The following is a 144,179-nucleotide window of genomic DNA, read 5'->3' on the forward strand; positions in this document are numbered from 1 at the left end:
GTACACTGCAGGGACCACTGTAGAATGATCACACGTGTGTTCATACGCGTCAAATGGTTAACCTTCTCTGGCTTGGCCTTTCGTGTCATGTCTTCCAGGGCAGACACCCGAGCAGAAAACTACAGAATAAACCGCTGGTAGTAACTGGCCAGCCTCATGAAGGCTCTCACCTTGAGTCTTGGTGGTTGGATAAGTTGTGGATTGTCTCAACATTCTTCTCCTGTGGTTTGAGTCCTCGACCAATGGTGTATCCAAAATATTGCACCTCACTCTGTGAAATGTAGCACTTCTTTGGGTTGCCGGTCAGGCCTGCCTGTCTGTCAGAGAGAACTCAAGACACAGCCTAACTTCTCCAAGTAATCTTCCAAGGTCTCCAAACAGATCGAAGTCCCGATGTGGCCGTAGGACAATGTCCATCAGCGGATGGAAGTTGACCGGGGCCACGTGAAAGCCCTAAGGGGCCCATCAGTTTTGGAGAAGGCAGTTTGGTAAGGTCTAGTGTGGTGATATAGTAAGCTCATCCAGGCCACTCTATGAGCTCATCAGACATGGCATGGGATAGGAGTCGAACTCTGACACCTCATTTAGTCATCGGTAGTCATTGCAGAAGCGCAGTGTACCATCTGGCTTTGATACCAGGATGATGGGGTTGGCCCATGGATATTTTGATTCCTATATGGCATCCAACTCCCACATCCTTTTGACCTCAGCACGGATGGCTTTGTGATGAGCTTCAGGGACCCTGTACGGCTTCACGTGTACAGTCTTCCCAGGTGGAGTACGCCTATCATGCTCTACCACATCTGTCCTCTAGGGAAAGAGGAAAATACACCCGTGTACTGATCAACAAAGTGTCACCGCTTATTGGGGAGTAAAGTCTTGCGCCATGTTTACGATATCTAAGGGTATTTCCTGGGAAGCTCTGTGGGGTCAAAGGACACAGTAACATCATCCTCCTCCCACTTCTTCAAAAGGTTGATGTGATACACTTTCTCCTGTTTACGGCAATCTGGTTGGTTTTACTAGTATATTGCTGGTCCATAACTTCGTAGGGACCCTGCCACCGGGTGAGGAACTTGCTTTCTGTGGTGGGGAGAAGGATGATCACACAGTCACCAGGATTGAACTCATGTGCTTCTGCAGGGCAGCTGTAAGTCCTTTCTTCTTTGTGACTCTTGCTCATGCTAGTGCACAAATGGGCATCACCCAGGTGATCCTGGTCTACATCCCAACCACATGTTCTACCAGGGTACAATGGGCAGACGCTGGGTCTTCCCAGGCTTCCATAGCAACATTGAGGAGTACTCTTGGGCGGTGAGCGTAGAAGAGCTTGAATGGGGGAAATGTACCAACTCCTAAGCTATGGCCTTGGTGGTAATGATTCGCAGGGGAATCATCTCAGGTTACCTGGTGGCATAGTCTACCACCATCAGGATATCTCAGTATCTTCACACAGAATTTGGGAGGGGTCCAACAAATGGGGTCTCATTGAATGAGAGGAGCTTGGGTACACCCTACTGGTGCAGTCCACTGACAGGTGGGACACCTCTGACAGTAGTGTGTGACAGCCGTGTAGATTCCGGGACAGTAAAACCTCTGTACAATTTGTTGCCTTGTCTTTTCCTTGCCCAGATGAGCACCCAAGACATGACAGTGGGCCAGCTGGAGAAGAACTGCAACATACACTTTGAGCACTAGGCTGTTGGGTTGTGCCTGGTGTCCCTATGGATGCAGGTGAGGGGTATGGTGTTGTGGTTTCGAAGAGACCATACAGGAATCTATTCTGTCCGTATTCGAATCATGGCACTACCAGAGTCCAGAGTAGATTATGGGAGCCCACCTGCACTGGATACTTCACTGGATACTTCACCTCACTTCCGTCATCGCTCAGGTCTGACAGGTGGCAATGAAGGGTTGACCAACCACCCCTGGGTCTGTAGGCATTGGCTCATCTGTTAATCGACACTTGTGAGTAGGGTGTCCCTTGGCCCCACATTTTCCGCACCAAAATACATTATGTCATTCCTCTCTGGCTTGGAAATACGCGGCTGTTTTGGAAGGCTCATATTTTCTTGAGGAAAAGGCTTGTTTCTTCAGAAGTGGAGGTCGTTCCTGTTTGTTTGACTTAAGTGCATCTTTTGTGGCCTACAACTTTTCCACCAGCTGAATTATGTCCTGGTGAGTCTGAGGGAATTGTTGGGTGGCTGCTTTGTGCAGATTGTAGGAAAGGGGTCTCATGAACCAGTCCAGGACAACTTTGTCAATCACCTCATCCACAGAGTTGACTTGTGGCTTCAGCCAATTTCTCCCAAGCCACCTTAGGTGGTATGATTGCACCGAGGGTGCCTGGCCAGCTTACTATTTCCAGGTACTGAACCATTGTGCGCTGGCAAAGGGGTTGAGTCCTGATCTGCTTAGGATCCCCTCCTTCAAAACGGTCATAGTTATTGGTCTCTACTGTCTCCAGATCCTGATAGGCTTGTTACTCTTCTCCTGTGAGATAGGGGCTAGAAGAGCTGACCATGTCATCCGGTCCCATAATCCTCTCTCTGCCACTCTCTCAAATGGCGAGAGATAGGCCTCTGGGTCATCATCATCAGCCATTTTAGTGAGGATCTCTCTGGCCTTAATTGCGGGTGAGGGAAGAGGGACCAGGGACAAGTTTAATAAAACACCTTAAGTACATTTTCTCCTTATCATCTTCCAAGTAAGTACGTTGCCTTAACTTTAAGTCCGTTGTACTGACTTAAGTGCTTAATGCAGTGTGGATATCGATGTAAACAGAATTTGTGGAGGTGAATGTTGCTTTCCTCTGCCTTGGTTACAAAAGGAAAACATCAACCTGCTGGCTAGGTGCATAGCTAGCAAGCTACTTAGCTAAACAATGGAAGGTGCACAAGCCATGGCTACAAAGCTAGCTACCTACTCTGTAAGTTATCTTGACATGCTAGAAAGTAAGAAACTAATAGAAACAAGTTGAGAAAAAGGCAACTAAAAGAAATGTGTTTAATTATCTTTGAAAACAATTTGTTTCTCCTGTCTTAAATGTAGAAGTTTTCTTTTGCACCATACTGGATGTATTTCTGTATTTTAAACGTTTTATATTGAAAACAAATGTTGTCTCTATACTCCAAAAGGATTTGGATTTGAAATCAAACATATTTTCATCCATTCAGCACTTTTTGTACATAACACCCCCCCCCCCCATTTTAGGGGAACAAAAGTACTGGGACAAATTCACTTATATGTGTATTAAAGTTGTCAAATGTATACTGTAGTATTTTGTCCCGTATTCTTAGCATGCAATGACTACATCAATCTTGTGACTCTACACACTTGTTGAGTGTTTGTTTTACTTGTGTTTCAGATTATTTTGTGCCCAAGAGAAATGAATGGTAAATAATGTATTGTGTCATTTTGGAGTCACTTTTATTGTAAATAAGAATAGAATAATGAATAAGAATAGAATAGAATAATGAATCATGAATAATGATGAGTGAGAAAGTTACAGATGCACAAATATCGTACCCTCAAGAGATGGTTATCATTATAATAACAGGGGCGCTTAGCATTTGTTGGGCTGGTATGATATGTATACCAGTGTAACTTTCTCACCTCCTTCCACCATGGTGTTGGAGGTCTGCTGGCTGACAACATGAAGGATTATGAGTTGTCCCAGCCTCTCCCAAGTTTCCTCCTCTAGGGTTAGACATGGTTTCACCATTGCACAAAAAGAAAGAGGGACAAAAAGTTCTTGTTTACTCAATTGCCCAGCATTAACAGCCCCCATTAAATGTTGAGAAGAGTGGCGTGTGGCACTATACACAAGCGACAATGAGTAAACACACAAGAAAAGAGTTCCAGTTCCAGATGCTTTAACTTGAGCTTTTACTCTTACAGCTTTCAATTGCTAAGCTCTTCAGTGTCTCTGGAGACTTAGTCCACAAAGCAAGAGTGTGGTTAAAGATGGCAGCCATCTGTAGTCTCTTGCATCGGTGGCGGCATAGCTTCACTGGTAACTCTCCTTTTGAGGAGTCTATAGAAGGAGAGACAGTGTAAGTGTAAAGGCGCCCGCATACTAGTAGGTTCAGTTTGCTCCTAGCAGAATTCGGCTAGGCGAAGCAAACACCTGTTCCTCGCATACTCCTTTAAAACACCTTATAATTTTTGAAGTGAAAAAAAGCAACATTACTGTTTGTCCCTCTTGAGACGCCATAGCAACAACATGTAGCCAGTTTACACTTCCTCCAAATAGCAAATGAATCAAAGACAAATCAAGAAGAGCTCCTCGTTTACGCAGAGGAGGTTTGGTACAGTATTTCTGAGGTTAAAAAATGTGCATTAAAACTTAGCCATCTCTTGTTGAATGACAAACACTTAATTAATGAATACCATCCATATAGTAGTTCTCCATCCTACTGGGAGTAGTTTTGTTGTCCGGAAGAAACCCTGCCGAACACAAAAAATGTCACAACATTTCGTCATAATATACACAAACTGTTTCAACTGGGAAGCATGCAACAGGCTTTAGCGCCCACACCAGTAGAAATCCACTTTTTCGAGCTGAAAGATGATGGCCAGAGCTTACCCGTGATCATTGCACAACAAATTTTAGTCAATAAGCAATTATTTTTGCCAAAGTATGATACATTTGTGTATCAAGTGAGAAACCCAAACTGCCCACTTCATGCAAATCCATGTGAATGCAGTCTTTTCCTGACATACAATTTATTTTCAGCCTACGTTTCGTTTCAGGGCTGGGTTTTAAATTAATGTTACCATCCAACAGCATGGAATAGTTTATCAATCAAAAACAGCTGCAAAGTTCTTCCTCTTCGCAATTGAGATAAGAAAAACAGCCTGAGCCACGGAGCAAATTAAAATAGAGGGTTCAAACTTGTGTTTTTGCACCTCCACTTTTTACCAGAAAAATGTCATAATCCATTGAATAATTTGTACATTTTCACTTATTGTTTTAGCTGGTAAAAATAATAAAAATATACACTTTATTAATATATAATTGAGTGATATGATAGTATTTTGCAAACCTGCTTCCCCCGTCACCCCCAGATGAATGGTTTTGACCACTAAAGTTTTGCTTCACTACATGCTCCAATACTTTGATAGTTGTAACGTTAGCTAGATTTTGCGGCATGCTCTATCATGAGCAAAGTCATTGTAGCCTATCATTTCACTTCCCCTGTGAGAACCATGAGCAAGGTTTTACTGGCTTTACTGATCTGCAGCCGAATCCTGCCAGCAGTCTACATACCAAAGGTTGCACCGTGTCCATTACAATGTAGAAAATGTATATCAGTTATCTTTCAAGCTATCTTACCCGAGCTTCGTCTTATTCTTTCAAACTGTTTTTCTATGGCTGATTTGCAACTGCAATTTATGGAAGGTGCCCAAAACAATTGGCAATAACAATAGATGGCAAAGTCAAAGATAGGCCAGTGACTTCCATCTGAGGCAAAGTTTACCCTAAATCAATGCTTATGACAAATCCAGTTCCAAAACCGGCCAATCTTTTTAATACGGTGTAGTAAAGAAAAAAGAAGAAAAGAGCTACATCAGATAACATTAGATTACAAGCTAGCTAGCTTAGCTACACTGACAGCTGACAGTGCCCTATTTGTTGATGTTTATCAACTCCAAGTGGAAATTGCCACACCTAATTCATGAGTATGTATACGTAGCCTTTGTCATTCTTCTGAGGTGAAACCTAAACATGCATTTCCTCCCTAGGATGGGGAATTTCATCAAAACAGTGGCAGCAATTTCCTCTGAGAGGCCCTTCAAGTGGGAGAGTAGGCATGCTGTGGCTGTCTTCCTAACTGCTCCAATTGAGTGAGATCCAGCTTGCACTCTTGTGCCAGTCAGTTGATTAGGGAATGCCTTGCAGGTGTGCTGATTAGTAATCCTGTGTTGGGTGAGCAGAGCTGTGGTGCTGTCTTCGGGTTGGCCTGGTGCTGAAGGGAGTGCAGCTTTCCACAGTGCTAAACTGAATGCTGCAGTGCTGAAGTGAGCGCATCTGTCTCCTGTGCTGGGGTTGGTGGCTTTGTCTATGGTGCTGGGTATATCTCTTGGCCCATACTGTTCTATATACTGTTCTATATTGTTCTATATGTTTACTAATGATCGACCGCTAGCATTAAACAAACGCCTGTGTGTCTATGTACGTTGATGATTCAACATTATACACGTCAGCAACCACAGCTAGCGAAATCCCTGCAACCCTCAACAAAGAGTTGCAGTCAGTTTTGGAATAGGTAGCTAGTAATAAACTAGTCCTGAACATATCTAAAACTAAAAGTATTGTATTTGGTACAAATCATTCCCTAAGTTCTAGACCTCAGCTGAATTTGGTAATGAATGACGCGGCTGTTGAGCAAGTTGAGGAGACTATAAACCTCTTGGTGTCACCTTGGACTGTAAACTGTCATGGTCAGGGCATACTGATTTAATTGTTGTAAAGATGGGGAGAGGTCTGCCTGTGATAGATGCACAGACAGACCAAACACAGTTGACCAAACATGTGCTGCATGCACAGGTTTTATCTTTACTATTGTCCGGTGATATGGTCAAGTGCTGCAAAGAAGGACCTAGAAAAGCTGCAGCTGGCCCAGAACAGAGCAGCACATATTGCCCTTCATTATACACAGGAGGCTAGTGCCAACAGTATGCATGTCAGTCTCTCTTGGCTCAGTTCTTGTTTTTGTGGGAAATATTAATGTGTTGAAAATTCTAAATTGTCTGTATAATCAACTTACATATAGCTCTAACATACTTACCCTACTAGACATGCCACCGGGAGTTTCTTCACAGTCCCCAGGTCCAGAACAAATTCAAGAAAATGTACAGTATTATATATATTCATTGCATGGAATTCCCTTCAATCTCATATAGCGCAAGTGAACAGCAAAAACGAACACATTTGTTGTGGTCCTTCTGTAGCTCAGTTGGTAGAGCATGGCGCTTGTAACGCCAGGGTAGTGGGTTCGATCCCCGGGACCACCCATACGTAGAATGTATGCACACATGACTGTAAGTCGCTTTGGATAAAAGCGTCTGCTAAATGGCATATATATATATATATGTTGTGTGTATGTACTGACATGTACACTATATATACAAAAGTATGTGGACACCCCTTCAAATTAGTGGATTCGGCTATTTCCGACACACCCATTGCTGGCAGGTCTATAAAATCGAGCACACAGCCATACAATTACCATAGACAAACATTGACAGTAGAATGGCCTTGCTGAAGATCTCAGTGACTTTCAACGTGGCACCGTCATAGGATGCCACCTTTCCAACAACTCAGTTTGCCCCGGTCAACTTTCCCCCGGTCAACTGTGAGTGCTGTTATTTTGAAGTGAAAAATGTTGAGGAGCAACAACGGACCAGCTGCAAAGTGGTAGGCCACACAAGCTCTCAGAATGGAACCGCCGAGTGCTGAAGTGCGTGGTGTATAAAATCGTCTGTCCTGGGTTGCAACACTCACTACAGAGTTCCAAACTGCCTCTGGAAGCAACGTCAGTGCAAAAACTGTTCATCGGGAGCTTCATGAAATGGGTTTCCATGGCCGAGCAGCTGCACACAAGCCCAAGATCACCATGCACAATGCCAAGCGTCAGCTTGAATCGTTTAAAGTTTGCCGACATTGGACTCTGGAACAGTGGAAATGCGTTCTCTGGAGTGATGAATCACGCTTCACCTTCTGACAGTCCGACGGACAGATCTGGGTTTGGCAGATGCCAGGAGAATGCAACCTGCCCGAATGCATAGTGCCCACTGTAAAGTTTGGTGGAGGAGGAATAATGGTCTGTGGCTGTCTTTCATGGTTCGTGCTAGGCCCCTTAGTTCCAATGAAGGTAAATCTTAACGCTACAGCATACAATGGCATTCTAGATGATTATGTGCTTCCAACTTTGTGACAATGACAATGCCCCCGTGAACAAAGCAAGGTCCATACAGAAATGTTTTGTCGAGATTGGTGTGGAAGAACTTGAATGGCCTGCACAGAGCCCTGACCTCAACCCCATCAAACACCTTTGGGATGATTTGGAATGCCGACTGCGAGCCAGGCCTAATCGCCCAAAATCAGTGCCCGACCTGTGGCTGAATAGAAGCAAGTCCACGCAGCAATGTTACAACTTTTATTGGAAAGCCTTCCTAGAATAGCAGCCAATAGCAGACCAACGCCATATTAATGCCTATGATTTTGGAATGAGATGTTTGATGAGCATGACCTTTGGTCATGTAGTGTATGTGTAACTGATGGATGCACACACACACATACACACACACACATGCACTCTACACACACCCACACATTATTATTGTTTATTTTGTGTGTGTGTTTGTGTCTTTAGTTTTTTATATATATAAGTATGTAATGTCTTTGCTAATGTAATACATGTATGTAAATTGTAAAGTATTTTTGTCTGTAATGTATTGTTCGTTATGAGTCGGACCCCAGGAAGAAAAGCTTGTGGCCCTGTCCATGGTGCTGAAGGGTCCTTCAGCCACACATTTGCCCATGCTACTCACGGTCTCAAGGTTTTCCTGTTATGCCATTCATACAAATGTATGACAGTTTGCATGTACATCTTCAAAGCTGTTGAGCAAACAAGGAAAATATAATAATGACTGGTAAAATGTGGATCAACAAACATAGATGACAGCCACCAATGTTGAGATGGTAAGACACGGTCACCGGTTCTGTTCACTGACAACACTTCTTACCTTGTTTGTTTGTGCTAGGTGTGTGGGGGTTGTCAAGTAAGCATGCATTATGCACTCTTCCCTCAGATAACTGACATCACTTTATTTTTGCATCATTTATGTAGTGTCAGAGTTAGGATGGAACAGAACAGTCCAATGTCCAAACATGAGAAAACCTGGTGCAACTTTTGGCATCCTGCCTTCTGTCAGGTTATCTCTCCATTCAATCCGCATCGTGGAAGTTCAGCTTTACAGCGTGATTGAAATTTAAAGGCAATGTTCCCGCTTTAGTGGAGACTGCATTCACGGTAAACTCTCCATATGTTGGCTCAATCTGAAATTACCTTTGAAATTTCTATCGCGGAATCTGTAATGCTTCAGCTTTACAGATTGACTAGAGCCTTAATACGTTTAAACTTTGCCTGTGTACCTCAGTTTTTGTGTCAGTTTAACAGATTGTATAGAGCCCAAATACGTTTAAACTTTGCCTGTGTACCTCAGCTCGTGTCAGTTTAACAGATTGACTAGAGCTCTAATACGTTTAAACTTTGCCTGTGCACCTCAGCTCGTGTCACCTCTTGTATTGCCTGTAGGCTTTCGAAATGAGGTTCTTGAACATATTGTACCCTTCTCACTCTGTCACTTGCAAAACACGTGGAATACATATGTATTGGAAATGTCCAGAGTGACATGCCTTTTCTGCAAATGCGCTGAAATGCCAACCAGAGATTTCTAACCCTATGATCGTGGTAAATCCTGTGCATTGAATTGTCTTACAATGTAAGTAACTAGCTAAATCAACACATGTTGTATCACTGGTAATGGAGAATCATAACAATGTTCAGCAAATATGTACGTGTTATGATTAACAACTGCAGAAAACCTCCCAGAAAAATTTGATCAATTATTCAAATAATACCTGGGGCAATTCTAAATAAATGTTAACCATGAGGGTAAGCGTTTCCATTACCATTGTTCATTTCAAGTAACACTTTCAGAAATAGGACAGGGGGCTGTTTAATAATGGAGGCTTTCCAAATAAGTTAATGCATGATCTGCACTAAGAGGGGGAGCTTGGATGACAAACTGCATAAAGCAGACCATAGTTACATTCTGGCAGATAACTCCTCCCAATACACAAAATCCATTCTACTGTGCATACTTGACTGTCTGCTATACGTTTACATTACAAACCACACACCAGCAATCCCGAACCCAATAAGCATTCAAATTAAAAGGCTATACAAAACAATATGCATACCTGATAAATGGAAATCGTCCAACCTTTATCAAAAGTGAATTCCTCAGACTTTATTGTGAATGATACTGTTGGGAGATTAGACAAATCTAATGAAAGCTGGTCTTTACATGTGACTTGAATGAAGCTGGTACTGTACAGTTACCTCCAAGGGAGACAGGTTGACTTGGCCTAGTGGGAACAGATTAATCTCCTACTTAGATTCCCGTCACGACTTCCGCCGAAGTCGGTCCCTCTCCTTGTTCGGGCGGCGTTCGGCGGTCGACGTCACCGGCCTTCTAGCCATCGCCGATCCACTTTTCATTTTCCATTTGTTTTGTCTTTGTCTTACACACATGGTTTCAATCCCCCAATTACTTGTTCATTATTTAACCCTCTGTTCCCCCATGTTTGTTTGTGAGTGATTGCTTTTATGTAAACGGTCTGTTTATTGTGGGCTCACTTATTTTGTATTGTATTTGGCTATTTTGAGTAAAATACGTTTATTTACTCATATCTGCTGTCCTGCGCCTGACTCCTCTACACCAGCTACACACAGACTACATTACATTTCCTCTCTTACACAGGACTAATTCAGCTCCTACTTAGGGTTTATTGTTCATGCAAAATTGCCGTACCTCCCAGAATATGAAGATTATGTAGACAATTCTCCAGAGATGTCTTTTCTTTTCATTGCATGCAAGAGAAAAATAGAGAGGAAATTGCAAGGCTTTTGATAGTAATCACAACGCAAATGTATACATTATAGATTGGTGAAAAATACATGAATAAATGTATCACTTAGGTTACAGTCAGAGGTGTATAGTCAAACAACATATAAAAATAACGTTTTATCTTTCATAAAAAATAGATGATTCAAGGAACAGCGTGAAGTAGGTCTCTCATTAGCGACATTCCCCCATGGCACAAATGGATCATAAACTCATTGAAATAAGGCTGTCGGAATAGTGAATCAGTTTTAGGTCATGCATATGAACAACAAAAGGAGAGCCGCACACTCTAGGAGCTCAGATGCAATAATTACGTAATTCATATTACACATCTGATCAAAGATTAACAACCTTGTACAACTCACCCAACTGTGGCCTTCCATGTCATTGCAATGACGTCGGAGTGAGTGTCTTGCAGCGAGCAAGATGTCTTTCTTTAAAAATCAACAAACATTGATAATTGTTACCCTCAATACTCTCATGAAAAACATTACCGTCTAATTAGGCTGAGAATCTTTTACTTTGCTGACAAATGAGAGTGGAGACCAAACCCTCATAGGAGAATAGGAGCTATTGACGGATGGGCACTAAGCCTAATTAAGAAAAGAAAGAAGTACTGCATCGTATGTGATATCTAGTGAGTGTATAATTGGTGAAAAGTTATTTTGATAACTTAAGTGGTTTATATTCCAGTTGCAGAGTTTTAACACCCCAGGCTTCCTCAAACCCTTACATTGACCAATCACTAGCATGTCTAAAGCTAACATTACCCCATCCCCTTACATGAAGCAGTTATCAGATGCATCGGGCCAGGCATTTAGATCACCTACTGTACCATGAGTTTTAGATTTTTCAGAGCATAATAATTGCCCCCGAAGGCATGCATCACTGAACAAAGCAACGTGAGGGACCACTGTTGCCACTTTCAGGGCAAACTTACATGATTGTGTACAAAGGAAAACAGAACATGAACAGGGAGAGAGTAGCGAGTCTATCAGTATGGCAACTGAAATCAACAGACAGTAAATACAGTGAACTGAAATATTTCCATTTTTAAAGCGCAACTGAAGCTCAGCTTATCGGATAGAAAATGGCCTATGTGGCATCGATATTAGTCAGAAAAATATATTGACTACAAAGTGTAAAGGATAATATTGTTCATAAAGTTAGTCTCATCCAAAACAGTTTTGTAAGTGAGTTCTTCATGACTTACTTGAGGGTTGGGTTTTGATTTCAACAATGCTCACTTGCCCTTAAAGGCACGGCATACTGGATTCGGTTTTCTCCCAGCACAATTAAGCTCGGCTAAGCGAACATCTGTGCCTCGCATACTCCTTTAAAAGACCTTCGCTTGAAAAAACGAGAAAAAAAGCAACAAAATGACCGTTGAGATGCCGTAGCAACAACGTAGCCAAACAACCTCAAAATAGTCATAATTAATAAATCAAGAAATCTGTTATTCATTTTGACTTTTTTGCAAGAGGTCTTAGACGTGCAATTTTACATCGAACGAAAATGTTTGGTGCAGTATTTCTCAGGTGAATTTTTTTGCATGAAAACTAGTCATCTCTCATTGAATGACAACAAACACATCATTGAAGAATCCCATCCATAGTTCCCACTCCTACTAGGAGTAGTACTGTTGACCAATCATCGACGAAGGGGCGTAGACTTCGGCTACCGAACTTCGAGTTGCCTTAAGAAAAAAAAAATGTGCTCAAACAGACTAAAAAAAACCTGCCACACACCAAAACGAACAAAAATGTCACAAAATGTTGGCATAATATATGTGCGAACTGTTTTGACTGGGAAGCATGCGACAGGCTAAGCACGATACACAGCTGAAATGATTGCACTCTCTCCATTCCTTCCTCAGAACACACAGACAGTGAGACAGACCTGCCCATCAGGATATTGGATCTGACTTTGTTTACATAAAACGATAAAACGCAAAAAAAAATACATAACAAATATTGCAATAAACATCTTAGCTAGACATAAAATTGTACGACTAAACCCTTGGCAAAACACGTCAAAATTCATTACAGATTTCTTGAGTTATATTAGATTTATGCTGACTATTTTGAGGAAGTAATACTGTCTTTGTTCTATGGTGTCTCATTGGGGACAAAAATCAGTAACAGCCACATCGAACCACATCCCCAAGAATGAAATCCCTTTTTTTCTTAATGAGCAACAGAGAAACACATGCAGAATCAATGTGTTCAGTCACTCTTTAAAAGAGGTTTGTTTATGTGGCCTCCAAGAATCTAATTCACAATACATACTGACTACACCTCTGACAAACATAATTAATGATTGCTGGCTAAAGGTTAATATCCACTCAGCAGAAAATGAATCAACAGTGTATTAATGAGCCCATTACCAATGATGGATCAAGAAATTAGTCTCCTTTAGGACGAGGAGCATATTGGATGCAGAGAGATATTGATTGGAAAAATAATGCTTTTTATATAGACAACACTTTGTCCTGCTGGCATCAGAAGGGTGATCCCAGACAATACAGGCCTTCATGCACTATAAATGGTGTTGTAATTGATACTCGGAGACGAGGATGAAAAACAAGCTCACCCCTTCCCCTCCTCTACAACAACAGTTTACCTATCTAGACCCCCCACACACACACACACACACACACACACACAATCCTACAGTGATAGATGGATCATACATGTTAAATGGCTCTCGACAAGATGAGTTTAGGTCATGTAAATGATATGCTGGATCCTGTCGAGATGCTTTCTATTGTACTTTACAGGAATTGTTTGTTTCCATTTGAGATTACATTTCGCTTTTAGCCAGTCAGAGTAAGGTTGGACTGCAACGTAGCTAACAACTATGATTCTTTCCAGACATGGTAAACTACTGTACTGTGTTAAAAAGGACCCCTCTCCTAACATATTTGATGACAAATTCATATTTTTAAAAGGCCCAATCTTGAATAACAAAGCAAAATGATGTAACAATTTCACTAGAGAGAGAAGAGAGAGTGTAAGGGCTAGATTCAATCAGGAGTGTGGGAGATGCGCGCTATAGCACAATTTAAATTTAAAGGCACTGTTCCCACGTTGCCAGAGGGTGTTTCTCAATATGCATACTACCGCGCTCCACACTCTCATGCTCCGAGTGCATGCTCTGGCGACATTCTCTTGAATACGTTCTTGTGAGGACGAGAGTGTGGAGAACGCATAAAACATTACATTTGAGAAGCACTCATACTCCCCCTACTGTATTACCTCAGGCTACAACTCCCCATTCACTGAACCTTCTTCCAGCCAGGACAATGGATAACAGTAGACTAAACAACATATACACAAAGCAACCGTTTTACTTCATAACTGTCAGTTAGCTATATGTGAATCGTAATAATGTAGCTAACCAGATAGTTTAAAAGGCTAAATGACCTAAAACTAATATTATGCAAGATAGATGCACATTCTTTGTGGGTAGCTAGCTAACAATTCTTCATGGCTCGCTATTGTAACAGTAGTAGCTAGCCAATTAGCCCTATTGACTTATTATGGGCTTGCGATCTACGGTACGAAGGCAGGTAAACATGCAAAACTGAACACAGCATGTATTCATTAACGTATCAAGATAAAATATTGTAGTCAGGCAACATATGAGATGTGAACGGGCAACATTTCAAAGTCAGAGTGTATTTTCTCTCTTCAACTCAAATAATGGCCGCCATTGATTTCAATAACATTTTGGTCATTTTTTTACGTGGTTTGCGGCATATGTCTTTGCATACTTTCTGTTAAAGCTTGCATCGATGCATGATTCAAAATATATACAAACAGAGTACGTCTTCGGAAAAACTGCATACAGAACATTGTCAGAAATGACCTTTACATTTCAATTTCACTATAACTCGGATCTTCCACTCTCCGGATTGTATCTACGTGCTTCTACAACTGCATTGCTTGCTGTTTGGGGTTTTAGGCTGGGTTTCTGTACAGCACTTTGAGATATCAGCTGATGTAAGAAGGGCTATATAAATACATTTGATTTGATTTGATATCCAGCCCTTAGTTTATTGTTTTTCCAAGGGTAGATTTGCATCATTGTTGTTTACGTTCATGCCTTAATGTTATTCTTCGTCATTCTGCGAGCTAGGCTATATGTATAAAAAGCTTTTTTCATTGGACAGTAGGCTACTGTGAAGTACTGCGGATGCCACTTGCGAGGAAATTATACATGGTCTCTTATCTCCTTACAGGTATTGAGTGACAGACATTCTTTTTCATTTGTACATTCGGGAGAGCATGATGACAGCGTAACAATAGTGGTTGTGATGAGTGGGGGAGGCTCCTCCCATTGTCTAAGCAGAGCTCCTCTATCTCCTCACACCACCGCCGTGCCGAGCCAAAAACACCCCACGACCCCCATAGGGAGAAACATGTGGAGGACAGCTTTGCATGCCTTTCATACAATGGAACTCTCGCAAGGCGTCTCAAAGCACTGCACTACTCCACCGACTGTGGACTGACCTTTGGTGCACAAAGAGAAGATACTTACATGCTTTGTTAACATTTGTATCTGTTTTCATGACACTTTAGGTATCTTTGTCCTTCCATGTGGCATCTCTGAACAATGTTTGAGGGGAATTTTGAGGCACACAAATGTTGGATCGATTTTTGATCACCCTGTTGCATGATAACTTCCTTGAAAATCAGGACATTTAAAACTTCCCTACAAAAAATGTCACTGTTGCGGCAGGATTGTTATCCTTCTGTAGAAACTGGCTCAAATTAGGATCCTACATCTGTATGTACTTCTACATATACCAAAGTTGTTGTTGCCACTTTGTCAAATCCAGTGTTTCCATCTTTTTATTAGATTTGGTTTTACTGAGAAACCAAGTAAGTGTTTCCTAAAAGTATGATTGATATTATGTTTTTTCTCTCAACCCTCTTGTTTAATCTCTTAGTTGTGCAGTCCTAGTTTCTCAAGCACACTGACTCAGCAGAATTTTTAAAAACCTTAATAGCATGGACCCTAATTAAAAGGAAAGAACTTCTGCAAGCAATATCTGAAGGTTTGCTACATATTTAGAATGGAAAATGTTTAAATTAGTTGCCAGAAAAAAAAACTGTTTTTGTGTGCAAATATAGTGATTCGCTAGCTAGAATATTTTGTTTGTGTTTATTTGGCAAATGGAAAGTATTGTTTTTGCAAGAAATCCCATTTCTCCACCTCTAAGCATATGCATTCAATGCAGTTTCTTCATCGGAGTAAAACAAACACACTATTAAAACAGGCAGCAGAATCCCATTCAAATTTGATGATTTGATGCGACCTACCATTTTCCCCAAAGTAGTCAAACTATAAACAATCTTATTTATGACCCCGCATCTCTGTTCTAAACTGAACAAAGAGAGTAGTGCTAGACAGAGAGAATCATGTGAGGAATGAGAGAGTGTGCTCCGGGGACGGAGAGAGAGACAGAGGTTCAGAGGAAGACACCAGGGGATATCGGCACAGGGAAGCCTCAGTGGAAGGTGTGACTGGGAAACTGCTGCTCTGAGGTAAGTGTTCATGCTCAGTGCTCGAACGGGTAGTAGAGTTCTTACCTTGATTGAATCAATTGCTCTGTGTAACGAGCTGCTGCACCCAGCCTCCCCTGGGTGACAGAGGGGCCGGCAGAGAGTGAACCAATCCAGCCTGTCATGGCCGACCAGGAAACAGGGAAGATGAACAGTGTAATGCATCATAGCTGTGGGCGACCATGGATGTGTTGAAGACTGTATTTATTGACTCATTGACTGTATTGATTGTCTCAATTGATGAAAAGTCCAGAGACAGTAGTAAGACAGCAGACAGAAGCACAGCAAGCTATGCAAAAAGGATGACGGTTCTTATTTCCTGGAGTGAAACATAAAGTAACATTTATAGAAAAGCAGAAAAGGACTGTAAAACTCTTGTTATTATAATCCGTGCCATGTATACAAACCTGGATGAAGATGAGCACAAGTGGGTTGCAATGCGATGATGTACATAATGTTTCCTCAACAAGTAAACATATTCCAGTCAGACACATGATAATGTCAAAACAATATGGGAGATTTACTGGGTAAACCTGTGCATAATAACATTTTGTCTGAAGCAAATCCTCAATTTGACATTGACAATGATGTTCCAGGCTTACTTAATTAACCCATTTGTCTCTTTAATGACAGAAGACTGCGTGGCACCAGATGTTTGTTAACTCCCTTCTGTTGGGTCCTCCTCTGTTGTTCTTCACCTCATCGACTTAACAATAACAGGAGAACCCCATTGGCTCGCAAATCTCACTGCATATTTTGTTTTCGTAGTAGTTCTGTCACATTTATCATATAATAGCTCTATATAAAATAGTTTTTAGAATAGTTTTCCTCCATTTATAATATACTTTGTGCACACCTCAAAATACTGTTACTTCAGATTAGTGGGCATAGGATACTTTGCATGGGTGTGACATTTACAGTAAACCCCTTGATGTGTGTGAGAAATACATTCTAGTTGATACACCATATGCCAATTCCAGCCTCACAAAGGATGATATACAAAAACAATTTGAAATATATGTACTGTACATTTGTTTAAAACATGTTACCTACGAGCGCAGGTCAACAACAATATTGACTCTGACGAAATGAAAGCTCTGCTTTGGTAAACTTAGATTGACAAAGAAGGGATTGTCTCCGTTTATAATACATACACGGACAACCTCAACTACGACATGAGGGTCACGTCAAGGGATAATTGTACTGTAAGATTCATTAAAAAAAAAAAAAAAATATCTCTCTACAGAGTGTTGAAATAAATCATCCAGAATACTTCATGGCCTCAGTCATCTGAGTAGTATGACTGTTTTGTACTGTACGCTGGTGTGTGTGGGCGAAAGGGCAACCAACTGCATGAAAAGTAAAAGGAGAAGAAGCAGGCGGAATACACCCTTAGGGTTCAGGAGGTAAGGACACTTAACTTATCGCATGCATCGTCACATTCGACATGATTCATGTATCAGCTCTATGTTTTTAAAACAAAAGGAATCAAATCAGCTCCTCTTCACAAATATAAATATCATTTTATGTATAGTATGTACAATAATGTTTTGCCACCATAAACTCTTTTCCCCTATGGATACAGACACCTTCTCGAAGACAGCCATGATTGATTGACGTACTCAAGCCCTCTCTCAGAGGATGAAGCGGTAGGGACAGACAGTGGATGTGTTATTGAGAAAGGCTGGTGGTGTAGCTGTGGCTGTGACGTGGGGCAACAGTCTGTTAGTTCTGAGAGCCCCGAGAGTCACTGCCCTCCTCCAGCTCCCACTCAAAGTTCTGGCCAGTCATTTGGTAGAACATCATGTTAAAGGGTTTGAAGAACTTGTGCAGTCGGCGGATAACGTCCGGGTCAATTTTAGGGTGAGTTCTCCCCTTAGATTTGCCGAGACATCTCGGGGTGCTGCTGTCCTCTGGCTTCTTGAGACAAGGAAATCCCTTCGTTTTGTTGAAGTAAAAGTGTTTATCCGTGACGATCCGCTTGAGCCCAAGAAAGTCCTGTACCTTGCCCATCTCGCCAGCGGGATCAACAATAAGCCTCTCTCCACTGACAAAGTGCATCTGGGCGAGAGGGAAGTACTGCATCCACGTCTCCAAGTGGAGCGCGTAGATCCCAATACGTAGAGCACTCCATGACGCATCTATTAGGCCCAGCGTCCGGTTCTTAAAGGCCAAAACCTCAAAGGTTGGGATCTCAGGTTTCTTGGACAGAGTCTGTGTGTAGTCTGAAATAGCCCTGGTGACAGGGTTGCGAACCACAATGATTAACTTGATGTCCCTGGCCATTGTGTGGATGCGTTTGGGGGCGTGGCTAGTCACAAAGTAGCTGGGTGTCTTCTCCATGGTGATTTGTCCCTCCAGCGTCGAAGGCATCAGGTCTCTGTGAACACAAAGCAGCAGTTACCTCAGCTCTGTTTATACTGAACTCTCTGCACCTACTGCAACACAAATGAGGTACTCAAGGAAAGGGTAAAAGAACATTAGGTATTTCTGGAGAAATAAATGATTTGAAATTACAAGTGAAAATAACTGTTATTATCACTGGATATTATGTAGCGAGGAGAAACATACAGTTTATTTCATCCGTGGAGTAATATGGGCAAGATAAAAGAAACGGAAGATGTAACGGCAAGTGAGCAAGTATGCTCATTGCCTAATTGGCTCCATCTGTGTTACTCCAGGAGCTGTGTTGGAACTTTAATAATGTGTTCACTGCATATCATTAATACTGCTGGTGCCTGGGGTATTGTTTTGTCATACATTTATTCTGTGTGCTCCACACTGTGTGCCTGCCTTGAGTTCCATTCCTGAGAATTCACTCCCACTTCTGCGTTGTGTGCAACACACTCATTCCTTTTCTTTCTTAAGGTTAGAGGCTGTTCATTGAAGGGAATAGTGATTAATTGTACGATTCCTTGTGATCATTTGTAGTAGACCAGAAATGCCCCTGCCTTGAGAGATTTATCTCAGGGATAACAGGAAACCATTTGCCAGTGCCGCAAATATTATGTTCAACTTTGTCTCTGGGACTAAGTTGGGGGATAAATCAATGTGGAAGCAAATGTAATTCATACATACGAAAGAGAGATTAGTTCCTACAGTTTCTCTGTTTTCCTCTATGGATAATGAAGCATTATGTGTACCTCAAGCAAATCGATATTAAATGCTTACATTGTTTTTCATTGCAATCCATGTTCTATTTGTTTAGACATGATTACAGTCTAAATTGGCCACATTAAAAGCTGTGAATGTTATAGCCTTTATGTACTTACACCGAATAGAAACATGAAATACAATACAAATGTATGAACACTGTAATAAATGCTACTGCTTTGATCATGTTTTACAATCTCCTTGCTGTATAAAAGTCATTCTATATTTAGTCATGCTATATTTTCTTTGAATATTTGTGAAATCCACATCTCGTAACTATTCCATTCCTTCAAAACAAATGATTCCGCTTTCACAGACACAGAGAGTACAATGTTTTCTCAATTTAGATTGTCATCAGCATAGACTTAAAGATGGTACAATGTAGCCACATCAATCGCTTGCATCCTGGACACATTCTATAGGGACTGTTCTCTTTGCAAAGAATCCAATTTACTGGGAGAAACAAATCAAGTGTTATGTACATACATATTGACCCCAGGCAAGTCAGTTAAGAACTCTTATTTTCACCAACATAAACACACACATGGACACTGGCCCTCAAGACACAAGACAAGTGGCCTGGTGATGTCATTTCTGTAACAATATTGCACTCCTGATGAGTAATTTCCCCCTGGATTCTGTTTGGCTCAAGATACTATAGAGGCTGTGGCTATTTCTTAGGCTGTAATTGGATTTAAAACATACCTACAGATTGCATAGTGACTGGAAGGAGTATTAGTTTTCATTACATTCCATCAATGTTCCACACTTCCTCAGTGGGGTAATGAATGGCTAAAGATTTTTTTCTCCCTTCAAGGTCTTCAGCTGATGGCTATTTAAAGTCAAGTCTAAAGCATGTTAGATGGTAGCGAGGGTGTGCCATCACTGTGTATGAGAACTAAAGCACAGAGAGAGGAAACTCAATAAAACACACCACAATGAATCGCCTTGAAACAACTTATGTACTGCACATCCTATATAGAACCATAAGCACAACATAGCATGTCTCAACAGTAATGTGCCATGCCTCTTTGACACAAACATCCCATTGACAGGACAGATAAATGATTCTCAAGGTGACCTCTTCTATATACATCAGCCACATCATGAGCTATTGTCCTCATCAGGCTTCATAAAAAAAATATAGAGGTTGAACAAGCGCGCGATACCTTCATCTTTGATAGAGGTCAAACTCATTTTGATTGAGAAGGAATCCGTCATGGATCGTGTACATCGAAAATGTCAGTGGAACAGGGAGGCGGAACAGAAATCACAATGCTGATAAACAAGCTAATTTTCCTGCATGCGCCAGGCAGATTGCTCCTCTGGCCTTGCACTCTGGCGAAACTGAAGTAAACAACAGCAAAGAGTTAACTCTCATATCTCTACCCATCAGCTGTTGAGCTCAACGTGGGTCATTCAGGTGGGTGAGTAAATAAAACGCAGAACGCTAAAGAGGCCCGGCGAACCATCTGCTGTTTACTCAGTCAGACCACATAGCACATCTCTTAACATTTACCTCTTGTACCATAACAGCAGACCCTCGAATGTATACACTAAGGGCTGGATTCAATCCCTATCGCTGTCGTTCAGCGATAAGCTCGCTTGAAATGTAAATGTAACATCTGATTGAGTCAACATATGCAGCGTTTACCGTTTAATGCAGTCTCCGCTCCATGACAATAGGGCTACAACGCGGAACTTCAGCAATACGGATTGAATCCAGTCCTATCTAACATAAGTGTAAGGGCTTCCCGTTTCCTGGAAGACAAGTGAGTCACTCACGTCCTGCTCCTCAAGCATATGGGGATGCAGTGGTTGTATGACAGAGTACATGGTGGTCGTGCTTGTACCAACTTAAGAGACAGGAGAAAAAAAACTGTGTGACTACTACTATTTTATGACAACAAAGTTGCAGTTCTCAACATGAGAGGGTAGAAAAGGTCATTTCGATAAGTACTTTGAAAAGCATGCTGTTCTGAAGTAGTACAATGTAAACAGGAAAAAGTGATCTTTAAAATGCATTTTCATTTGCTGCTTTGAAGCTAAAAGCAATCGCAATTCCTTCTCTTCATGATTTCTAATATACAGAGGGAAAAAAGAGGAGGATGACAGCACTGATCATTTCTGCCAGGTGTTTCAAACTCATGCAAATGGAATGTCCTTTGAATCCTCCAACCAATGGATAGCTACAGATGTTGGTTCCAGACTCAGACAAAACACCTATTATAATATAGTTGCTTCGCCAGATTGGGTGCCACTATCTGTGCACTGTGAACTGGGTATAGGTTCACCCCACCGACCATCACAGCTTTGAACCATTTCACATAGAGACAAAAATGAATGCTGAATTCACACGTCTGGAGTGGTTACAAAAGATTCAGGAAATGCAGATTTTCTTTCAACACGCAGACTACCAACAGTGCCATTTCATGACCATCTCTTAAACGCCTACTGAGGAAGTCTTCTGCTACACTCACTATGAGTGGGCTCTGGAACATGCCCATGCATTTCCCTCAGCGAATATGTTTCATTATGCCCTGTCAGAACCATTAAAGAAGAAAATGTTGAGGCATGACGAGTTGGGGATAATATTCATTTGCATCCCAGACACTAATAAGGCCAAGCTGTTTCTTGGAGCATAGAAAACATTGCTGCTGAGAGGCTTGGTCATTTCTAATAAAACACTGGCACAGTAATAAAAGCTGCTCCAATCTCTCATTTGGCTTCATCGTAGGCACTGGTACTGAATCGAACTCACAAAGCCATGTCATGTCAATGGCATTTGTACAATCCTTGAGCAGTCCACACACAGTGGGTCCTATCCAGCAAGAAAACAACATTTTTTTTTTTTTGTCATGAGGAATACTGCAAATGGACTTATTCTGTCTTTGTTGGTGGATGAAGGCATTATTTTGAGAAGAAAAGCGGGTTATGTTGCAAAACACTTGTAGCAGCTGTGTGCCGACACACTTCCATCTCCCAGCTTTGCCATGTTACTTGGTATGTGTAATGAGCACAACATTGGTGTACAATTTGCTAGTGCGAAAAGAGGGAGAGGTGAGTTGAATTAAAACATGACACAGCCTCCCCGCTGTAAATAAGCCCATTATACTGCAGATGAACTGTGCGCTTCAATGGAACAGTTAGGGAGAGAACTGACAGCTGGTCCTGATCAAAACCTTTTTCCCGCTCTCTTCTTGAGATCCCCTGAAGACCATTCCACTTCCAACAGTGGGGGAGCCAGGCACTTTCTCTACCCACAACAGCAGACTGGCGCGCTGAGATCTGAAGCAATGTTCACATTCTCTTTGGACATAGAACATCATGAAATAAAACAAAGGCAAGGGGGAAAAAAACTTTATGGACCCTTGGAATATCATAATAAACTGCATGATTAGGTCATTATTATTATACATTGGCCAGTAAATTAGCCTATTTTTCACATTAAAGCCAGAGGAGAGGAATAGGAGCAATCGCATTTCAAGGATTCTGAAGATATTATCGGCAGCTTTCAAGTTCATTTTCTGTGTCACTCTTTTAAGTTCAGTGGCTTAGATCAGAACCGAAACTGTACTCTGCAGATCCATCCCTAAGAGAAAAATATTTTCAAACATTAATGTTTTTATCAGCACTCAAATACACAGGTCTACAATACTAGGAACATGCCCCTCATTTGAATATATATGCTGTTACTTCTAAATGTTCCTCGCTTGTGTTTGTTTATGTGCATTTGGATGAACTGATGAGAGTGCTTCAGGCTACACACATACAATTTGCTCACAATAGCCCTCTATATTATACGATTGGTGTTGCAATTACAACAACAGGCAGATGTGATGGCCTGTAATTCTGCTTCTGAGCACCACAGTGAATAGACAAGTACAAATTATCAGTCACCCTCATTGTCTCTCAATGTAATTTATTTACCTTACCCAAACACAGTCAAGAATATAGTGGAATAAAATAAAAGCCCAGACAGTAATTGCTGGTCACACCTGAGTATACCAGAAGCAAAGAGTAAAATGTGTATTCAGGGCATTTTTGCAGATCTGGTTCAGTTATGCAGAACCAATTAACAATATGATAGATTGAACTTGATAGATTTCCTATCCTGCATTGGAATAACAGCTAGGAACACTCATCTGGCCACTTAGGAGATTCGGCTGCAGCTGATCATGGATGTAAGAAACTCCACACATCTCTCTCATACTAAGGCCTTTGCATGAGTGATGAGTGAAGGACATCTATTAGTGCGTGGATAAGCATGTGGGCGTAAAATATAGAAAACCACTTCACATCAGAGAAAGCCCCATATGGCTCACACCACCGTCCGAACAAAGTGACATAAAACCACCCATGGATAACGTTCAATGTGGTTTACCCATATTGTAAGACATTGTCATCAACCCAGAGTGCTGTTAGACAGTATAGTGCATACTGTCATTGTACTATACAGTACATATTTTACTACAGGAAGTTTTAAGTTCAATTCTTGATCCAGGAATCATGGAATCCAAAAAGCAAAAGAAACTAAAATATATTTTGACTTAATAACTCAAATGGCTTTAGATTCTGAATTTGACATTTTAGTAATTTTACAGTTTGTGCATTAATCTTAAAATACTGTAGCCAGGTGGGACTAGGGCTGTAGCGGTCATGAAATTGTGTCAGCCGGGTGATCGTCAAGGTAATAACTGCCAGTCTCACGGTAATTAACTGTAATTAACATAAACACATTTAGCATCTCCTGGCTTCCACGCATAGCCTACACGACACTGATGCAGACCTCTGGAACATCTACATTTTAACAAGTCTAATAAATCCATGTAATATAGCCTACACCATCACAGTACATCCATTATTTATTTTAGACAGGTCTAAAGAATCATGACATGAAGAAAATGTAGTATATTTCAGAAGAACAGAATAGCATACTCTGAGCTGTCCTTATGTTAGGCCCTGATCTGGCTGTGCCATATGGCTGTGGGCTACACTAGTTCATTTAGCAGACAAGATTTGCTTAGAATTCCATGGCATTATTTTCTGTTATTTTATAGTATGACGAATACAATTGAACATAGCTGAATAAAATAGAAAGGACATTTTCTCCAAACGATTTGAGGGAGTGCGCACATGTGGCTATTCTGTGTTGAGCAGTTAACAAAGAAACAGGTATTCCTATATGCTTAATTTAGAGATATTTAGTTGTGATACAAATGTTGGGCTATATGTTTTGTTTTTTAATACATTCTAAGGCTGCATGATGCGACTCTAATGATGATTTTTTTTTAAAGTTGCATGAAAGGCATGAGCTCCGATTTGTTTTTTTTTTAACAGGCTGTACACACTTCATCAGTCACTTGTTCACTTGATGCCTCAAATTCCCCGGCTGAATCCCCTTTGTGTGGCCATACTCCCCCTATAATCCATGCCTTATGTGGCCAGTGGCCGTTGTGCCCTTGGGCTGAATATAATCATTAAAATTCCCTTCTCCCCGCTGTGTTCTGAACCACCTCTCACTCACATGGCACTCAGTCACGTGATCAGGTCTTTCTCACAGGCTACAAGTGAAGACAGACACATTCGGGGACGCAACTGCGCGCATCCTTAGCTAATTCCGACACATATTGAAAGAACGTTCACATTTACTTTTCGTCAGCCAACAAGATAAGTATGCCTAACGAGCAGCAAAAGCACTAGCCTGTATCAATCTACTATCCCCCTTAGCTCAAAAGTTGACCTATTCTATTCTGTGAAATAAATATTCCAAACATAGTCCGGAACAGTTGTGAGATGCGATAGATCCCAAATTAATACAACCACTAGCATCAAAAAAACCTGTTTTAAGCAATGAACCTGATGCAACAGATGAGAACGTTTAGCTTAAAATGTTGATAAACTATTAGGCTATTGCGCACATGGTAGTAGGCTATAAGCGCAAATGTTCCATTAGCAGGAAGTCACGATTCTTAAAAGTGACCACAAATGCGATTATTCATGTTATGCTTTTATTATAAATGTGCATTTTTATGGTGAAAATTATCTTCCCCAAATTTGAAACTCACGCGCTGCATATGTATGCCAGATAGGCTCTACACCCGCTGTAAAGCGGATAAACGTGTTTCCTTTTAAGATGTTATTTGGCCAATTTAGTTGTGATACAAACATTATCAAAACATATAGGCCTATGGGATAGGCTACATGAGGTGTGCGACTATGATTTGAAAAAGTTGCCAAAAAAATAATGCGTTGTTTGCCTTTAGCTGGGCATCATTCACAAGTGGCAATACATCATTTACAAGTGATAGGCTAATATTGTCACCCATCACACTATTCTTGATTTAATCTTGTCTTTACATATACTAAATAATATGTGTGAGAAATTTGTTTTGATTTAGAATGGACCATTATCATGCAGCTTTCTCGAAACAGGGATAGTGGGGAAAAAAATACATCTATGCACTTAAATAGCGAATGAGGATTATTTTCCCTTGGTTAATTTTCATGCCAGCCAGGTAGGTTATACTCCTGTTTTAAAGAGAAGCGATGTGCTTAATATTAGGACGGTTGAGAAATAAATATAGTAGGCAACATGAGCTCTTGTGCTCTCATGAAGTGTTTGATTCAATTTTCAACCACATTTGCATTGATCTCAGAGTGATTACAGGGACAATAGAGTGAGGAGTACCAGGCAGTTAGCACGTTTGGTAGGCTACTAATAACCATCAGCAGCACTAGAGCTTGGAGAAGCCTAATTACCGTGACTAAATGGTCACATGGAATTTGACTGCCATCATGACTCGTGACCGCCGGTGTGGCGGTACTGAGGTCACCGTAACAGCCCGAGGTGGGACAACCACATCTCAGTTATAGTAAATATTTTTTCATCAATAAAGTATCCATCAGCAAAGTCAGTGCCAGTAGGAAAAAGTAAAGTGTGAGTATTAGCTCCCGAAAAGCAAAGACTGAATGTCTTTTAGATTGTAGAATATAAGAATATTTTATTTATAGATTTTTATTTAACTAGGCAAGTCAGTTAAGAACAAATTCTTATTTACAATGATGCCTACCCCGGCCAAACCCTAACCCGGGTGACACTGAGCCAATTGTGCACTGCTCTGTGGGACTCCCAATTACAGCTGGTTGTGATACAGTCTAGAATTGAACCAGGGTCTGTAGTGGTGCCTCTAGCACTTAAATGCAATGCCTTAAACCACTGCGCCACTCGGGAGCCCCTAATAGCTTGTGCAATTCTCTCAGGATGGTTGAGATGCCAAACCCACGATATCCCCCACTACTCCATGGAAACCGCTATTGGTTTGAGTCAGCAATCCTCGCCAGAACTATAATTGTCCACAGCACTGCTTTGTCCAAACTAGAATTTGGAGTTGGCCAAGATTCAACTCACGTTCTGTGACTGTCAATTTGTTGGTGTAATATGACTGATGTGATATATCCTCTCGCCCCCAAACTTAATATTAAACACTTGTTTACTGTTCATAGTGTATGGATTTAATACAAATAATGCTGATGATATCCATGACAGCATCTGCTCCAAGTTGCAGATAATTCTATAGTTATACGTTTTGGAATTGCCTTAATCATCGGCCTTAATCATCGGCCTTAATCATCGGCCTCCAATATACTGTACTGTTTTTCTTCCTTCCTTTTGTATTGTGTTGTAGTGGGTGTTGATGAGTGCTTACAATATAGAGGTTGCATTGCTTTGAATAAACCCACCAATGAATCTCCATTAAATGTATTTCTGACATGTCAATTGTTCCCCCAGTCTTCAAATGAGCTCGTGATTCAATGTACTTTCTTCATCTGTGAGAAAAGAACTGGCCTGCAGGAACCCTCAGACATGTACTGTGTTGCTGAGGCATTATTTTGACGTTGAAGTTGTGAAATCAGGACACGTCAAGTTAGAGAAGCTACTGTAGATTCCTTTCATTCGTGATCAATTGAATTGGGTGTCAGAATTTTACCACATTTTTGTCAGTTTAACCTGGTTTACCCCTAATCTGACTCAAATTGAACAATCACACTCCAATCATGATATTGAACGTCCAGTTTGCCTCTGGTCTCTTTCTGTTGTCGGTTTATTAATTACCCCCAGGAGGTTTGTAGACACAAAAAGATCACGTAGAGTAAATACCTGTGCAAAGAATGTGGAGATAATTCACTCACCTATCAATCTGCTCCATTAAACCAGCATGATCAGTTCAATAGAGCTCAGAATGACACTTGAAATACTGAATTCAAATCAAATTAGCATTATGAATAGGGTTTAAGTCATAGCTGTCTCTTTACTCTATTACAGCATGTCATAAAAAAAATTGAAATCCCTGAGTTTTGTATACATCATTCTAAGTGTGGTAGGCCTTCAAAATCTTGAGCTCTTTTCTGCAACTATTTATAAAGTTACTCAGCAAAGGGCTGCCAGAAAGCCTTTAAACATGCAGTAGTAGGTGGTCACTTAGAATGAAAGCTATTTGCGGCAATCTGAAGATGTCAGATGTGTGTCCACATTCATTAAGGAATCTGAATAATATTTCAAAATCCTATGCCACTCACAGAAACTCTTCACATGCAGGAGGCGCTTCAAAAATATATGTTTGACTAAATTAAATAAATGAATGGAAGGTATTTGTTTCTTAAGCAGTCCTGAGAGGAAGAGGGGTTAACCTTGGTCAGAAGATAATGAGTTTTTATAATGCACTTCTGTTGCAGGTGTCAAAACATGTCAGCACTGTTCAGTAGCTAAATCGCAATGTCTGCGCTTGACCTGCCCACCTATTTCAGTAGATTCTTCCTACATTATTTGTATTAAGAAAGTTACTTAGACATCTGTATGCACGGCTTAGTTTCCCTGTCACAAAAAAAGAGCACACCAGGTCTGGGTTTAAGGGGAAAAGCAACATGATTACATCCTGGTGTTTATTCCTGGAACATCTGGCTACAAGAAAATAGGCTGCTAAGAACGTTATAATCATGTACAGAAGGCCTAAGCCGCTCCATTAAGGACTAAGCTGACCTATCAGTGGAACCTTTGCTAATCCAAATTGTGCTCTAGCTGGCACAGATTGCTCAATTCAACCAGTGAGCTGAAAATACTCTGAAATGGTGGATCAGGTTCGTGAACGACTATAGCCATTTATGCAAATAGTTATCCTTTCGATTATCTCTGTACACAAAGGGCAGTCTTTTTTCTTTTGATATACAAATGTTCATTTGATGATATACGTATGTAGTCATTTTCAGAATTATTGGCACCTTTTAAAGATGAGCAAAAAGACTGCAATAAATAATACAAATACTGAGCTATGTTGTATGCTAAACAAATTGAAAATCATTTTATACTAATACTAATTATACTAATTAGAAGCAATATTTTTTTCTATATAAATGATTGCCACCCCTGTTTTCAATACCTCACCTTGCGAGGATAACGGCACTGAACCTTTTCCTAAAATGTTTTATGACGCCTCCCGGGTGGCGCAGTGGTTAAGGACGCTGTACTGCAGTGCCAGCTGTGCCACCAGAGACTCTGGGTTTGCGCCCAGGCTCTGTCATAACCGGCTGTGACAGGGAGGTCCGTGGGGCAATGCACAATTGGCCTAGCGTCGTCTGGGTTAGGGAGGGCTTGGCCGGTAGGGATATCCTTGTCTCATTGCGCACCAGCGACTCCTGTGGTGGGCTGGGTGCAGTGCACGCTAACCAAGGTTGCCAGGTGCACAGTGTTTCCTCCGACACATTGGTGTGGCTGGCTTCCAGGTTGGATGCGTGCTGTGTTCATTAAGAAGCAGTGTGGCTTGGTTGGGGTGTGTATCGGAGGAAGCATGACTTTCAACCTTTGTCACTCCCGGGCCTGTACGGGAGTTGTAGCGATGAGACAAGATAGTAGCCACTAACAATTGGATACCATGAAATTGGGGAGAAAGAGGGGGTAAAAAAATTAAATAAAAAATGTTTTATGAGATTGAAGAACGCATTGCACATCACCTGATATACTTCGTATGTGCTTATGGACTGCTCTCTTCAATTCAAACAACATGTTTTCAAATCGGTTTCAAGTCCGGAGACTGAGATGGCCATTGCAAAATAGGCTTGAACGGTAATACTGAACCATATACCGGGGTACTTGGAAAAAGCCACGGGATGTTTTTTCAATACCGTCACTGGCGTCAAAAGTATTTGACATTTGAATATTTGTAGCTCCTTTTTGAAGTTAACACCTGCAGTCAACTTGTGCAATACATTACGAGATAAAAACAGATTGCCTTCTTCATTTTACATTATGAAGCTTTAGGTGAATTATCTGTACAGCTGCCATTTTTCCCCCTGTGCTTTCCTCCTCCTCTGTTCTTCCCCCGTCTGCTCCGTGTACACACAAGGCTCTTCCTTCAGAAACAGCATGTTTTGTTCATTTGCACAATTTCTCTCGTACACCTTCGCTTGTAAATGTCGACACTCATAGAAAGTGGCATCCGGTAGCGCCTAGCTATGCTTGTATAACCTTATGAACTGGATTCACCTGTCTTTGCAATTAGTTTATGTTCGCTTTCGCACGTTAGCATTTAGCTAACAGCGTCTATGTGACTTCGCTATTACTTGTGCTGATTTGGTTAGCATTGTGGTTAATAGTAGACCCTCAATGGGCTTTTATGTGTGTTTTCTTTGCGCCACCTTGTGTGGTGTCCAGCGGTAATACTGTAAATTCCGGGATGGCAGAAGAGCGGTGTGATGTTATGAAAATCTGAATACTGGCCAAGCCTATTGCAAAATGTTGATTTTGTGGTCAATTAACCATTTCTTAGTGGATTTTGATGTGTCAACCAAGTGTCAACCTCCTGGTAGAGGCAACCAGATTTTTGGCTAAAATGTTCTTGTACTGGATAAAGTTAATGAAGCCGGTGATCTTAAACAAGGGCCCTTCAGGACCAGTGGAAGCAAAATAGCCCCACAACATCAAAGATACACCACCTTATTTTACAGTAAGTATGGGGGTTCCATTCTGCTTAAGCATCCTTATTTTGATGCCAAACCCAACACTGGTGTGCGTGGCCAAAGAGCTCTATTTTCATGTCATCTGAACATAACACCGGTTCCAATCCAAGTACCAATGGCATTTAGCAAACTCCAGGCGTTTACATTTGTTGGATGACATGAAAGCTCTGAGGCCACGCACATCAGTGGTGGGGATTGGCGTCGAAATAAGGATGCAATGCTCTATTATAAACTGCGTTCAAATGTTTTCAATACAGTGGCAGCCGCATTCATATAGACAATATTGCCATAGTCAATAATGGGAATGAATGTCGACTGAATGATTAGTTTTCAGCTATTTCACGAAAGAAGAGTTCTATAGGAATTCCTATATTTTAATTCTTAATTTCTTAACTAAGTCATCAACCTGCTTTATTGAAAGATAGTGTCATGTCTACTCCCGCTCCCCCTCTTTGGCACTCATTGTCGCTAGTTTACTAATTACTACCCGCACCTGCGCCCCATGAGACTCACCTGGACTCCATCGCTTCTGTGATTACCTCCCCTATATCTGTCACACCCCGTGGTTCTTTCCCCAGGCAGTATTAGTTATGTTTCTCATGTCCAGACACTACTCTTGTTTTGCGCCATGGTTTTTGTATAATTAAATTCACCCCCTGTACTTGCTTCCTGACTCCCAGCGCCTGCATTACAGATAGCTTTTCTTGAATCCAGATTCCCAGGTATTTACAGTATATGCGGGGACACAATCAATCAGGGCACCATACAAAGTGATTTGGAAAAGAAGTATCAACTATTGAAATGAAAACAAAGATTCACTTAGAAGTTAACAAAACTTACACCGAGCCAGCTCGAGGCTGAGATAAGGGCAGTCAGTCGATTGGCTGACCAGGGTAAATTAAACCAAATAAAAAGCCTGCCGATATCAAATGTTGATTACAAGCATCACTTATCAAGTTTTTCTCAGTAATGATGCCCAAGTCTGACACAACTTGCTTAGGCAGGGAAAGAGAGCAATGTCCATGCTTCAGTGCATTAACTGTTTTCCAAAATGTTGACGGATCACCAGGAGAGTCTGAGAACTTAGAAAGTAGCCTGATTTAGCTTTCTTGATTGAGGAAGTGCATCTATTTCTCAATTGCCCATAAATCGGCCAATCAGCTACAGATTTCTCATCATAACAAGATCTGAAAGTTCTATAGAGAAACAAGGAGACAAAAACAGTGAGAAAAAAGTATTACTTGTGAAACAAAATGTGTGTTTCTGAACTGTATTAGTATAAAATAATAGAATTTAAAACATGTTTTTTTTTTACATACAATACAGTATTTGTATTATTTATTTTATACAGTCTTTATTGCTCATCTTTATCAAGGGTGTCAATAATATGGGATCTGACTGTATCTATGAAATTTAGCATGCTATCATTTGGACATTTCATAGTTCTTCCACAGCTGTGGTATAGTTACATCACACACGGATGTATTGAGCAACAGACCTTTTCACAGGCACGAAAGTAGAGTAGGTGAAGGACAGGAAATGCATGCTTATATAAGAACGACAGTTAGTGCAGGGATTGTTTTCCCCGGTAATGTCTGACAAAATGCTTTGAAATGGGTTTAAAATCATTCAATATGTATGGGCAGATGTGTTGTTGTACTGAGTTCTGGCCTGTCTTCAGGGAATAGTCTTATTACCATTACTCTATGTGGGTTGGTTTATGCAAGCCTGGCTCTTTATGGATGGGTTGATGCCGTGTTCAGTTTGAGTACATTTGAGTGAACATGCCACTGGCTACTTGAATTTCCTGTTGATATAATATAATTAATTGCAATCTGATCTCACAAAAACACCAGAGAACAACTTAATCTCAAAAGATTGCTTCTAAAGGAATCCCCATAGTGTGCCCTATTTCTGATCCAGAATCCCTAAGGTAGGGGCCCTTGTTCAACAACATAAGGGCAAGAGGGTTAACAACACTGTCAAAATAAACAACTCAAGATAAAAAAAAATGCTATGGCCAGACCACTCGATTTAATGTCGCTCTCTGCGCTGGACAGGGTTCACGTAACACAAAGAGTATTTTTTTCATTCTAGGTTATATTTTCATGTACAGTGCCTAGTGAAGGTCTTCACATTTTGACATAATGTTATGGGTATGCTTGTCACTGGCAGAGACTGGGGAGTTTATCAGGATCAAAATAAATATGAAAGGAGCAAAGCCTTGGTAAAAAGTGAGAGTAAAATCCGCACCAGTCTTTGGAAAACATTACCCTGGGATAGTGTTTTATTTTTCAGCGGGACAACTACACACATTTGAATGCCAAAGACACCAGAATAGCTTTCCAAGAGGTGTTGAGTGTTCCTGAGTTGTCTTGTCTCAGTCCTGACTTAAATTTTCTTGAAAATCAGAGAGGATATTGCGTGCTAAATTCAACTGATTAGATCTGATTTAGAAAGGCACACACCTGTCTATATAAGGTCCCACAGTTGACAGTGCATGTCAAAGCAAAAACCAAGCCATGAGTTCGAAGGAATTGTCCATAGAGCTCTGAGACAGGATTGTGTCGAGGCACAGATCTGGGGAAGGGTACCAAAAAATGTCTGCAGCATTGAAGGTCCCCAAGAACACAGTGACCTCCATCATTCTTAAATGGAAGAAGTTTGGAACCACCAAGACCCTTCCTAGAGCTGGCCGCCTGGCCAAACTGAGCAATCGAGGAGAAGGGCCTTAGTCTGCGCGGTTACCAAGAACCCAATGGTTACTCTGACAGACATCCAGAGTTCCTACGTGGAGATGGGAGAACCTTCCAGATGGACAACCATCTCTGCAGCACTCCACCAATTAGACATTTATGGTACAGTGGCCAAGCGGTAGCAACTCCTCAGTAAAATACACATGACAGCCCGCTTGGAGTTTGCTAAAAGGCACCTAAAGGACTCTCAGACCATGAGAAACAATATTCTCTGGTCTGATGAAACCAAGAATGATCTCTTTGGCCTAAATAGCCAAGCGTCACGTCTGGAGGAAACCTGCCACAATCCCTTTAGTAAAGAATGGTAGTGGCAGCATCATGTTGTAGAGATGTTTTTCAGCGGCAGGGACTGGGATACTAGTCAGGATCGAGTGAACGATGAACAGAGCAAAGTACAGCAAGATCCTTGATGGAAACCTGCTCCAGAGCGCTCAGGAACTCAGACTGGGATGAAGGTTCACCTTCCAACAGAACAACGACCCTAAGCACACAGCCAAGACAACGTAGGAGTGGCTTTGGGACAAGTCTATGAATGTCCTTGAGTGGCCCAGCCAGAGCACGGACTTGAACCCGATCAAACATCTCTGGAGAGACCTGAAATAGCTGTGCAGCCCCATCCAACCCGACAGAGCTTGAGAGGATATGCCGAGAAGAATGGGAGAAACTCCCCAAATACAGGTGTGCTAAGCTTGCAGCGTCATACCCAAGAAGACTCAAGGCTGTAATTGCTGCCATGGCTTCAACAAAGTAGTGAGTAAACGGTCTGTTTTCAGTTTTTATTTATTTATACATTTGCAGAAATTTCTAAAAACCTTTTCATTATGGGGTATTGTGTGTAGATTGATGAGGGGGAAGAAATTATATAATCCATTCTAGAATAAGGCTGTAACGTAACAAAATGTGGAAAAAGTCAAGGGGTCTGAATACTTTCCCAATGCACTGTATTATTAGGCGTGAAGACATACACAATCAAGACATCATAATTTAAATACATAATCATCATTTATACTTTGAAAATGTGGAGTAGGTTTTGTAGCTCTATATTACAAACCTCAATGTGATCCTTTTTTGGATTTCATGTTAAGGCAGTAAAATGTGACGAATCTACAAGGGGTGTGTAGACTTTCACGAGGCACTGTATATTCTATGATTCTCAGGATCAAAGCCTAGCACCTGCAGTCCAATTGAACTGTGCCCAAGTACCCCACTTGCAACCATGTTACAAAGCGAATCTTAGACAATATTCCACATTGGTAGAGCACTCAGTACAGATTGATTGTTGAAGTTTAGCATTATGTCTCCTCAACAGTATGCTGAGCCAACTCAATATAAAGTCCTTCTTTATCTTTGGGAAAAGGGACAGGGAACACGTCAGTTGTGAAATGGCCATCCCAAGTCATTGAGCAGACTCACTGGCTTGCAATGCTAAAGATGGGGGCGATAGGTTTGTTATCCTGGAATAGATCTCAGTGCATCCCTCTGAGGCCAGCTTTGACCCAATGAGCAGCACTTCCAATAAACCACTGTACACATCCTTAATCTCCTCAGCAGAGGTAGTCTGACACTGTGAGTGAATCTGCCATAAACACACATTGCAAATGCAGGATAGTGTTTTACAGATATACAGATTAACTCGTGTAATCCTCGCTGCCAAAGGGGGAGCTTAAAACGTAACGTATCAAACGTTTATGGACAAAATAAAACCCAAATATTAAACTCTTTTTTTTCTCTTGTTGCTCTAATCTGAAATGTTTTTCTCTTCTGGGAGTATCTGCAAGATCACTGACAAATCTTCTCCCTCTCAAGAGAACTGAGAATCTCCCTTTGCTGAACAAGAAGGTTAAAAATGAATAGTTGAAGAACTTTACAGACATTACCAACAGTGTCCATGGTGACAAATTACTGTGATCTCGGGGTTATAACAGCGCTAAGTATAAGCAGTGTTTCTCTGACCACAGCTGAAATAAACTATTTAACAGTACTATTCACCAAGGTTATGGAGAAAAATGAGTGCTAGGGTATATCTTTTCAAGAATGTCAGTGGGATGGCTCACACTGCCGAGGTTAAACTGACTTATTCACCATCATCAACAGCAGTTTTACAGTCTGAGATACCGGACTATTATTCTAAAGGCCTTTTGATGGATTTAAGTTGTGCCTTTTTGACCAAATATTGGCGTTTCAAGCAAGTGAAGTGAGTGAAGATAACCCAGCCAAGAGGATTTTGCAGGATGAAAGAGTGTTCCAGTATCAGTGAGCATTTCCTAATTGGAAATAAGATACATCTCCAGACACTGATGGAGGATCCTGTCCTTCGATCTCCAGCTGCACAGCCAACCTTGAATTTTTTTTTTCATTTAGTAGGCAGGGCGATATAAAACATTTTACTGCTAAACAACAGCTTACATCACCTCAAAAATGTAAACAAAATACATTTGACTGGGTTGAGCACTGCAGTGAAACAGAAACTTCAGGTGGCCTTATGTACTTACGCATCTTTGCAGAAATACACATAAATACAAAAATACAAATGCCCAATACTAAATGTGAACTGTTATGATTGCATGACTTTGTGGGCGGTGACGGTCCTGATCAGTTAAAGCAGGGGCATATCTCCGGCTCTGTGCCTGTGTGATGGAGTGATTGACCTGGGACGGTATGCAGCACAGTCAGAGCCTTTGAAGCTTGCCACAAAGAAGGCTTGCTCCACTTCAGAAATGGCAAGGATGTGGACTAAAAGGTGTCTGGCCGATGAATAACCTCTTGGAGAGTTTACTCTCCCCACTTTTATCCATATACTGCTTCAGTTAGACTATATTTTCTACAGTAGCTCAGGAGAATAAAAAAATAAAAATACTTTGAAGAGAAGTGAAATGGTACAATTTACAATTTTCCATGACAGTTAGCTCCTTGAAAGGCTGGATTCATCTAGGGATGGTATAATAGAGAGGCACCCGTTTTTTCTACAAACGAGTATGAATGTGGTGTTTTGTTTATTTTCCTCAGCTAGCTACAGTACATTACACAATTTCTATTTTATTGGCCTATATTCCGCTTCTGCAGATTTGATTTTTTTTTACCTTATAAACTGTTCGAGTAAATGTGTTTCACCCGATTTTACGATGCAACTGAATGTCTGTACTTATCATCTGTAGAGTATCAGTCCATGTCTTCTCCTGATATATTTGGAACAAGATAACAGTTTAGCAACCAAACCCTGCAAATATTTGAGAAAATAAGACATCCTTTTGAATGAATGAAGACATATTAGGAGGGGAAAGTCATCTTACTCGTGTGGTAATGAAATGGTGGCCTTTGGCATCATTTCCACTGAGGCTGATTTCCCTTCCTATAATACATGCAGATATATTCCATGTAATAGTACAGCCTCCCTCTTATGCACCATTGTAGTTCCATCAGCCTCATTTTAACACTCGACCCTCAAACAACTCCCTCATGACCCACTTTAGTTTTCCTCAACTGCTGTGAGAGTCTCTTCTGTTTAAGGACGATCCACTGCCTGTCAATTAACCCGAGTGTCAGAATCACTGGATATAATAACAGATCTCATATCTGACCAAAGATTGTTTAATGTGATCAAACATTACAGAGAATTTCACAACTTTACAAGTTTTTAAAAAACCTATCCAGGAATTGTGGACTTTTTTTCTTGTTCATTACATTGTCTACTTGTGGTACTGAATATGTATAATCACATAATACCGCCTTGGCAGGAATCATTCTGCTGATCAGATAAACCCCTTCCAAAGCACTTCTGAATCATGGGGAGCAAGGAAGGTTCACTAGCAGCTTTATACCTTACACTTGATACCTGAGAACTTCCTATAACCTCAGTCACCCCAGTGCCAGAGACGGTCCCTGGGCCTCATTAAGTTGAGCGAGACAGGGTACAAAAGGATAAAACATCCCAGTAAAGCCCTGGAAAGCTCATGGGGACTGCTACCCGTGCTCCAGCTTGGTTACCGGAGAGCACTTAAGTGGAGGGTACTCCACTCATCAGCAACATGTTCCCCCACCCTATTGTTATAATAAGCCCCTGTTTCTGAGACCACAGCACATTGTCAAGACCCGTCATGCCGCGGAACTGTAGGTTGTAACAATAGATTTGCATTCCATGAAAGTTCAATGACAGTTCATCACCATACACCTCTGACCGTGGAAGGGCTGTATCCGAACACAATAATGATATCAGGCCTATTCCTCTGCAACCAAAGTATGTATCTATGTATCTATGTATCTATGTATCTATGTATCTATCTATCTATCTATCTATCTATCTATCTATCTATCTATCTATCTATCTATCTATCTATCTATCTATCTATCTATCAATCACATTTATTTCATAAAGCCCTTTTTTACATCAGCAGCTGTCAGAAAGTGCTTATACGGAGCGGTACAGGGGTTTAAAGGGTAAATTGATCAAAATAATTTGCCATGAACTGAACTGTATATTTGAATTACAGCCGGCTGGCTGTTCCTTGCTGCCTGGTTCTTGAACAACATTCAATTAAGTACTGTGATCTGATGATTTGACACAGCAAACTGCATTGCGGCTTTCTGGCGTCTCCCCTACTGCGAGGAATCCGAAACAGATGTTATTTCAAAGAGAAGACTCTTTATAATGAGGGAGGAAGGAGGGAGTGGAGTCAACCTATATTGAGGATACATGTTTTTTTTATTTTCACCTTTCTGAGAACTTGCAGACTTTAGTTCAGAATACATTTGGATTCTGGTCTAGATTGTCAGCATGACTGGGTATACATTTGTCTGGTTCCTTTTAAATCTATAAGACACATGGATAGACCTACTCTACCTGAAACAGAGCTACTAATCCCGAAACTCCCCATGGAAATGGCTTCAATGTCTATGTGGCTGAAAATGAAACACTCACTACAACAACGCCCCATGTCTTCATCAACACTGCAATAAGTGGTCCATCTGTATACGTCATTAACTGCTAGGCTTTTTACTGATTTATCATCTAGTAGAAACGATCATCTAAAAGCAACAGCCATCAGCGGTAAGATGACCGACCCTTGAACTCCTACTGAAGGCTGCATCTGACACAGGTGGTGTGTTGGATGCATTCCTGCTAGGAGAGGAATGAATAGTTGCTTTGAATAATTTGGTTAGGGCCATCGATCCATAATGCCTCACAGAAGCAACTGAAAATGTGGACCAACATGAAAGTTAAAGGACATCTGCATAGCACACAACTTTGTATATTGATTGAGTAGACTGCTTTTGTTTGCTAGCAAAGAGTGGTGTGCAGCTAACAGCAAATAAGTGCACACACAAACACAAGTGAATTATTTAACCCCACAGTTAGCTAAGATGGCTCGCTAGCTAGCTACGGTTGTGTACAGTTTGTTTCACAACCATTTAGCAATTGTGACACACCTGCATGCATATTCACTTTCCATGTAATCAAAGTGAAAGTGTGTACATTTATCTTCAACATTGGCTTAATTAATTCTGTCCTGACTCATCTTGCATTGAAAACAGATCTCAAGCATTCACATCTACTGATGAATAACATTGGAGTTATTATTGTTTTTAATAGACCGTTTTTATATTTGAGCACAGCAGTTAAAAGCTTGTCGAAGGAATTTTCCAGGCAATTAAGTCCCTGCTTGCTTATTTCACATGATCACATCTCAAATGAGCAGATTCAAAACTACAGGCAGAAATATCATGTGCTGTATACGAGTGGTAGTTGTTTGCACCGTTCAAGATGGAATCAACATACACAGAGCACTATACGCTTGAATAATGTGTATATTGACTATCCAAGACTATGGTGAACAATTCAGTTCAGAGGGTAGGGGCATGACACGTCCATACAAGGTTTGTGAGTAAATGTCTTTGCTGTCCACCAAACGAGCAGAAGGGTATTATGATGAGGTCCAAGCTCCTGATGGACTCATTATAAATGGTTTCTACATTAATTATTGCCTCACACAGGCAGTGAGCTATTACGAGCTTATTTTATCCCTTTAACTGTTCATTATTTCCTTGAGCAAAGGACGCCGGCATCTCACAGTCCTCCCAAGTGTCCTGCCTCCTCGCATGTCCACAGCATGGTTAGGGTTGATATTAGTATCATGCAGCTTGGAATTCTTTCACACCATCATACCCAATGACCATGTGGAACGGAGTTAAGAACGTACCGTAAGCTCACTCCACGGATAGCTTGAAATGTCACCGAAGGAGCTATCGAATGAGATATTTGATATAATTCGATAGCTCAAAAAGTTGGTACGTTGTCAAGGAGGGCAGTCACGTGTGTCTGCGAGCACAGCAACACTGGTTTGAGTGCAGTATTGGGACAGGAACAGTGGAGGAAGCTAAACTGTTATCAGCACACTGACGTCAGTTGCACACTCAGCAATACATTACTTTCCATGGAAGGATTATCTCTCAGTGCATCAGTGCTGCAATCTACACCAATGTAGTGTCTGAATCTGTGGTTGTATTGAGGAGGAGTTCGGATTCACAGCAATGTTTATTCAGGTGTCTTATTCAGAACTGGCTCTCGCCTTTTGGGTGCCCTAACGGAGATTTGGTTGGTCCCCCCTGTAATTCTACACATTCTACACAGGCATCAAAAATTCATTATTAGAATTTTATAAAAAATGTAAAAATGATTTATGCCATGCTAATGATATGAGTGAGAATGACTGACCAAATTATTTATTTTTTAATTGCTGATGCACAACCAAATATCGAACTTGCACCTTGGTCCCCCCTGTAATTCGATTATTCTCTCTCAACATTAGGTTTTTGGCTTATGCCTGGAGCCGGCCCTGGTCTTATATTAGTACGTTTGTACCAGAGGAGGTCTAGTGAGAGGAGCTATATCAGGACAGGCTCATTGTAATGGCTGGAAAGGTATTAATGGTACGTTATCAAACACATCAAACATATGGAAACCATGTTTGACTCGGTTCTATTTATTCCATTCCAGCCATTACAATGAGCCTGTCCTCCTATAGCGCCTCCCACTAGCCTTGTCTTTGACCATTACAACAAGAATACTGCAATGCGGGTTCGATGGCCTTAAAGACATTACTAGAGCAGCATGGTACAAGCTCAATGGGAGGTCTGAATCTGCCTTTCATTATTGATGTGACAACAGCCCCAGTTGGACAGTGCTGAAATCACGTTGCCCCAATGTGTAGCTGATGACAGTCACACACAGTCAGACCTCACACACTCACTAGTGATGCTGTTTTCACACACACAGTGGTGTAATGTACTTAAGTTAAAAATACTTTAAAGTACTACTTAAGTAGTTTCTGTGAATATCACGGCCCCGTTGCATAAAACACTTTAAGGTGAATTCCCCCCTTAAATGAAGAGAAATGTTAAGGGTGTCCATGAGGTCCTTTAATTGCTTCGTTCAGTATTGATATCAATGTAAAAAGCATCTGTGGAGGTGAATGTTGCTTTCATCTGATGTGGTTACAAAAGTAAAACCTCAACTGGATAGTTATTTAGATAAACATTGGAAAGTGCACTACCCCTGGCTACAAAGATAGCTGGCTTGTTAGCTATACTGTAGCTACTCTGTAAGCTAGCTTGACGTACTAGAAAGTGATATAAATAAGTTGGTTTAAAAAAAAAAGTAGCATGAAACATGGTTTACTATCTTCTGAAGCAATTTGGTTGTCCTGTCTTGATTGTAGACGTTATATTTTTTCCAATCTCTTTGAGGAGACGTTTAGTCAGTGAATCAGTCCATCTCCATGGTAGCCAGATACTCTTTCTGCCATACATGCCTTCAAACTACCGTAAAACCCCTTAAGTATGCCCTTACCTAAGGAAATATTTGAGGGGCTCTATGCAACGCCCTTAAACAATTCCCTTAGGTAAGGGAACATTATTTATTAAGGGAAACCCTTAAGGGAAACACTTTAGATGTTTTATGCAACCGGGCACTGTACTTTACTTTACTATTTATATTTTTGACAACTTTTACTTTTACTCCACTACATTCCTAAAGAAAATGTTGTACTTTTTACTCCATACATTTTCTCTGACAACCAAAAGTACTCCTTATTGTGAATGCCTAGCAGGACAAGAAAACGGTCCAATTCACGGACTTATCAAGTAAACATCCCTGGTCATCCCTACTGGTCATCCCTACTCATCCCTACTGGTCATCCATGGTCATCCCTACAGCATGCACACATACAAGCTGTTGTCGCCCCATCCTACCACAGAGTGTAATTATTCATGCTGCTTAAGTGCTCTGAACCAGACATTGGAATCATTTGTTAGGTGGAACTTGCTTCAGAGAGAAAGTCAGTGACTTGGGTATTTAGTTTCTCCTTATAGATGAGATCCAAAAAGAGAGAAACTGATTGAAAGAAACCATTTTGGGACACCTTCTCTTTTCTTCAAGCACCTGTTTAGCCTAAACATTCCATTTACCAGTCAGTCCAGACTCAAGAGCAGAACTGACTAAAATATCCTGTACAGATGTTGGATCTTCATTCTATCACCCTGTTGCAGAAGAATTTTCCTGCAATGCAGGACATTTTAAACTTGTAGTGTATTTTACATTGCCGTGGGAAACAGGGGTGCTGAGGGTGATGCAGCACCCCCTGAAAAATCTGAACAATACAACAATATGTTACAAAAAATTACATATATAATATATATATATATATCACAAAAGTATTGCCCTGGGCCTTTACTAGTATTAGTGGACCGATATAGCCACCTGTAGCGCGGACAAACCTATTTTTGCAGCCCCCCCACCCCCAAATGTATCTACCCCTACAAAAATATCAATTAATTATAATCCACATAATCATTCACATTTCCTGTTGCTACAGGATTATCTTCCCGCTGTAGCAAACTGGCTCAAATTAAGATCTGTAGCCTACATAGAACTGATTTTGTACTCATTCTAAATCACAAAACACATGTTCTGATAAAAAAAATATATAGAATAAAAAGGGGAAAAAAACAGCCCCACTTTCAATTTCCCCAACATTTTATCACTTAAATAATATTCTCATTCAACAGCTTCACTCACGGTGACATTTCTGATCTGACAGCTTGCATGCATATTGCATAAACTAGCCATGGGCAGTTTGCTCATCATTGACCAAACCTCCCCATCTCACCCTCCCTCTCCTCCCTCCTCCCTCCTCCCTGTCTTCCCACTCCCATATGAGATAACACAGCACAGGGCCCTTTGGGTTCCTGATCCTGACAATGAAAGCTGAGTCTCAGAAACCCCCAGCTCCTGTCTGCCTGCCTGGCTGTCACTGGCCCTGACGATGACAGAGAGGCATAAGGCTGCAGGCAGCTCACACATTTCCCCTGCACTGATTCTGCTGCCTCAGACTGTGACAGTCCATCTCATGTCGGATGAGCTATGTTGGAAGGCCCTGGGAGCAACTCCTGGCTGTCTAAAAAAGAGGTATGGGAAGTTTCTGAATACCTGTCAAGCTATGCCAAGCTGTGTGTTTTACACTCTAGCAATTTTAACGACACTAGACTTAACTAGCTGTATGTAAAGCAGGGATCATCAACTAGATTCAGCAACGGGCCGATTTTTTATTGCATTGCCTTTAAATCCTCAGTTTTCACCTATAAAAGCCATTAAATCTCTGTATGTCACGTTCTGACCTTTATTTTCCTTTGTTTTGTCTTTATTTAGTATGGTCAGGGAGTGAGTTGGGGTGTGCAGTCTAGGTTCTGTGTTTCTATGTTTAGGTTTCTGTTTCGGCCTAGTATGGTTCTCAATCAGAGGCAGGTGTCGTTAGTTGTCTCTGATTGAGAATCATACTTAGGTAGCCTGGGTTTCACTGTTGGTTTGTGGGTGTTTGTTTCCGTATCTGTCACCACACGGGAGTGTTTCGGTTTGGTTTTCGGTCATGTTCACATTTATTGTTTTGTAGTGCTTAGTGTTCAGTTTATGTTTTATAATAAACGATATGGACACTTACCACGCTGCGTTTTGGTCCGATCCCTGCTACACCTCCTCTTCAGGCGAAGAGGAGGAAATCTGCCATTACAGAAACACCCACCAACAGAGGACCAAGCGGCGTGGTAACGGGCAGCAGAAGCATTGGCAGCGATGTCAGGATTTCTGGACATGGGAGCGTGATCTGGACTGTGTCACTACTTGGGACGAGATAGACAGGTGGGTGGTCGACCCAGGGAGAGTGCTGGAGCCCGCCTGGGATTCTCTGGAGCAGTGTGAGGAGGGATCCTGGCGAATGGAGGCAGCAAGGTGGCGCGGTAGGAAGCCCGAGAGGCAGCCCCAAAAAATTATTGGGGGAACACAGGGAGTGTGGCGAAGCCAGGTAGGAGACCTGCGCCAACTTCCTGTGCTTACCGGAGCGCGAGAGAGACCGGGCAGGCACTGTTATGCTGTGGAGCGCACAGTGTCCCTGGTGCGGGTGCATAGCTCGGTGTGGCTGGTATCGGCCGGGCAAGAGTGGGCATTGAGCCAGGTGCCATGAGGCTGGCTCTACGCATCTGGTCTCCAGTGCGTCTCCTTGGGCCGACGTACATGGCACCAGCCTTACGCATGGTGTCCCCGGTTCGTCTGTCACGTTCTTACCCTACTGTCACGTTCTTACCTTTTATTTTCCTTTGTTTTGTCTTTATTTAGTATGGTCAGGGTGTGAGTTGGGGTGGGAAGTCTAAGTTTTGTGTTTCTATATTTAGGTTTCTGTTTCGTCCTAGTATGGTTCTCAATCAGAGGCAGGTGTTAGTTGTCTCTGATTGAGAATCATATTTAGGTAGCCTGGGTTTCACTGTTGGTTTGTTTCCGTGTCTGTGTCACCACACGGGACTGGTTTGGTTTTCGTTCATGTTCACATTTATTGTTTTGTTCTTAGTGTTCAGTTTGTTTTATAATAAATGATATGGACACTTACTACGCTGCGTTTTGGTCCAATCCCTGCTACACCTCTTCAGACGAATAGGAGGAAATCTGCCGTTACACTGTAACTGATTTAAAGTCATAAATGGCATCATGTTGAAATCCCTGAGCTGTTTCCTTCCCCTCCGGCAACTGAGTTAGGAAGGACGCCTCTATATTTGTTGTGACTGCATGTACTATTAAAGCCTAAATAAGTTAGTTAAAATATTTTGCTTAACAAGTCACATAAGTTGCATGGGCTCTGTGTGCAATAATAGTGTTTAACATCATTTTTGAATGACTACCTCATCTCTGTACCCCACACATACAATTATATGTAAGGTCAAATTCAACCGCAAAGATCAGGGAGGTTTTCCAATGGCTAGCACCTATTGGTAGATCTTTTATTTATTTTTTTAAAGCAGACATTGAATATCCATTTGGGCTTGGTGAAGTTATTAATTACACTTTGGATGGAGTATTAATACATGCAGTCACAACAAAGAGAGGCGTCCTTCCTAACTCAGTTGCCGGAGAGGAAGGAAACAGCTAGTCAATACTAGTTGAGTGTATGTAAACTTCTGACCCACTGGGAATGTAATGAAAGAAATAAAAGCTGAAATAAGTTTCTCTACTATTAAAGCTAATTTTGCTATGTTCATGAAGAAAGGATGAGAAAAGGTGCAGATCTTCCCACAAACGATACTTTGGTGCAGCACATTAAAATTGAATACAAAAGTTATTTGTATAGTCCTTTTCACAACGACTGTCACAGTGTTTTACAACAACCTGGTCTAGACGAACAAAGAGCACGCAGCAAAGGTTGGAGTGCATATGACCATCTAGGCCAGACAAATTGTCAATTTAGACGAGAGTACATGTAAAGTATGTGACCATTAATTAACCAGTTGTTCATTTACGCAATATTCACGCCATCGATGACCATATTAGATCAGAGTGTACAAGACACTTTAGCCAGAGAGCTGTCCACATAGGCCGACAAACATCTCATATCCTAAATAGGCCTCAATCCGGTCAATCCACTTCATCCCTATTTGGGACAATAGTCCATAATGAGTCTATATCTGGGCATTCCGAGAATGTGGCCAAAACATCAGAGTCATGCTGTGACATTTTGGCAACTGGTCTTGTATAGCTTACTGTAGTGCATTTTATTCGTCCAGAAGACGCAGCAGATTCTCGAGACAACCACTGCTAAAAGACTCCACCCTTCTCATGTTCTTGACAACACGGCAACACTCCAAACCATACAAAATAACAGATTTGACAGAGCTGTTCTATTTTAGATGGATATTTGTTTTGAGGCTGTTCTGCTGAGAAATTCAAATGGGACGAGTTTGGCAAATGCACAATGAGAGATTGTTGTCTAGAGATCTTCCAGCTGGGAGAACACTCAATACCACTGGGTTTATAAGATTGGTTTTGGTCATGATCGAGTCAATGTTAATAAGAAAGAGGATAGGAGAGATGAGTGACCCCGGGCCTGTCTTACTCCAGACTGTACAGGGAATCACTTAGAGGGTACTGCCAAAGAGAATATACATAAAGAGGTCCAGAAACTGCTTCTCTAATAGAAATCCTTCATCACGCTTGTGGGCAATGTCATCGTGACGTTGGCTAACTAAGCTCATGCACAGAAACACAGAATCAGGTCAGTGTCCCGCCAGTCTACGCATGTGCAGGCCATCAAATCAAAGGCACTCCTTTGAAAAAAAGCTGTTTTTGACCCAAATTCAAACGTGTCAGTTTGTCACTTTTATGAGGTTGTAGTAATTGCATGTAAAGATATTTGAGACATTGGCTTGAATCTAGGTTGTGCCTTCAGAGAAAAGTAACTAGTAAGGAAGACATTTTCACTTCTACCATAGACTCCCCAAACCCGTCTGGTCTGTTGAGTCTGCTCCTTGATACGTTCCCAGTAGTATTGGCCACTTGTAACTCTGGGTTTGAAGCCTCTGTGGTATAACCCTTGAGCTTCACTTTCAAGCATTATGTTAAAAAAAAAATCTAATACAACTTTCTAATCAACAACAGAAATAATATTATATTTGGTAGGTTGTCAGAAACGACCATTTCATTGGATTTCTTGCCATATAATAATCAGAACTGTTTGTGGTGTTGTACATGGTACCATTTTAATCTCTTACCATCAAAACATGGGGGTAGACATCATATTTTTGTTGTCATGTTTAGTTCAGCAGATATGATGGAAAATACATTGTCCGGTTATGGCGTGTGCGTAAAAGGACAATTGTGAAGTGCTCAAAAATGGAAATGTTCTCTTCAGAAATATTACTTGAGGAGTGGTGGGCCGCACTTGGGACCGACAAGCACTTGAGGTACATATGTGCCCATAAACTCACCAAATACCTGGGTCCAGACCATTTCTAAAACCTCCCTTGTGTTCCATGAATTTACACAGTGTCACACAGTATCCACATTCACAACCAGGGACAAGACGACAGCAGTAGACAACTGTACGGCTCTGTGTGCCACATAAATAATATTCAATAGGGCACGCTGTCAGAAACAACGATTTTATTGAATTTCATCCCATGGCTTAACTTGGCAGGCCACCATTATATAATCATCTAACCTGTTTGTGATGTTGCACATTTCACTGTTGTAATCATTGACCATCAAAACAGAGGTGTAAACATCAGCTTTTCTGTGTTATCATGGTTGGTTCTACAGATATGGCGAAAAATACATTGTACGTTTATGGCTGATTAACAAAATGTCCGCCACGGCTGTCTGGAGTCTTTTTTTATGTTGTGCATGGCATCATTGTAATCCTTGACCATTGAAACACATAGACAAATCAAATCAAATTTGATTTGTCACATACACATGGTTAGCAGATGTTAGTGCGAGTGTAGCTAAATGCTTGTGCTTCTAGTTCCGACCATGCAGTAATATCTAACAAGTAATCTAACCTAACAATTGCACAACAACTACCTCATACACACAAGTGTAAAGGAATGAATAAGAATATGTACATAAAAATATATGAATGAGCGATGGCCGAACGGCATGGGCAAGATGCAGTAGATGGTATAGAGTATAGTATATACATATGAGATGAGTAATGTAGGGTATGTAAACATTTTATAAAGTGGCATTGTTTAAAGTAGCTAGTGATTCATTTATTACATACATTTTTCATTATTAAAGTACCTAGAGATGAGTCAGTATGTTGGCAGCAGCCACTCAATGTTAGTGATGGCTGTTTAGCAGTCTATTGGCCTTGAGATAGAAGTTGTTTTTCAGTCTCTCGGTCCCTGCTTTGATGCACCTGTACTGACCTCGCCTTCTGGATGATAGTGGGGTGAACAGGCAGTGGCTCGGGTGGTTGTTGTCCTTGATGATCTTTATGGCCTTCCTGTGACATCGGGTGGTGTAGGTGTCCTGGAGGGCAGGTAGTTTGCCCCGGTGATGCGTTGTGCAAACCTCACTACCCTCTGGAGAGGCAGTGATACAGCCCGACAGGATGCTCTCAATTGTGCATCAGTAAAAGTTTGTGAGTGCTTTTGGTGACAAGCCAAATTTCTTCAGCCTCCTGAGGTTGAAGAGGCGCTGCTACGCCTTCTTCACCACACTGTCTGTGTGGGTGGACCATTTCAGTTTATCCGTGAAGTGTACGCCGAGGAACTTAATACCTTCCACCTTCTCCACTGCTGTCCCCGTCAGGAAGTCCAGGACCCAGTTGCACAGGGTGGGGTCGAGACCCAGGGTCTCGACGGAGTAGTCTTTTGTAGTCCGTGACTGACTGTAGACCCTGCCACATACCTCTCGTGTCTGAGCCATTGAATTACGACTCTACTTTGTCTCTATACTGACGCTTAACTTGTTTGATTGCCTTGCGGAGGGAATAAACACTGTTTGTATTTGGTCATGTTTCCGGTCACCTTGCCCTGACTAAAAGTAGTGGTTCGCGCTTTTAGTTTTGCGCGAATGCTGCCATCAATCCACAGTTTCTGGTTGGGGAATGTTTAATAGACGCTGTGGGTACAACATCACCGATGCACTTGCTAATAAACTCGCTCACCGAATCAGCGTATTCATCAATGTTATTGTCCGACTCTATGCAGAACATATCCCAGTCCACGTGATCGAAGCAATCTTGAAGCGTGGAATCTGATTGGTCGGACCAGCGTTGAACAGACCTGAGCACAGACGCTTCTTGTTTTAGTTTCTGTTTATAGGCTGGGAGCAACAAAATGGAATCGTGGTTAGATTTTCCAAAAGGAGGGCGGGGGAGGACTTTATATGTGTTGCGGAAGTTAGAATAACGATGATCCAGGGTTTTGCATGCCGGGTCGCACATTCAATATGCTGATAGAATTTAGGGAGCCTTGTTTTCAGATTAGCCTTGTTAAAATCCCCAACTACAATCAATGCAGCCTCAGGATATGTGATTTCCAGTTTACATAGAGTCAAATGACGTTCTTTCAAGGTCATCAATGTGTCTGATTGGGGCAGGATATACACGACTGTGATTATGATTGAAGAGAATTCTCTTGGTAGATGTTTGCGGTCGGCATTTGATTGTAAGGAATTATAGGTCAGGTGAACAAAAGGACTTGAGTTCCTGTATGTTGTTATGATCACACCATGTCTCGTTATTCATAAGAGATGTTTGTTTCTATCGGCGTGATGCGTGAAGAAGCCAGGTGACGTAGCCCGAGTGAGCCATGTTTCCGTGAAACAAAGAACGTTACAATCTCTGATGTCTCTCTAGAATGCTACCCTTGCTCGGATTTCGTCTACCTTGTTGTCAAGAGACTGGACATTGGCGAATAGTATGCTCGGGATCGGTGCGCGATGTGCCCGTCTACGGACCCTGACAAGAAGACCGCTCCGTCTGCCCCTTCTGCGGCGCCATTGTTTTGGGTTGCCGGCTGGGATCCGATCCATTGTCCTGGGTGGTGGACCAAACAGAGGATCCGCTTCGGGAAAGTCGTATTCCTGGTCGTAAAGTTGGTGAGTTGATGTTGCTCTTATATCCAATAGTTCCTCCCGACTGTATGTAATAAAACCTAATATTTCCTGGGCTAATAATGTAAGAAATAACACATAAAAAAACAAAATACGGCATAGTTTCCTAGGATTGCGAAGCGAGGCGGCCACCTCTGTTGGCGCCGGAAGTAACACCTCTAGACATCACATTTTCAGGGTTATTATGTTTGGTTCAGTAGCTACGGTATAACACAAAATACATAATTTGGTTATGGTGGAATGGAAAATGGCCACCTGGAGGCATTTTTGAGATGGCTCCATATGTGAAAATATTCAGGGCCCCAAACTTTACAAGTTTCATGCTTTTATGAAAAAGTTCAATTTGGCACATATCGCCTGGACTATTTGGACTACTGTTCACCCACGACTGCATGGCCCGGCACGACTCCAACACCATCATCAGAGACCTGGCCGGGTAGTGCCAGAATAACAACCTATCCCTCAACGTAACCAAGACTAAGGAGATGGTTGTGGACTACAGGAAAAGGAGGGCCGAGCATGCCCCAATTCTCATCGATGGGGCTGTAGTGGAGCAGATTGAGAGTTCCTTGGTGTCCACATCAACAACAAACTAAAATGGTCCAAACACACCAAGACAGTTGTGAAGAGGGCACGACAAAACCTATTCCCCCTCAGGAAACTAAAAAGATTTGGCATGGGTCCTCAGATCCTCAAAAGGTTCTATAGCTGCAACATTGAGAGCATTCTGACTGGTTGCATCACTTCCTGGTACGGCAATTTCTCGGCCTCTGACTGCAAGGCACTACAGAGGGTAATGTGTACGGCCCAGTATATCACTGGGGCTAAGCTGCCTGCCATCCAGGACCTCTACACCAGGCAGTGTCAGAGGAAGGCTCTAAAAATTGTCAAAGACCCCAGCCACCCCAGTCATGGACTGTTCTCTCTACTATCGCACGGCAAGCGGTACCAGAGTGCCAAGTCTAGGACAAAAGGCTTTGATTTGATCATTCTACTCTCAATACCATGTTATCTTTGCCTACTGTCTGTTGCAAATTATTGTACAACCATTTCTAAAGCTTGCACAAAGAAGACTACTGCCAGGGGAAAAAAAGCTATTACCCACATACTGTAGGCAGAAGTGTTTTGATGGGTGTCTTGGTGAACTTGTGAACAAAAATTGTGAATAAAATGGTAGTCAAAAGCAGTTAAATGTCATCTGAAAAATGGCATAGATCAGGGCACTAAAACTTTCTTGCGCCCAATTAAAGATAAATATGCCATGGATTGATATGAGAGCCATCCGGTTCAGGGCACTTCCATTTTACAGCAATTAGTTTGCAGAAGACTGGGAGCTTCTCCGACTGCTGAGCAGTTCAGCTTCATGTGAAGAGTTCCACAGACCTGTAACATGAAATCAGTTAGTTGGAATCAATGTCCATGACCTTTGCTACCTCCAATATTGCTGGGTTGTTCTGACAGAGTCCTTAATATAATTGTAGTGAGCACATGTCATGGGTAGGGGTTGAACCAATGTGCCAATCTGCCAGTCACGATCCCCCTTGCTCATTGCTGCCCTTCATGCCCTACAACACATGCCCTTTATAAACTGGCAAAATAAAGAAATGCCACAGATGACCTTTCTGAGGCCTTGTCATGGACATCTAAATTGACCTGCAGACACTGTTATTCCTCTCACCTCTTTTCTCCTGCACACAAAACAATTCCTTTCTGATGAGTTCCTTTCATATGCCACATTGCTTAGGCACAGACAAGCAGGCTGGTGGGGTGGGAGGGGGGGAAGGGGGCAGGAATTGCTCACATGAAAAGAATCACACAGATTGCCCCATGAAAAATGCACTTGATGTTGGATGAACTGACGCCAGAACTACCCTGGCTCAGGGTGGATGGCACTCTGGAGAAAAAGGAGAGACAGAAACAAACAATATCATTAAAAATGCATGATTGTCTTTTCTTCTAACATACAGTATTTGACCAAGTAAATGGTTCCTTTACATGGTAATCCAGAGAGACATGGAGACAGGGCTATTAAAGAGAAACAATGCACAGAGAAGGAATATACACAAGCCCTGGGAGAGTTGCGACTGAAGGAGAGCTACAAATGCATTTTAAGCCTTTACTACAACACAGGCGTACTTTTACAGTGTATCAGAAAGTAAAAAAAAAAAAATGGAAACGGTTGATGAAAACATGAAATGAGAAGACATTTTAGTCAGTGGGCTTCATTTCGTCTGGGGAAATGTAATGTCAAAAGAATTCACCTGGAATATTAGCCATACAGTTTTATCAAGTCTACATTTCTGAGAACTAATCTGAGATTCTGTGCACAAACCACAGGCACAAAACTGGGCCTCGCACAGCTCACATTCAAAGTCACTTCTATAAGCCAGGTCATTTGAAATGCTACATCATTGAGGTCAGAATTCAAAGCAGTCAACTCTTGAATGGTTAATCAATTACAGTTGCTTTGCAATTTAATCCTCTCTACATAATGCCGTAGCTAACTGTCATGGCCTTCCTCCTCACTGGCACAAGAGTTGCTGAGCACTAGGCACATCCTTTAATGTCAGTGGGCAGCACAGGTTTTTGCTTGAAGAGGTTTGTTTATTTATTGCCACTTTATAGCCAACAATATCTCATATCCATTAATGCTAGATTTGTCAGCCATTATGAATCATAATTGTCATCATCATCATCATCACCTTCATCATTATTAATGATAGTATATAGAACTAAACCTCACTATCATCCCATAGGAGTTAGTAGCTACCATCCAGTAGTAGCTACTTCGGCCGTCTTCTGTGTTCTCCAGTATGATGTATAATAATGAGACATGCTTGTTGTATTTTCCCATCAACTGCAGTTAAAAATATTCTTCCTCTTCATGTCATCTTTAACAAGCTTGACAGAAAACAACCTTGTCTCAATTAGTTTTGTCTCCTTATTTCTTGATCAACATTTTTGCAGTTGCACGCTATATATGGCTTTTTTTTATATAACGTGTTTCCCAGACAAAATCAAGCCTGCTGTCGTTCATCTCCGGAGGAGACATAACCCTTGTGCAATCCTGCTTCCAGACACTGTCTGAAGTGTACAGAGCTCCACAGAGCTGTGGGACTTATTTACTTCTCTCCTCCATCATCTACATGTCAAAACCACTTTTCAACTCTTATCACTTCATCTGGGGGAAGAGAAATGAAATGGCGCTTCATTGTGACAGCAGTGGCGAGCATGATAAAAGGCTGAGGAGCACACTGACATTTCCCTTGACAAGTGTGGCCTTGGAGTCAGCTAATGTTTAAAAACAGAACAATATACAGTATACTCGTTTTGTTTCCCCCGTATTTAAAGCCTCATCTCTAATGGGAGACACAGAGATATTGTGGGGGGACATGTTTACGGCAGACTTTCATCTGCTCAGAGTGGTTACCATGGTAACGATAAGGAGAGGCTCACGTCACACACAAGAAAATTGACCAGGATATTGGAAGAACTTAATAAAGTGGACTCAAAAGTAATCACCAAACCACGGGGAAAGCAAATGTGAAATGTGAGGAATCAATTAAATACGAAATGGTAGGACAATGACCACGCAATAATCGTAGTTTTGAATGTGTTTTTCTGAATACTGTTGAAGTCGGGTGGTGTGTGGGTGAATTAGATTCAATAGAAGTATCAAATCTGTATTGAAAAGGGAAGCATAGGCCAGGTGTGCAAACATGCTGTCAGTATGTACATACTGTACCATGTATGAACTGTAGAATGTACATACTGTACCATGTATGAACTGTAGAATGTACATACTGTACCATGTATGAACTGTAGAATGTACATACTGTACCATGTATGAACTGTAGAATGTACATACTGTACCATGTATGAACTGTAGAATGTACATACTGTACCATGTAGGAACTGTAGCATGTACATACTGTACCATGTATGAACTGTAGAATGTATGAACTGTAGAAGGTTTCTAACTATTGTAATCTGTAGAAAATGAAATGTATTGGAAAAAGGTGGGCGACTACAATGTCATCCTATGAATATTACCAACTAACAGACATATCTGCAATGACGCATAGTCCTGAACATTCTAAATGGAGGGATCTGAGAGCTGTGCAAATTATATACCATTTCTGGCATTGCACCAACGCTACTCAAGCTCATAATAATTAGAATAACATTTTTTTTTAGCAGTGTTTGAAGTACAGTATTTCAATCAATTTCACTAACATATAATCAGACTGTACTGGTCACATCTTGAGCTTTTATCAACAGGTCACATGGACTGGCTCTTAAAGGGCTGAATAGGAAGCATTGTTTCTGGATGACGTAAAATTATTTTAGTTTCAGTTTGAAGCAACGTGGCTTACAATGACCATAGACGGGTTTGTGGGTTATGTAAGTGTGCTTTCTTTGCCACCAACCCTATTGATTACAGATAGAGTACTAGAATGAACAGGTTATTTCTAAAATTTGAATAGAATGCCTTAGGAAAAGACACTGTATCGGATTACCACTAAGTGCCTCTCTTACCTTCCTTTTTTTTCTCCCCAATTTCGTGGTATCCAATTGTTAGTAGCTACTATCTTGTCTCATCGCTACAACTCCCGCTCAGGAGAGACTAAGGTTGAAAGTCATGCGTCCTCCGATACACAACCCAACCAAGCCACACTGCTTCTTAACACAGTGCACATCCAACCCGGAAGCCAGCCACACCAATGTGTCAGAGGAAACACCGTGCACCTAGCAACCTTGGTTAGCGTGCACTGCACCCGGCCTGCCACAGGAGTCACTAGTGCGCGATGAGACAAGGATATCCCTACCGGCTAAACCCTTCCTAACCCGGACGACGCTAGGCCAATTGTGCGTCGCGGCCGGTTATGACAGAGCCTGGGCGCGAACCCAGAGTCTCTGGTGGCACAGCTGGCGCTGCAGTACAGCACCCTTAACCACTGCGCCACCCGGGAGGCTCCTCACCTTACTTTTGATTGAATACCCAATGTCCTACTATGAATTTTAATCAGGTTTAATGTGAAAATGTTTATTTGCTAATTGTGACAGTCTCACAAATAGAGCATCTGGCTGTTTATGCTTAAAGCAGAACAACAAATGTAAATTAGATTACTTATCTCTCCTGCCTCATTTGGATGATAGTGTGCTGACTTAATCTGGACCCCACAAACCAAATGACTAATGTGTCAAAAGGAAAAACGCTTAGAGGAATGGAAAAAGCTCTTTCAGGCATGAGTTCTGCTGTTTCCACGCATGGCTGATATGAGGATGAGAATGCCGACCCCCAGGCCCCCCCAGCAGGCAAAGCACTGAGTGAGTGAGTTCCCGTTGGTCACAATGAGTCGTCAGTAGGGGAGTCGAGTGTCTATGCGAGGCTTTGTAAATAAATAAAAACAAGTCAGCATCTAATTAAGCTCAGTATAGCAGGGGTTTGTTCGGCTCAACTTGTACAGCTGACGCTAATTAAAAGTTAGCTCGCTGAACACATCAGATCCCTTTTAATTCATGCACTCGAGTTATTTAAATAAAACTGTCTCCACAGCAGACATGTCATATGCTTTGAGTTACCGAGGACCACAACTCAAAATGAAGAGACTCTTAACTCTCAAGAAGATTTAAACTGGTCAAAACAAGTGATTCATATCTCCTGGAATACAGTAGCTATTCTTCAGCATGCATTCTGAGTATGTACAAAGAAAACTGTTTCAGCCGTAAATAAAAAAAATCATATACAGTCTGATTTGATTTGAAACATTCCAAGTGTATTTGTCATGTGCGCCGAATACAAAAGGTGTAGACCTTACAGTGAAATGCTTACTTACAACCCATAACCACCAGTGCAATTTTAAGTATAAAAATAGGTATTAGGTGAACAATAGATAAGAAATAAAAACAACAGTAAAAAGACAGTTAAGCATAAACAGTAGCAAGACTATATACAGTAGCGAAGATATAACAGTTCATGGCTATAACAGTAGCAAGGTTATATACAGTAGCGAAGATATAACAGTAGCGAGGCTATAATCGTAGAAAGGCTATAACAGTGACGAGACTATATACAGTAGCGAGGATAAATACAGGCACCAGTTAGTCGGGCCAATTGAGGTAGTATGTACATGTAGGTATGGTTAACGTGACTATGCATATTTGATAAACAGAGAGTAGCAGCAGCGTAAAAGAGGGCCTGGGGGGAGGGGTACATAATGCGAATAGTCGGAGTAGCCATTTGATTACCTGTTCAGGAGTCTTATGGCTTGGGGGTAAAAGCTGTTGAGAAGCCTTTTTGTCCTAGACTTGGCACTCTGGTACCGCTTGCCATGCGGCAGTAGAGAGAACAATCTATGACTGGGGTGGCTGGGGTCTTTGATCATTTTTAGGGCCTTCCTCTGACACCGCCTGGTGTAGAGGTCCTGGATGGCAGGCAGCTTAGCCCCAGTGATGTACTGGGCTGTACGCATTACCCTCTGTAGTGCCTTGCGGTCGGAGGCCGAGTTGCCATACCAGGCAGTGATGCAACCAGTCAGGATGCTCTCGATGGTGCAGCTGTAGAACCTTTTGAGGATCTGAGGACCCAAGCCAAATCTTTTTGGTTTCCTGAGGGGGAATAGGCTTTGTCGAGGATCAGCATGCCGGATGTGTTGCGACCAACCCTCACCACCTGGGGGCGGCCCGTCAGGAAGTCCAGGATCCAGTTGCAGTGGGAGGTGTTTAGTCCCAGGATCCTTAGCTTAGTGATAAGCTTTGAGGGTACTGTCATGACGCTGGCCAGGGGATAGGTTTATGACAGTCATAAATACCTCTCCCCCCTTTTTTCCTCTATCTACCCTACAGATGTGACTATTGAAAATCCCTTGGTTAACATAGAGATTCAGGGAACATCAGAAGGTGGCGGGAAATGAACCGTATTTTGGTAATCCGACCAGTTGAACATATGCGTTGGTACTTAATGAATATGATGTCAGTTCGGTTGTCATCTGAGACATTCTCATCAATGACAGGATGACATAAACGGTATAGTGGAAAGTCTACAAATTATAGTTATCAGATTCACATGGAATTGTTGTGCAATTTAAATGTTTGAATATTAATATATTTGTGAGGGGATGAAATGTGATTTTAGCTTCTAAAATTTAATATAAACTATGAAATATGCCCTCCTCTACCTTCATATATAAAGCCTTGACGACAATATAACCATCTGTTCCGAGGACGTGAGGACGACGGTCCATACGTTAAAAAGGACTAACATGTGCAACTACAGAACTAAGCCAACCTCAGCGTGAGCTTTGGTTGTGAATGGTATGAACTTTGAACTCTTATTCACTAAAGAAGTGAGACATCCTAGCCGTTGAGTTAGCAACAGCAGCTATAAACGTGGGCAAGGAAAGGACAGACAGAGTATCCCATCTTCCACACAACGACAACACTACAACGTCTCCCGTTCACCACCAGATACACTCTTCAAAGGACTAAGTTCCATCTACCACCAACCTATTGAAGCACAGCTCAGAGTAAATATTTATTGCATTTTCCTTTTCCAAATGGGAGGTAATTTAGAATGCATAGGATATTGTATTTACGATAGCACAGCTTCTCCCTTTATTCCTCAGTCTTCCCACTCTTTCACTCAAACCCAACCCACTTTCTTTGTGTAACCAGTTGTCATAGCTGTTCCGTCCGCTAGGGACGTTTTCCTTTATGACATAATTTGTAATCAAGGTATGATTCATTCTGTGTATATGTCATTCTGTGTGACTAGTTAAGTATTTAGTAAATAAATGATTCAACCCAATTTTGTATTGCTGATTCAACTCGTTAGCCTGGGTTCGTGAAGAATTTACATCTTTCAGATGAGACTGAAATAAGGTGATGATTAATATTGAATACTATTGATGTAAAATATTACCCGGTCTTTAAGAGTTTATACGGAAGATAACAGCTCTATAAATATTATTTTGTGGTGCCCTGACTTTCTAGTTAATTACATTTACATCATTAGCTCAATCAGGTCATTTTAATTACAGAGAAACTATTATATAGAATAGCATGTCATATCACTTAATCCGGCATAGCCAAAGACATGACAGTACTAGTTAAAGAAAGTCCACCTGTGTGCAATCTAAGTGTCACATGATCTGTCATATGATCTCAGTATATATACACCTGTTCTGAAAGGCCCCAGACTATGCAACACCACTAAGCAAGGGGCACCACCATGAAGACCAAGGAGCTCTCCAAACTGCTCAAGGACAAAGTTGTGGAGAAGTACAGATCAGGGTTGGGTTAGGTTATAAAATATCAGAAACTTTGAACATCCCATGAAGCACAACTAAATCAATTGTAAAAAGAAATGGAAAGAATATGACACCACAACAAACCTGCCAAGAGGGGGCCGCCCACCAAAACTCATGGACCAGGCAAGGAGGGTATTAATCAGAGAGGCAACAAAGAGACCAACGATAACCCTGAAGGAGCTGCAAAGCTCCACAGCAGAGATTGGAGTATCTGTCCATAGGCCCAGTTTAAGCCATACACTCCACAGAGCTGGGCTTTACGGAAGAGTGGCTAGAAAAAAATAAGCAAACATGTTTTGTGTCGCCAAAAGGCATGTGGAAAACTCCCCAAAAATATGAAAGAAGGTACTCTGGTCAGATGAGACAAAAAAAATGTCTGGCGCAAACCCAACATCTCTCATCACTCCGAGAACACCGTACCCACAGTGAAGCATGGTGGTGGCAGCATCATGCTGTCGGGTGTTTTTCGTCAGCAGGGACTGGGAAACTGGTCAGAATTGAAGGAATGACGGATGGCGCTAAATACAGGGTAATTCTTGAGGGAAACCTGTTTCAGTCTTCCAGAGATTTAAGACTGGGGCGGAGATTCACTTTCCAGCAGGACAATGGCCCTAAGCATACTGCTAAAGCAACACTCGAGTGGTTTAAGGGGAAACATTTAAATATCTTGGAATGGCCTAGTCAAAGCCCAAACTTCATTCCAATTGAGAATCTGTGGTATGACTTAAAGATTGCTGAACACCAGCGGAACCCATCCAACTTGAAGGAGCTGGAGCAGTTTTGATGGGAGGATGGGCAAAAATCCCAGTGGCTAGCTTATAGAGACATACCCCAAAGTATTGACATTGGGGGGGTGAAAAGTTATGCACGTTCAAGTTTTCAAGTTTTTTGTCTAATTTCTTGTTTGTTTCACAATAAAAATATTCTGCATCTTCAAAGTGGTAGGCATGTTATGTAAATCAAATGATACATACCCCCCCAAAATCCATTTTAATTCCAGGTTGTAAGGCAACAAAATAGGAAAAATGCCAAGAGGGGTGAAAACCTTTGCAAGCCACTGTACGTACAGTCACTGTGGGGACGACATCCTCGATGCACTTATTGATAAAGCCAGCGACTGATGTGTACTCCTCAATGCCATCAGAAGAATCCCACAACGTGTTCCAGTCTGTGCTAGCAAAACAGTCCTGTAGTCTAGCATCTGCTTCATCTGACCACTTTGTTTTATAGACCGAGTCACTGGTGCTTCCTGCTTTAATTTTTGCTTGTAAGCAGGAATCAGGAGGATAGAGTTTTGGGTCAGATTTACCCAAATGGAGGGCGAGGGAGAGCTTGTATGCGTCTCTGTGTGTGGAGTACAGGTGATCTATATATTTTTTCCCTCTGGTTGCACATTTAACATGGTAAGAGAAATGAGGTAAAACTGATTTAAGTTTCCCTGCATTAAAGTCCCCGGCCACTAGGAGCGTCGTGTCTGGGTGAGTGGTTTCCTGTTTGCTTATTTCCTTATACAGCTGACTGAGTGCGGTCTTAGTGCCAGCATCTGTTTGTGGTGGTAAATAAACAGCCACGAAAAGTATAGATGCTAATAATAAGATACTCTACTCCAGGCGAGCAAAATCTAGAGACTTCCTTAGATTTCGTGCACCAGCTGTTGTTTACAAATATGCACAGACCGCCCAACCCTCGTCTTACCAGTGTGCTGTTCTATCTAGCTGGTGCAGCGTATATCCCACTAGCTGAATATCCAGTTTCTGATGTCCGGTTGGTAGGATATTTGTGATAGTACCTTGTCTAATTTATTGTCCAATGATTGTCAGTTGGCAAGTAATACTGACGGTAACGGCAGCTTTCCCACTCGCCGTCTGCAGACCCTTACGAGGCACAACGCTGTGTGTCGTCTGTCCCTGCATCTCTTTCTCTTGCCAATGACGAAGATGTTGGCTTTGTCGGGTGTTCGAAGTACATCCTGTCTAATCCAAGGTGAGTGATCACTGTCCTGATATCCAGAAGCTCTTTTTTTTGCCGTAAGATACAAAATAAGTTACAAATAACGTGAGAAAAAAACCACATAATAGCACAATTGGTTAGGCGCCCGTAAAACTGCTGCCATTTCTTCCGGCACCAATGGGGATTAGATTAGTATTCATCAATTTCACCTCCAGTAGTTAATGATTTTACTGTACAGCCAATAGAATATAAAGGATTGCATGTGGTACATCTTATCAGATTCTATGTCAAGGACTAGGCAGGGCATAGAGCAAGATTTGTTATAGCTCATATTTTCTCCTAAATCCAACTGAAATGGCTGGAATCCTTTTCCACTTGCCTGTTTGGGAGGTTTAAAGCAACGAACACATGTCATTCAGCTGGCATTCATCTGACGAGTTACCCTCATACAGTACACATCATAAGTATACATAATAAACTAGTCATTCACTATTAAACTGATTAGGGCAGTAGGCCCAACACAGCATTAGTCATGTAAACACCTTGCTCTGCTTAGCTTAACAGCATACGGTCATCATCGAAACACAGATTAAAACGCCTAGTTTTCTGAGCAATCTTTCATATTATTAGTACATGTATAACAGTTCAGAGTTCCAGCAGTGTGTTTGTCCTGCGCATGTGCCACCAGCAACCTCCCTCTTATGTCAAGTGAGTTTGGAAAAACTGAAAGTATTCATCTTAGAAATAGTTTTCACATACAAACGTTATATGGCCAAACTAGGCTTCCCAAAAATAACATAGTCGCTGTGGAAGAATGTTTATTTCGATTGTTTTTCTGCCTTTCTCAAAGTCCATTAGGGAAGCCTGATTTCAGATGTGCCCATGTCAACAGGATTATTAGGAAAATTGTCCTTCTTGCAAAGCATGTAAACGTTTAAATCAAACTATAACATGTATCTGACTATTCACAATAATCGTGTTATTGTGTGCATGTAACCATACTCACTGACTGTCTAAGATATGAGTACTGATGTTCATACTAAACTCAGCAAAAAAAGAAACGTCCTCTCACTGTCAACTGCGTCTATGTTCAGCAAACTTAACATGTGTAAATATTTGTATGAATATAACAAGATTCAACAACTGAGACATAAACTGAACAAGTTCCACAGACGTGTGACCAACAGAAATGAAATAATGTGTCCCTGAACAACGGGGGGAACAAAATCAAAAGTAACAGTCAGTATCTGGTGTGGCCACCAGCTGCATTAAGTACTGCAGTGCATCTCCTCCTCATGGACTGCACCAGATTTGCCAGTTCTTGCTGTGAGATATTACCCCACTCTTCCACCAAGGCACCTGCAAGTTCCCAGATATTTCTGGGGGGAATGACCATAGCCCAAACTCTCCGATCCAACAGGTCCCAGACGTGCTCAATGGGATTGGGATCCGGGATTTCTGAATCGAGCAGTATGGCTGGTGGCATTGTCATGCTGGAAGGTCATATCAGGATGAGCCTGCAGGAAGGGTACCACATGAAGGAGGAGGATGTCCTCCCTGTAACGCACAGCATTAAGATTGCCTGCAATGACAAGCTCAGTCCGATGATGCTGTGACACACCACCCCAGACCATGACGGACCCTCAACCTCCAAATTGATCCTGCTCCAGAGTACAGGCCTCGATGTAACGCTCATTCCTTCGACGATAAACGTGAATCCGACCATCACCCCTTGTAAAGCAAAACCGCGACTCGTCAGTGAAGAGCACTCTTTTCCAGTCCTGTTTGGTCCAGCGACGGTGGGGTTGTGACCATAGGCGACGTTGTTGCCGGTGATGTCTGGTGAGGACCTGCCTTATACAACAGGCCTACAAGCCCTCAGTCCAGCCTCTCTCAGCCTATTGTGGACAGTCTGAGCACCGATGGAAGGATTGTGCATTCCTGGTGTAATGTACCGATCCTGTGCAGGTGTTGTCTGCCACTGCGAGGACGATCAGCTGTCTGTCCCGTCTCCATGTAGAGCTGTCTTAGGCATCTCACAGTACGGATATTGCAATTTATTGCCCTGGCCACATCTGCAGTCCTCATGTCTCCTTGCAGCATGCCTAAGGCACATTCACGAAGATGAGCAGGGACGCTAGGCATCTTTCTTTTTGTGTTCTTCAGAGTCAGTAAAAAGGCCTCTTTAGTGTCCTAAGTTTTCATAACTGTGACCTTAATTGCCTTTCGTCTGTAAGCTGTTGGTGTCTTAACGACCGTTCCACAGGTGCATGTTCATTAATTGTTTATGTTTCATTGAACAAGCATGGGAAACAGTGTTTAAACCCTTTACAATGGAGATCTGTGAAGTTATTTGGATTTTTACAAATTATCTTTGAAAGACAGGGTCCTGAAAAAGGGGCATTTCCTTTTTTGCTGAGTTCATATATGTGTGTATATAGTGTATGTGAAGCATCTCAGTATGTGTATATATTTATATGTTTTGTGTATGTACAGGATATGCCATTTTTATATTCAATGTGATTTTCATGTGGCCATTATTTTATTTTACCCTTAAAGTCACTGTAGGTTCTGCCATTAAGCGGGGTGTAAAGACGAAAGGATGAAGACAAAAACATTTACATGGCACTAACAATTAGAATAGGACGTTTCTCAGTCATTGCCAGATTGTCAGCTTGGGAAATTGTTTTATCTCAAGACATGTCGTCAAGAAGTCCCAGGTAAGACAGACATCCCTTTTTAGTGCATTATCAAAGCAGTTTGGCGGTGATATACCGTCATGGACATTGACGAGTTTCCAATTCAACTCCCTAGGAAAGAACATTTCCCTAGATAAAGTGAAATAAAAAGTTAAAACCACCCACTGACTAGGAGGCAGTAAGCATCAATCATTACAGCTGCAACATCTGGAAATGGCTGCGCACAACAGCTCTATATTAATCCTCCAAAATCCACCCATTTCAGGGAATTTAGGACAATAATCACCAAGCACGACCACTTTCATCCACTATTTGTCTGTATATTTCTGCTTTTACAAAGCATTATGGTCCAACAGTGCTCTTAGCATCTACAGTAAATCCCAGTTCCATAGATCAATGCAGACCAGCAGGTGATGTGTGGCTAAATCTGTACTCGTTGACATTGTGCAACTGCATCAGTTAATTCACTAGAGACCTCTCTCTATACAGGCGTAATATTTTGTCTAAACATTAGTGTAGAGGCTAGCTCCACAGAGAGGCTAGCTCCACAGAGAGGCTAGCTCCACAGAGAGGCTAGCTCCACAGAGGGGCTAGCTCCACAGAGAGGCTAGCTCCACAGAGGGGCTAGCTCCACAGAGAGGCTAGCTCCACAGAGGGGCTAGCTCCAAAGAGAGGCTAGCTCCACAGAGAGGCTAGTTCTACAGCGAGGCTAGCTCTCTACAGCGAGCAGTCATGATTTGATTTTGACCATAAAAACAGACAATAATTATTATTAAAAAGGGTGACAGCAAAAGCATACACTTAACTAATTGAGCGTGATGAGTATCCTCAAACCAAATGAGCTATGACTAAACGTCTCCTTGGAAATAGAAAGCTCCATTTACTAGGGCAAGCAAAGAGAGGCATGACATTGCACACCACAGCCGACAATATACAGGGACATGCTGCTCCGTGTCAGTTCCATAAACACAGCAATCAGTGCAAAACTGGGTGCTAGGGAAAAAAATCTATGATGCTTAAACATGTGGTGCTAAAATAGTCATTCTAAATTAGGTGCGAGTTGAGTATGCCCATCCTCTTCATCACTATGGATGCAGTGCCTGGTGTTCAACTTCAAACAGCTAGAGCCACAACCAATCACAAGGAAGATCCAGTAATGAAAACACATGTGTCGCTAATTTAGCGCCTGCTGTCAAACATCTGAGATGTGTCTTCGGGTACGAAAAATGAGACTGAATTGTTCTACATATTTTGAATGCTGCACAATGCTGTATTTGTTCTAACGATGTATTTGTTCTATAAATTTCACTCCTTGGCGACAATGAAAGGCTCTAAAAATAGACACAGCGATCAAAGGCACATCTGGGACTGGCAACCAGGAAAGAGAACTCTATCATCAGTCAGAAAAAGAGGGTCTGTACAAGTCCTTTCGGAGTGCAAAGGAGAGAAGCATAGCTGTTCCTCACATCTCCTCAGAGAGGCAGGTGTTCCGCATCACCTGAGGTCACCAACACTCTCCCTACATGGGCCTCCATGTTCTCTGCAGGTATTATCAATGTTTAAAAGCTGAACAAGAGGGGGAGTGAAAAAGCAAGGTGTACATACAAAGCTAGAAGAAGAAAAAGAGAAGAACGCAAGAAGGTAATGTAGTGGGAGAGAGAGAGGAAGAGGGAAAAATTAAGCACTCGAAAAGGAAGAGATGAGGGTGGTCAAATTATTTAAATTAATTTTTCCCACCCATCTTATTCCAGAAATATAAAGTAGGTCATACATTTTAAACATTTTGCGTTGTATAAATCTAGCAAATCAGTAGGCAACTTCCTCTCTCTCCAGTTAAAAGCTCAAACATGACGTAAGTATGAAAAATTGATGGCTAAAAGAACAAGCATTCCCAGAATGCTTTGCCCTTAGTGCCCCGAACAAAAAGCACCATACAAAGTGTCTCTTCATAGCCTGGACATTGCGCTAAAACTGACAAGCAGCACTGCGAATAACTAACTGCCTTGCAGTGTACAACTGCTGTAATTAAATACTCGGTCATTAAATATGCTCCCCAAAGCTGTGGATGAAGAATGTATTGCTAGCGTTTTAGCGAGTTAGAATTAGCAACATTTTGGAGACTACCCTACTATTTGATGTGCAGTCAGACACAGTGTATGACAGAAGGCTGTGGATATGTGTGCTTCACAGGGGAGAGACACTGTGGATGCGTTTTCTTCACATAGGGTGTGAGTGTGTGTGTGTCGGGAGTTTGTGTGTGTGCTTCAGAGAGGAGAGTCTGTGGGTGTGTGTGCTTCAGAGAGGAGAGTCTGTGGGTGTGTGTGCTTCACAGAGGAGAGTCTATGGGTGTGTGTGCTTCACAGAGGAGAGTCTGTGGGTGTGTGTGCTTCAGAGAGGAGAGTCTGTGGGTGTGTGTGCTTCACAGAGGAGAGTCTGTGGGTGTGTGTGCTTCACACAGGGATGGGGTGTGAGTCATAATTGAGATCCAGAGCCCTGTGGCAGCCGTCATGTCAATCACAGCCATCAGTTAAGAGCTGCCTGTGAGGCACACACATTACTGTACACACATATAGTGATCACAATGGGCTCTGTATTCATGTCCAGCAGCCAACAACGCACCAATGGTACTATGGAGCTTGGAAAACTAATTTAAGACAATTGGAAAAATTGTTTAAGCTTAGATTTACAATGAGCAAAAGCTTATTAAAAAGGTCAACTATATTAGTTTACCGATAATGTAAAGGAATTACATGTATGATCCAGTTATAACTTGTCGAGGTGTTAGCGTTAGTGTGAAACATAATAACGTTGAATCATTGGAATCAGTTGTGGGTCAGTGACATGACATAGCCAACATAGCATGCAGCACAAAGCTCAACCCCATTTTAATGAACCGTTTCATTACAGCGCTACAGCACAGGTAGCGACATAGCATATCTCTTTCATGACAACTTTCCGAGCCCTCAAAGCAGGCTAAGTGGTATAGAAGCACAGCATTGATTACATTACTCAAGGTAGATGTGACCCCCGTTTACATCCAGTGGACATCAACATCGGCGCAATAGCTTCTCATCAAAAGCTGCCTCATTACCGGTGGTATCATTAAACTGAATGCTCAGACAGCAGCAGTCGGCCATGTGACAACGGTACAAGGAGCGCAAGGTGACAAGCTCATCCTTAATGACACATTTGCATCTCAAAACACAGGCAGGCCACTCTGTCGTTCGTCTGGAGGTGTTTTATTTATTTATTTATGTATTTAGTTTCCAGGAGTTGTCAGTATTAGCCACGTCACATTCCTTAGCTAGCATAGCGCCCTGTGAGCAGAGCGGAGATCCCACTGTGCTGTAAACGAGATTAGATGAGTCCTGTTGAGAGGTTGCTGTGCAAAGCTGTCCTCTTTTGTGTGCTGCTGACCTTCTAATGATCGCATCCCCGACACAGGACAGCACCCCCTGTCTAAAAATGCAATTCAGGACAGTGTCTGAAGAAGGAGATAGACTAGACTTAACCGCCGGTAGCCTACTAATTTCATTTTAGCTCTTTGCAAAGCTGATAGTGAAACATTGGGGAGGCGGTTGGCTTCCCCTCTTAATTACCTGAAAGAACTGCAAGCCAAACAGTACGGATATACCCTCCAGATTCATTGATGGCAATTGCCGTCAAGTAGGCTAACCCCTCTAAACTGGCGCATGGATTTCTAACTAATCCGAGTGGGAGGGAAAAGCCTGATGGATAAACAGTGGATGGAACTGAGAAAAACATTTTAGCTGGGGCTTCAGTATGTCCTAAAGCAAACACCCCCACCCCAGAAGCAAGAGGGATGTTCATGCACTTGTCTTTTCCTTAGAAGTGAAACTACCAGTGATTTCACTGCAGGCCGGGGGTATACCAGACATATGGTTTTTACTTATTCCTTGTGCTGTTTCAGTTGTTAAAGGACAGGAAACATCTTCACAGAGGGCACTTCTCATCATAATAGCCTGAAACACTCCGATGAATAAGCCTGGGCATTTTTTTATGGAAATACTGTGTTTCCGCCATGTAAGCAATATTCCCCGGGTGAAAAGGCAATAAGCTAAGGTTTGCTCAAAGCTAATGCCTGCACCAGTATATACCTAATGTCATGGCAACAAGTAAGGCTATGGCAGTTGTTTCTTTAGGGTGTTTGTGTTGGTAATGGTGGAGGGTCTCCAGTGGTTTGGGAAGGAATTATTAACAAGGTCACAAACTCTCTTTATCCCTTTCCAGACGGCCAGTATTCCATCCATCCTGACCTGATCGATGCAGCTTTAAAGTCCACAGTTTCATCGCTAGCTTCTTATCTCATGAAAGAGGGTTGTTGTATTCCACTATTTTGAGCTGCAATCTGTAGTGTGCACTTCCTTAGTTCATGCGTTTTATTTCTACTGTATCTGACTAACATGTTTTTGAAACGTACAGGGGTTCTAGTATTAGCGAAAGCTAATGACGAATGGCTCTGTGGAGGCATCCTATTTGTCTCCTTGATCAATGTCATCTTTAGTTTTTTTCTGAGACGTTCCCTGCACTCCAGTCCACTCGCTCCCCAGTAGTGTCGCACTTGAGATAATGTCACTGGAAGGGCATAGGCAGCACTTTCACCTCCCCACTGTTTGAGACACTCTTCTCTTCTCATCAAGCACCCAACCAGACATGGACAAGCATGTTAAAAGGTTATCAGTGGTCTTCACAGATCTCTATCGAAGATAACTCCCCGAGCAAACACTTTGTACACAGAGAGACACAGCAGGGTGACATGGCAGTAAATGTACAAGAGACAAGAGGCAACAAAACAAAACCACCTTCTGTTTCAAATCATAAGATGTCAGAATTCTTTCCAAGGAGTGTTGCTAATGCAGTAAACAATGCCCTCAAACCCTGACTAAACTGTTTTATTTTCTGAACCCTGAAACAAAATATCTCTCAGGAGATGGGGGAGGAAAAAAGAGGCCTGTGCTCATTTGATTTAGAGCACCGACTGCAGAGAAGAAACTTGAAAGATGTACATTTACAAGAGTGAAGTAAGGTTTCCCCCGGCACACAGTAAATAATCCTTCTTACTGAAAAAGATACGTAGAACTAGAACCACCAAAATCCCCTTTGGGGGGCAAGTTGGACATCTGTGACACATAGCACAGTTAAAAGAATCCTGTGGTGAGAGAAGCTGAGATGGGATACGAACATTGAGTGTTTATATGTCAGTAACAGCCCATATGATGGCCTTCAAACCTGCACTTCAGACATATTTCCATTAACATACATACATTTTAGTACTACGAATGTTTAAAAAATATAAAAAAGAGATTCTCAATTTGTAAATACAGTTGAGGTCGGAAGTTTACATACACCTTAAGCCAAATATATTAAAATTCAGTTTCACAATTCCTGACATTTAATTCAAGTACAAATTCCCTGTCTTAGGTCAGTTAGGATCACCACTTTATTTTAAGAATGTGAAATATCAGAATAATAGTGGAGAATAATTTATTTAATATTTTATTTCTTTCATCACATTCCCAGTGGGTCAGAAGTTTACATACACTCAATTAGTATTTGGTAGCATTGCCTTTAAATGGTTTAATTTGGGTCAAACGTTTCGGTTAACCTTCCACAAGCTTACCACAATAAGTTAGGTGAATTTTGGCCCCTTCCTCCTGACAGAGCTGGTGTAACGGAGTCAGGTTTGTAGGCCTCCTTGCTCGCACACGCTTTTTCAGTTCTGCTCACAAATTGTCTATAGGATTGAGGTATGGTTTTGTGATGGCCACTCCAATACCTTGACTTTGTTGTTCTTAAGCCATTTTGCCATAGTATGCTTGGGGTCATTGTCCATTTGGAAGACCCCTTTGTGACCAGGCTTTAACTTCCTGACTGAATTTATCCACATAATTTTCCTACTTCATGATGCCATCTATTTTGTGAAGTGCACCAGTCCCTCCTGCAGCAAAGCACCCCCACAACATGTTCCTGCCATTCCTGTGCTTCACGGTTGGGATGGTGTTCTTCGGCTTGCAGGCCTCCCCCTTTCTCCTCCTAACATAACAATGGTCATTATGGCCGAACAGTTCTATTTTTGTTTCATCAGACCAGAGGATATTTCTCCAAAAAGTACAATCTGTCTCCATGTGCAGTTGCAAACTGTATTCTGGATTTTTTATGACGTTTTTTGAGCAGTGGCTTCTTCCTTGCTGAGCGGCCTTTCAGGTTATGTCGATATAGGACTCGTTTTACTGTGGATATAGATACTTTTGTACCTGTTTCCTCCAGCTTCTTCACAAGGTCCTTTGCTGTTTTTCTGGGATTGATTTGCACTTTTCGCACCAAAGTACGTTCATCTCTAGGAGACCTTCCTGAGTGGTATGACGGCTGTGTGGTCACATGGTGTTTATACTTGCATACTACTGTTTGTACAGATGAACGTGGTACCTTCAGGCATTTGAAATAGCTCCCAAGGATGAACCAGACTTGTGGAGGTCTATAATTTTTCTCTGAGGTCTTGGCTGATTTCTTTTGATTTTCCCATGATGTCAAGCAAAGAGGCACTACGTTTGAAGGTAGGCCTTGAAATACATCCACAAGTACACCTCCAATTGACTCAAATTATGTCAATTAGCCTATCAGAAGCTTCTAAAGCCATGACATAATTTTCAGGAATTTTCCAAGCTGTTTAAAGACAGTCAACTTAGTGTAAGTAAACTTCTGACCGACTGGAATTGTGATACAGTGAATTATAAGTGAAATAATCTGTCTGTAAACAATTGTTGGAAAAATTACTTGTGTCATGCACAAAGTAGATGTCCTAATCGACTTGTCAAAACTATAGTTTGCTAACAAAAAATTTATGGAGTGGTTGAAAAATGAGTTTTAATGACTCCAACCTAAGTGTGTGTCAATTTCCAACTTCAAATATTTTTTTATTTTTTAAATTTATTTTACCTTTATTTAACTAGGCAAGTCAGTTAAGAACAAATTCTTATTTTCAATGACGGCCTAGGAACAGTGGGTTAACTGCCTGTTCAGGGGCAGTTGTCAGCTCGGGGATTTCGGGGATTTGAACTTGCAACCTTAACCCTGCCCCATTATTAGGTGAGTTGCTTACATTTCTCCACAATCTTCATGTGTGAATTGGAAATGTGTTTTTTTTCTCCACATATCCCACTCCCAAGAAGAGTGGGGTCACAGACAGGGTCAGCCATTATCAACGGCAACCCTAGAGCAATTAGGGTTAAGTGCCTTGCTCAAGGGCACGTTGACAGATTTCTCTTGTCGGCTCAGGGATTCAAACCAGTGACCTTTCAGTTACTGGCCCAACACGCTCTAACCACCTGCAATATTGATGATGAATTGAGTATTGGTTTTAAAAAGTTGTATTAAAAAAAAGGAGATACTGCACGAGACCTTCGATGACTGCTAAAATCAATACACACAATGGTTTCAAAGTGAGTATTCAGAGGTGAGAAGGCCTTTCCTGTGATAAATAAAGGTTGCCCTATCTTCTCTCTGACATGCTCCACACTCCTTGCATTTAACAGTTTATACGGACGGTGGTTTCCAATACGTTCACCAAAGTAAAAGGGGAGAGAAAGAGAAAACCAGCCAAGCATTTTATAGGCAGAGCAAATGGCTTGGCCTCATCGCGTAACGCTCCCTTCCTGGAGTAGTGAGAACGTGTACGTGGAAAGTAGCAGTGCTTAGGTACACATGTGTCTCTGTTTTTATTTCAGCTGAGTCAGAGGCTGAATCGATGCCGTTTGACAGGTGATGCACTTGGACTAAACCTGCTAAGAATTGGCCTCCGGACACCTCTTGAATATTTGAGGTGTATGGAGCCTGGGTTAGAGCATACAGATACCCACAATGCTCCTTTCCATCTTGGTAAAGGTGGACTTCAGTACAATAGGCCTTCCCATGTGAAAATACAAATGAGTCAACATCTAAACAGAAAGAGAAAAGTAATGTTCCAGGACGATCGTTCCTATCCGGCTCGAAAGACCAGTGAGAGCTGTAAGAGGGCTTTTATACAATAAACATCCACAGCGTATCCCTAGCTGATATTGCCCAATCTATTGTTCCCGCTTCACTCTTGTTGGCTCGATGCTCATGGTCTGTTGCATGCTTAATTAGATAGGCCATGTGAGTTAATACATTTTGTGATGAAGGCAAAAGCCGTAGGTTAGGGGCCACTCTAACCAATACGGCTCATCTAATCTGAGGGTCCAATGGAGAAATGAACTGTCTTAAAATCATGGAAGCCAGAGTATTGTGTGGATTACACTGATCTACCTCGTACAGCTACTCGTTTCAAATGCAATAGTGAGATGAATGAAGTAGTGTATAATGCACAAGTCATAACACATGTTCATTGCTCAAAATGATGCAGTGTAATTGAGAGCATTACGGTTTGTGTTCTGTGCTGGTGTAGTTAGAGTGCAGTCTAATTTCTCCACCCATTTCAAGTGAAAATAGGCACTGTAAGAGAACCGACAAAGGTACACAGATTGTCTCTTAATTGTGTTTCTGTCATGCCTTGCAGTTGACATGGTTTAATAAGTAGCTTGTGCATATAATTACTTGAATTAGTAAAAAAACAAAAATCACAGGATTTGAATACATTACCATTCATGATAAATATTCAGCACATGCAAATAGCCCTCCACAGTAAATATAAGGTAATTATTTGGATATGCCAGGGATGTACAGTACTATACAGTGCAGTGTACTGTATAGCAGAACTGTGAACTATAAGCAGCACATACATCCGATCATAAAAAGCATCAGTGCAACCAACCAACCGCACAATCTCTGCTTTGGTAAAGGTTGGAATAGATTATCTGTAAACCTTGCAGTGACCTCACTTTGTGCAGGTTGCAGAAGTACTGTTAGAGGAATTCAAGACTTCACAGTAGAGCAAACTTTGTTTCTCCCAGCTTAAACGTACTAAACGTACTAAAACACTTTCACACTTGCCAGACACTGTCTGAGTCCAAACTCTACTGATGCTTAATTGATGATACAAGTCTGACATTTTGGCCAGATGGCATCTTTCATAATCCCAAAGCTATTGTGATCGTCTGAGAGTAACACATCATGTTATTTTTCCTCTGATTACAGAGTCGCCAAAGAATGGATCGAACCTAGCAATTACCAGATTACGCAACACACTTCACAAAAATGTATAAATAATAATTAGATCAAAACACATCATGGTGCCACATTGTTGACAAAAAAAAAATCTGCTCTCTTTAAACATCTCTGGCAGCGATTTCAACCCAAAGTGCTGCTTGTGCCATGGTGGGCGAGGGACTTAAGACTGCGCCTTGGCAACAGAGAGGAGGCTGTTCTAGACCAACCCATGAAGACGCTGCTGAACAACACACGCAGCGATGGGACGGCAACATCAGTGCAGTCATGCCAGATGACAAACACTGGAGACAGCGTGTGCAAATAACCAAACAGCAGGAAAAACATTGAGAATACAATTCAGCTAATCTTCCTGCAGATTGCTGTGAGGCAGGCAGTGCATGAGGTTGCCTATCGTCTGCGAGTTTAATTAATTGTCTTAGAAGTCCCGACTTGTATGCTTTCCACACAGGGCGAGAACAAAAGACCAAAGGATAGGAGGGGAGGGTTGTCTCTCCAATATTGCAGACCAGAGTATGCCCTAGGAATCACTAATGAACTTCCAACATCCAATTTCATTCTAATGGTTATCAGCGGTGATTTGATTCCACCGGCCTTTGTGTGTAGTCATCGATTGTCCCGAGAAAGGTGGACTGTATAGAGCCCAGTAAACAGCAGGTAATTAGTATTGCTGGACCTTTTGGCAGGATTATACTCAACACAGCTTTTATTAGCCTGCATGAATGGAGGAGGGTCGGTATTTGTTTACACACGTAGAGAGATAACGCTTGCCTCCGTCATAAGTTCTATCCTGACTTTCTTCCCAGGATGTATTGCATGACATAATTGAAATGACTGATCTAAAGGAAGCATATCAGAAGTGACGCTGACACATTTGGCCACGCGGGGAAAGAACATGAAAGCACTTGCAGTTGCATGCCTATTATGCAGCGGGGGAAAAAATACACATTATTTTAAGGGCATTAAACATGTTTCTTGCTATGACTCGAGAAAATCATACTTCATAGATGCTAATAGCATCCGTTCCATGCTTTGAAGAAAAGCGGGGGAGACAGTGGTACTGGTATCTCTCTTTTGTTGTTGCTCGAAGAATGTACTGCATCCATTCAAATGACTTTTTCCAGACTAATTTTACCCTATAATTACATGTCCCTGTATTAATAAAGCTCATCAGCTGTCAGGGATGAGCGCAGTGGGTCCTGAGTAAACATTGCATCAATGTTTAAGCCTCGCACACAAAAATGCAAACACTGATTACTGAACTCACAGCGGCTGGCTTTCACAATGCACAGTTTGTGCAACCAGAGCATTAATTCACCATTATGGCTCTCACACAGTAGGAGCGCATTAGTCACAGGGTTAGTGTCACTGAAAGCTCTGTTCTTAATGAGTGTTGTTTGGTGGGGGCGATGATGATAATGGTTATTTGGCAGGGTCTGTTGTTGTTTAATGTTTATGGCGGATGGAATCGTTGCTTCGATCTTCATCATGAAAATGTGTCCTTTTTTAATGATAAACAATTTTCCACATGACTTCCCACGCAGTACAAAAGGGTGGGTTGATCTGACCTATGCACTTGGGAGCACTGGGGTCATGTCCTATGATTCACTGATGTCAGTGTACCTGCCTGTATCATGGTCATAGCAGGGGGCAGGATGCAAGGGTTAGAGGGAAGGCTGACGCTGACTGATAATCTGCTAATGTCCCTCTACTGTGGTGCCGGATCACTTACTACAAATGTCACCTCAGTAAGCTGCCTGAGCCTGGCGCTCTGCCCCCTCCGGCCATACAACAGTCAGAGTCAGGCCAGGCAGGGGCACACTCTGTGGGGCAGCAGACACGGTGCCCGAGCCCCTATGGCTCTACTAGTGGAGAGTGTCCACCTTCCCACGGTGTGAGTAAAACAAATACCATGCCCACTGTAGGCAAGTACTTAACAAATAGATAGAATACAAAAGTGGAAGCAGAAATCAATCTCACCAAACTTTGCCCGCTGTATATCGGTGTCTTACTCAGACCAAGTAAGACATAGAGAGAACCTCCAACTGAACTCTTTCACCCTCACACTATAAAGTTCAGTTTGAATATCCACAGAATTGTGTAGAACTGAAGGTCAGTGGTCAGTTCTACACCATTCTTGAGTCCTTCGTCTCCAGCAGCTAAGAGAACTGCTGTACCTGTCCTCGGAGCATCAACTCCCACGCGCACAACTCAAGCCTCTAGTGGGGGCGGCTAAGAGGCCAAATCACTCCCCTGACGTCTCAGAGAGTAACAATGTTTTTCAAATCCACGGACTGGAGGAGGTGAAAAATCTACCTTTCACCATTCTACCTGATGCATTATTTAACCACATCTTAATGGCACTTAGGAGGCACAGAGGATTGAATAAACTTCAACAGTGCACTACCTAATTAAAACAACCTTTTTATTTATGCACACGGCTGTTGAACTTTTACAAGTCCGGTGGAGATCCAGGTACTCGTGGAGGCCGGCTCTGCCTGCTCTCCCTGATGGATAGCCAGCCTCTAGGCTCAGCTGTCTCCCCCTGACACAGGATGGCCCGATTGATTACGCCTGCTGCCAGTCTTCCTCAGAACTGCCAATACTCCCTATCAAGAGTCAGACGAGGAAAGGCCATGCCAAAATAAAGGCATCAAGTGTGTATCTAGAATTACCAAGCCTACCTCCCCCAGACAGAAAGGCATGGCCAGCAGATGGATCCAACCGCTGACTGACAGAGGATAAGCCCTGGTAGCCTGAAATGTCATATGCTCTGAGCTCCACTGTTAAATATAGGCCTCATTCCCAATAGATTAAAGTAATCAGCAGCTCAATGGCGCTTTCAGTGAAGTTAAAAGGGAGATAAGCTGGCAAAGTGACCGGCTGATAAGGAGCTATCCATGCAACACAAGGAGGAGAAGGTATGGGGATAATTGTTCATCACTTTTTGTCCCCTGCTATGTTAGATGTGGGTTTAGACACAGTGTAGGAGCCTGATACTTGCGTATACTTCAAGAAATGAAACAGAGTTCATACAGCCTGTGTCTCTACCACACAAAGGATCGTTATTGGAAACTGAATATGAGGGACAATGAAAAGTGAACAAAAAGGAAAGTGTAAATTGAGACAACATGCGCCCATTTTCTGCAATTAATTCTGCCACACGGCATTTACCATGGCACCTAAGACTACAGTGGGCAAATTGCTGTATAATTACATGCTAAAAGTTAGACAATTACAGCCATCCGGTCTTTTTTTTCTTCCACAGAAACAGCTGCATAATCACATGTAAATTAGCTCGGAGGATATAATCGCGGACATATTTGAATGGCATTCTTAAAATCACAGAGGAGAAGTTTCAGTCTCACATCACTTATTGCAGCATTAAGAATAACAACAGATCAGGTAGAAATAAAAGTGTTAAGTCATTAATGTATCATGCAGCCTGGAAGACAAAATGTGGCTCTTTTGAGGTTGAGAAGGAAATATCTGACATTTATTACAAACTCTGCAATGGATGTTATAGGGGGTATTCTTTGAGTTAATCCCCCTTTGTGCTCATCCTCGTTTATATATATTGTGTTCTTAGCACTAGCATTGGATTCTCACAGTCTGTTCCAGGTGTCCCTGAGATTTTCTGCAGTAGGTCATGCGTATATTGTGAGGGGGAGTTGGATGATCAGTGTAGACATCCACCGCCAGCCCAGGTAATGGGAAACCACATGACCCATTGTAACGCGAGAAACCAAGCCTAGATACAGCAGAGAAGTCTCCTTTTCCTGCTCCTTACTGCTGTGTCTCCTGGTGACGGCGTATCAGTAGGCAAATCAGCTTAGTCATTGACCCTGTGCCCTCTGGCACTCATTAGGCCTGGCTCTGACAGTGATGGAGGGGTGGGCTTATCCTGAAGTCTGCTACTGACACTGGAAACACGGGTCAGAGCTGGTTGGTGGCTGGCGAGATTAGCGTGCAGCCAGACAGCTCTCTGGTGTATCATGCCCCGGGCGAGCTTTTTGCCTTCTGCATGAGAGGCTGCTCTGGGACTCTGTCGGGAACCCAACCCCCCCCACCCCCACCCTATCTCTGCTCTTGTTACCCTGGATAATGGAGGACAAACTAGAATCGGAGAGAGTGGCTACACAGAGTGATGTCATGTGGCTCAGGCAAGCACTCAAGGCATTATGGGCCCAACGTGCTGAGTGCACTGAAATGAGAGAGAATCAACCGGAGCTTTCTGGCAGTTTCCACAGCACGGGCACACGTTGGAATGGTACATCAGTACCAGAGTACTGGGACACACATCAAACAGTGATCTCTGAAATGCTATTTTTTTTTACTGACTAGTCCAAGGCTAATCCCTGCTTTTATACAGTGCATATGACACAATATTCACCAGGATTGCATTCCACAAAATTAAGCTCAACTGACTGTAGGGTAGATGTATGCGGTTGTATATGAAAGTGAGGGAACGTTTGACATTGTGTGTTTGAACTCCTCTCACTTCGAGGCTGCCATTTTATGCTCAGCAGTGCGACAGATTATGGCCCACTTTGATCTTATCATTTGAATATCATCCATTGGCAATAATTAGAAGTTGGCTAAACAGCTCTCCCAGTGTGAAATCTAGCTGAGATCTTACCAAAAGTAATTGCATCATCTGCTACATGTGTGTGCTGTAAGCATTGTTCTCTTTAGATCATCCTGAATTACTGCTGCCTTCTCATTGACAGTGTAAAAAGGGAGGTTACCCAATAAATCCAATGGCAAGTAGTGGCCAATGAATCAATCAATCAGGGTAACCATGCCATTAACATCAGTTTACTTTGCCTTTCTTCATGGCTAAATGGATATATGCTTAATCGTTAGTCACTGAGATGTCTTAGGTTGGCACACATCAAATGAATAAAGACACATTACTGTCATCACAATTCCTGTAACTTGAGTGAGACCTCAGTCGGGACTAGTGGGAGTTGAAAATCTGTTTAGTTTCACAGCAAGCAAAATTATTTTCAGATGCGCAAATTTCCCCCGTCTTTCCATGGATCCCACAAGGGGACTGGATTCACAGAGCTGATACTAGCTGCAGAAGCTGACGCATTTCAGAGGGTTTTTTTTCACCCCCCAACTCTGTGCTACTGTTAACTGCACTTCTATAAATACTCCAACATGCAGCGTTAAGACAAAAGACAAAATACATTCGATGACTTGATTGCTTGCGATAGGAAAAAAAGGAAGAAGAAAAACAGAAGGATAGAAAGAAAAGAGACTTGGGGATCTAAAGATAAAGCGTGCAGGAGGAGCCTTTCCTGGAATATGTGGGATGTGTGGCTAATTTCATTCTTTTCTAGGGGCGGGTGTGAACACTACGGAATGGTGATGCTTCACCCACATATAGCAGTTTATGGGATGGAGCGGAGCGAGCTGGTTGGCTAGAGGTTCTTGTGGTATTTAATCAGGCTCCCCAGGCCATTACCTCAGCGGGGGGGGGGGGTGGGGGGGGGTGCAAACACTGGGTATTGTCTTCATCTAATTCCAGGCTATCTTTTATTAAACCAGCGTGACAGACCAGGAAAAGGAATCGTTCTATTACGACGTAGAAAGGAATGGAAAGGGAAAGGAGGTGCATATTCAGAGCAGGTGCATAAAGGAAGGCTAATTTCCCTTATCTCACCCTACAACAGGGATTTTAATTGGCCATTCAACTATTCAATTACAGAGGATTTGAATAACACTCATTTGTAATAGTTGACCTTCTGTTTTAATGACAGGTGTGAAACCCATTAACATAAAACAATCTTGTTATATCAAACTACAGTTGAAGTCTGAAGTATACATACACATTAGCCAAATATATTTAAACTGGTAAAAATTCCCTTTCTTCGGTCAGTTAGGATCACTACTTTATTTGAAGAATGAAATAACAAAATAATAGTTGAGAATTATTTATTTCAGCTTTTATTTCTTTCATCACATTCCCAGTGGGTCAGACGTTTACATACACTCAATTAGTATTTGGTAGCATTGCCTTTAAATTGTTTAATTTGGGTCAAACGTTTCGGGTAGCCTTCAACAAGCTTCCCACATAAGCTGGGTGAATTTTGGCCCATTCCTCCTGACACAGCTGGTGTAACTGAGTCAGGTTTGTAGGCCTCCTTGCTCGCACACGCTTTTTCAGTTCTGCCCACAAATTGTCTATAGGGTTGAGGTTTTGTGATGGCCACTCCAATACTTAGACTTTGTTGTCCTTAAGCCATTTTGCCACCATTTTGGAAGTATGCTTGGGGTCATTGTCCATTTGGAAGACCCATTTGCAACCAAACTTTAACTTCCTGACTGATGTCATGAGATGTTGCTTCAATTTATCCACATAATTTTCCTACATCGTGATGCCATCTATTTTGTGAAGTGCACCAGTCCCTCCTGTAGCAAAGCACCCCCACAACATGATCCTGCCACACCTGTGCTTCACAGTTGGGATGGTGTTTCTTCGGCTTGCAAGCCTACCCCTTTCTCCTCCAAACATAACAATGGTCATTATGACCGAACAGTTCTATTTTTGTTTCATCAGACCAGAGGATATTTCACCAAAAAGTACAATCTTTATCCCCATGTGCAGTTGCAAACCATAGTCTGGCTTTTTTTATGGCGGTTTTGGAGCAGTGGCTTCTTCCTTGCTGAGCTGCATTTCAGGTTATATCGATATTGGGCTCGTTTTATAGATATAGATACTTTTGTACCTGTTTCCTCCAGCTTCTTCACAAGGTCCTTTGCTGTTGTTCTGGGATTGATTTGCACTTTTCGCACCAATATATGTTCATCTCTAGGAGACCTTCCTGAGCGGTATGACGGCTGCGTGGTCACATGGTGTTCATACTTGCGTACTATTGTTTCGACTTCAACTGTATATAGAGCATAGTAAGATACGGCTACAGCTGAGATCAACAATGAAGAATAAGGACTTTTTCAATTTAGAAATGTTCAGTTCGGACTTGCCAGCAAACCTGTTAATTTGGAGCTAAAAACCATGTCTTGGCAAGGCGTCTAAGATTAAATAGAACAGGCTATGAGTGCTTGACCAGGTGTCACTGACTGCATCGGCATGTCTCTGTGGGAATGCGCTCTTACAGTGTACTTTAATCACTGTGTGTATTTAGTGTACTCTAGTCTAAAGCAAACAATCAGTACATTGCCAATTATAGTAATATTGGTATGGTGCATTAAAGGGCAGAGAATATGCGTATTTTAAATCACTAGTAACATTCTAGACCCACCATTACTTTCGGTGCATAGATGACTAAATTAATTCTGATTTGACTCCCGTCTTTGGCCAGAACCATGTCTGCTGTGCCAGTAAAACTGTCAATTTTGTGTGCCAATTAATATTGAAAACATGGGCCAACATCCAAGACAAACACGAAATATTTGTCTTTAACCTTGACTAATGATTCTAAAGGAACAATTTGGTTTTCATCCAAACATTAATGACTCCAATGAAACCATTCAGGGAGGAAAAATCATACTTCACATGCAATGAACAAATTCAAAAACCTAGAAACATGCCAACCAGAAAACATTTCCTTAGTCAGTTGGACCAGTTGAAAACAATGTACGTTCCTAACTTAACCTACCGTGTGGCGGAAAAAAACTATTCCATTGTCACGCATTTGCAGACTAGACTTATGACGGAACTCACTTCTGACAGATGAATGTGTGGCGTTTCGGCAGGTGTGAGCTCAACTCGGATAAATGGCATCGGGTGAGATCAGGAGGGACTGGCATGGTAGACTCTCAGTTCTTTCCCTTAGTGTTGGGTTAATGCAGCTGTGCCACTAAAGCTGTCAGGATGTGTAATAGCACTGCAGATGTACAGCTGCCAGCACTAAAAGGCTATTACTGGTGCTAGTGTGAAACTCAAATATGTACAGCAACAAATATGATGGAGTGAGAGGCAGGGATACACCCAGAGTGACAGCCAAGATGTGATGGGAAAATATACAGCGACAGAAACGATGCATAATAATATACTGCAATCCATGTCAAACAAAACTAGAATTAGATTCAATAATTTACTGTACTTACGCTCATCTTGTCTGGAAGTAGAAAACAAAAACACCCCCTTACTTATCAAGCAAAACAATAGGTTGAATCTATATCTATTGTTTATCCATTAGTCTAAAGACAGACCATAATCTGAACAGGTTTCTTGTCACAACAAATGCTTTAATATGTATTAAACTTGACTTTCCTTAGAATTATTTCATGTTTTAAATCCTACAATCTTCACCCTCCATCCAAATCATTTCCACATACAGCACAATGCCACCAGCACCAATTATACAAAAAGAGTTGCTTGTTAGCGTATATTAGCATTTAATTATCTTGTTAAGCACAACATGATGGAATATTAATTTGCAGGCTTAGCATTCTGAACCAGCGCACCACGCTCCATGACATCTAATTAGTCAAAGTCATTGTGCAGGTTAGTCAGGTCACACAAGTTTTTAGAAAGGCTTTCATCATCGTTCTGTTGCTGATGCTAACCATGATCTGCTCTCCAGTCCAGACCTTCATAGTGGATAGAGGATACAGGAAGAATGTAATGACTTCAGGTCTGTTGTCATTTGAAGGACGAAATGACTTCTGAAAGCTAAGTATCGTACTGTCAAGCTATCTCCAATATCTTATCTGAAAGTGGAACACTGCTTTTCCCAAGATATGCACAGAGCTGAATGTTAATAGCATAACGCGTAATACTTTGTAGCTAGCTATTTACATTTCCACAGCATAAAGACATGGTAAAATTGAATCATAATGGACAGGCAAAACCAGCCCAAGAATAGCAAAATACCCTAGAGTGTATTTTCTTTCTCTAAACCATGTGTTTCTTTATTCCTTTATGTTCTTGAATCAGAGGCCCTCTGAGGAGAAGACAAAGAGGACTTACTATATTCAGTACAATGTAGGCCATGCGCCTTCAAGCAAGGGTCAGGCCCCACAGTGGATAGATACTATGGTCATGCTCTGGAAGAGAATCAGAGAGTACCCACCAAACCCACAGAGAACAGCTTGGCCTTGTTATACATTGTTAAAGACACGCAGTAATACAACAAACAAAACCATTTAAAAAGTCACAATTACATTAGGCTGTTATGTAACAACTATTTTTCAGAGTATTTCTATTTTTTTGACGCTACTCGTCTGTGCAGAGATGGAAAATGACGCTTCAGTTATTGTTTCATTTTTATTTACTGTGTAGTAGAAGTGTTTTTAACAATTCCAAGAGAAATGCAATTTATTGTTAAACAATAAGGCACAGCAATCTTTTTATTGTTTCAAGTTGAATTATATCACCAATACAGCAGTGAACCATAAAATCAAAAGAGCTTGATTAATTTAAATGTAACATTGTCCTGTAAAGTCCACAGTAATACATTTAAGTATAATCGTCTATTTCTAGCCAGCAACGCATCTCCTAGTTGACAGGGAACGGTCAGAGCAGACTGACTGGGTGCTATCAGAAATGATGCAGCCGACTGACAGATTTCAACATACCAATGGTGAACCAGGAAGTCAGGCAGGGAATATTAACATCGCTCATTACCATACTAAGAGTGTGTGTTAAGACCTAGACTAAGCAACTGCCACAGACCAGAGCAAGGTGGGTGCCCAAGGTCAGAGTCAACGCCTGATCTTCCACACTGAATCTAAATCAATCTAATGAGATAATATTAGACAATGATCACCATTAAAACGGTAGCAATCAAACAAGGATGACATGCTACTTGGCCTGTGCTCTGCAGATCCATCCCTGAGCGGAGACGTTTCCAGTGGAGTAGGCTTTACAACTGGGACTGATAAATTAATAAGCCACACTCATATAAAGTTTATATCCATGTTTTCCACCGGTAGTCAGAGATTTTAGTGCTGGTGAGTTGTGTGTGACGCGGCATCAGCTTCTCCGTCCAATAGGAGTGTGAGTGAGCATTCACAGTATAGACCTAAACTACAGTAAAGGACCTAGTAAACCATAAATCTGTATACATGTTGTGCAGTTATCATGACTCCCCAATCCGTTGGCAGTGTTCTACACACAGATACCAACACAGTCTTATACTGTGACACTTGAGATGTGTAACGTCTCTAAGAAAAAAATTTTTTTTTGCAGGTGTGTTCTGGACGTTCAGTGCAATTCCCCTTTAGTGGACGTGTTGTCATGACGGCCTGTCACTTTGAGGAATGGCTCGCCATTGTCATGCCGATGGGCAGTGGGAATTGGTTGCACAGCTGGAGTTATGTTAAGCATAAAGAGAAGTGACAGAAATGCTAATCAAGTATCAAAACTGACACTGCATCCCCATCGGTGCACATCAGACCTTCAATGATTTATTAGCAAAAGTGAAAGCATGTGTCAGTGTTGTGAGTGTCTCGTGGGTACACCCAGCCCTCGCCAAGGTGCACCACTTAGCCACTCCCCCAATTCCCCCTCAAGCGTGGTCAGCACTCTTCACCAGGGCCGCTGATAGCACCGCTGAGGAGTAACTCTCAATATAGATGAGATGCACGCAATCTATCTACCTAACTCACTCCCTGTGTACTAAAGGGGCCACTATGAGAGTACAAGGAAGTAGAGGGTGTGTGCATTCCCACCTCAAACGTGTTCCACTGCTGAGTAAGTCTTTTTGACCTCTTCTCCCCCCTGTCTCCCCTTCCATTGGCTGCCCCTGGATCTGAGAGGGGGATAGAGAGCTGCAGCAGACCCCAATTATCTCAGCGTCATTCACAAACCCTCATTCACCTCTCCAATCGCCGTCTACCCCTGCATTCATTTTGGTCAGGATATTCCTTTCGGAGACTTGGGGATCCGGAGGTGGAGAGGTTAAACACTGCACAACTCAACTGAATTTGGCATTAGAACTGAGGGGATGAAACTTAAAAGACTGTTGGCTCTGCTTTTCCCCATACTGAATATGATTTGCATCGTGGACCGAGTGAGAAAGGTGTCTGTTTGCTGTGTCTCCAGTCTGTTGTTGCCAATTAATACTGAGCTTCTTTGTGAGGATTCTGGAACGAGGCCTGGTTTGACGCATAAACAATGCTATGGTGCATAATTTAGATAGGGTGTTAAAAAAAGAAAGGAAACATGAGATCCTTCCACTCTCCTGGTTGCCTCAAAATTCCTTGCTGTTGCCTAAAAAGCCCAATTCTAAATAATGAGATCACTTACCATTGAGCAGCTGAGGACATTTTATTGGGATATTGTTATGCTAGCACAATACCGAACACTGCAAACCGTATTTAAGGATTTGCATGAAGTGCAATTCTTAATACCCTCATATTTCATCCTTTAGCATCCATCAACCAAATGTATGCCTAAATATGTAACAGATATAATGACTTTGGCTTCCCCCATATGCATTAAAAAATATTCACACATAGTGATAAATATTGGAACAGCTGGTTTCTGCATAATTCATATGTCTTAACATCTGAGAATGGCCGCCCCCGCCAAGCCGTTTTATTGGTTCCCCCGCAAATCAAGACCAAGTCCCTGTTGCCAAGTTTTGCAGCCATAGCGGGCCTGTTCATTTTTAATAGCGAGGGGAGAGAAATAGAATTCATAATGATGTTGGTTATTTAGTGGGGCAGACCAACATGTTGCCTTATTCCTTGAGCAAAGTATGAATCATCATAGACTTTCCAAATTGAAAATATTCTCATTCAGCACAAACAAAAACACACAGACAGACTGACAGGCTGACACAAAACATAATGCACGCACGCGCGCACACACACGCACGCACGCACGCACGCACGCACGCACGCACGCACGCACACACACGCACGCACGCACACACACACACACAATTCTCCAAGGACTATTTTTTTGCTGAGTCCGCCACTACCTTTGATGTTGATCACCATTAAAAAGGCTGCTTTGTTTATGTGTGTAATTAATACCAAGTCTTTGATTACTGCCATTTTTAGAACAGGAGGCAAAATTGATATTCCACTCCTTGTGAAGTTTTCTTTCTCCACAACATAATCAAGTGATACAGGGATGGGCAAAATGTCTACTTTTCAATCGCATACAATACTACAGTCCTCCCTCGCTCCTGCTCTTCTGCGACAAGAGGTCCACACTGTTGAAATAGTCATGGTCTCCTGTGAGTAAGGTGAATGCTTTTCTGTGTTATGGACAGTGTGAACCATTGTTCCATGAGAGTAGCCCCAAGGCAGTTCATGCTTCATAAGGAAAGTGAAGGTGAGAATGCAGTGGGAGATTGGTGTAGGAACAATATGGAGAAGAGTATGAGAAGAGGAGTTTTGTAATTGTCAGAATCACTGTAAATCACAAGCTCAAACAGAGAGCTTGCTGAAAGGTTTTTTACTCCCTAGAGTATCTGTTGCTCAAATATGCTACCTGCCCTGTCTAAATACAGACATCTGCCTCAGAGATTCAGCATTACTGGAGCTCTTTCTGCCTAAAAATCACTACCGTCCCGGGTTTATACACCACAACATGATTCATTTACGATCACCGGCCAGTTGGTTTCATACATTTGATAAAACCCTAAGTATATGGCTCTAACCCATAATGAAGGCCTTTAAAGATAAGCTACAGAAGGGTTGACAGTTATGTAGCTTTCCATGGATCTCTAAGTGATTGTTGACAAGTGTAGTGGTCAATTCCCAATAACTTTATTAAAAAAAAGGGTTTCTGGGTATTTTTTTTCAAAGCAGCTGTACTCGTGTCACATCTACAGGGAAGGTTGGTTATGAAAGGCTTCAGAGAAACGCTTCAAATACAGTCATGCCTTTACAGTAAATGCACCCTGGGATCAGAGCAAGCTGGATGGAGGAGCTATAGGGGGACGGGCTTATTGTATGCCAGCAGCATACCACCCGGCATACCACTGCTGGCTTGCTTCTGAAGTTAAACAGGGTTGGTACTGGTCAGTTGCTGGATGGGAGACCAGATGCTGCTGGAAGTGGTGTTGTAGGGCCAGTAGGAGGCACTCTTTCCTCTGGTCTAAATAAATATCCCAATACCCAAGGGCAGTGATTGGGGACACTGCCCTGTGTAGGGTGCCGTCTTTCGGATGGGAACGTTAAACGGGTGTCCTGACTCTCTGAGGTCATTAGAGATCCCATGGCACTTATCGTAGGGGTGTTAACCCCGGTGTCCTGGCTAAATTCCCAATCTGGCCCTCAAACCATCACGGTCACCTAATAATCCCCAGTTTACAATTGGCTCATTCATCCCCTCCTCTCCCCTGTAACTATTCCCCAGGTTGTTGCTGCAAATGAGAACGTGTTCTCAGTCAACTTACCTGGTAAAATAATGAATAAATTTAAAAAATGACTGGAATGGAATAAATGGAACAGTATTAAACACATCAAATATATGGAAACCACATGATTAACTTTGTTCCATTTATCCTAGGAAACATAGTGGATGATTCTCAAATGTATTCATGACAATAAAAATATTGAACAATGAAGGCTCTGATATAGAGTGGGGCAAAAATGTATTTAGTCAGCCACCAATTGTGCAAGTTCTCCCACTTAAAAAGATGAGAGAGGCCTGTAATTTTCAAGCAAGATTTCTGGCTCTCACAGACCTGTAACTTCTTCTTTAAGAGGCTCCTCTGTCCTCCACCCATTACCTGTATTAATGGCACCTGTTTGAACTTGTTATCAGTATAAAAGACACCTGTCCACAACCTCAAACAGTCACACTCCAAACTCCACTATGGCCAAGACCAAAGAGCTGTCAAAGGACACCAGAAACAAAATTGTAGACCTGCACCAGGCTGGGAAGACTGAATCTGCAATAGGTAAGCAGCTTGGTTTGAAGAAATCAACTGTGGGAACAATTATTAGGCAATGGAAGACATACAAGACCACTGATAATCTCCCTCGATCTGGGGCTCCACGCAAGATCTCACCCAGTGGGGTCAAAATGATCACAAGAACAGTGAGCAAAAATCCCAGAACCACGCGGGGGGACCTAGTGAATGACCTGCAGAGAGCTGGGACCAAAGTAACAAAGCCTACCATCAGTAACACACTACGCCGCCAGGGACTCAAATCCTGCAGTGCCAGACGTGTCCCCCTGCTTAAGCCAGTACATGTCCAGGCCCATCTGAAGTTTGCTAGAGAGCATTTGGATGATCCAGAAGAAGATTGGGAGAATGTCATATGGTCAGATGAAACCAAAATATAACTTTTTGGTAAAAACTCAACTCGTCGTGTTTGGAGGACAAAGAATGCTGAGTTGCATCTAAAGAACGCCATACCTACTGTGAAGCATGGGGGTGGAAACATCATGCTTTGGGGCTGTTTTTCTGCAAAGGGACCAGGACGAATGATCCGTGTAAAGCACATATGTCAGAGTCAAGGCCCGCGGGCCACATCCGGCCCGCGAGAAGGTTTTTTACGGCCCCTGGGATGATCTTGATTTATTATTAGAACCGGCCCGCAGACCGCAGCAAGCCGGCAGCCCGCAGATCTTTTACACGCACCAATACTACATTTCCCACAATGCAACGGTGACGCACCGAGCAGTAGGCTGCTTCATTTCAATATTTATTGGCACAGCAGTTGTCAGCATCACAGTAAAATTAACTTTCAGATACCCATCAAAAATGGCAAAACGGAAGGTGGACACTGAGAACCGGGGTTTCAAACAAGGTGGGAGTCGGAGTATTTGTTCACGGAGGTAGCTGGAAAACCTGTGTGTCTTCTGTGTGGAGAAAGTGTGGCGGTACTGAAAGAGTATAATCTGAGACGACATTATGAAACGAAACACGCGGACAAAAACAAGAATATGGACATGGAACAAAGGCTACAAAAGGCAGAGGAATTAAAACGAGGCCTCAAATCTCGACAGGCTCTGTTCAAAAAAGCCAAATCACAAGGCCAGGCTGCTGTCAAGGCCAGTTTTATTTTGGCAGAAGAGATCGCTAAATCAGCCCGGCCATTTACGGAGGGGGATTTCATCAAAAACTGCATGATTAAAGTTTGTGACGAAGTTTGCCCAGAAAAAAGGCAACTCTTTTTAAATGTGAGTCTGAGCAGAAACACCATTGCCGAGAGAGTAGACCAGTTGTCCATCAATCTAAAAGAGCAGCTTGTGAAAAAGGGAAAAGATTTCATTGCATATTCCTTGGCTGTGGATGAGAGCACCGACATTTCTGACATTGCCCAGTTGTCAATTTTCATCCGCGGAGTGGACTCCAGCCTAAGCGTGACAGAGGAGTTTTTGGCTTTACGTCCTATGCATGGCACAACTACGGGGCATGATTTGTATGAAGAGGTGTCAAGATGTGTAAATGAGATGGAGCTGCCTTGGGAAAAACTCGTGGGTTTGACAACCGACGGAGCACCTGCGATGTGTGGACACAGGAGCGGACTGGTGGCGAAGATACGGGAAAAGATGCAAGAGGAAAACGCGACAGGTGAGCTGACAGCTTATCATTGTATCATACACCAGGAAGCGTTGTGCGGTAAAGCCTTGAAAATGGAGCATGTAATGAGCATCATCACGCGCACAGTTAACTTTATCAGAGCCAAAGGTTTGAATCACCACCAGTTCAAGGCATTTCTGACGGAGTTAGAAACGGAGCATGGTGATTTGCCTTATCACACAGAGGTGCGATGGCTAAGCCAGGGAAAGGTGCTTCAAAGATGTTTCGAGCTTCGTGAGGAGATTTGTCTGTTCTTGGACAGCAAAGGGAAAGACACAACACAACTCCGAGACGAAATGTTTCTGTGTGAAATGGCTTTTCTGTGTGACATTACGAGTCATCTGAATGCAATGAACTTGCAGCTGCAGGGTCGGGATCGTGTCATCTCTGATATGTACAGTACAGTGAAGGCATTTAAAACCAAACTGACTGTGGGAGACGCAGATGCGGAAAGAAAATTTGAGCCACTTTCCCAGCTGCCAGACCATGAAAGAGAAGCTCTCTACCAGTGCGTTCCCGAGCGCACAGTTGGCTGATAAAATAGGTATGCTTGCCGCTGACTTTCGACGCCGATTTGCTGACTTTGAAGCACAAAAAAGCAGGTTGGAACTGCTCGGTAACCCATTTGCTGTTGACGTGGAAAGCTCACCACCAAACCTCCAAATGGAGTTGATTGACCTCCAATGCAATGATGCACTGAGGGCAAAATATGCGGCAGTGGGTGCTGCGGAGTTCGCCCGTTTCCTCCCGACACAATGCCCCAGCTGCGCATCCAGGCTGCTCAAACGTTGTCTATGTTTGGCAGCACATACCTGTGTGAACAACTGTTTTCTTTGATGAACTTGAACAAAACATCACACAGAAGTCGACTTACTGCTGAACACCTCCACTCAATTCTGAGGATTTCCTCAGCTCAGAGCCTTACCCCGAACATTGATGAACTTGTGGAAAAGATGGGACACCACCAAGTATCACCCTCAACCTCAAACAAGTGAACATTACTGTGCAATCACATATTTAGAGTTTTTACTCAGTTCAAGTTTAAAAGTTCAAGTTTAATATTTGTTTTCACTGCATGTTACTTCTCCTTAAACAAAGTGTTGTTTTTGATTAATAGATTTTTGCACTTTATTTTATTGTATTTCAATCCAATTATATTTTAAAAATATTTCAGTTGAGTGGATGATAGAAAATTGCTATTATTGTTTTTTTCTTTGAAGTAAATTTAGCCCACTTTTGCTAAAATAGAAAATATAGGCTACTGATGGTGCCTTGAATACCGGTTTCTTTCATTTAATGTTCATGTTATGGGGATTTTTATATAAAGGAAATTTGTCTTTTGTGTCTGTTGAAAATTAAAGATTACTGACAGAGCCATAAGAAAATATTGCTTTATTTATCTGATCATATTGGAATATATTTGTTAGGTTTTCAGTAGGTTCAATTAGGTTCACTAGACTATATGCGTCATTTAAAAATGTTTCAATGAACATTCGAACAGTCCGGCCCTCGGCTTGTAGCTAAATTTTTTATTTGGCCCTCCGTCCATTTGACTTTGACACCCCTGGTGTAAAGGAAAGAATGAATAGGGCCATGTATCGTGAGATTTTGAGTGAAAACCTCCTTCCATCAGCGAGGGCATTGAAGATGAAACGTGGCTGTGTCTTTCAGCATGACAATGATCCCAAACACACCGCCCGGGCAACGAAGGAGTGGCTTCGTAAGAAGCATTTCAAGGTCCTGGAGTGGCCTAGCCAGTCTCCAGATCTCAACCCCATAGAAAATCTTTGGAGGGAGTTGAAAGTCCGTGTTGCCCAGCAACAGCCCCAAAACATCACTGCTCTAGAGGAGATCTGCATGGAGGAATGGGCCAAAATACCAGCAACAGTGTGTGAAAACCTTGTGAAGACTTACAGAAAACGTTTGACCTCTGTCATTGCCAACAAAGGGTATATAACAAAGTATTGAGATAAACTTTTGTTATTGACCAAATACTTATTTTCCACCATAATTTGCAAATAAATTCATTAAAAATCCTACAATGTGATTTTCTGGATTTTTTTCTCATTGTCTGTCATAGTTGAAGTGTACCTATGATGAAAATTACAGGCCTCTCTCATCTTTTTAAGTGGGAGATCTTGCACAATTGGTGGCTGACTAAATACTTTTTTGCCCCACTGTATATACCCGTGTGCTATATTTACAGCGTGAAATATAAGTAAAATGTTTAACATTGTGTAAGGAACTCATTTTACCACTATTGTTGAAAATGATGTTGTGCAGTGCTCCTTAGAAATGCAAGGGCTTTGACTCCAGTGGCACCTGAATGAAATGTGCTTGTTGGATCTAGTTGATTATTGAGGGCTACATCAAGATAAACACATGCTGACAAGAATAATAATTATCCTGTCTGACCAAATACACATCATTTGATGAAAGGAAATATTTCAACATACCGCTGCAAAGCCGAGATGTGATTGGAAGGAAAGGGCTGTCTGAGAATAGGTTATTTCCAATTTACGGCTTCATATCGGGTATACACTACCGGTATAAAGTTTCAGAACACCTACGCATTCAAGGGTTTTTCTTTATTTTTACTATTTTCTACATTGTAGAATAATAGTGATGACATCAAAACAATGAAATAACACATGGAATCATGTAGTAACAAAAAAAGTGTTAAACAAATCCAAATATATTTTAGATTCTTCAAAGTAGCCACCCTTTACCTTGATGACAGCTTTGCACACTCCTGGCATTCTCTCAACCAGCTTCACCTGGAATGCTTTTACAACAGTTTTGAAGGAGTTCCCACATATGCTGAGCACTTGTTGGCTGCTTTTCATTCCCTCTGCGGTCCGACTCATTCCAAACCATCTCAATTTGGTTGAGGTCAGAGTATTGTGAAGGCCAGGACATCTGATGCAGGTCTCCATCACTCTCCTTCTATGGAAAATAGCTCTTACACAGCCTGGAGGTGTGTTGGGTTATTGTCCTGTTGAAAAACAATTGATAGTCCCACTAAGGGCAAACCAGATGGGATAGCGTATTGCTGCAGAATGTTGTGGTAGCCATGCTGGTTAAGTGTGCCTTAAATTCTAAATAAATCACTGAATGTCACCAGCAAAACACCCCCACACCATCACACCTCCTCCTCCATGCTTTACGGTGCGAAATACACATGCAGAGATCATCCATTCATCCACACCACGTCTCACAAAGACACAGTGGTTGGAACCAAAAATGTCTAATTTGGGCTTTCCACTGGTATAATGTCCATTGCTCATGTTTAATGGCCCAAGCAAGTCTCTTCTTCTTATTGGTGTCCTTTAGTAGTGGTGTCTTTGCAGCAATTTGTCAATGAAGGCCTGATTCACACAGACTCCTCTGAACAGTTGATGTTGAGATGTGTCTGATAATTGAACTCTGTGAAGCATTTATTTGGGCTGGCAAATCTAGTGAACTTATCCTCTGCTGCAGAGGTAACTGTGGGTCTTCCATTCCTGTGGCGGTCCTCATGAGAGCCAGTTTCACCATAGTGGTTGATGGTTTTTGTGACTGCACTTAAAGAAACGTTCAAAGTTCTTGACTGACCTTCATGTCTTAAAGTAAAGATGGACTGTCGTTTCTCTTTGCTTATTTGAGCTAATCTTGCCTAATATGGACTTGGTCTTTTACCAAATAGGGCTATCGTCTGTATACCACCCCTACCTTGTCACAACAACTGACTGGTTCAAATGCACAACTTAACTTTAAGAAGGCACACCTGTTCATTTAAATGCATTCCAGGTGACTACCTCATAATGCTGGTTAAGAGAATGCCAATAGTGTGCAAAGGTGTCATCAAGGCAAAGGGTGGCTATTTGAATAGCCATCTCAAATCTCAAATATATTTTGATTTGTTTAATAATTTTTGGGCTACTAAACTCAAAAAAATAAACGTTCTCACACTGTCAACTGTGTTTATTTTCAGCAAACTTGACGTGCAAATATTTGTATGAACATAACCAGATTGAACAACAACTGAGACATAAACTGAACAAGTTCCACAGACATGTGACTAGCAGAAATGGAATAATGTGTCCCTGAACAAAGGGGGGATCAAAATCAAAAACAACAGTCAGTATCTGGTGTGGCCACCAGCTGCATTAAGTACTGCAGTGCATCTCCTCCTCATGGACTGCACCAGATTTGTCAGTTCAGGCTGTTAGATGTTACCCCACTCTTCCACCAAGGCACCTGCAAGTTCCCAGCCATTTCTGGGGGGAATGGCCCTAGCCCTCACCCTCCAATCCAACAGGTCCCAGACGTGCTCAATGGGATTGAGATCTGGGCTCTTCGCTGGCCATGGCAGAACATTGACATTCCTGTCCTGCAGGAAATCCCGCCCAGAACAAGCAGTATGGCTGGTGGCATTGTCATGCTGGAGGGTCATGTCAGGATGAGCCTGCAGGAAGGGTACCTCATGAAAGGCCTCTTTAGTGTCCTAAGTTTTCATAACTGTGACAATTGCCTACTTAAAGACCGTTCCACAGGTGCATGTTCATTAATTGTTTATGGTTCATTGAACAAGCATGAGAAACAGGGTTTAAACCCTTTACAATGAAGATCTGTGAAGTTACTTCGATTTTTACGAATTATCTTTGGAAGACATGGTCCTGAAAAAGGGGCAGTTTACATGATTCCATATGTGTTATTTCATAGTTTTGATGTCTTCACTGTTATTCCACAATGTAGAAAATAGTATAAATTAAGAAAAACCCTTGAATGAGTAGGTGTTCTAAAACTTTTGACCGGTAGTGAATATTTAGGCGATAGTCCATGAAAACACAACACATGACTTTACAAAGCCAAGATGCACAATGTCAAGGATTCTGGACTGATATGCTCCTGACTGTCACTGTACACATCTGGTCTTTTTACAAGGCACAATTATCGAACCTCACTGACGAACGAAACCACTTGAGAGCGAGCTTCTTCTTTGGGGGAAGTAGACCTGTGAAAACCGGTCAGGATAAACAGGCTTTACTACAAGTGTTTATGAGGTCACTGAAGAAGTTGATGTGTGACCCTGCACATGACTCTACATACAGTACGCATCTTGCACAGACATACCATAAGGATCAGAGGATGTGTGACGGAACACTAGCTAAGCTATCCTACTGGGAATAATACATTTAATTAGTGTTCACACAGCCCATGTTTTGGAGAGAGAGGGGGGAAAAAACCTGGCTAGTCTTTTCTAGAGATATCCTTCTTCCCCATAATAAATCTGTCCACGTCTCCCATCCAAACAGCTCCAATATGCCAGGGAGAGAATTTACAGTGCATCTCTGATTTGTTTGCTGCTATTAATGGGGCAGTGAGGAAGGAAGTGGTCTGTGGCTGCCAGCGCAATATCTGACCTCTGAGAGTGCATTAAATCAAGCTATTAGGGGCCGCTGCAATAAAGTGGACAGCCAAGGAAGGCAGAGTGCTCTCTCCAAAACAAACATGCCCTAGCCAGACACAACACGAGGCTGGGATCACAACCTCAGCCTGGGCTGATATGGTTTTATAGCGGGTGCCTTGGTGACAGTCAGTCAATCCAGTGGGTTGTCAGTTCTTGTCAGGTGCAAGCCAGATAGATGAACCAGCACAGCGGGCATTGTAGAATGTTAAGAAATGCATGGTTGATGCTGGGGCCAGGAGTTTTCCTAGCCACGTGACATTATTAGGAAATATTCCTGTTCCTATTGAAGCCCTATTGGAACATGTTTCTGTATTAAAACATTTACTTTCCTTATAATAAAGAAATACATTATCATTGACAATTATTTTCATCTAGGAGTGGGTGAAGATGACTGTTTGGTGTATCTTACACTTCCCCACATGCACAGGTCCACAGGCCTGACTGCATTTTAAATAATTGGGTCTGTGCCATAGGAGGAAAGAAATTACATTCATTATCACACCAGGACTGCTCTGGTGAGGTTCACAAATTGACAGACCATGAGGTGGACTTTGCTGTGTCTTTCAGACTCAGATAATGGACAAGTCTGATAGAAAAAGGCCCTTGACTCGTGAAACAAAAGGAACTAAAATCGGGGAATGCCAGGGCCATGTCTGGCTCTGTGGGGCACCATTTATTTGAGTTGGGGGGGGCATGCCCTTTCAATGTCAAGGTTTGTCTGAACACTATACTGTTTTTCACTGATATTCATTACCATACTCCTGTATTACTAGGGCTAGTTTTTGAATTTTGCCTTTCTAAAGACGCTGTCGCAATATGAAAACGTTAAATTACCTACCTTCTCTTTTCCTGTGCAAACTCGTGAGGATACGGGGGACAGATAATTTTGACTTACACTACAATAACCTAAACTCAACCTACACTTCAGCTGCAGTCTGACGGTGGCCTGAGTGAACTGGTTTGGGAGCAAGAAGCAGCATCCAGTATTTCAACCATACCTAAGGTGATTATACCAAAAAGTTGAGACATTTACAAATAAACTGGTGCACTCAGTCAAGCAAAGACATCTATGATTCAATTGTGAATCGCATTTACGGTGGAATTGTTATGCACAGAAACTTTGCTATATCAGAATGTGAACAACTCATCAAAAGACTATGGGCAAATCACCTGTCAGAACAAGTTAGAAACATGGTGCGGCTAATCTGAGTGTGAATGCTCCCGGTGAGAGCTGTAGTCCAACGGAGCAGTTACGTTAAAACTACAAACTAAAAAATTCCCATCATGCACTGATGATGAAACACTTGAATACGGATAACTAAAACGTAGTAGAATGAAGACAATTGGGGAACAAATAGAGTTATGATTCAAGTTGAACCAAATGCCATACTGTATGGAAAAATTCATGGAACATCTAATGAGATCTACAAAGACATTTTCCGCTTCACAATATTTATAGGAAAGCGCCAAAAAGCTACAAAACAAGAGATGATGCAAACGACTGTCTATATCGCATGAAAGGGAAAATAATCAGTTGTAATTTTAAGACAAATCTTCTTTTTTTAAGTCACTCGTAGTGTGGTAATATACACTGCTCAAAAAAATGAAGGGAACACTAAAATAACACATCCTAGATCTGAATGAATGAAATATTCTTATTAAATACTTTTTTCGTTACATAGTTGAATGTGCTGACAACAAAATCACACAAAAATGATCAATGGAAATCAAATGTATCAACCCATGGAGGTCTGGATTTGGAGTGACACTCAAAATTAAAGTGGAAAACCACACTACAGGCTGATCCAACTTTGATGTAATGTCCTTAAAACAAGTCAAAATGAGGCTCAGTAGTGTGTGTGGCCTCCACGTGCCTGTATGACCTGCCTACAACGCCTGGGCATGCTCCTGATGAGGTGGCGGATGGTCTCCTGAGGGATCTCCCCCGAACGGGCGGGCCAGTCCATAGCATCAATGCCTTCCTCTTGCAGGAACTGCTGACACACTCCAGCCACATGAGGTCTAGCATTGTCTTGCATTAGGAGGAACCCAGGGCCAACCGCACCAGCATATGGTCTCACAAGGGGTCTGAGGATCTCATCTCGGTACCTAATGGCAGTCAAGCTACCTCTGGCAAGCACATCGAGGGCTGTTGCGGCCCCCCAAAGAAATGCCACCCCACACCATGACTGACCCCCCGCCAAACCAGTCATGCTGGAGGATGTTGCAGGCAGCAGAACGTTCTCCATGGCGTCTCCAGACTCTGTCACGTCTGTCACATGTGCTCAGTGTGAACCTGCTTTCATCTGTGAAGAGCACAGGGCGCCAGTGGCGAATTTGCCAATCTTGGTGTTCTCTGGCAAATGCCAAACGTCCTGCACGGTGTTGGGCTGTAAGCACAACCCCCACCTGTGGATGTCGGGCCCTCATTACCACCCTCATGGAGTCTGTTTCTGACCGTTTGAGCAGACACATTTGTGGCCTGCTGGAGGTCATTTTGCAGGGCTCTGGCAGTGCTACTCCTGCTCCTCCTTGCACAAAGGCGGAGGTAGCGGTCCTGCTGCTGGGTTGTTGCCCTCCTACGGCCTCCTCCACATCTCCTGATGTACTGGCCTGTCTCCTGGTAGTGCCTCCATGCTCTGGACACTACGCTGACAGACACAGCAAACCTTCTTGCCACAGCTCGCATTGATGTGCCATCCTGGATGAGCTGTACTACCTGAGCCACTTGTGTGGGTTGTAGACTCCGTCTCATGCTACCACTAGAGTGAAAGCACTGCCAGCATTCAAAAGTGACCAAAACATCAGCCAGGAAGCATAGGAACTGAGAAGTGGCCTGTGGTTACCACCTGCAGAACCACTCCTTTAATGGGGGTGTCTTGCTAATTGCCTATAATTTCCACCTGTCTATTCCATTTGCATGTGAAATGTATTGTCAATCAGTGTTGCTTCCTAAGTGGACAGTTTGATTTTACAGAAGTGTGATTGACTTGGAGTTACATTGTGTTGTTTAAGTGTTCCCTTTATTATTTTGAGCAGTGTATATAAAGCACTGTAAAATCACACTTTTGACTGCACTAGGCTTTTAAGAGTGTTAGTCTCTTCATCTATGGGTGGTACCGTGGGATGTCTATCGCCTTTTTGGTTTAAATTTGGACATTCACTCGTCTCGAACACACAACAACACACACCCCTCTCACAGCTTCAGAATTGGGTTAGCCCATCAGACAGGCGAGAAGGAGAGTGATCATATTACACCTGGAGTAGCCTATAAGAGAAAATGCCTCAGTTCTAAAAAATGTACTTCAATAACATCCGCTAGAATGCAGATCGACCCATCAAGCAGCCAATGGCTGGCTGAGTGAACTAACCAAACACAGCGTCTTTGTTTTGATCGGATTCCGCCATGAGCAACCGTCAGTGGTTTGTTGGCAGTTTTCAGTGTTTTACACTGTCTTGCCACCACAAATCAAAAATCTACTGAAAGGAAAAACATCGAATGGGTGTGTTTGTGCAGATCCATCTGTGTGGAGGGAAGGAGCCAGCTAAGTGAGTCCCAACTATTAAATAGCATGAAGAAACACATGCAACATTAGTAGCAAGACAAATTTAACGATCTGTTATTAAACACAAGGTGTAAATTCCTTCCTCTTGCATCGCACTGTTGGTTAACTAATTATTATGCAACATTAATTTTGAAACCCTGAAGCGTTTGTTGAGTTTACCCAAGGTGCAGTGAGTACGTGTTTAGCCCTGTAAAAAGTGGGTTTATTACAGCACAGATCTAACAGCGAGTGATTCAGCGTGAGGCTGAGACAACGCAGAGCCAGAGGCTGCTGGGATTGCTTCATTTATATTCCACTGATTGCATCAGAAAATTGTGAGACTGTTAATTGGAGACAATGTGGCCAGAAATAGATACGGAGAGACATGTGACTACAACAATGGCATCAAAGATAATATTTAGCTAAAAGCCGGTGTTAATGATGACAGCAACAACCCTACCATGCTGTTCTACAGAATTATATACCTTTAATCATTAGCAAAATACTAGCCCTCACAACTATCCCCCCAAATAAACTTCAGTCGGGTTAGATATGCCCAATTAACCTTCCGTTGGCACGTCAACGTTTCGAATCAAGAAGCAATTGTTATTGCAAATGCTCCCTTGCATCCATCTGAGGATATGTTGACAAAGCTTTCATTTATGACCGATTCCCCAGCCCAGCGAGCATGGCCCCAGCGTGACGTTGATTAGGTGGCTTGTACGAAATAAGCTTGAGAGGCCCATTTCACCGCAAACCTGTATTCATTTAGTTCTGCAGATTTATACTGGCCTGCTATCTCGGCAAGAAAATCCAGCATGACATGAGTGAAATTTGCCCTTTTGAAAAGAGGGTTAATCTTTCTTTCTTTCCCACTGCAACCTCAAATCTCACTGTGGCCAGCATGCCTCCAATGACCTGGGGGCCACAGCCAGTAAATTAAATTAAATAAACCCATTAGTTACAGCACTGTTACCTTCTCACCTCTGCCCAGATGCGCTTTCATGGTAAGTTGTCCCATCATGAAAAAAAACAAGGGACTCGGTATAGGATTGTGATGCCAAAGTCACCTTGACTGCAAAGACAGGGTGGTCTGTCCTCAATGTTCATCACAAAGATCAATTACAATAGCCTGTTTTGCAATACAGGACGAGCCCAATATGTTCGCAGGTGTCTGAAGGTAAATGTATGCTTATTTAAAAATCAATTCATACTTAACATTCTCCCTCCTCGAGTCATGCAGATGTGAAACAAACTGGAGGTCGATGGGAGTGGAAGGAGACCGTGAGTAGAGTCATCCCAGGCATACTGAAAATGAACGGGATGAATAACCAAGTGTAGCTCACATATCCAAAGATAAACCTCAGACAAAAAGAGAGTCTAATCCTGCTATAGCCCTGGGTATGGGTTGGCATGTTTTCACTCCTATTTTTTCTTCCTGCTCTGAAACATATCTTGTGAATAGCTAACCGATCGCTGCAGCTGTACATAGTCTATCGGTAAATAGCCCACCCAATTTTACCTACCTCATCCCCATACTGTTTTTATTTATTTACTTTTCTGCTCTTTTGCACACCAATATCTCTACCTGTACATGACCATCTGATCATTTATCACTCCAGTGTTAATCTGCAAAATTGTAATTATTCGCCTACCTCCTCATGCCTTTTGCACACAATGTATATATACTCTCTTTTTTATCAACTGTGTTATTGACTTGTTAATTGTTTACTCCATGTGTAACTCTGTGTTGTCTGTTCACACTGCTATGCTTTATCTTGGCCAGGTCACAGTTGCAAATGAGAACTTGTTCTCAACTAGCCAACTAGCCTACCTACCTAAGGTGAAGAAAAGAAAAAAAAAAAAAAAAAATATATATATATATATATATATATATATATATATATATATATATATATATATATATATATATATATATATATATATATATAGATGCCAAACTGTAGTTACAGTATATATATATATCTTTTTTTTGGAACGATACAAAGCTAAATACAAAGCTAAATCCTGACATTCAACAGAAAAACAAGACCATGGAGAAACGTGATTGTACCTGTGATGTCTGACTGTGTACCCCTTTGTACCCCCATACATAGAGGATTATGGGATATGTAAACTTTTCTTTTAAACACACAAGCATCTTTAAATGTGATTTCACTGAAACACATGTCCTCGTGTGTTGCCCTGCACACGTGTGTGGCTGAGCATGTTACAGGCATGAAGAGAAACTCTCAGCCACATTAGCTAAGAGTTGGCTTCACATGGTTGGGAGGAGCTAATTGCCCCATTAAAACAGGAAGAGCACGTTAACTTGCAACTAAATCTCTAATCCCAATAATCCAAATTATCCAAGGAAAAACAATCACCTTCTTATACACCAATTAGTAATTAGCATAATCCCTAAAAGCAGCCTTTTTGCATTTCATCGGCTTAGACCAAGTCTCAAAGGAGCTTGGCACAATGCCACAGCCTCTATATTAAAATCACTTCCACCAGCCTATACAGAGAATAGAGGACAGCATTCTCATGGTGGAGGTCTGATTAATAAAGTCTTCTTGATACAGATGGTTGAAACTCGAAAACCTAAATACTTATAAAAGGGTTTCTATAAACACAACACCCAATGAAGAGCTCCTACTTGAAAGTCCCAATCAACATGGAAAGGGAAAGGGGGATACCTAGTCAGTTGTACAACTGAATGCATTCAACTGAAATGTGTCTTCCCCATTGAACCCATCCCCTCTGAATCAGAGTACCATCTCAATGTAAGGACTGTGTTGTGCGTAGTTTACACGTCTAATACTCAGCTCCTTCATTGTTTCACACTGTGCTAAAATATTCTAGCGGAATACCCCATGGTGATTTCAGGCAAAGAAAGAGCATGAATAAATAAACAACATAAAGCGATGAGAAACTTCAAAGGCAATGGGGCAATCGCAGCAAACAAGCTCCTGGAAGCCAATGAATGTGTTTGTCTTTGTTTGTGACAGTGACTCAGGGGTGTAAACAGAGGAATTAGCTCACACCTCCGGAGTCTCAGCACATCGCACTGCCATAATTGAATTAAGCCTGTCAAGATTGTTGTGAGCTGTGGATGGCGTCAGTGGCGCGAGGTGCGCGTGGGCTCACCGGACACCTGTATATTTCTATAGCTAGAACTGCCTTTTCATTCTGCTCTGTTCTTTGACAATTGCTTTCCATGTCATCCCAGACTATATCTCAAGGTAATTCCTACATCTTGATACGGCCAAGCTGCTATATTTCCTATGAATAAGCTCTGTGTGTAACATGTCATGGGCATGCAGGCGGAATAATGCTACTGGTAGAGCGTGGAGGGAGAAGTTATGATTTCCACTCTCCCCACATCCCTCAGCTTAACACACTCCTGGAGTACATGTCAGGTCACGGCCACATATTTGAAACATGCTCCCAACAGCCCTTGCGTGACGTCTTGGCTCCATGGCCAGCCCTGTCAGAGAGAACCCTGCTCTGACTGAACCAATGCTTTTGGGTTTGTGTCATGAGACTGCATCACTCACAACCCGATAAGGGGCGTGTATGCACAGCACCAAGTGCTCCAGGAGAGGCGAAAGGAACATTGGAATCTTGACCAGTATGATTGACATGCTTATTTGTCCCAAAAGGAAGTCTTATTCAGGGAGATTTAAAGATGGCTGTAAAGCAGCATTCTTGCCGAATGGAATCATTGTTCCTTCTGACTAGAAGCACATCACTGCAATTCTGCGGCAAGTAAATAATCCCTGGGAGATAGGAATCCTTTCAAGCTTAAAATTACTTGTGCTTATACTTTATTTTTGGTCCAAAATAAATCATTTAACAGGCGAGACTGGGGCTGTCATTTTCAGGCAATCCATCTATGACATGGAACTGAAATAGGGGTCGAAGAATTCCCTGTTTTCCCATTGCCGATGGAATGGAGAAGAACGCAAGGCAGAATTCCATCCAGTTCTATTTTGACAGACACAAACCTAAAGGGAGGCCGAGTCTTGATGGCAACCATGCCCCAATGCCAATTGATTGTGTTGGCAAATTGAATCAGCAAATTAAATTCTAAGCTCAAGTAAAGTCAACTTTACTGGAATTGGAGAATGATCACTTTAGGTGTTTGGGTGTAGCTTTGTCCATGACACGGAATAGGAAATGAATGTCAAAGAGAGAGGGTAAGGTATTGCATGTGAATAGCAAGAAGAAGCTGGGGTAGAATGAAAATGTCTGCACTAACCCACTGCCAGAGTGATTTGTCCTCTCTCTAAGCCACAAAGGATGCAGCAGTGTTACTTCTTTCATAATTCTAGTGTCACAATAGAAATAGACCCAGATAACCCCTCAAGGCTAACCCTAGAGTAACACAAAACAAATTGAATCCACATTCTCCCAACAGAAAACACTGATTCCATTGCAGAAAAACAAATCCCAGGCAGTGCAATACCGTGTGGATGGTGTTCATGACTAAACGTATTTTGATAATACCTGCTGATATTGTTTAACTGGAAAGATAAAGTGTTGTGAATTGTTCCCACAGTTCCGCTGTAAAGACATACACATAAGATAGCTAGCTATACACACCTAAATATCTAGCTAGTAGACATTTAGCTAGCTAGCTACCTAGCTCACACCTCAGGTACAGTTGAAGTCGGAGGTTTACATACACCTTAGCCAAATACATTTAAACTCTGTTTTTCCACAATTCCTGACATTTAATCCTAGTGAAAATGCCCTGTCTTAGGTCAGTTAGGATCACCACTTTATTTTAAGAATGTGAAATGTCAGAATAATACTTGAGAGAATTATTTATTTCAGCTTTTATTTCTTTCATCACATTCCCAGTGGGTCAGAAGTTTGCATACATTCAAATAGTACTTGGTAGCATTGCCTTTAAATTGTTTAACGTGGGTCAAACGTTTCAGGTAGCCTTCCACAAGCTTCCCACAATAAGCTGGGTGAATTTTGGCCCATTCCTCCTGACAGAGCTCGTGTAACTGAGTCAGATTTGTAGGCCTCCTTGCTCACACAGGCTTTTTCAGTTCTGCCGACACATTTTCAATAGGATTGAGGTCTTTGCTGTCCTTAAGCCCTTTTGCCACAACTTTGGAAGTATGCTTTGGGTCATTGTCTATTTGGAAGCCCCCTTTGTGACCAAGTTTAACTTCCTGACTGATGTCTTGAGATGTTGCTTCAATTTATCCACATCATTTTCCTCCTCATGAAGTGCACCAGTCCCTCCTGCGGCAAAGCACCCCCACAACATGATGCTGCCACCCCCGTGCTTCACGGTTGGGATGGTGTTCTTCGGCTTACAAGCCTCCCCCATTCTCCTCCAAACATAACGATGGTCATTATGGCCGAACAGTTCTATTTTTGTTTCATCAGACCAGAGGATATTTCTCCAAAAAGTACAATCTTTGTCCCCATGTGCAGTTACAAACTCTAGTCTGGCTTTTTCATGGTGGTTTTGGAGCAGTGGCTTCTTCCTTGCTGAGCAGCCTCTCAGGTTATGCCGATATAGGACTCGTTTTACTGTGGATATAGATACTTTTGTACTTGTTTCCTCCAGCATCTTCACAAGGTCCTTTGCTATTGTTCTGGGATTGATTTAGCACTTTTTGCACCAAAGTGCGTTAATCTCTAGGAGACAGAACGCGTGGCGGCTGCGTGGTCCCATGGTGTTTATACTTGCGTACTATTGTTTGTACAGATGTGGGACCTTCAGTCGCTTGGAAATTGTTCCCAAGGATGAACCAGACTTGTGGAAGTCTACAATTTTTTTCTGAGATCTTGGCTGATTTCTTTTGATTTTCCCATGATGTCAAGCAAAGAGCCACTGAGTTTGAAGGTAGGCCTTGAAATACATCCACAGGTACACCTCCAATTGACTCTAATTATGTCAATAAGCCTATTAGAAGCTTCTAAAGCCATGACATCATTTTCTGGAATTTTCCAAGATGTTTAAAGGCACAATCAAATTAGTGTATGTAAACTTCTGGCCCATTGGAATTGTGATATAGTGAATTAATTATAAGTGAAATGATCTGTCTGTAAACATTTTTTAGAAAAATGACTTGTGTCATGCACAAAGTAGATGTCCTAACCAACTTTCCACAAATTTCTTGTTAACAAACTATAGTTTTGGCGTGGTTGAAAATGTACTTTTAATGAGTGTATGTAAACTTCCCGACTTCAACTGTATCGTGCATGTGATTATACACGAGTAAATGGCTACACAAACCTGCCATTCACAGTTGTAGGAACTTGCTACAGAGTGAGTTACATTTGGCTTTTTAAGTGTGATCCAGTATCCATATTTATACAGACTGACAGTAATTGGTGGTGCAGCAATCTGAAGGTTCTGATTATTCTCCTTCATAAACTCATGTTTAACAGCCAGACAGAGATGACACAAAGGCTTTCTGGCGGGAAGGTACCGTCTGTGTCATAGCGCTGTGCCATGTCTGCATCCAGTCAAATTTATTGGAATGGGAAATAAACATGTTTCTGTTGTGGACACTGGTGGAATCTCTGCGCTCTGTGGTGCTTGGGAGTTTAATCAAGTGGAAAAGGGGAGGGGGGATGTTGAGACCAACCTGACTGCAGCGGTCCACTCTCTTGACAGGCACTGGGGCATGCTGCTAATTAAAAAGTTTAATTCCACGACTGCCGCGTTGGCATCTAAGTACCCAGAGGTGCGTCCTTGCGAGTCTTGGCGCCATCTTATCAGGCATAGACAGATTCCGGCTTGCCGGGGAGGAGCGGAGGACGTGGAGGCGCTGCAGGAGCAGCAACACAGGCCCAGCTGGAAGATGGAGGGGATGGCATCCAGCCTGCCCACCTCCCTCCATCCCATCTCCCCGCTGACTGGAGTCACGGGCCTCTAGTCTGGTGGCAAGACTCAGGAAGCTGAGCCGTGGAGCGGCATGCTGAGGTGGGAGCGGAGGGGTAAACAAGGGATAAACACAGGATTTAGACTCTCTAAATGCTACTCTCAGCAGTAGATCGCTGTCTCCGACACACACTTCCTGTCAGAGGGTCCTGTCTTACTACACTGAAGGGTGCGGATAAAGCTGGGGCTGGAATTCATGCTATTCTCCTCAGAGTCCCCCCGGGCCTGCAGCAGTGCAAAGACATGGTGCTCTGACATGGTCTCTACACTACTAGCATTTCGTATTTACTGAAAAAGAAGAAGCAGCAAACTGGAAATTCTTTCGTTAAGCTTTTTCCACCATTCAGTGGGAAACAGAGCCTCGATGAAGAAGTAGATAAAAGAATGAGAGCACTTCATTGCAAGGCCTTGGCAGAGCCTAGAGCCTGCACTGTGTGTGTGGGCTTCTGAGCTGTGTAGGTCCCTATTGATCAGAATGCATTACAACTCACACAAAGAGAGAAAGTCCTTGGTGATGGCAAGGCTGATTCTTTGGCATCTTTTTTAAAGGCCACCTCATATAAAAGCCAGCAGGCAGCAACCAAGACCTCCGCCTGAGGTGAAATAGCTTGGGGAAGGAGAGCACATTCAAAACACCATTCTGCACGTTATAAGCACCCCTGTAATTTCACATTATTGTTTGTCATCTTGTGCAACACAGGGCCATAGCCTTGCAAAGGTACAAAACAGCTGAAAAGATTTACAGTCCCATTGCCTCAGCTTTTATCGCTTACAAGGTCCAAGTGTCAGTCTCCCAACACAATGATAAAGTGCTCGGAGACCTCAGAGCCGCTTCATAGCTAAGCATCTCATTGACAACTCACACAATATGATCAGCATAGTAGTACAACCCAGATAATCTTCCTGGGGAAATCAATTGCATCACAAGCAATAGAGTTGTTCCTAAATACCAGCTCAATGAATCGTCTGCTGTTTTGCAGCACCTATTTAAACCCGAGATAGGCTTCCAGTCAACGGCGGGATTCTTCTAATGATGGTATAGCTATTATGACCCGACACACAGAAAGAATGACCTGCTGGTTAAAGACTATAGCTTCCCTTCACAAGCGGTAAGGAGTTTAACAAGGCATAAGGTCTTTCCCCGGCAAGCCTTTTAAACATTGTGTAACCAGATGTGTATAACCCAGGTAAAAACAGATGTCACCGAGGTGCTGCATCATATTTCATGAACAAGAAGATGAACTTACTCCCTGTGAAATATATGCCCAGCGGATGGGGTATAAAAATATGTTTTCACTTGATATTTTCTACCAGATGAATTCTGTATGCATACCGAGATTCTGGAGCACCGTATAACTGTGGCAAGCACCGAATAGCTCTCTCAGTGCACACCTCTTCAGGCTGTGCATTTGTACGGGATTCCTTTAAATCTTTTACAACGGGTACCACATTCATCCTCTGCCAGTGGCTAACTCTCCAAGCCATCACAAAGTATGAAACTGGCCACCGCTGCACAACCAAATTGATTCAGCGCATGTGATGACATTATCAGACTCAACCTCGGAAGCCAACGTTAAAATGGTTGTAATCATGATTTCAGTCATAGGATTTAGGCACACAGCCTACACAGCAGGCCTGCACACAGCCTACACAGCAGGCCTGCACACAGCCTACACAGCAGGCCTGCACACAGCCTACACAGTAGGCCTGCACACAGCCTACACAGCAGGCCTGCACACAGACGTGATGTCGTATAGATTTTTTTAAAACAGAAAAAATCCACAAAAATGACATGCTTTGTCTGTAGCATCAGGACGTGGGCAGATCACATAGCTCTGAGTGTAACTTTCCTTTCCCTTGTCACACTACAACACTGTTCAAATTTGGCCGACAGAATAGACACATTGCTATATCGTCCCCATGGGTGTAAAAAACACCGCTACCCGATACTTACATTTCTGCATACGTAATCCTGAGGTTAACATTACTCAGAGGACGAAACGCGGAAATAAATGTTAAGAGCGCCTAAGGGATTTGGTTGGCTCAGGGGCACTAAAACACACAAGCACACTTTGGTGTTATTTATGTAAGCCTGTCATCTTGTCGTCTAACGAGCCTGACACCGAAAGCGTAATGAAACGTCTCACATTAACACGGGCTAAATGAACAGCCAACAGCCGAGGACAGAGGAGAGCATAGCTCCCATCCACACTGCAATGAGTTGAGGCAGATGGTTCCCTGTATACCCAAAGCCCCGAGCCACTGTACTAGACTGGGTTCACAGGCACAGCACCTCATCCCTCTGGGCACAAGCATGGAGTCAGGGACTCTCTTTGTGTACTATTGGCTGGCTTCATTTTCATTATCTGCTCACCGAGTCCATTTGAAATCCAGCATTTCCCTGGTTGGTCAGACCATCATCTTGCTAGATGCTGGCACTTTATTGAGCGAGTGCCACTGTCAAACGGAGGGACGGACGAACCCTCAAACAGACTGTGGTTTAATGCCATGATTGTTTATCTTTTAATAAACAGGAAGAAAACAATCACAAAGGAGGCAGTGAGATGTGCAGTGTTGGAAAACAAATGTAAAAAACCTGACTGGGTGATGAATCTGACTGGGTGATGAACCTGACTGGGTGATGAACCTGACTGGGGGAATCTTTACCTTGAATGTATTGCATGTGAGAAGACACGGATGGCACAACACTCAGGATCAGTAGAAAAACATCTGGATTAGTTGATCAAAATGATGATCTCTCTACGCCCCATGCAGTCATACAGCAAAAGCCTGGCAATATGGCTTTCAGATAGATGGACTTAAATAGGCCTTTAGCTACATGCATTTGGTTTCAGCTCTGTGTCAGATTAAATAGCTTTAAAATGACCACTTTTTCACAATTCCTCCAATATATTCTGAATTAGATATGGATCTTGGTGAGCGCAGAATGTTTTCATTTTGTTATCAAGCTACGGGACATTTTTTTCTGCAATGGTGGAATTTTTTTTGGTGGATATTACAAAGCATTTGCTAAATAAACTCAATATTCCATAGTTGGAAACTAGCTATTATCAGATGGAAATACACTTGGAAATACATTTTGTCTAAATGAGACAAGATTGTCTATATTTGTGACACTATCAGAACATGTGGTACAGTATGAATACTAACTCGACATCACATCCCAAACCCAGAGGACACTGCTAAAGTACCAGGCCTGTTGCACAGGGGCAGTTCTGAACACCATAGAAAGGTAATACCACAACTGTAGGTGGGATCTGAGTATTGTTCCAATGAATGCACTCGCATGAACACCTGTTCGACTGAATAGTTTGGCTATTGCTGCATGCTATGTTCATATACATGCATACTGTGATAAAACACGGTATATTATTGTAAAACTAGGTTCACCGTACTTCAGAAGCACTGATCAACTGTTTTGTATTGTTGGATGCAAAACAAGTGGGGGATATTTTACTAGACTAGAAACATTTTTAAGCTGAATTACTTGGCAGATATCCAATCTAATAGGTAGGCAACTTTTTAAGCAGTTGTTATTTTTTATTATGATTATCATGATTCTAATGAATAGTGACATTTATAGTGGTATAGGCCGACGTATTATTAGTGGTAATCTAATGGATTTGAAATATGAACAAATCTAGACTATCTACCAACACGTGGTTTATGTTATGTGGGATAATGAGACCTCTGGACCAGATAGGGTTATTAAGTGAGAGTGGATGCGCGCACCTGTACCAATCCAGCCCTTTCTCGTAGTTCCTGTCGAAGAAATGCGGCTCATTCCCAACGGCTCTGATATCGGGATGGACCCTCAAAGCTTCGAGCAGAGCCCTGGTGCCTCCTTTCTTCACCCCAATTATAATGGCTTGGGGTAATTTTTTCACCCCATAATCCGAGGTGCAGTTCACCCTGAGTTCGTTGTCCGTGGTGCTGAATTCCTGGTGCTCCCTCTCCAGAGCGGGAGATTGATACACCGCGGCAGTTTTAGTCGGAGCCGCCTGATTCCTAACCCAATCCAATGTTCTTTGCTCGGTCTCCACATTATCTTTGACAGTGGAAATTGCAACCGTTTGCTCGGCGGCGGCGGCAGTAACCTCTATCAGCTCCTCGTCCAAATAGCCCTGGGGTGAAGTGGAATAAAGTTTCTCCCTTAATGTTACGAAAGTTGTCTCCTCCGTCACCAGCCTCCCTTGGTACACGTAGTTCTCTTGCAAGGGGAACTGTAACGAGTTGTAACAGCTCATCAAGCTATAGAACAAGTAGGTGACAGAAAGGGAGAGGGTGAACATGAATAAAATTTTCCTGGGCACTTTAGAGGTAAAAACCGAAGTGCTGGACCAAAATGCCATCTCTGATAGCAGTGATCCTCTCAAAGAAGTGGCCAGACATGTTTCCACCCCAATACTTGCATGGACACTCAACAACAATAATCTGTCACTATCAGCATTGCTCCATTTGAAAATGTGAGTAGTTGAACCACTCCAGCATACCCCCAATTCGCATGGTTATAAGGATACAGGAAATAGATCGTTAAAATTCCGAAAGAATATCGCGTCCCTTTTTTGAGTAGCCTATCGATTTCTTATTCCAACGCTGACAGCCAATGTCACCGTTTATTGGACTGAATTTGCAGATTAGAAAGCCTGCGGTCTGGCGTCCTTCCAAATGAGCAGCCTGGTTTGAAACCAGCAGCCTGGTTTGAAATGGGCAGAGTGTGATGGACGAAGTCTTGGTAAGAAAAAAGGGAACGCCAAAGTGTTTGAAGTAGTGTGCAAAGCACGTCTTCATCCCGATACACTGACGGCCAATTACAAATCCGGTGGATCTTCCCAACAAGGGTGAAAAAACTGCCACACATTGGACCTCTCACTGCTAACTTTGTGAAGTAGAAAGTGAACAACCTTTGCATAAATATTAATTGACTCCGCTCTCTCAGTGGCCAGGAATGTTGCTTGCTGTCCTAATGCCTTCTGTTGATTGGTAGATACGATGTGCGCATCAACTGTGTGAGCTCTCCCGCACGGAAGCACTATTATATTAGTAGGAGCACCACAAGCTCAGTAAGTGAACACCCACTTTCCGCAATCGGTGCCAGAGTGTAGGAAACCCAATGAGACGTCAGATACGACAGCCAGATAGCACTGAGATGGCATTGGGAAGGCGGGATGACTATTCCTCCTCCTCCTTTTTCTATGCCTTGTGATTAGCAAAGATGTTGCTGGATGAATGTAAGGGTGAGTAGGGAAAAGTAGTGCCCTGTATGCACTTAAGAAGAAATCTTAAAGATAATGTGCCCAACTAATGTAGGCTACATCTGACTTGCCTCAAATTATTTACTGAATAAAATGCGTCATAATAATAATAATACTTATTATTATTATTCTACGACTACTACTACTACTACTACAACTACTACTAAATAAGTATTCATCAAGCAGCTCATGGCTGCTCCCTACTGGTGTTCTCTGGAACATTGCAATAATTGTAACCGTGATCTTGGGAGATTTTACACAAGAAGGTAGGAGGGGTGGTTGAAGAATAGATCAATATTTTTTTCGATGGAAATTATGTGTGATAAAAATCGTCCTTTCACTCCACCAATTCATATCAAAGAGGTTGTTGCTTCTCATGCATGCTGGCCTGATACAAAGGAGGGTTACGTGACAGTGCAAGAGAGTGCAATGTAAGTGAGCTGGAATGGACACTAGGCTGTGTAGCCTTACTGAGGTATTTTGCATTGAAGATACTTATGTAGGGAGAACATATCTGTACCACATTTATTACACAAGGTGACAGTCAGTATTGTTCTCTGAATTGAAAAATGTTGACAAATTTGACTTATGCCCTTTTGGGAGGTAAAGTAAGATATTCTAGATTGTGAGCCACTGAGATATGTCTCCTTTTATTAGAGAGTCTCATTCATCATACTCCTCAAACACACCAGAAATATCTGTGCCACAGCAATGCCTGGACAACAATAAATGGAGGGCTCATTGCTCTCAAAGCAGAATGGCAGGGGTCATTTTACAGCATCTGGAAGTATGAGAGAGTATGCTTATTTGGCCAAATTTCTCTTCCCATCACATCTCTAAGATCGTGTAACCAGCAGTTTGGCAAATCAAACAGTGGCTGAAATTACTGAGCAAGGAGGGAAAAAAAGGTTAGACTAAAGATATTTTATTGCCAAAACGCAATAATCCTGGAGTAGTGAACAAAAAAAATGTCTCTTTTGTGTTATACCCATGGCCTCCCACAGGACAGGAAATGCTGAACAATCCAATAGGACATCTCTTACACAGAGAAAGGCAGATAAATCACACCCTTTCTTTTTTTTTCTTAGCAGCTGTGGTACATACTGTACAGCCACTTCAGCATACAGTATGCTTTGTTATAGTAAAGTTATGTAAAGGTAACCGCCAAAGATAATGGAAACACTTGAGTAAACGAGGGATACAAAGTCTATTGAAATCACGTGCTTCCACACAGGTGTGGTTGCTGAGTTAATTAAGCAATTAACATCCCATCATGCTTAGGGTCATGTATAAAAATGCTGGACTGGCCATTATTTTGGCTACCATTGCTATGCCCCCGTAGGATGACAATGCCCCCATCCACAGGGTACGAGTGGCCACTGAATGGTTTGATGAGTATGAGCAGCACCTTGGACAGCGTTTTTGACTGTCTTCAACAAAACACCAAATTATGGAATTTATTGTGAGAGAATGGTGTCCCTCCAATAAAGTTCCAGAAATGTGTCAAATCTATGCCAAGGTGCAGCATTAAAACTGTTCTCATTCAATCAATCAAATTAATTTATAAAGCCCTTCTTACATCAGCTGATGTCACAAAGTGCTGTACAGAAATCCAGCATAAACCCCAAACAGCAAGCAATGCAGGTGTAGAAGCACGGTGGCTAGGAAAAACTCCCTAGAAAGGTCAAAGCCTAGGAGGAAACCTAGAGAGGAACCAGGCTATGAGGGGTGGCCAGTCCTCTTCTGGCTGTGCCGGGTGGAGATTATAACAGAACATGACCAAGATGTTCAAATGTTCATAGATGACCAGCAGGGTCAGATAATACAGTTTTTCTCAATTGCTAAAACACCATTTCTGAAAATTGCTCCATTTCCTGAAAACATTCAACACAAAACCTCATCTTTAAGCACTATTTACATGACCTCTGACTCCTCTTGCAAAATGAAACATTCACCTCAAAACAGTTTTACCTGTGTTGAAAGTCAAACACTGCTCTCAAATCATAAACAAAGTGATAGAAAATATATACACTCTCAAGCAGTCAGTAAACAATACACCGAAAAATAGAAAACACATTGTTCAAAACATACAATTCTCAGGGAGAAGTACATTTTTTATCTAAAAAAATATTCATATTTTTCTGTAATTGTCTTTGATGAACGAAAACATGTTCTATCATAGTAGCTCAAAATTTATCAGAAATTACTATTCTGTTTTGCTCTTTGCAATTTTGTGTTTTGTTCTTCCTCCTCCTTGTACCCCTATTTTTACAGTACTGTACCCTGCATCTCACAAACTTGTCCTTTGTCTCTGTGATACTGTAATTCTTGTTCTTTGTTGATATGAACCTGCAACCAGTCAAAAGCTATTGAGCAGTCAGCACTGTTACAGTTTTTCTCAGTCGCTTTGGTGCATTTTTCACATCATCCCTAACATGTGCAAAATAAGTGCATTTCTCAGAACAATTTGTACAAACTGGAATATACAATAGATATGTTTCTAAAGCTAGTCAGTCACTAAAAATCCTTAGTACATCTCTCAAAAGTAAATATTCATGCCAATGATAATGTCAGTGTCATCAGAATGATAAGTCATTGAGTAATTGTTCACGAACAAGGTATTCAAAATGTTTAGGCATGTTGTCAATGTAACTGTGTACTTTGACAGTATTACCTGATGTAAACTTAGGCTACAGTTTGGATGACAGTTACTGTATTGAAAATGCACAAGGCTGCACTTCTATGGCATATATCAATTTCAACAGTACTATTTACATATTACTGCATGTGGGTTATTGATTGAAAGAGACTGGACAACCCAAGGGGCACAAAGGAAGAAAAAAAATTGAAAGAAACACAGGAAACCACCCCTAAGGCACAACTTTGCCCGCAGCACTGTTGTGCTGTCTCTACACATTCAGACGTTCCTGTCTGTCGGCCCACATTCTCATCCACATCACACCGGATATTTTCCCTTCCAATGCAACGTGGAAAGAATCTTTTGGAATGCCTTATCCATCCTCTGCAGGCGTCTACTGTGATGTCCTCACATGCTGCATCCATTGCAGCCAGCAGGGTCATCTGTGTGTGTGGCTGACGATCGTACACCTTCCATGCTGAAAAGAACTCCTCAATTGGGTTAAGGAATGGTGAATAAGGTGGGAGGAATTCTATGAGCATCCTCGGGTGGGTCACAAACCATTGCCTTATGATGTTTGATCAATGGAAACTCACATTATCACAAATGACCACATACTTTGGCAAATGATCTCTAAACAGACCCCTCTCATCATCAGGGATGAGAGCCCTGTAGAGAGTCTCTAAAAAGTTGAGTAGATGCTGGGTGTTGCATGGCCCTATAAGGGAGATATGGGTTAGGACACCATGCTCCGAAATAGCAGCACACATGGTGATATTTCCTCCCCGTTGGCCTGGCAAATCCACAGTAGCTGTGAACGATGATATTCCGACCCCGCCTTTTGCATTTGGTCAGGTTGAAGCCAGCCTCATCCACGTATACAAAGTTGTGAGAGGGTTCACTTGATTCCAACTCCATTATACGCTATATCCCAGAACACACAGTTGAAATTGTTTTAGTAAGGAAGAGTGACATAAAATGTACATATATTGCATGTTCCTTCCACAGCAACGGAAATGTATGCAGTTTATGCTTACTGTACTATGCATCACTATGAAATGTTGCTGTAAAGTAGTTACATAGATATATGTTTTACATGTACATATGGGTACCGTAGCTCCTTAACTCTGTCCTCATTCCTTTGGAATGGTACACGGTACAGCTGTTTCATACTCATCTGGTTTCTATGCAGCACCCTGTCGATGGTTGAGATGCTAACCGTATGGATGTTTTCAAAGACATCGTTGTCTTATATAATGGTCCTTTGTATTTCCCTGAGTCTCATGGCATTGTTTGCTCAGACCATGGTGCAAATAGCCTCCTCCTGTTGAGGTGTGAAAAGGCGTCCTCTGCCACCGGTTTGAGGTAAATCCTATGTGGGGAAAATGCAGTGATGCATCGCACACTTTCACATGGACAAAAACTATGCGAACACACATTTTACTGTAAAACATACAGGTGGGTGCATGTAAGGTGCAGTATGTATGTGTATAGAGTATATTTCTGTATGCTGTGAAATACAAGTGGACTACTGTAATATGAAGCATTGTAGGAAGTATACAGTATACTGCTTATATACAGTAACAGTGCACTGTACATTGGTGGACATACCTGTTCTCTCTTCGAAACGTTTGAACTATTGAGGACACGGTTGATCTCCCAATATTTGGCTGCACCCTTCGACCCGCCTCAGCCATTGTAAGGCCATGATTGACAACATGGTCTACAATAGTGGCCCTTATGTCATCAGATATGCGCCTATGTCCTCTTCTGCCTCTTCCTCTGTTTTGCCTTCCACCACGCATCCTTGCTCCTCTTCTTCCTCCTCTTGGCTGTTGACCCTGTTCGTTTCCTGGTCCATCCATTATTGGAAAATTGCAACTCTGTGTTGTGGTCTGTCTATATATGCTTGCCAAAAGATTCTTCATGAGATGCACCTTTGAGCAATTTAGACAACTGGTTGATTGTTGGTTGAACTAACACTTTACATTCCTTCATGAGTGAGGGTCAATTTCACCTGCACGATTCATCAATTCACATTTTTGTACAAAAGGTCTAATAGAAATGTGTAAAACTATGCTTGACAGTTTATGACAAATAGTTGAACAATTTTGCATGTAATGGCTTATGCAAGGAACTAATGCCTAGATGTTTTGAGGGGTAAAACTATTCAACAGAGAACCACCGGCTCCAACCATACTATATTTTGATCAACATGACATGAGCAATTGATAATGTGGAAAAAAGCTGACACTTGTACATTATCAAGTGCAATTTGTTCAAAGGAATAAGAAATTGCTTTATTGATGTGCACAAGTGACTAGATTATTTGGAATTTGTAAAAAATTGCACTTTTGATCGAAGAAATGCACCAAAGCGAATGAGAAAAACTGTAATAAATGAAAAGCACAATGTTCAGGGCCTTACAATTTGTCCATTGTACAGTATACAGCCTCCTTCAACAACCTGTTTGCTCTCTGAACTGGCTTATATTGGTTGTGTCGCATCATTTGAAACAGGTTAAATCCATTTTGAGTAGTTGTGTTCAATCAATGACATATGTTCTCTATTTGTATTTGATTGTTGCTACTTGTGTTGGATGACATGTGCATTAGAGTGCAGAATGTGTTTTGAGAATGAGAATGTCTTCAGAGTTTTGCTGAAGAGAGAGAGAGAGAGAGAGAGAGAGAGAGAGAGAGAGAGAGAGAGAGAGAGAGAGAGAGAGAATACTTAAATTCACACAGGAAACCGGATAAGACAGAAACACAAACTATTGCAGCACAGATACTGGAGGCTGAGACAGGAGGGGTTCTGGCTTGTGGTGTCCCAACACCCTATTGAGACGCTTTATGATGGTGTTTCCTTTATTTTGTCAGTCATCTGTATACCTGTATATCCACTGCCATTAAAGTACTGTATCAGGGATCCTGCAGTCCACATATACGAGACATTTGGTTGTCTAGAAGTTCTAATAACTGTTGATATAATAATTATTGATTGGTAATGTAACTCAACATTATTTATAACAACTGGTTGATAACACCTAACTTGAAATAATCCTTTTGCATAATGCATGTATTGGCATCAACAGGAGATGTGTATGAAAAGTTCCAAAGTTCTTTGGTAACAGTGTGGGTTGTGGAATGTGGAGGTAGTTGGAGCCGGCCTAAGGAGATCACCATATCCAGGACTCATTGTCTCCTGGGTGTTTTTTATTTTTCTGGAGGAAGACAGTCGGTCTCAGAATGTCTGTGTTTTAAGATTAGGGAGAGATGTTTTATAGTAAATCCATTTGGATTGCATTCTTCAAAATTGGCATAAAATGGAGTCCATATTTCAAAATGAACCGTTCATTTTTAGTTCCCGTCTTACCAAATGATATCTATGCATTCATTCGAGAAAAATACTTGCTGTACAGGGTCGTAACCTCAACTCATCGATGTGGCAAATCCTTATTTGAAGTCATTATGAGTTTACTGGTATTTACATCATCAATACAGGTGGTTTACATTCATTAACTCCCTGCATGTTTTAGCCTCACACTGACATAATGAGCTGATGTGTTGCACCACATAGTCACACAGTCACAGATGCAGTATGCAAAAGAAATGCAATGGCAGCAGCCATGTCCAAGACCAAAGGTCATTCTTTGATTGAAATCAATCGATGATATAAATAATTAGCTAATGTCAGTAAACACAGTATTTATTGTAAACTATCACAAGAGGATGTCCGCACCGGGCTGTAGAGACATGCTGTCTGGCTAAGCGTCACTTCAGTGAGATGCTCAGAACACTTTGCTGAAGCCACATAAGACTCCCATGGTTAGAAAATGGCTGGAGTCTGTCAATGCGAAGGTGAAGTGATAGATATCAGGCCTTTATGTGATCGATAATGTTGACCAGCCTGCCATTCTGTGAACTAATTAGATGATAAAAAGTGATGGATGTGAATTAAATTCAGCTGGCCCATTAAAACAACCTCCTTTGGGCTTTGGATCATCATTTCTTGCTGACCTTTTAAATCCCCACTTTATTGTATGTGAATGCAATTAAATCAATTTGTTGGATGTTTGCAATGCAGCAGTTGGCTCCAAGGTTGTGGCCAGATAAGAGTGGCCTCTCTGTGCTTGAAAAGCCCATGGAAGACAGCAGAACAATTAAAGGTGTAAATATAAGGCAACGTCCTACATGGAAAGCAGTTGGAAAATGGACAATGGGTATTTTCCTCTATTCCATTGTAATAAATACAACAAAGGATAAATTAATATTGATCCTCATTTCAAACGCACAAGATAATGAGGTTTCACAAATTTGCCCTGATAAAAAAGTCTCCGTCTAGGACTGCAAGAAAAGGGACAAATGATCCACAGTGGGGTTTGTTGGGCGAAATAATCCAATAACCTCAGAATGGGTCATACTGTATGTTCAATATGGCAACCAGTGAAGACCAAGAGACCAAACCCAGAGGGAGGACAGAGGCGGTCTGATACTCACGAAGCACCAGAGTTGAGATGTACGTGTAACTGCCAAAATAAAGGAAACACCAACATAAAGTGTCTTAATAGAGCCAGAACTAGCTTCAATGCACCTTGGTATAGATTCTACAAGTGTCCAGAATCTCTCATAAGTGTTAAATTGGGTTGAGATCTGGTGACTGAGACACGCGCACGCACGCGCACGCACACACACACACACACACACACACACACACACACACACACACACACACACACACACACACACACACACACACACACACACACACGCACACACACACTTTGAGAACCCTCTTTCAAAGTAATTGAGATCTCTTCTTGTCACATCTGCTCCTGTTACGCTCTCTGGTGTTCATCCGGTATCTTCCTGACCTGCTGTTACTCCCCCTGTACACTCTCTCTCTCTCCCTCTCTGTGTGATTGTGTGGTTGGAGACAGGTGTGCTGGAGTCAGAGCAGATCCCTACCAGCTGCAACTCGTTCCATAATCAAGACCTCTACAAATACTCAGTCCTGCCACCTCCAGTATGCCAGATCGTAATCTCTGCTCAGTCAGTTCATGAGTCTAGCCATTTGTTATTATTCAATATCCTGTTACTCTGCCTGACACCGTTTATCCTCTCATTGCAGTTACCACTCTGTCTCTGGCTCCTGTTCCACATCTCACCACCCAACTACCTTGCTCTAGATTTTACTCACCACCACTACCTTGGTTTCCCCTCAGGACCTGTTTACCCTGTTCTACTCAGCTAACTCCAACCTCAGTCTCCACATTTGTTTTTTCTGCAACTCATCCGAGCTTCCCCAGATCTGCACTCCATATCTCCCTGTGTAACAAGAAATATTTTGGTTCATTCATCCCTGTTTCATCTGAGTCTGCTCTTGGGTTCCCCTGTTTCGCTCCGCCTAATACTTCTTCTAGCCGTGGTAGCCAAACTAATGGGCAACTGGGTAATTTTATACATGTCATCCTATGGGGGCATAGCAATGGTAGCCAAAATAATGTCCAGCACTTTTATACATGACCCTAAGCATGATGGGATTTGAATTGCTTAATTAACTCAGGAACCACCACGCCTGTGTGAAGCATTTGCTTTCAATATACTTTGTATCCCTCAAGTGTTTCCTTTATTTTAGCAGTTACCTGTATTAGGCCTCTCCCACTGGATCACCATAGGGCCAACATCAGCAGGTCCTTGGGGGGCAGAACTTTTATCCCAGCTCTTGCTTCATTAAGGACTATGCTACGGGTTGTACTTTATCATATTGTTTCTGCCTGACAGACTTCATGGCAATTTGCAATACATTCTGTATGGTCAATCTGTCTTTGAGAGACAGAAGCATAATACCATCCCTAAACACCAGCAGACCTTTATAGTATTAAGGGTCTGGCACATCGGTAAAACATCAGGAGAGGATCAAGAAGAATGTTGAAAAAGACAATGGGCCAGAGATCTTTAGACTCATTTGGTCTGTCGATCCACTTCATGTGTCACGTAACATGGACTTTTTTTGGAATGGTTATAGTTATTTTCAGAGAAATAAGGTTCATCTGGAAATGTTCAAATGAAAACTCACCGCACCGTTCGGAGCCACATCACAAGAAAAAAAAGCTCCCTCAAAGAGTCTCACATTCAGAGAGGAGAGCCCATGAAATCACTTTGCTCCTAATGACCTATCGTTGTGACGTCTGGGATTGATGACTTTCTATTTGCCCTTTCCGCTAAGTTCCACCTGGGGATCATGTCCCACACATCATCTCCTCCCTGGAGTGGTGGTATCAGGAAACACTCCTCTCTTCCAGGGCGCTTTGGAGCTTCTACTTCTTCGTCCAGCATTATGCTGTGGTGAGACGAGAACAACCTGTAAGGTGCTGCGATGGGTCCACTCCTCCTGAGTCCCAGCCAGTCAGCCATCCCTGAATCTGCATGACGTCCCCACGGTGCGGTGCGACCCGGTGCCTCCCAGATGTGGCTCCCTCAGCATAATTAAGGTGGGATCTGCCGGGGCTTCTGGGCCGGGGTCATTCATCAACCAGATCACCTGCAAGATTAATGTGTCCTCGCTGCAGCGCTGCAATGGATTGCTGCCACTTGCTGAGGTCATTAGCGCTGGCCTGCCGTACCACTGCAGAGGCACTCCCCGATCAGTGGAGAGGCAGATCTTCAGCTTTGCATACTAAATGAACAGTCCATCATCGCCTAATTAAGGGATTATTGTAGACACTTGTGTCCAGTCCCCCGGACAGTAAACCATAACTGAAGGGCAAACGAGATAGATTAACTCCACCTGCTTAGTAGCGCATTGCAAAGTAATAAAACTGCTGACAAAGATAAGTTACAAAGGAGAACTGGGAGGAGGGAGGGTGTCAACAACACACGACATTTAAAACCCCAAAGGATTCAGAGACACTATTTAATAATCCACCGACTCTCCGTACAGCAGTAGGAATCTGGACTGCAACATTTTCCCAGGAATATCACAAACAGGCTTAACATTATTATTGCAGGCGCAGAAGGTGATCATAGCGCACTGTCTATTCTTAATGAACATGCTTGGTTTGGGAGCACCGGAGGTAAGACAGGCTAATTATTATTCTCAGACATGAAGAGAACAGTGTATCTCACATACAGATCTCCAAGGTGCTCTGCAGCCTGTATGGGTACCCCTCATTAAAGAAGAATGGAGCATGGCAGTGCTCAAAAGACCAATTGCGCAGTGTTGCTCAGAGCTACATGCGAATTGAATACTAATCACGAGGGATAAGTAAGGGTCGATTCCGACAACTCACATTCAAATCCCCCAGATAATTGCTTGCATTCAATTCTCACTCAAGATCAATTCAATCGGCTTACATTAATTTAGTCACATTTTGGTGTGAGTGCCACCAAATCTATTTCTTCAACGTCATCAATTCCATCCTTTCAAACACCCCTCATTATTTTCATATTGAGAGTTGACTCATATACCAACAACCTAGGGTGAGGGTTGGACCTGCTATGCAACAGATCCTGACTTGTACAAATTATTCCTATTTCATATGAAATGGAAAATGGCTCATATTTTCCACTGAATTGACCCCTAGCTCTGAAGCTTTGACGAATTTCAGTGAAATCTGACGATGACCCCAGTTTTGACGTGAAACAAAACAGCAGAGAAAAAGAGCATCCACTCGTTGTGTGAATCATCCCACAGCTCCAACACACACAGCACAGGGAAGGCAAGGAGGGAGGGTTGAGCACGGCTTTGCCGGCTGTAAGCCTCCCAGTGTACGAGGCTTGTTTTTCATTGACTGTGTCAGGAATCAAGAGGGCTAATCCCTCTGAGAATTCAGATGAAAGTTTGAAAAGAAATAATGAAAGGCACACTGCCCGAGGGTGCATATCAGGGTGAACATACAGCAAGCTGGAGTGAAAAGCAGCAGCCAGGCACAACAAGCATACAGCAGAAAAACTGAATAAAACCAGCTTCCCCTGCCTGCCTCCCACCACCCCCACTACCAATTAAAAATATACATACTCACAATATTTCCCCAAGACATAAACAAATACGCACATCAAAAACCTGGCATGCTACTGCACAACAACAACAAAAAAAATCACAGCTTGTTTGCTCTCTCCATACGCAGCAGGAAAATCGGAATATGACCCTCAAATTGTCGAGCCAGTATAATGACAACATGGGATAATTGGCTGTTACAATTAGCTATACACCAAAAAGATGATCTTCCATCAAATGCGTGTAGTATACATCTCATGCATGTGATGTTATTACAAAGACTGTTTGTAAGCAGGAGGAAAAATAGCGACGGAGCAGCATGTGTCTAGAATTTCATATTTACATATGTTACAGAACTTGTACTGCTTATATGTGTGAAGTTGAAAGATTCACCAGTGTCTGGAGGCTATGCTTTATATCTATGCATCACAATATGTGTGGTATAAGGGCACTGAGATATATCTTTTTTTTCTGGGCGATATTCCCAACAGACCCTTTGCAGAACTCCATGAAGCGCTTCACTTTGAACTTCCAGAGCATGGCCTCTGACAACTACCATCGTCTCTGAATGTGTCTTATTTATCAGAAACACGATGCCAGTCTCGTTTCTCCCCTCAGATAGGGAGCACTGAGCCATGTCCACTGTGGTTCTCCAGTCTACGTCATTTACACAGCCTCAGTAGGCCACAGCATTCTTTTAGAGGGGGAGTAGTGGGCTGCAGAATGTATGGAGCTGTATGATTCATTTGGCATCTGTGGCCCTTTCAGGACCCCAGGCTAGGAGTCCTATAAAATGGTGAGTTCCAACTGGCCTTTTTATCATTTCTCATGTTATCTTAGAACTACAAGGTGAAAAAGTTGTTCTTGGTGAGGAAGATTTATCGTCCTGAACCACCCAGAGAATCGACACCAGAGATCATCAGCTTTATCATTCTCTAGCAGTGATCATTTGCAGTCGGTGTTAAGCCAATTTTTTTTTACAGGCGAATGATCTCTGTGACCTTAAAGGGATCAGCAGGGTCCCGATGACAATGAGACATAGAACACTTTATTTCTTCAGTAGAGCAGATGCGTTCAGGCGCAAATTTAGAGCATTACGTATCATATGCTACAGAATTCCATGAGCGTAATTCTCTTTGACTTCCAGGGAAACTGTTTAGTATTTAGTATGGATAAGATATGTGATGTACAAGGGGCTTTTCATCAAACACTAAGCATACAGAGATAGAGTACTGTCGTGTCTTTGGTTGCCGGATTAAGTGATATGACATGCTATTCTATAAAATCCTTTCTCTGTAATTAATATTACCTGATTGAGCTAATCATGCAAATGTAATTAACTAGAAAGTTAGGGCACCACGAAAGAGTGTTTATAGAGCTGTTATCTTCCGAATAAACTCTGAAAGACCTAGTAATATTTTACATCAATAGCAGTCAATATTAATTGTCACCTTATTTCAGTCTCATCTGAACATCGTAGAATTCTTGGTTATCTTCACGAACCCTGGCTAACAAGTTGAATCAGCAATACAAAATTGCTTAAATTATTTATTTACTAAATACCTAACTAATCACACGTAATTACATATACACAGAATGAATCATACCTTGATTACAAATTATGTCATAGAGGAAAACGGCCCTAGGTGACGGAACAGATATGACAGCTGGTTACACAAAGAAAAGGGGGTTGGGTTTGAGTGAACGAGCGGGAAGACTGAGGAACAAAGGGAGAAGCTCTGCTATCGTAAATACGGTATCTTATGCATTCTAAATTACCGCCCATTTGAAAACGGAAAATGCAATAAATATTTACTCTGAGCGTCGCTTTGGTAGGTTGGTCGTAGATGCTGGCCGTGTTGGCCAACAGCGATCTTCCTATCCTCGGATGAATGTCACTGGTGGTAAATTGGATACGTTGTAGTATCGTCGTTGTGTGTTAGACTGAATACGTTGTCCGTCCTTTCCTAGCCCACGTTTACAGCTGCTGTTGCTAACTCAACGGCTAGGATGTCTCACTTCTTTAGTGAATAAGAGGTCAAAGGTTATACCATTCACAACCAACGCTCATGCTGAGGTTGGCTTAGTTCTGTAGTTGACATGTTAGTCCTTTTCAATATATGGACCGTCGTCCTATCGTCCTCAGAACAGAAGGTTACATTTTCGTCAAGGGCTTATATAGTGGAGGGATATAACCCATGTCTCTTCACAGGGGCGCGCCACTGATTGAGCAGAGCTCTAACTTTATGAAAACCCCAATCTCTCATTTGGAAGCTAAAATGACATTTAATCTTTTCACAAATAGTGTCATATTTAAACATTTAAATTGCACAACAATTCCATGTGAATCTGTTAACTAGAATGTGTAGACTTTCCCAGATACAGTTTATGTCGTCCTGTCATTAGTCATAATGTCTCAGATGACAACCGAACTGACATCATATTCATTAAGTACCAACGCATATTTTCAACTGGTTCTATTACCGAAATATGGTTCCTTGCCCCCCACTTGTTTGATGTTCCCAGACTTTCTATCTTCAAGAGTCCTTCAGTAGAGTCAGAGAGAGAGAGGGAAGGGAGAAAGGTATTTATGGGGGGGTCATAAACCTTACCCACGGCCAACGTCATGACAGTATCTTTTCATATAGAGCCGTTGTATACCAGGCGAGTGGGAAGATACACATTTTCAGATGGCGAACTAAGAAATAGGATCTTGCCCACAGGAGTTGGATAACATATGGACGGAGGTGGTGTGTTTATCCACTGTGTTGCGAGAAAATATATAAAGATGAAGCTTTAGTTTTTCCAGTTCTACCCAGAATACTTTGCATTCTTATCGTTGAAGTGTGACATTTTGTGATGAAGAAAAAACGGTTTTAGCAACCAATTTACCAAAGACCAGACAGTTATTCTAAACACAAAGATAAAAGACTATTTAAGCAATAATGCCTGAGGGCTTCTATAAAACGGTTGCCAACATATTTACAAATATGATTTTAATGAGTAAATGTGTTTTTGCATTCTGATGTTGCTACCCAGACAGGCTGGTCGTTAGCTACTTTCTCATTTTTTGTCCTAGTCGTTAATTCTTATAATTCTTAATACTATTCATTCGACATTGCTAAACAAATCATTATGTCGCTGGCTAGCAGAGATTCAATGAAGACGAGAGACAAGAACCTCAATAAATAATAATTTTATAAATATCTAATCGGCCTAAATAGGCAACAACTATAATGGTTGGTGAGTCAGAGCTAACCAAGCTAGTTAGTGATGTTAAAAGTGACGTTTCTGTTGATGGCACATGAGTGTAAGAACTGTCCATGGTCCGGGAGCTGGTTGGTGACAGCCAGTGCTTGCCTCTTCTTTGCTGGTATGGGAGAGATCGCATTAGTCAATTTATACATTATTGCACAGGTTGTAGAGGCAGACAGATAGGTTTATACAACCCCCAACTGTTGCAAACCAAATACTAACATTGAAAAATCATGTGTAGATATTTTTTTTCCAGAGGGAGATGAATTTCCTGCCTGGGCTGCGGGACATGATGATATTGTGTGGGAGTTGTTGTCAACCAATCAGCATCCAGGAACCAAACAACCCTTTTATATTTATGATTATTCAAAGAATGTTGTTTGGTGATCCTATTGTGAGTCCTCAAAAAGCTACATCTCTGTTTTGAAAAATAAGCAATTATTAGAGTTTCCTATTGAGCAGTTCAGGTAACACCCACTCCTCCCTCTAGCCAACAACATCAGGCATAATCCCTTTACTGAGAAGAAACACAATAACAAGTGGCATAATGCTTCCACTGCCTGTCGATTCCCTTTGATTGCTCTGCTTTAGGAGTTACAGCCTATTACTGATGGTCAGTCAATATGGCATGGAAGAATGGAGACCTTGTTGGGGCTGTGATACTATACTGGACCATGACGTTTTCAGCCAGGTCACTGTGATACAAGTCAGTATTCGACGTCCATCCATGTCTGAGGACGTTGGGAGATGACCATCCATGTCTGAGGACGTTGGGAGATGACCATCCATGTCTGAAGATATTAGGAGATGACCATCCATGTCTGAGGACGTTGGGAGATGACCATCCATGTCTGAAGACGTTGGGAGATGACCATCCATGTCTGAAGACGTTGGGAGATGACCATCCATGTCTGAGGACGTTGGGAGATGACCATCCATGTCTGAGGACGTTGGGAGATGACCATCCATGTCTGAAGACGTTGGGAGATGACCATCCATGTCTGAAGACGTTGGGAGATGACCATCCATGTCTGAAGACGTTGGGAGATGACCATCCATGTCTGAGGACGTTGGGAGATGACCATCCATGTCTGAGGACGTTGGGAGATGACCATCCATGTCTGAGGACGTTGGGAGATGACCATCCATGTCTGAGACGTTGGGAGATGACCATCCATGTCTGAAGACGTTGGGAGATGACCATCCATGTCTGAGGACGTTGGGAGATGACCATCCATGTCTGAAGACGTTGGGAGATGACCATCCATGTCTGAAGACGTTGGGAGATGACCATCCATGTCTGAGGACGTTGGGAGATGACCATCCATGTCTGAAGACGTTGGGAGATGACCATCCATGTCTGAAGACGTTGGGAGATGACCATCCATGTCTGTTGGGAGATGACCATCCATGTCTGAAGAGATGACCATCCATGTCTGAGGACGTTGGGAGATGACCATCCATGTCTGAGGACGTTGGGAGATGACCATCCATGTCTGAAGACGTTGGGAGATGACCATCCATGTCTGAAGACGTTGGGAGATGACCATCCATGTCTGAGGACGTTGGGAGATGACCATCCATGTCTGAAGACGTTGGGAGATGACGTTGGGAGATGACCATCCATGTCTGAGGACGTTGGGAGATGACCATCCATGTCTGAAGACGTTGGGAGATGACCATCCATGTCTGAAGACGTTGGGAGATGACCATCCATGTCTGAAGACGTTGGGAGATGACCATCCATGTCTGAAGACGTTGGGAGATGACCATCCATGTCTGAGGACGTTGGGAGATGACCATCCATGTCTGAGGACGTTGGGAGATGACCATCCATGTCTGAAGACGTTGGGAGATGACCATCCATGTCTGAGGACGTTGGGAGATGACGTGGAAACTGGCACGAGGGGCAACAGTGAGCGCTTTCACCTTCAAGTAGGTTTCGGTTTTGCAATGGCATTGTGTACTGGGATAGTGGATGGGCATAAACATATGCCTCTGATTCCAAAGGATGCAAGTTTGAATCTAATTATATAAAAGTTGTTTTTGAAACTAAACTAAACTTAACCTTAACCAACAACTTAGAAATGTGACATTTGATAAACATGGATAAACATCTCATTCAGACGTGAGACTGTGAGAGCAAGTTGGGCGTTTTGGCAATGTGAGCCGCTGATTGATTCATGGAAACATTGGTTCACAACAACATAAATAGAACAAGCATTGCCAAGCTGTTCTACACACAGTTTATTAACAGCCAACTTTAAATGACAGAATAAACCCTCCATAATGCATATCCACTATGTATGAAACGGTGCATTTCATGTCTGGACAAGGCTTTCAAGGATGACAAAAGATTCATACTTTTAGAAAGCATCATTATGGCAGAGACAGGATGGGACTTATTAAAGACCAATGCACTGCTTCCTCTTACTGCAGTCTTTATATTGGCATTGATTTGACCACTAATGACTACTTTAGCGATGACTCAAATCGTTCAGAGAATTCACATTCAGAGAGTCGCCATATTCCATCCGCGCGTCAGATTGGTATGCGTGTAAAGCCTCTTTTGTCATTGTCAAAAGGGGAAAAGGAAAAGAGAAGAAAAAAAACTAAGAAATATTCCACAAACATCCCCAAAGTCACACAGAACCCAAGGAACCCGAGAAAGACCTTCCATTCATTCATTCCATCCACGTCCTGAATGGAAAGACACACAAGCCATATCATCAATTCATGAGCCTCTCAACTGTCCAATTAGCCTTATCTGTGCTTTGCAAGAACAAAAATGTGTCATTCAAAAGAGAAATGTGATAGAAATGTGAGAATGTAACTGTCCCCAGAGTCAAGATCAGAGTGTATTACCTATTTAATTACTAATGATATAATAATTCCAATGCACTGCTTATGTCAGAGACTGTTTTATACTGTGGACGATACTCCAAATGACAAACGAAGATTTCAATTAAAGATGTGGCTTTTTCATGAATGAAAATGATCCTGCTCTGTCACAAAGCCTCGGGGACCTGTAGGTGTGTTCCTCCATCCTTTTAATGACTGACAGCAATAATCGGGGGAAAGAAAAGTGGTGTACATTGTAAAGTAACATACATTAGAAAGCAGCATACATCGGAGGCCATAGTGGCCAAAGGCACTGATTGGAACACTGCCCTGCAAAGGGTGCTGTCCTTCAAACTTTCAAACAAAGATCTACCCCAATACGCTTGGTAATATGTGAGTTTGTGCAAAATTAATGAATAGACGAAGAGGCCCATCTCAGAGCACGGTGTTCATTTTTGGATGTCATCATGGTAAGTAAGTAGGTAGGTACTGTGCATTCGGAAAGTATTCAGACCCCTTCACTTTTTCCACATTTTGTTACGTTACAGTCTTATTCTAACATGGATTCAATCAAATAAATCCTCATCAATCTACGCACAATACCTCATAATACTTTCCGAATGCATTGTAAGTAAGTAAGCCTTATCTAAGCCAGAGTGGTCTGTATCCTCATACGTCCATGGAATTCCCACTGTCAATGTTTAGTTGGCAACCCATTAAATTCCATGTCAGTTACGATCTAGGGGATTGTATGAGATTGGACATTTGATCCACAGTTCTGGCTCTGTGGTGACAAAATACCATGGCACTTATTGTAAAAATAAAGGTGTTGACTCTGGTGTGCTGGCTAAATGCCCAACCTGGCTCCTCCAATTTTCATGGTCATCTAATCATCTCCAGATTCAATTGGTGCAATCATTCCTCACCTCTCCACTGTGATATGTGGTAAGCCCCATTTTGGTGGGAGATTTACATTGGTGGTGGATGGAAAGTTAATTCAATGGAGATTTAGTGAAAAGCACAGTAAATACAATCCAGCAACAGTAGATACTGGTAACATGGTCCAAAATATATGTACAAAGTTGTTTCATGTGTTTCACATTCAGAAAGAAACATCATTCTCTACACATTCATAATACATGCCAAGCTTCCTTAGGCATGAAGGAAACGTGGGAAACAATTCGCCATTCCTCCACAGGCGATCCGCATCCCCCTGGGCAGGTGCCGCTCGCTGTGAGAGTGTATAAATGATCCACCGGGAAGTCTTTCGGGCGTGTTGACACTAGTCATAAACCCTGCTGACAGGTGGCCATGGCTCTCTACTTCTTCATCAGCTAACTTCCCCTGGACAACCACAGAGGAAGGCTGAGAGCTGAAGTCATCCACATCACATCAGTACTGCATATGAGCACACCCTGGTCAACACAGACACAGCCCAAAGTACTATACGTGATTGATTGGATTCCACTGACCCAAATAAACATTGTACAAAACATTATGAACACATTCCTAATATTGAGTTTTCACCCCCCTTTTCCCCTCAGAACAGCCTCAATTTGTCGGGGCATGGACTCTACAAGGTGTTGAAAGTGTTCCGCAGGGATGCTGGCCCATGTTGACTCCAATGCTTCTCACAGTTGTCAAGTTGGCTGGTAGTGAATCTCTACTTCAAATAGCTCATTCCATCTCATCCCACAGATGCTCAATTGGATTGAGATCTGGTGACTGGGCAGGCCACTGCAGTAACCTGAATTCACAGTCATGTTCGTGGAACCATTCCTGGACAATCCTAGCCTTGTGGCATGGGGCTTTATCCTGCTGAAAAAAATATATTCACAGATAGATACACTGCTGCCATGAAGGGATGCACCTGATTGGCAATGATGTTCAGATATCTTGTGGCATTCAAACGTTGCTCCATTTTTATCAAGGGGCCCAATGTGAGTCATGACAACAAACCCCACACCATCACACCATCACCACCAGCCTGCAATGTTGACACGCGACATGATGGATGCATGTACTCATGTGGTTTTCTCCATACCCTAGTCCTCCTGCCAGCTTGAAACAGCAGGAACCAGGATTCACCAGACCAGGCAATGTTTTTCCAATTCTTCAGTGTCCAGTGTTTTTCGTTCCTTAGCCCACTGCAACTGCAGTTTCTTCCTGAAAGAAGTGGAACTCTGTAAGGTCGTCGGCTGCCATACCCCATTGGTGTCAAGGTACGACGAGTTCATTATTTTCTAGGTCTTTGGGCACTAAATGCTGTACTGGACCTGTCAGTTGACTAACAGTAGCCCGTCTGTTGCTCTGCACAATTTGTGTCAGACTCCTTTGTCCTTTGGGTGGTGGACCATTCTTGATACACACGGGAATCAGGTGCAGTTCTTGACACACTTCATACAATACACTGTGATGCCCTTTGGCATGTGTAATGCACCTGCTACTTTTCAGCGGCTAGTTAACATTGTGTTTGCAGATGTGCCAAATTCTACTGCTTACCTTGACGATGTGGTTATACATTCGTCTACTTGGTCTGATCATCTCTCCACTTTGAGAAGTGTGTTTCAGCGGTTGGAGAAAGCTTCTTTAACCCTCAATTTGGCCAAGTGTGAGTTTGGGAAGGCTACTGTGACTTACTTAGGGAAACAAGTGGGACAAGGTCAAGTGCGCCCAGTATCTGGCAAAGTGGAAGCAATTGTTGCTTTTCCTGCTCCCACGACTCGCCGCCAGTTGCGCAGAGTCCTAGGGATGGCAGGGTACTATCGTACATTCTGTAAGAATTTCTCAACGGTAGTAGCTCCCCTTTCATCTCTGCTTAGTCCCAAGGTACCATTTAAGTGGTCCAAGGACTGTAACTATGCTTTTGAGTCTGCTAAAGCGCTACTTTGTAGTGCCCCAGTGCTGGCCGCCCCCAACTTTGACAAGCCTTTTAAGTTGGAGGTAGATGCTAGTATAGTGGGGGTGGGTGCGGTTTTCTTACAGGAAGATGAAGACAGAGTGGATCGGCCTGTCAGTTTCTTCTCCCGTAAGTTCAACTCGTGTCAGTCAAGGTACTCTATAATTGAACAAGAGACGCTGGCTTTATTACTAGCCTTACAGTTCTTTGAGGTATATGTGGGCTCCAGTGCCTTGCCTGTAATGGTCATCACGGACCATAATCCATTGGTGTTCTTGAAGCAAATGTACAATCAGAACCGCCGCCTTATGCGGTGGGCTCTGATTGTACAAGGATATAATGTAAAGATAGCCTGTGTGAAGGGCTCTGCAAATGTGGTTGCCGACGCTCTATCACGAGTTTAGTAACTGGGGATGTGATAGGGTTTTTGTTATTACAAACTGTATGTTTGCAATTTTGTGGTGGGCGTGTTACGTTCCCCAGTTTCTGTGTTGTAGTTTGTGTATTTGAGTGTGTTTCAGGAGATGGCTTCCTGAAATCCCCCAGCTGCTGATTGGTCGACTCCACGATTAATTGGAGAGCTGAACCCGCCCCCTCGTCAAGACGCAGCTGTCTCCAATTTCCAATGCCTTCTGAAGCTATAAAAGCCAGTGTTCTGTTGTTCAGGGGAGAGATTGATTGTGATATAGATCATTGCTGAGAGAGGAGGCTGATGGCTATAGCATGTTGGTCGTTGTTATGTACTGTGTTAGTTGTTGCTGGGAGCAGTTGGTATGTTCTGTGTGAGTTTGTTGCTCAGATAGCTTATTTGATGTCCTTTGTTTCTTAGTTTGTTTGAGAAATTGTTTGTTCTCCTGTTTCATTTGTTCCCAGGGGGGAAGGGGAAGGCACCTAGGAAGTGCTTAGGCAAGAGGCCCGCGGGCATACATATATACATACATACATACATACATACATACATACATACATACATACATACATACATACATACATATATATATATATCTCACCCCCTGTATTTTGGTTAGGGCACCAGGTGGTGCTAAATTAGGTAAGTAGTGGTTAGGCAGGTAAGATAGGAGAGGGGGCTTTGATATTTACTTACTTTGCTTTGGTTCCGTCCAGCCCCTTTTCCATATTACCGTGTAAAGGAATGAAGTCCTTGTAAACGGTACCACTCTCTCTGTCTTTTGTCATCCTTACTCACACCTACAGTCCATACCTCTTTCCCTTCGCGGGAAGTTGAGTTGCAGCAGGGTGTTGCGTTCCCTCTTCACAGAGGCGTGCGTAACAGCGGGCCTTGCACCTACTGCCATACCTCGTTCAAAGGCACTTAAATATTTTGCCCATTCACCCTCTGGATGACAGATGTACTCAATCCATGTCTCAATTGATTCTTTAACCTTTCTCCTCTCCTTCAACCTACACTGATTGAAATGGATTTAACAGGGGTGGCAGCGTAGCTTTGGACTGGTAACTGAAAGGTTGCAAGATCGAATCCCTGAGCTGACAAGGTAAACATCTGTTATTCTGCCCCTGAACAAGACACTGTTCCTAGGCCGTCATTGAAAATAATAATATGTTCTTAACTGACTTGCCTAGTTAAACAAAGGTTAAAAAAAAACATAACAGGTGACATCAATAAGGGATCAAAGCTTTCACCTGGTTTCACCTGGTCAGTCTATGTTGTGGAAAGAGCAGGTGTTCCTAATGTTTCATACACTCAGTGTATGCTATGAAATTAGGGGGGAAAATTACAAGTGACACTTTGACTAAAAGTTACTTACTTTGCCTGGTAGCTTGACGGAGCTGTTCTGGAGGGGGCCAGAGCTTCAAGTCCCTTGGTGCCCACTATGGTCCACACAGAACCGCGCAGTCGTGAAGAGGGCACGGCAGCGCCTCTTCCCCCTCAGGAGGCTGACACGGGCCCTAAGATCTTCAAAAAGTTCTACAGCTGCACCATCGAGAGCAACTTGACTGGCTGCATCATCACTTGGTATGGCAATTGCACCGCCCTTGACCGCAAAGTGTTACAAAGAGTGGTGTGGACAGCCCAGTATATCACTGGGGCCGAGCTCCCTTCCATTCAGGACCTCTATATCAGGCGGTGTCAGAGGAAGCCCCAAAAAATTGCCCCCCTCAAAAAATGTGCTCACTCTGCTACCGTCCGGCAAATGGTACCAGAGCATCGGCTCTTGGACCAACAGGCTCCGAGACAGCTTTGTCCCCCAAAGCCATAAGACTGCTCAATAGCCAGACTGCGAAATAGTCAATTAATGGTACCCAAACTATTTGCACTGACCCTATGCACACTAGACTTTATATACACACCATATACACACTCACTAGACTTTATATACACAGTTTATATACACACCATATACACACTCACTCACACACACGACACTGTTACAAAACCCTCGTAAATTCACAAGCCCTATATACGCACACACACACATAACACACATACATAGAGTGCCGTGCGAAAGTATTCGGCCCCCTTGAACTTTGCGACTTTTGCCACATTTCAGGCTTCAAACATAAAGATATAAAACTGTATTTTTTTGTGAAGAATCAACAACAAGTGGGACACAATCATGAAGTGGAACGACATTTATTGGATATTTCAAACTTTTTTAACAAATCAAAAACGGAAAAATTGGGTGTGCAAAATTATTCAGCCCCTTTACTTTCAGTGCAGCAAACTCTCTCCAGAAGTTCAGTGAGGACCTCTGAATGATCCAATGTTCACCTAAATGACTAATTGTAACGGTTTTCTAGGTGTGAAGGAGAGTCGGACCAAAATGCAGCGTGTAGATTGCGATCCGTGTTTAATGAACAACGTAAACACTAAACACAAACACTACAAAACAAAGAACGTAAATAACGAAACGAAAACCGAAACAGCCACTCCAGACAGCCATAGACTTTGCTAGATACCCCACTAAGCTACAATCCCAATACCAACACCAAAACCCCAAGACAAAACACACCACAATACAAAAACCCCATGCCACACCCTGGCCTGACCCAAGACATGAAGATAAACACAAAATACTTCGACCAGGGCTTGACACTAATGATGATAAATACAATCCACCTGTGTGTAATCAAGTCTCCGTATAAATGCACCTGCACTGTGATAGTCTCAGAGGTCCGTTGAAAGCGCAGAGAGCATCATGAAGAACAAGGAACACACCAGGCAGGTCCGAGATACTGTTGTGAAGAAGTTTAAAGCCGGATTTGGATACAAAATGATTTTCCAAGCTTTAAACATCCCAAGGAGCACTGTGCAAGCGATAATATTGAAATGGAAGGAGTATCAGACCACTGCAAATCTACCAAGACCTGGCCATCCCTCAACTTTCAGCTCATACAAGGAGAAGACTGATCAGAGATGCAGCCAAGAGGCCCATGATCACTCTGGATGAACTGCAGAGATCTACAGCTGAGGTGGGAGACTCTGTCCATAGGACAGTCGTATATTGCACAAATCTGGCCTTTATGGAAGAGTGACAAGAAGAAAGCCATTTCTTAAAAATATCCATAAAAAGTGTTGTTTAAAGTTTGCCACAAGCCACCTGGGAGACACAAACATGTGGAAGAAGGTGCTCTGGTCAGATGAAACCAAAATTGAACTTTTTGGCAACAATGCAAAACGTTATGTTTGGCGTAAAAGCAACACAGCTCATCACCCTGAACACACCATCCCCACTGTCAAACATGGTGGTGGCAGCATCATGGTTTGGGCCTGCTTTTCTTCAGCAGGGACAGGGAAGATGGTTCAAATTGGTGGGAAGATGGATGGAGCCAAATACAGGACCATTCTGGAAAACCTGATGGAGTCTGCAAAAGACCTGAGACTGGGACGGAGATTTGTCTTCCAACAAGACAATGATCCAAAACATAAAGCAAAATCTACAATGGAATGGTTCAAAAATAAACATATCCAGGTGTTAGAATGGCCAAGTCAAAGTCCAGACCTGAATCCAATCGAGAATCTGTGGAAAGAACTGAAAACTGCTGTTCACAAATGCTCTCCATCCAACCTCACTGAGCTCGAGCTGTTTTGCAAGGAGGAATGGGAAAAATGTTCAGTCTCTCGATGTGCAAAACTGATAAGAGACATACCCCAAGCGACTTACAGCTGTAATCGCAGCAAAAGGTGGCGCTACAAAGTATTAACTTAAGGGGGCTGAATCATTTTGCACGCCCAATTTCTTCAGTTTTTGATTTGTTAAAAAAGTTTGAAATATCCAATAAATGTCGTTCCCCTTCATGATTGTGTCCCACTTGTTGTTGATTCTTCACAAAAAAATACAGTTTTATATCTTTACGTTTGAAGCCTGAAATGTGGCAAAAGGTCGCAAAGTTCAAGGGGGCCGAATACTTTCGCAAGGCACTGTATATCGACACAAGACAAACACACATACATACACAGACGCACACTCACACACTTTTACAATCATCATTTGCTGGTGCTACTGTATTCTTTATTTAACTCTTATCTATCCGAATGCCTTGTCACTTTGCCCTGCATTCATGTACAAAATCTACTTCAAGTACCTCATACCTCCTCCGCACATTGATCTGGTACTGGTACTCCCTATATAGAGTATAGCTCCATTCTCGTGTATTTTGTGTTAGTTCCTATTTTATTTGTATTATTATGTTTAAACTCTGCATCGTTGGGAAAGGCTCATAAGCAATTTCACTGTAAAGTCTACACCAGTTGTAATCGGCGCATGTGATTAAGAAAATTGTATTTGATTTGAGATGTATTCTGAACCATGCAATGTGACACATGCTTTTTTTTTGTTGCTATATAGGCAACACTGATTGAATTTCTCTACTGCTGCTTAATATTTCACATAAGATTACTGTGATTACCATTGTAAGCACAACCCTGAGTTGACAAAGTTGCATTCAAGCAGGTTAATTATCATTTGGCACTGCAGAGCGATCATTTTTCTGTAATGGAATTCTATGCTTGGGAGTTTTAAATAATGCATTATGGTGTGTATGCTTTGCAGCAGAATATTATAATACTGTACATTTGGTTACATTGAGATGAATGGGGTGTGGCCAGGTTTATCTGGAAAATATGGCTGAGATGAGGCAGGTTGGTTTAATGAGGGCCAAATAGACTGGATCATTTTGTATGTACTCTCCTAAGCCCTCAGGGAGGTCTCGGTCACTTGGCAGCCAACCGTTGTCTTCTGAAAAGGAACTCTTAGCTAAATACTTAAATAAATAGGGAGGTTTTTAAGTTCTCTCTAGGTCATAATTTATTGCTCGATGGCAGCAAATGCCTGATCGCTTGTTAAAAGCCTCCAAATGTTCGGACCCGGGCGATGACATTCATTATTTTCATCGTTTCCTCTTGTGCTAACCATTTGATCTCAAGTACATACTTTAATAACTTTTCCATAAAAATAAATGGCATGGGGGATTGTGTTAGCAGCAGTCTCTTTCCTCGGGGGCATTAGGGACAAAACGCTTGTGATTAATAATTCATATTTCCTTTTTGATCCCCATCATCATAGAAATCGTTTCCTCCAGCTTTATCCCCTTCGGTCCCAAAAACTGCAGTCTCCTGAGCCCTGCACACCTCGCCTGTCCTGTAAATGAACACATTAATAATGTTTCTATTGCCCTTGCTATCATTGATATGTACTGCAGTTCGTAGACCCGTGTGTTGTTGGGAAATGGAGAAAAAAAACCACACACCAATTGCGAGTGCAGATATACTTCAAGTACCTGGATTAGATATCATCTAGTAGTGTTATTACCGAGAGCACCCTCCTTGTGTGAAGTCATTGAGCTCAGGAGGGATCTGCCTTAGCAGAATGAGCCCAGGCCCTGACCATGGTTCACTTCATAACACCTAGGTGCTCTGAGGGAACATTTCCCTTAACACACCCTCAAGGTCAGATGATCCAGGACAAAGAAGTGAAGTGAAATGGAATGTAGAACGAAAATCAAAGTTTGAGTTCAAATCTCATCGTGGACATCTTTAGCATGTTAGCTATTTAGCAACTGTTCAACTACTTACTACTTTTTAGCTACTTTTCAACTACTTAGCATGTTAGCTAACCCTTCCTCTAACCCTAGCCTTAACCCATTTAACTAACCCTTTCCCCAACACTAACCTTAACCCTTTAACCTAACTCCTGAACTTAAACTTACACCCTAACCTTAACCCTAACCCCTGGCCTAGCTAACATTAGCCACCTAGCTAGAATTCGTACACGTCATAAGTTTATCAAATTCGTAACATATTGTGAATTTGTACATTTGTAACACATAATACGCATTGTAATTTTTAACATATACATTATTTTAACATACAAAACGGGTGATGGACATCCACAAATGAATACATATCATACGAACATTAGATATCATACTAAATGTATCTCGAATTTACATACAGAATAATAAGAAATGCTCTGAGACCAGATTGCATTATGAGACAAAGCCAATCCATATCCCAGCCTTCCTCTTATCCTCAGCTAAAATCCATGGAAACAATCAGTGATGTTCTTATACATCTGTCCCTATGCTAGTGGGGCATCCATCACTTAATCCAATTAGAGGGAAAGTTTAATTCTTTATGTTAACTAATTCAATTCCATGTATTTACGGCCTTGCTGTATTTAAGGCATGGCTGAGTGGCACACAGATGTCTGTTTAGGACTCTTGCTCCTGTGATGTGCCAGGTTCCTGCCTGTCTTTCAGGGCTTAATGGGAAACCCTAATGGTAGGGCAGAGATTGGAGATTAAAACAAATAGGTGCATTTAAAAAGCTATCTGAAAAAGGTTTGCAGAACATTGGTCATCTCGTATTAAATTGAGGCCCGGGTTGTTATAAACCTCGGAGGAAATTATGCTTCAGAATTGAGAGTACTACATTTTTAGACAGACAATCGTGACTGTATTGGTTAGTGTTCTACGTATTTAATCAAAACAGAATAGAATTCAAATTGTCAGGGGAAATGGATAATTGCAGTATATCTCGTATTCTTGAATTATTGTGGCTTTTAAGTCAGTCAGGAAGGTAAATATACATGGGAAGGTACGTGATAGTGGATGGATGAATGATAATATCCTCGTGGCAATGCTGTAGTCTTCAGATGTATCATTTGGGGATTATTGAGAGAGATAAAACCATAACGTTGAGGCCACGTAAAATCCATATTCACCAAAAAGTATACAGACGCCATTTTGTTTATGACCATACATATGTTGCCTATAACCACACATTTCCTAACGCAATAAAGCTGTTTATAAAACACGTCCGTGGAATATAAATTCAGACCGACTGATACCGAGATGTATACACGTCTAGGACAACATACCCTCTGAAAATAAATAACTCCGCTGGACACACGTCCACAGTAATGTCAATCAAAACAACCTCTTCTATTTCACCGTCATACAAAAATATATAATTCCATCATAAAAAAAATGGATCGATATCAATAATATAACCTCCTGTACAAATACCACCATTTTGAATGTGCAACACAGTTTATTCCGATTTATGAGATTTCCAACAGGCTTCCCAGTAAAGTCGGTGCAGTTCATTCAACAAAAGCTCAAATCTATGACTGCTCTTATGTGTGTAGCTGACATTCAGCCCTGGCAGTTGTCATCTTTGTTCTGTCCACATTGAACATCTGAGTAGTTGGCTTACTGAATACTAAAGGATTCTCTCTGACCCAGTTGGAACTTTATTCTTTAAAGATACGCTGTGTTTGATGGTAACTGGCAGATGTGCTATCTCCTTCATTTCTGATGATCAAAGGTATGCCTTGTGATACATGTTCACATCACATTATCAATAGATATTGGCGGCGACAAGGTCTAATTGAGCTGGTGAAGTTTGCTGTCCGTTCCCCAGCACACAGCTTTGGCAGAGCTCCAGCTGTCCCTCCCATTTCATGTAAAAAGGACATTTTTTCTTTTTTTTTGTTAATTGTGGAAGGAACACAAACTTTTGAAGGCCAGATTTTTAATATGATTGACCTTAACTCCTTAAAACAGAGTGCGTGCAATCTACGCCCCTACACACTGAACTAAAACAATTCGCTTTGAGAATTCCAGAACATAAAATGTGCCCCTCTCTCAGAAAAACCCATGCCAGGCAAGCGAAAATACTTGTAGTATTCCCGGAGTCAAGGAAGACTAGTGATATCTGACAAGCAGAGTTTGAGAGAAATAAGTCATCTGTTTTTGAGAGTGTTTTCAATGCATCGGTAAGTAACGGCATAGAGAAACCACCTGTAATGCATTGTGAATGTATTTGTAATCATGTATTCAACTGTAAAAGCTGCTACAATATTAGGAGTTGTGAGCTGTACAAAATGCTTATTGCATTGGTGCATTTACAATGAATGGTGATATGCCACATCAGTGTGTTATACAGAGGCATCTGAGTTCAGTGCAGATGAGTCTATAAGCCTGCCCACTGTCCCAATCTACATAACACAGAGTATCATCATTAGCCTCTACAGTAGGTATGAAATATTACCAGTGGAATTCCCTAGCATTATTGGTATTTGTGCTATAAACATACATCTGAGCTGGTAATGACTGTCATTAGGGTCCAGACAGTGTAGTGTCATAAGGAATATTAGCAAAAATGTATTGTTGGTGTGTTTCAACTCCATTACTATCCTCCTCGATAAAAATGAAACGATATGATTGAGAAATGAATCAACTTCTCAGTGGCCTACACAAGCATGTCTAAAAGAAACAGAAGCTTGTGCCGCTAATGGACTAAAGAATGTCTGATGTTGTAATCTTGAGCAGAGAGGGACAACCTGAACAAAGTATTCTTAACACATTGCTAGCATGACACTAATGACATGAAAACACGGTGTGCCTTCTCTCTCTCACTCTCTCTCTCTCTCTCTCTCTCTCTCTTTACTCTCTCTACTATTGCTATTCCCTCTCTTCTCTCTCTACTCTCCCTCTCTCCCTCAGACAGGATTAATTCTAGAGTCCCCTGTGCAGACAAGCCGAATGGGGATTTGCCACACAATAAGCTCAACCCTTTATAATTGCCTTTGGTAACAGTGAGAACCGTGTAATATGCAGGAATGAATCTGGACAGAGGGTCTGAGTCTGAGGTATCCTAAGGACCAAAGAAAGAAGGAAATAGCACTGGTGAGAGCTCAAGCCTATATGTTTCTGTCCTGTTGTGCACATAGCAGGCTGCAGGTACAGTATAGTACCAGCCTATCCAGTGTTGAGCCTCTGTGTGGATTCTGCAGGGATTGGATGCAGTTGAGCAGCAGAGGGGAGCTGACATGCACCTTTATCACACGGCTTAGGGAGACTGAGGATGCACATAGACAGGGCCCAGTGATGGATGTGCTGCAGGCAATGCCTCCCCTCTTCCTCTGACAGAGCTGCTGTAATCTGTTACAGTGGCGCCTCCATTAACTTCATGACACATGTGCAGCTGCACTTGCTGTCACTGACCCCGCACTGGCTCCTCTGCATTCTATAACTCCATTCAGGCTCTGATGGAGAGGAGATAAAGACATCTGGATATCTGCATGCAACATGCAGGCTTTGTGTAATTAGTGCAGAGATCCTGCAACCATGTCTATCCTCCCTGCTGGTTAAGATGGTATACAAGTGCACTTCTAGTGGAGATACCTGAGATCCAACCAATGGTGACTTCTAACATGAGGTACCAGTGAGAACGTCCAAATCATTCCAAATGACTCATAAAGGGCAGATAACATATCTTTTTGTTGAATCTGCAAATCGTAGATTATGTTCACGTCTGTCTTGGATCAAAGCTTTACACAGAGATCTATATCTGTTGAAGCCTGCTAATCCTTTCCTCTTTCAGGTGTACATCAAAAGTGAAATATCAAATGAACTGAGACCTGTTTTCAGAAATCCATAATAGCAGCAGTGCAAGAGGTTTCCTGTAGTCAAAGGTTGTCCTGGGTAAAACCCAATCCTTGGTCACTGCACCCATCCATGACTGCTCAGTAGGCAGCAAGTGAGTCTTGGAATCTGTCCAAGCTGTGTGATCACTGAGGCAATGTGGTTCATACCTATACTTAGCGCTATGCACAGGCAATCCTAATGACTTCTGAACACGATTCTAATGATATAACATCTGATGTCTTGCTATGAAATGGCATTACAGGAGGACACTTGTAGGGGTGACGGATGGAAAACGATGACGGCATAGTAACGGTGGTGTATGAAACCCAGTCTGACGGTTAGGCTCTAAGGCAGGAAAATACGTCCTGACATTTAATAGCTCTATAAAAAGGGACAGCATTTCTATTGATGCACTCAAAGAATTGAGTTGGGATGCTACCCACAGATCAAGAATTGATAATCACTCATTTATGTATGCAGAGCCAGACGATTTACTTCCACCCTGGGTCAACCTAATCCCCAAAGCCTATAATTGAAGTCAATCATGGGCAGTAGTGGCAATAGGATTGGGCTACAAAGACCACTACCTGCATTTATTTGAATACACAAACTCAATTAGCCCGAATCGGAGCTTGAATTCTTGATCTCATTCTGTCTTACTAAACATTGAGGCATGCATGGTTGGAGGGATGCGCCACAGAAGCCAGTCAATCGCTGAAAAAAATCCACTGTAATTTTGATTATGGGATGAAAGACAACGCTCATTTCCATTGAAATCCCATAAAAATCAGGGATTACCGTGTTTTACCCTCAATCCCACGCTGACCTTTCTGTACCTTCATGTGAAGCACAACCCAATGAACGTCTCGGCATATGTGAAAAGGTCATTTGGGGTACGGCTATGGCATGGGATTTCACTGTGATTAAACTAAGCCAACATGATGACAATGTCACAACGATCCATAATCTACTTGATCATTCTTCTGTTATGACGGTAAGACACAAGATTCATTTTAGATATTCATTAATTTCATAAATCCATTTCATGATTACAGTGCATTACAATCGCTGTCTTTATTTTTCTCATCGCCGTATGACAAAGACAAAATGTTGTTATTCGGCTCAGTCTACTGAAAGTCAACTACTGTACTATTTTTACTTGGTCTAGATGGTCACACTTTCTCATAGGCACTATAAACGTACACATAAAGATGACGGACATTTCTATCCCCCACTGTTTCAGCCACGGGCCACACAGGAACTCTGAAAATCGATTTAACACCCCATGGTTTATGATCTTCCCTCACCAGGAGTGCTTATACAGCACATGACCTCTGACCCCGGACTGAATTTTCTACACTTGCTCTCTGCTCTTGTCTTTGATGTAGTCCTGACAACCCTTTTGGACAAAACATCACTGGACAACTGAGGTCACTAAATATCCTTCACTTTTATTTCTCCCCTATCCAATTTCCACCACAATCATATCTCAGTTGCAGCCGTACAGTAGGGCATCTGGACCCTGAGGGGGTGGCGTTCAACAATCCCATAATAACCCTGAGCATCCGGTAATGAATTGTTTTCACTAACAACGTTGTGTACTTCCTTGCCGTAGCAACACAGGTGAGAGATCATCTGTTTTCATGAGGTGTATCCAGGGGAGCAGCAAGACAAATTGTAGACCTGTGTGGGAGCAGCAGTGCTATTTGGCTGAATGCCTTGTCCTGCTGAAACCTTCCCCAGAGTGCCCTGTGCTGGCATCAGGTTCCATACAGGGGAAAGGAGAGGGGCTATCGGCTCCTGCCCACACAATCACAATATAACATGCAGCATACTTTACTGAAGCAGGCTGCTCAAGTAACTCAGTAACCTAAAACCCAGCATTGCTGGCACATGATAATTAAGGTCATCTGTTTGCCAGCCAACAAAACAATTATTTTAGGGAGATAATGATATGGCCCTGTGTCTATGGTGAGTGATCTAGAGAGGAGGCGTTTGACAGAAATAGAGACCTTTGGCTGGGAAGAAATACATTTTTAGATTGGTCTATCACATTAATCTCTCGCACTCTGGCTTGTCAATTTTTTTTCACAATCTGTCTATTTGTTGGTTGACCCCTCATTTGTCCCTGGAGTTGGAGTATCGGTCTTCAGTTCATACATCCTTTGCAATAACAATGAATCCGTTCTTTGTTGTTAATTGTTGACAATTGCAGAGTTACTCTGTATCTCAAAATTATACTCCCAATTGCAACATTGCATTGTATTTCCATATATTCCCGTGTTGGATTTCATATTGAACTGCTACCATGGGTATCGTTCGGAAATGAATGAGTGAATTTATCAATTCATGAATAAATCAATGAAGTACAAGCGTACCTAGACGCACAGTACACTTACCGCCATGTAATGGAGAATTCTTAATGGTACGCCCAGTGTTCTTGTAAAGCAGCAGCTAGTGTTTTCTCTCTTGTCAGACGGAGGAAGTAGACTTTTATGGAAATGAGGAACTCTGCCACAGGGGTGCACATGGTGAATGAGGCACTAGATACAGTCAATCTATATTTGTTATTCATCATCTTTTTTTTCTGGCCCTGTTTTGAGTTCCAATTTCAACATTCTTCGCTTCTGCCTTTCATCTCTCTTGGAGTTGCTGCAATTTACACTTCGTCTTTCAATTCATTCCCGTCTGATGTAGTCCTTGGTTATCAGTTCACCTCATGCTTTTCCTCCTCACTCGCACATCTAAAAGGTTGAGAGATGACTCACAACTCCACTCACTTCAGTGAGAGCCGAGGCAAAGGCCTTTTTCGATCACCTTTCAAAACACCCTCCTCTTATTAAATGCCCACATACATTCTATTTCATCCCGAACAAGAAGCAGGGGGCATTTTCACGCTGTTGACATCGTAAATCTGAACTAGATTAAAAAGTGCTACTCTAATGTTCGGGTGGGTTATACACCGTCATTATTCACCTTGGGTGGAGTGGATGGACCAGCCAGCCTCAGAGAGAGGAAAGCATAGATAGACCAAGCTCAGATCTCACACTCATTCCTGCTCCGCCAGTGCCATCTGCTGTTCACAGCAAGCTTCGCCACATCTTTCCCTCACTGCACTCCTCGCTATTCAATTCCTGGCTTTGTGAATCTGCTCTGGCTCAGTGATCAACACCTATTTTCTGCAAATGTCAACAAGCATTGTGTTTACCGCTCAACAATTACAAAATACAATAACTCGTTTTCAGACAATGTATATGAAGAAGAGAAGCGTTAACCACCATTATGTTGATGAGACTGGAAAAGAAGAGTAAAAACAACACAACCCCGGTTTTTCTCATTTACTGTGTCAGGCCCTGTGTAAATTATCAGTGTACACTGAAATGAAAAGAGACATGCTCTCTAATAGTGTGGTGAAAGAGGACTTATTATAGGCCTTTCCTTGTGCAGAGCAACACGGTGATGCATTAGAGATACGGCCTGCACACTTGATCACATCCCACATTAAATGGTCGGAGATTTGGTGCGGACAAATCACATGTCATCTGTGGAAAACTAACAGGCTCAGATAGCAGATGACAGTGGCGCATCCTCTCTTCTTCAAGAGTCATGAGAAATGTAAGACTATATAAATGTTCAATTTATATTCTGTCTATCAGAAAAATTCAAATGGAGAGGTGCAGCACCACTAAAGGGAGACATGAGTCGGAATAACTGAACTTTACAAAAAATTATAAAATGTTTTTGAAAATAAAAGACAATGCTGTGTAAAAAGAACATAAAATGTGCTTTGTTAAAAAGTGTGTGTCTGTGTGTGTGTGTGTGTGGGGGGGGGGGGTGGAATGTCATGGGGGAGGTTAACGAAACAACGATACTATGAAGGCCTTGTCAAATGAAATGTCAACCATTGTTAGCAGATTGTCCAATAATGTTTCCATTGAGGTGCAACAAAAGTTCTGTTTCTAATGTCTGTGATGTTGATGCTTTTATCCAAAATGATTGTGGGCACACACCCACTTGTATGAGCTACATGAATATATGAGTCATATTCAATTGGAAGTGTCTACAAAGTCAATTTATGCACAATTAACTTCATAATGAAATATGACTCAAATGCTCGTCCCAAATTTCCACCATGACCACAGCTCTCCTTTGCTTTAAGTATCTAATGTCGTAGTTCCCTGAGTGTACATAGCTACCATACATGTATGTCATGGTCATGGTCTAATCCTGACATCGGGACACCAACATGGCATCTCTGACAAGTCCTGTAGCTGTGCCTTTAACCCCTCTGGCCTGAGGGGTTAAACCAGAGCAATGCATTCATTTTGAACTCTTAATTGACTCCATTGCAGTCCTCTGTCTGGTGTATACTGGAAGACTGAAAGCGTATGGTCGGTACCAATAATTATACATTTACCTGGAGGTCAGCTTTGAACTTTGTTCCTTGCCTGATTTTCCAGTCCGCCCCCAGATTGAATAAATTGACCTGGCTCATGCCAACCCCTGCAGATTGGAGGAACAAGCACCTGCTGTGCCAGTCTGCGAAGGTGACAGACCTGGCAGCTTGTAGATTAAATAAAGCTGTCTACTATGTGCCAAGGTAATGGCTTCTCGAACATCAGTTACATGTAACACTGATGCCATGTCAGAGTTGTTTTGTTGGGTAGCTCTCTACAGGGTATTGGGGGAGGCAAAGACTGTTGCTGCTGGACAGGCCAAGGCTCACGATTACACTGTTAAATGCATGAAAATGCAAATGTTATGTTTAAAAAAATACAGCCACATTCTTTTGATGTTTACGGTCACAACTGGGTGGCATCTTGATAAGGATTTTCAATCTGTCAGAGAGAGATGACATTTTTGTGGGAATCCATTTGTTGAAAACATAATTTCGTATTTCACATCCACATACTGGTATTGATGGTTCCCATGACAAATAATCAATCCTACAATATAACAAATGGGCTCAATTCATAGAAGGAAATTGTTCCCATTTGCCCCCAGCTGTTCAATACACATTTGAGGCCCAGTCAAGAGCTGTGTAATGAATGTGTGCTGGCTTGTTTACCCAGAGAGACAGAGACATAATTTCAGACTCCATGTTTCTGGCTTGTACTTTGCCAAGGCCTCATGCCATGATGCAACAAAGCCCGTTTCCCGGGAAATATTCTGGGCTGATTTTCACAGCTGTTAGGCCTTTCTCTCTGGCACTCTCCATGTTACATCCCTTACCAGGTTATCAGATGCAGATAACCACTGCAGCCATGATTCATCAGCAATACTGGCTTGCTCTGTTCTGAAGGGCAATGTTAAGGAATCTCACACCACACATACAGTAATGTTAACAACCTGCATCTTAGTATACATGATGGGCAAGGGATAGATACTGTTTGTTAAAAAAAGTTGGCAAATAAAGAGATTGAAGCACTCCCTTCACATAAAAGCATTTAGGCCCAGTGAATGAGTTCAAGGACAGGGACAAATTCATAATCGATAACAGTTAGGAATCCAAATTTAGAGCATTATTCATCTTGACTACTTTGGCCCACAGTTATTGATTGATAGACACTGTTGTCGAAATGACAAAGATGAAATGGGAGTCAAGTAATATGACAAAGAACTTACAATAACTCTATATTTTTGCACAGATATTAGTTTGGGTTATATTATTAATTCACCTAGACTGGTTGCATAGGCATGCTAATAGATATTATTGATTTGACTTGAGGTTTGGACGTTTGGGGCTCTCCGGTACAGATGTCAATAAGCATCCATTTCCAAGGGCATTCAGCAAATTGAGAAGAAATTCAATTTGCCATCCTTCATCCAAAAGTGTGCTGTTGTGTGGGATTTCATGGCATCTTCCATCAAGAGAAACCAATGCCGTGGAACTCAGAGAGAGACTAAGGGACTTGCAGTACATGCTAGACATGCTGATGGCTATAACCATTCATCCAAAGGAGGTTTCCCCTCTAGCAGTGTTTAGGGCTCTAAACATACCTTCAGCAGAATAGCATCATTTTAAACTCAAATCATGTACATTTACATATACAACTACAATTTTACTTTCCTAAAGTAATCCTGTCGACTATAACAACATGTGATGTGTTTGATACCTTTAGTCAGCATTTCACTGATTCAAGATGTGATATCTCTGCTGGTCTGTAGGGGGAACTCTATCGACATGAGCCCATATATTTAAATGTGCAAGCTGAGACAGGTAGCTGGTTAATTAACATGAAATGTCATCCTGCAGCTAGTCCGGTTGCAGCCCCAACTAGACCTTGTTTCAAATGTATAGAAAAATGATCATATTTGTATGCCTAGCAATCAACAAATGCCCATTGTTTAAGTCACACTTTTACAAGTCTCTGTCACAAATTCCAGCTTCAATAAACCCCCTATGGTGAACAACATGTGAGCTAGAGGCTTGTAGAATGGCTATTTAGATGTTTACGGTCATCGTTCGCCGTGAGGGGGTCTTGCCTGCCGCCTATGGTGAATGAGATGTGAACGAGAGGCTTGTAGAATCATGACTCTTTTGAGTTTTCAGTTCATCGTTCGCCGGCAGGGCATGCTGTGGGCATTACTGACTCAAATGAACAAAATGAGTCGAAAGATTCGTTATTTTCACTGAACGAGTAACACATACTGTCCAAATCAAGGGAAGTTGAGTAATATAAATTAAATTAAAACTAAATATGTCAAATTATTTTATATTTTAATT

At 42.1% G+C, this 144,179-nt stretch overlaps 1 protein-coding gene across 1 annotated transcript; it reads right to left on the minus strand.

Annotated features, from left to right (window-relative positions):
* Positions 1-16,551: 16,551 nt before the first annotated feature.
* LOC118365318 (heparan sulfate glucosamine 3-O-sulfotransferase 4-like) lies at positions 16,552-107,706 on the minus strand. Its single transcript, XM_035747444.2, has 2 exons — positions 106,387-107,706; positions 16,552-18,651 (listed from the first exon to the last, which is right to left on the minus strand). The coding sequence occupies exons 1-2, from the start codon at positions 107,004-107,006 to the stop codon at positions 17,997-17,999; spliced, it is 1,275 nt and encodes a 424-aa protein (XP_035603337.1). The 5' UTR covers positions 107,007-107,706; the 3' UTR covers positions 16,552-17,996.
* Between the last annotated feature and the right edge of the window lie 36,473 nt (positions 107,707-144,179).

This window comes from Oncorhynchus keta, chromosome 5, assembly GCF_023373465.1.
Source record: "Oncorhynchus keta strain PuntledgeMale-10-30-2019 chromosome 5, Oket_V2, whole genome shotgun sequence".
Lineage (NCBI taxonomy): Eukaryota > Metazoa > Chordata > Actinopteri > Salmoniformes > Salmonidae > Oncorhynchus > Oncorhynchus keta.

Coding starts and splice junctions, on each gene's coding strand:
- LOC118365318 (XM_035747444.2), bottom strand. CDS start 107,006: ATGGCATTTTGGTCCAGCACTTCGGTTTTTACCTCTAAAGTGCCCAGG. Junction 18,652..106,386: donor AAAGGGCTGGATTGGTACAG/GTGCGCGCATCC, acceptor TTGTGTTCACAG/AGACCTGATGCCTTCGACGC.